The sequence below is a fragment of the Eucyclogobius newberryi genome, unplaced genomic scaffold, assembly GCF_026437365.1.
Source record: "Eucyclogobius newberryi isolate DKJ021-1_F unplaced genomic scaffold, fEucNew1.0.hap1 SCAF_8, whole genome shotgun sequence".
Taxonomy (NCBI): Eukaryota; Metazoa; Chordata; class Actinopteri; order Gobiiformes; family Gobiidae; genus Eucyclogobius; species Eucyclogobius newberryi.
The window spans coordinates 7068906-7213084 of record NW_027316500.1 but is presented as its reverse complement, the minus strand read 5'-3'; the positions used below and the strand labels follow the sequence as shown (position 1 = coordinate 7213084).

The 144179-nt window shown below is 40.6% G+C and overlaps 1 protein-coding gene across 1 annotated transcript; it reads right to left on the bottom strand.

Moving 5' to 3' along the window:
- Window positions 1-42894: 42894 nt before the first annotated feature.
- On the bottom strand, window positions 42895-139307 carry plpp4 (phospholipid phosphatase 4). Its single transcript, XM_072436837.1, has 7 exons — window positions 138849-139307; window positions 92355-92463; window positions 78066-78156; window positions 68209-68272; window positions 67420-67544; window positions 48182-48352; window positions 42895-43262 (listed from the first exon to the last, which is right to left on the bottom strand). The coding sequence occupies exons 1-7, from the start codon at window positions 138932-138934 to the stop codon at window positions 43036-43038; spliced, it is 873 nt and encodes a 290-aa protein (XP_072292938.1). The 5' UTR covers window positions 138935-139307; the 3' UTR covers window positions 42895-43035.
- Between the last annotated feature and the right edge of the window lie 4872 nt (window positions 139308-144179).

Sequence of the window (144179 nt, the reverse complement as noted above, 5' to 3'; positions counted from 1 at the left end):
CAGATGTTTGCCTCAGGGCAGTTGTCTACAGCAGAGATCTCCAACCTTTTGAATTTAATGATGATGGCAAGTCTTAGACTGACAGTTGTTTGCTTGTAAAACATAAACCTTTAAGCACAAATTTAGGCATCTAAAGTAGGGTTGTGCAATTAATCAAGATTTAGTTGCAATCATGATTATTGCTCCAATCAATTAAAAAAAGGTGTAATTGTTTAATCGAGGCTGTTTCTCCAGTGTAATATGCACTTAAGTGTTTCTTTGAGTGGAAAAATTGCCATTCTTTTTTAAATAATTTGAATTAGTTAGTGCTTTCACTTTGACGAACGCCTTAACTTTCCAGTTGCCAGAAATATCCCACTTCACCTCCACATGAGCTGTTGCCTATTTCAGAACCGCACTTCAAAGCATCATTTGGAAGATTATGTCACCTTGGCTAAATACGTGGCATCAATTTCATTTTCATTTCCAGTAGGAGGATGGAGTGCATGACGTTTAGATGGGAGCGAAGCATGTCTAAAAAACTACACAGATAATATTCATGGCCTGGGTACCGTGCGACGAAACCAAATGATTATGGGCTGCATCTTGTGCCTGGACACACTCAGGAGATGAGAGACCTGGAGTAAAGTCAAGTAGGGCTTATTCTGCGTATCTTCAGTCAAGTAATCCGACCTACGCTGGAATAAGAAGGTTACTACGTTACGGGAACGGAGGGCAAAGAGCGTATAGACTTTTAAATATGTGGCATCGAGATCAGGGTTCAGAGCAGTGCATGATAAGATGAGACAGATATATTTAACTTTACAAATCGGGGTATATCATTGCAGAGGTCCAGAGATATGTATTATGTATGATAGTATAACAGTATTATTGTGGTAATTTAGTCCATGCCTCTTAACTGTTTGCATACAGTTATTGTGAGGGTCAGATCATGAATCAAAGGACATTGTCTGACTATAAAGACTACAAAGAACGCACAAAGAGGATAATCACCAGAGGGACACGTAGCTGCAGTACATGTTAGTTAGCAATGAACATAAAAATTGCAGTGGATGACATGTTAAAGAACTTAGTTAGTTATTGGCTCGAGCCTTCCATGGAATGGAATGCGACGAGACATTGTTCTTGCCATGGTTTATTATTATTATAGTTTTACATGGTAAAATTTTGCCACAACTCGGGCATTTTTGACCCCCTGAACATTGATGAATGTCACACATGGGGTCATAGGTCACACATGGGGTCATAGGTCACACATGGGGACATAGACGCGATCGGCTCGGCCCAAACTCCAATAAAATGGAGGTTCCGAGAACGCCCGTCACAACAGTGCCGATTAGTTCAAAAAAGAAAAAAACTGAAACGCTTAATCTTTGGCCTAGGTACATGAGACTTGGGACAGTGATAGAGCTACCTTTGACCTCTGACCTTTGACGAGTAAAACACACCTGGCAGCATCGCTCTATGATAAACAGGAAGTCAGCCATGTCGAAACAAAGTGGTGCCACCACGCTTGACTTTTTTTTTTCAAAATCGTACGTCCTCTTCCGCTTTTATTTTGATGGGACGTTTCCTCTCGTGCCGCATTAGAATTATTATTCTTTGGACTTAATTCTTTTGACTTTATTCTGCCACAACTCGAGAGGTAGAGAGAGAGAGGGAGGGAGATTGTAGAATTTTTGACGCGTTTCCCCTCTGTAGCCCGGGTCATTTTTGTAGTTCCTCCTCTTTATTTTCCTGCCTCTGGACAGGCGGGAAGGCGGTCGCGTGGGAAGGCGGTCGCGTGGGAAGGCGGTCGCGTGGGAAGGCGGTCACGCGGGAAGGCGGTCGCGCGGGAAGGCGGTCGCGCGGGAAGGCGGTCGCGCGGGAAGGCGGTCGCGCGGGAAGGCGGTCGCGCGGGAGGCGAGAGCCATCATCGCCGCTGCTGCGGCTTTAATTTAGTTTATTGTCCCCGCAGGGAAATGATCTTCACAAGAGAATGCCATTTCACAGAAAAGACATCCACACACATCGAACATCGCTTACATTTACGTGACGTACCAACATACTGATGACATCATTCAAGTGCACAAGCAAACACAGAGCAGGGAGGTTTACAGTTTGTTCAGAGCGTTCTGGCCGGTTTTTACATCTTGCTCTGTAGCGTCAGAGATAACGGTGTAGTGGATGCCCGTGGTCCCTGTGTGATGCCTTTTATGGCTTTGTAATTTAGCTGTGAGAGATCGGGAGTGGGTAGGCCAGTGATTATTATTGCTATAAATGTTATTTTTGTGAAAATGTTCCAGTGTTTGAGTGTGATGAAACATGAAGTCCTTTTGACTTGCGGAAAACAGTCTTATATTGCATATTATGTAATCTTAAATGCAAAATGGCCGAGCTTTATACCATTTTTCAAAATGGAGCAATCTTGTGTAAATTGTGCCTGGAATCACAACATCAAGGCAGACCTCGTCTGACCCATTGGCCACCAAACAGCAGTAGTTTGTCATTGATATTTGTTAGAGATAGAGGAGCAAAAAAAAACTTTACTTAAAGGCGGTATGGACGATTTTTCGGCGATTTGAGAACGCAGGCGGAAGTGCACATGCGCACTCCCCCGTGCGGAGTGATACAACACACACGTGCGTTTGTTTATTAGCGCAACGGAGCGCATCGCATCGCTCGTCTCCCGTAGATTTCTGTCCACTTCTGCGTCAGCTCGAACTGTCTTTCTCCGTCTTCATTTTGCCCCGTACACTGAGGGAACTATATTATGATAGATCCATGCGCTTAGGCACGCGGAAACGTGAGAAGGAACCGCACGCGGCTGCAGGTGAGCGATAGGTGCGTTTTATGATTGACACGTGGCAGGACAAATGATTTATCCACGCCACGAGGAAATATGATACAAAATTGCTGAAAAAAATTGTCCACACCACCTTTAAGTAGAAAAGTGCATTTTTTTTTTTTTTTTTCTGGTCCGAAGTCTTTATATCACAGGACAGTAGTGAACTGTAGCGTCAAATGTGGAGAGAGAGGGGAAAGACATTTGGCAAATGGTTGAGGGCTGGAATCAAACCCACAAGGCTGTGATGGTAGAAGCCACACATATGCAACGCTCTTACTTAATGCACTTCATTCAAGGTTGAAGCACAAAAAAGTTATTGTATTTCAAGACTAATTTTGAAAACGGTTTAATTGTTTTTTCTAGTTATTTTTTGTATAATACATTTGGTTACTCAAAGACTTGAACTCAAAACCCATTAACGTACTCAAGAAAGTACCACTCAGCCCTTAATGCTGGTGTCAAAGAAAAGTACTTTATCCTCTCTGGTTTAGTTAAAAAATGTAAAAGTGTAGTAGAGAGAACAGATACAAACGTAGTGAAGTAGTAAAAGTATCCACTGTAAATCAGAGTCTGAATTACTTTATTAGTAAAGAATAAAGTCTTTTTTAATACAGTCATTTATAATTAATAAATACATTATTTTCAGAGACAGACACCTAAAACATTTACTACTATTTGTTACTTTCCACCACTGTTAATAATCTACGACTGCATTACACCTAAAATGTACAATACAGTATAGCTGTAATTGTCCCTGATAGAATGTATAATCACCATCTACTCACAAAGCAGGAAGTAGTAAATATTCATGCAGTCGTGATAATGAGAGGCAGGTTAATCCGGCTGAATCTGGCGGTGAAGTTTCTTGTGGGCAGATGCCAAAGTACGAGACTCATTAAAGATTCATCGATAGGAAATTATCTGTAAATCACTGTTATGATTCATGCATATTTAATCCGGCCTCATAAACCCGGGCTGTAAGTCTAGCATCACCAACATGTCCGCTCCTCCCTGTGATAATGAATGTGAATGCTGCGAGGCACTATCCCTCACTCCTCTGTCAAACGGCCCTCGCACTAACCTAATAGAAACATGACAAATATTCTTTTGCTCGGCAGTCGGGCTTATCTCTGCATAGTCTTTGTCAGCTAAAGCTCTATTAGCAAAATGACACGACCCAAACAAATTAGCAGACTTTCCTGTGGGGCAGGTTTGATGTCTATTAAGCCTCAGAGACCTCTATAAAAGGTCAAGTATGAGGCATGAACATGTTTGAGAGAGTTGCATTATTAGTGCTATAACAGAGGAGACTTTGATAGTGGAACAGTGAAGCTAATACAGAGGTAACCAAGGCAACAAGTACAGAAACATTAACTGGAGATAAACTCTGCAAAATCTACCTTTGTTGTAAGCAGGCAGTACTTCATAGAGTCGAGGAGGTCTTTTAATTGTTTTATTCATTCTGTTTAGAAAGCAGTTTTTGTCCCACTCAGATTTATTTTCTCCAGATTTAGCCATGATATAAAATTGTTTTCTGTTGGAAAATGCTCACGACCCAGGAGTATCATGTGTTCGTTCTTCGAGGCAATTTCTGCTGTTGAAAACTGAATGGACTTGAAATTCTGGGACTGTCCAGTTGCTCAAAAACATTGGAGTGAAGTTAACGAGGCATTGCAGACTGTTTTTGACACCACCATCCCACTCATCTTCAGAACTATGTATTTTGGCCTCGAAATCCTGCCATGGACACAATCAATTGAAGTCTTTGGACTATACTTCTGGGAAAAAAATAATGTCACAAACTGTGCTGACGATCAAGGACTGGACCGCCATTATCATTGAGATGCGGGAATTGGAAAACGTTGGACAGGATTAGAAAACGACTTTGGATTTTATGCACCTTCATGTTCTCTCTGGTCTTGTTTTATTTCTTGTTTTTTTTGGTTTGATGTTTTAAATGTTGTAAAATTGAAAATTGGGGGAAAAAAACAAAACAAAAACTGAACAATCCTGATCTTTCACCTTTTTTTTTACCCAAACACCGAAACAAAGTTTGTCTTTGCACTTTTTCACATGTGCTTATGTGAAAAAAAAGCTTCTACACAGGAGACACTTCAAATATTCAGTATATTTCTCTCGACCAGGTCTTTCTGTGCGGAGTTTGCATCTTTCTCCCTGTGTCTGCAAACACAATGAGTAAAATCCTCCAGTGAAGGTCGTCCTCCATAGCTCCTCGTGCCTCCATAGGCTCCATAGGCTCCATAGGCTCCATAGGCTCCATAGGCTCCATAGGCTCCGTGGTGAATTCAAATCCTGGTACCGACAATTTGCTGCATGTCCTCCCTTCTCTCTCATCCCCATTTCACGCTCAACTCTTCTGTCTAATAAAGCCTATGGACCTAAGAATCCTATAAAAAATGAAGAATGGTCAGTTCAGCACAATCACTAGTAATACCTATTTTAAGCTATATCTAAAATTTTACTGCAATATTTGCTATTGACGTTTTGCTTTTTCTCAACGATAGTCCTTGAGGGTAGACTTGTTTTTCCTTTAGCACAAATCCTTCTAAATCAATGGCAAAGTGATTCAGGGCTCAGGACAAGAGGGTCAAGTCTGTGCGTGTGGTGGAAAGTATTTATTTCTCACTTGGTAACCTTCAGTGTCAGAAGTACTTAAAATATGCCTCGACTGCTCTCAATATGCTCTCAATAACCTTCTGTACAAGAAAGTTTGAGAGCTGTTCCATATGGACAATGTTAGAGGCAAAATGCAAAGTTATAGCTGCAATCCAGATGGCTCCATCATTATTAACTACACACTCCACCGCTTTTGTTGTAACATCAGGCCTTCTATTCAGCTTTGAAAACCTCAAATCATGTTCTTTTTATCAGGCATACAATTACAACTCTCTACCTCTGCCTTTGTGCACAAAAAATGTACATTATCTGTCAATCTACTGTTGTTGAATCAGAAAATGTTTACGGTCCCGGATGTTCAAACCGTAAAAGGACAAACCCTTTGGCAACTAGTATTTCCATGTATGGATTTATTGGCAAGTGCACCAGCTTTAGAACAGCTTTTTCAGGGAACGCGAAGCACTCAGTCAGTCAGCTCTCATACCAAAGCATCTTATTGACATTTGAATATGCTCCGTCATCAGAATGTTCGCTTCTGAAAGGAAGACAGGTGGCAACTGATCTAAATACCAATGCTCTTAACAAAAATGTATCAACAAAAATACATTTTTCTAGTAATCCTACCCCAAGAACTTTTCCCCATTTTGTCACGTCATGACCACAAACGCAACTAAACTGTATTGCCATTTTTTGTGTGAAAGGGCAACACACAGCGGCACACAATTATGAAGTAGAAGGAACATCATACATGATTTCCAGAATAAAAAAAACAAAACCAAAACATAAAAAACACTGAAAAGTGCAGCGTGCATAAGCCTCCCTGAGTCAGATTTGATGGTGAGTGTTTGTGAACAGATTCTCAAGTGGCCTTTCCAACATATCAATATGATTTATTTATTTATTTTTTAAACCATTCCATTGCAGCTCAGGCTGTATGTTTAGGGCCGTTGTCCTGCTGGAAGGTGAACGCAAACAGTTTTTTCCCCCCAAGATTGTCATGGAGTTGGCTCCATTCATCTTAGCATCAACTCTGAGCAGCTTCCCTGTCCCTTCCAGAGAAAAGCAGCCCACTTGATGATGCATCACCATGATTGACAGTGGGGAGGTGTGTTCAGAGTCATGTGCTCCATTTGCTTTAAACACACATAGCATTTTGCTTTTATACAAAAAACAGGATAGCAAACAGGACTTCTTATGGCTGTTTTCAACAATGGCTTCTTGTTGCCGCTCTTCCATAAAGGCCAGTGTACTGCACAACTAAGAGTGTTTCCTGTGTTTCCTGAGTCCACCTGAGTAGTGGATCTCTGCAACTCCTCCAGAGTTCCCATGGGCCTCTTGGCTGCAGCTCTGATCAGAGCTCTCCTCCAAGACGACCATGTCTTGGTAGGTTTGTAGTTGTGCCATACTCTTTACATTTGATGGATAGAACAGTGCTCCATGACAGGTTCAAAGCTGGGGAACCGTCCATGCACCTAACCCTGTTTTAAACTTCTCCACTTTATACCTGGTTTGCTCCCAACATTCCCTTAATATATATATATATATACAATTGCACATTCTATATTTGTTTTTAAAATCTGGGAATCATGTATACTTTTCCTTCTACTTCACCATTGTGTGCCCCTTTGTCTTTCTCCTCTTCCAAAAAATGCCAGTACAACTTCAGTTAGGGGTTGTGAGGGGAAAAGTTTCAGGGGGTATGAATATTTTTGCAAACCACTAAATCTGCTGTTTCTGTCTGCATTTGTCCAGTTAACCTAAAAATATACATTTTGTCTTAATCAAAAATGCTTAGTGTATCTGGTAAGTTGTGTCCAATTAAATAAACAAATCATGTTAAATACAATTGTAAATGTCTTTAAACCAGGCTCTGGTACCACTCACTAATATCTGAGTGGGTTTTTTCAGCATGAGGATTTTGTCACTAAGTGCTGCTTTTACAATACATGCTGTGGGGGAAAAAACATCATTAATTCATTTCAAGTGAAAAGTGGGATAATGCAGCTTTACTGTATATATAGTTGTTTGCTATTTCCGTCCCTTTATTGAACTACTTTTGAAACTGACCACTACAGATCTGAAATCTTCTACAAGAGCTAGAGTTTTGAAGATGCTCTGAGCCTTGAAAACAAAATGTCTTACATTTTATCTCTGTAGCTGTCATTCACAACCATTGCCAGTAGTTATAATACCTGCTTGTAGACAACCTCTTTTAAATTACCTGCCCGCCATTGTGGTATTGTATCTTTATGTTGATTTATCATTAATCAAGTAAGAATTGAAACGTACAATAGCTCTACAGCAATAATCAGCCCTGGAGAGCGCAATAAAAAGAAAAGGGAATGTTAAAACAATTGCACATGCTGGTCGAGCAATGCTAAATTAGAACATTTACCACGGACTTTTTTCTTTTTTTTACTAAATTGAAATAAGGGATGAACACATAAAAGTACACGGCATTGGATAAAGATACTAACGAGCAGCACTAATCTTTTTTGAACATGTTCCAAAATCAAACAAGACGCAAGGCAAAGGTAAAGGAAACAGCAAGAGACTGAAACTTGAATTGTTTTAAAACCATATGAGCACGCTGCTGTACAGATATTTGAGCTCCCCCTGTTCCTCGCATTGGCCTGAATCCATTCTTTGCTTTAGTGTTCCCAAACAACACAGAGCTCATTAGGAGAAAGTATGTGGTGTGTTCTGTGTCTCTGTGAATCATTCTTGTATTTGCTGACAAGAGATTAATCATTACTCGACATCTGGGTATCTGGACATCAAATTCAGAATGTGGTTTATGCTCCCACTTTTTGAATTTGTTTCACAGAAAATAAAAACGGGCCATTGTGAGACATGCCCATTAATTCATTTGACTTATAAAGCTAAATAAAAGGATTTCCTGGCCAGTCAAAATGACATACTTTTCCTTTATTTACAAAGATGCTCACGGTTCGTCTGTATCAAAGCAAACATGATAGTTGTACGTGCAAAAAAAAAAAACAGAAGGAAGAAATAAGATGGCTAATGAACATTGTAGACTTGTGCAAAGAATCCATGAACAAAGCACTAAACACTGTTAGTATGAGGTTAGAGTAGTTTATTTACTTATTTTCAAATGATAAATGACTAATTATCTTCTTAATTCCCCACGCAATACTGAAATAAACTAAAGGGATCGTTCAACTTTGTCTGAGTTTAGCCGAATGGATAGCGAGCAGTTTGTTTGTTTGGTTCATTCAGGATTTACCTTGGAACATTTCCCAAGTTTTTAAATTCTCCATCTCAAGAAAATGCCACTCTCAACCTACACTGAACAAAATTATAAACGCTTTGGTTTTGCTTGAATTCTTAATGACTTTTTTTATATTCACAAGAGACCCACATGTCCATTGTGGTGCCATTCATCCACAACCATCAGCTCATGTCGCTGCATGATAGTGCCCGGCTCCAGGCCGCGTTGGCAGGACACTCCGGAGAAGTGCAACAAAGTGGTCTTTGAAGGAAAGATCTTGGGAATTGTGAAATATCCAATCTTTGACACAGTCTTCCTTCTGGGAGAGGAGAACGATGGCAGCGCCCTCTTCAGTCCGACTTCTTTAGTATCCCAAGCATGCAAGAACACCCTCTTGCCTCTGTTTAGTGTGCAACGGGCACAGCAGTGTAGTAATGTAATGAGCGTACATGGTTTGGACAGTATGAAGGTTATTTTGTGTTTTTATTACCAAAGCTTTTATTTTAACCTGAATTTATGTAATTGAATTCTCGGCATCTGAATTAAGTGAACTGATTTTTTTAAACACCCAATCAAGTGAAAAAAAAAGTTTAAATATGAAAATTAAGAAAAATCAGCGTTCAAAAACACAATGATTTTAAAATCTTGGGAAAATAATACAATGCTTTCATTTTGTACTGTGTTTTAAAATTTCAGTGTGTAAAAATATAGATGCTGTTTTTTTAATTCGGTGCTAAAAAAATCTGCGTAAAACTTTTCGGTTTAACTTCCGGTTAAATCCAGACTGAAGCAATGAGTAGAGTCCTTCTGCTTCATAACTCAATTAATTCAAATGAAAACAAATCCAATTTCATAAATTCAGCGTAAAATAAAAGCCTTGGTAATAAAAACACATAAAATAGTTTTGATATTTGACGTACATAGACACAACACAAACACTTTTGTTGTGGACATTCACAAGGATTTGTTTAGCTATGGGTCGTCGCTGCAGGTTGGTTAAAACAAATAACTTGTTTATTAACTGGAGGCTGCGCCCTTGTACTTTGTTTGCTTGCCCTAGAAAATCCACCGAGAACAAACCGTCAAAGTTACTCTCAATGTTTTCTCCCCAGATTTCTACCCCTCACACCTCAAGTTCTTGTTGTTTACTGATTGCAGAGATTTCAAAGGCACCTCCAGTATCGACGTCCTCAGCCCGTGCTAGTAAACTGCCCCTGGGTGGTTTGTGTGGTTTTGTTGGCGTCTTATCGGCAGCTGTTGCCCCATGCGCTGCTGGAAGGCTGGCAGGGGGGGAGCTGCCAGTGGCACTAAGCGCAGCACATCAGTCACCGCATGGCCCACTTTCACTCTTCATCTGCACTTCAGACGACTGCCTCGTTCCTCAAGACATGTGGTCCAGTCCCAGGAAAAAACAACACCAATTACAAAACCCTTGAAAATCATTTTAATAAAAAAAGAGCCCACCAAACACGTGGTGTAAGTGGTTTAGTTAAAACAGGGACCAAACACATTAAGACATACTATGTATTTTTTGGGGGGTAGTTAGTTATAAATTGGTGATTCCTCATTCGTCCCGGAGTGTTCCATTGTAGAAACAGATTCAGTTGGACACTGACGTTGAACAAGACGTTCAATTCTCATCCAAGAGTCAGATCTAGTCTGAGAACTCGGATATTTATCCTACTCTGAGCTGCGTAAGCCCTGTCCACCGGCAGTGTTGGGAAAGTTCACTTTCTACATGAACTAGTTCAGTTCATAGTTCATACATTTTAAAATGAACTAGTTCAGTTCATAGTTCATAATTCAAAATTTTGAACTAAGTTCACAGGTCCAAAAATGAACTAGTTCAGTTATTTTTTTCAATATTATGCATTAGTTTCCACAGCCCAAATACAACCACAGGCAGCAATTATTTTATTAGTTTATTGCTGAAAATATGTGTCAGATTTCATCTTCATATCCAATTTTGAATCCTTACCCAGGATTTACATTCACATTGAAGGGACAGACTTCCATGTGTTGCTGTCCATTCAGTCCACACATATTCAGCCCCACTGTATATTCTCAAAAACATGAGGGAAAACTTGCTGGGCAAAGTTTGCACATAAATGTTAGATTGTTCCCATCCTCACCGACCTTATCAGAAAACTCACGTAACTGGTCGTAGCAGGTCGATTGTTGCGGTTCTGTTGACTTCACGTTGCGGTCGCGTCAATGCTGCTTTTTGTTTTGTTGCGCATGCGCAGTGCGGTGCGGTCTCCGCGATCTATCGCCTCTACAACTCTGGAGCTCTCACACTTGCCAGACATAGGCTCTTTTTGGGCAACATAACAGTGTGTTTTTCGCCTGTAAGTCTCTAGAAATCTGACACTTTATTGAACGAAAATAAAAAGAACGATTTATGCCGTTCACAGACACCAGAATGAACGCGTTCACATTATCGTTCTTCAGCAGTAATACCGTTAGTTCAGTTCATGTTCACGAAAATTATGAACGCGTTCAGGTACAACACTGTCCACCGGGTGGAACCTGCTGAAATGAATCTTCTTTATTAGTGTGGCAGTATGGCCGGCAGTATGGCCGGCAGTATGGCCGGCAGTATGGCCGGCAGTATGGCCGGCAGTATGGCCGGCAGTATGGCCGGCAGTATGGCCTGCGGGCAGACCATGCCACTTCCTATTGGCTAATCATTAGGGCCGTTGGCCAATAAAACGTTGATCAGTTTTGTCATTTATCCTCTGACCAAAGCACTTCCTGGGTCTGGGTGTTGCTCCACGTACCTCCGCTCTCCAGGTAGTAGTTGTCCTTTTTGCTAATGCGATTTGATGATGTAGTTTTACTCATAATGTAGTTTCTATGGTTTAGTGCCGTGACCTGTCGCCTGGCGCCGCTTTGGTTAACGCTCCGATGTGATCTCTGCTGACTCGGGATTGTTGTGGTCTCGCTGTCATAGCCCCACAGCGCGTGGTCCCGGGCAGCTAACGTGGTACGTCCTGAGCGTGATGCCGGTAGCCTAGTGTTCAGGTCAGCGTTAACCAGATCTCTTTTCAGATGTAACGTTATGTAACGTGATGTAACCTAAACTCTCTGGCGCGGTGGTGTGTGCTGGAGCCGTTGCCCTGCCCTCTGTTCATATGGATGTCTGTGCCCTGTGTTGTCCAGGTCCACTGGACTCTTAAAAGACTATACATCCACGCATAAAGAACTGTGATTACCTCTACTTGAGTTGTTACCTAAGCCTGTGTCAAAGTATTTATTAAATTAATAGCCTGTTAAATAAATTACATGTCATGAACCTGGAATCTGCCTCTGTTTGATCAAGAACGAATCTGTGTCCGTTTAGTTAGTTTTCCGGGTGTAAGCCCGGTGGTGTTTTCTTTATTTTAAATTTAATGTAAATTAGTTTTAAACATTTGTAGTACCACGTGAATGCCACATTAGCCTAACAGCCCTGTAATAAAGAGCGGTACATAAGTGAGACTAAAAGCCACTGCATAAACCAACACAGAGCACGGTGCATCTGCATCTCAAATCCACAAACCACTCTTTTGAAAACAGTGAGGAGAAGATTCTAAGCAGGAGAAGAGATGGTTTGAAAACGGAGTTAAGGTTTCTAGTATGGTATTAAACTTATTTATCTCCATAGAGTCCAGTAACAACACTAGGTCAGATCTGTGGAGACCCTGCACATAAGCAATAAATACACCTGTAATTTAAGTCTTGCAAAATCGATAAGTTTGTTTCCACACAGTGAAATATTTTAGGTAGAGCAGTTACATCTCCATTGAGACAAGAATATATTGGACCCTCCACCATAAAAGTTACATGTGCACTTTTAAATCAAGGGTTGTTATTGCAATTATAATGTGGCAAAAATACATTGCTTGGTTATTTTTTAACACAATATTTCCATCAAAGGACCAGGAGAGATACTCAGTTAAATTGGACATGGAAAGTCCCATCCGGGACCTTCTTGCTGTGAGGATAGTGCTGGGTGACCATGCTTCCAAGAGAATACACTTTCAACACATAATTACAGCGTCCCGCTGGCAGAATGTTAGATTTGCCCCTTATTTATTATATTTTGCCCATCTGATAAAATATTAAAATAAAGCTACAACCTACTTATTTTAAGCAAAGTCAAACATTCTGAATGAATCAGACTCAGTTTGTACTTCCATCAGTGTGATGGGACTGGACTTTTGTATTTTATTTACAAGCCCCTGAAACATTTTTGTCTGTGAAATTAGCTTCAGCTTTGAGAAAGGAATTGTCAATGATCTGTCAGTCAGTCCATACCGCCCAACAGCAGCTTTAACGTCTAACTCGTTCATATACAGTATATACCATAGAACATCTAGGCAGGATTTGAAATCAGATTTTCCTCTGGGCAGAGCTTGTTTCCACATATAAATCAGACATCAGAGGCAAAAACCAGACCCTTTATACTCATGAATGTTTAGAATGCTGGCCCACTATAAAGGGGAATACATTTCCTATAGGTGGCTCATTTAGTACAAACAAAACAAATATATGAATATAAAACAAATTAAAAAAATTAAATAAATAAAAAGGGGGAACCTTTGAGGAAGTTAAAGGTGTAGATTATGAGTTTAGGGGTCGCCATATATATATATATATATATATATATATATATATATATATTTTTTTTTTTTCTCATAAAACATGTATTTTTCCAACCAAGTAGTGCCCCTGTTTACTTTTGAACATATTTTATTTAAATCCAAACATTCTGAGAATGCTAAAGAGAGAGACCTATAGAATGGACAAAATGTATGTTATAAATTTATATTCAATTTAAAATATACATATTAAAATTGAATGAATACTTCAATTGAATACTGTAGAAATACTGTACAGAATTTCTTGCACACAATGCATTCTCAACCCACTCACCCTTTCAGTTTGTTTTTGTTGCAACCTCTCTCTGAGATAACTGCAAGCACACAGAGCTCCACAGCTTACCTACCGTACACGAGAGTCACTATATCTCCAGCTCTGTGGACCAGCCTCACCAACACACCCCGGACTCACACTCTTCCTGCTGCCAGCCGCTGGTCTGATGTGCACTGCTGCAAGACGCCATAAGCAGGGCACAAATAATACTGACTTTCATCATTCTCGCAGTGGTAGGTTACGAGTTGATCAGGTCGTTAAAGGCTGACAATGAAGGTGACACTGGTGGATGAATGTCACCTCAAAGGAGAATTCCCGCAAGGACATAAAAAGATATTGCTACTGCAAAAACAATATGAAGAAGCTGCTGGAAAAAAACACAGGTCTGAAAGACCCAAAGAAAATTGGCAAAAGAGAATCACTCAAAACGAACCACGAGGCCACTATTATTCGAAACAATGGAATTTGGATCTATAAATCAGGAACATTTTGACAACATGGCTCTAACCGCAGAGGTGCTGAGGTGTGATTAGACAACGGTCCTCTTTTATCTTGGACACGTTTTAGCTGTGACAAGAACATTAACCATTCTGGTTTGGAAACCTATAATGACATGACATTTTTCCAGAACAGCTCTTTGTCATTTTGCAGGTCCTTAAGGATATTAAGGATTCATCAGCAGCTGCTCCACCACCACCAGCAAAAGATTCAGCTCCAGCTGCTCCGCATTCACCTCCACCGCCTCCAGCAAAGGAACAATCTTCAAAGGCCTTGGACCCATCTGTGACAAGCCCAACAACATCCCTGTCATCGCCCCTGCCTTCACACCAGCCCTGGGTTCCCCCTGCAACATCTACTCCCACTAAAGATTCATCATTCTCCTTCTCATCTCCACTCTCACCCATGGGCCTTCCCAGCCATTTTGAAAGTCTGATCAAATCAGGCATTAAGATGGCTCCACTCACGCCCAATATAGCAAGGGCTATGTCTTCCCTGCACAAGCTGACTACACCAACAAAAGCCCCACCACCCATCCCCCCTCGCCTCTCACCTGGTCCCAAACTCTCCTTGGCTACAAAAGCCCCACCACCCATCCAACCTCGCCTTCCGGCCCATCTCTAATCTACCATTTTGGGGCAAAGTCCTTGAAAAGGTTGTTTACCAACAGCTCACAGATTTCCTCTTAATAAACAACTCATTTGATGTTTTTCAGTCAGGTTTTAGACCTCATCACAGCACTGAGACTGCTCTTGTCAAGGTGACAAATGACATCCGCCTGAACACTGACACGGGCAAAGCCTCAGTCTTAATTCTGTTAGATCTGAGTTCTGCTTTTGACACTGTCGATCATGGGATCCTCTTACAGAGACTAGAGGACTGGGTGGGCATCACTGGCACTGCCCTAAACTGGTTAAGGTCCTATCTGGAAGACAGGAAGTACTTTGTTGAAATTGGTAGCTGTGTCTCAGACCACATGACCCTGACCTGTGGAGTGCCACAAGGGTCAGTCCTGGGTCCCCTTCTGTTCAACCTCTACATGCTGCCGTTGGGTCAGTTGATACGCAGTGAAAATGTGTCCTATCACAATTATGCAGACGACACTCAGATCTATGTTTCACTATCGGCAGGTGACTATGGACCAGTGGATTCTCTCTGTCACTGCATCCAACAGATCAGTGTGTGGATGCAAAACAACTTTCTCCAGCTGAACTCAGACAAGACTGAAATAATCGTTTTTGACCCACAGAAACAAAGAGAAAGTGTTAGCGGTCACCTCCAGAGTCTCGCTCTAAAACCTACAAACCAAGTTAGAAATCTGGGGGTAATAATGGACTCAGACTTGAACTTTAATAGCCACGTCAAATCAATAACATCAGCAGCTTTTTACCATCTAAAAAACATTGCCAAAATCAAAAATATAGTGTCAAAACCAGATTTAGAGAGACTTATCCACGCGTTTGTCTCCAGTAGATTAGACTACTGTAATGGCCTGCTCACTGGTCTCTCCAAACGAGCTGTAAAACAGCTGCAGTACATCCAGAACGCTGCTGCTCGGGTCCTGACTAGAACCAGGAAGTACCATCACATTAGTCCTGTTCTCAGGTCTCTGCACTGGCTCCTGCGGCTCAGAGAATAGACTTTAAAGCAGCTCTGCTTGTGTACAAGTCTCTCCATGGCCTAGCACCAAAGTACATCTTGGATATGTTAGTGCCATATGAACCATCTCGAACTCTGAGGACCTCAGGGACCGGCCTCCTGCTGGTGCCCAGAGTCAGGACAAAACATGGACCGGCCTCCTGCTGGTGCCAGAGTCAGGACTAAACATGGACCGGCCTCCTGCTGGTGCCAGAGTCTGGACTAAACATGGACCGGCCTCCTGCTGGTGCCCAGAGTCAGGACTAAACATGGACCGGCCTCCTGCTGGTGCCAGAGTCAGGACAAAACATGGGGAATCTGCGTTTCAGTTTCATGCAGCTAAAATCTGGAACAGTCTTCCTGAAGATGTGAGACAGGTTCTACTCTGACAATGTTCAAATCAAAGCTAAAAACAGTTTTGTTTAGCTGCGCATATGACTGAAAGGATTTTTTCTTTGCACTCTTCTCTTTTGTTTGTGATTTTATTAGTTTAGAAAATCAGTTGGATTGATAATTTTTAATTTAGTTAATTTTATTGTATTTCTGTAATTTCTTTGTGATTTGAATGCATTTTTCCTGCTGTGTGAAGCACTTTGAATTGCCTTGTGTATGAAATGTGCTCTACAAATAAACTTGCCTTGCCTTGCCTTGCCTTGCCTTAAAAGCTAACCTGAGTATTATTACTAGCTGGGACAGCACTTATGTGACTAGTGAGAGCGCTGCGTGGTTCTTAGGGCCTCCGATGCTGGATGTGCCTGATCCTAACAGCATATAGTGAGAAAACAAGTGCTTCAGGAAAAGTTCAGAGTTCAGAGTACAAGTTAAAACAACATAACGTGTGAGAAGATGCGTGCTGACTAAAGTTTGAGGCTTTAGTGTTGTGTGGATTCTGCAGGCTCTGTCCACAGTCCACAGTGTAAGGCTGCCTGCAGGCTCAGTTTGTGTGTATTCAAATTCAAGATCTTCAATAGTATACTAAATCAGCAGGAGGCTACACTCTTATGAATTGCACTGAGATGCCCCACGCTCACATTTCCCTCTTTGATGGAGCAAAGGTAGGCAGAAAAAACATGGGGCTCCACTGCGAACTACTGACACCAGCAATGGACACCAGTGATCAGCTGCATGTGTAAAATACTAGATTTGGACAGTTGGGACAATAAAGGAATATCTTATCTTATCTTATCTTATCTTATTTAATAAGAGTGTTCTGTTTTTGTTTTGTTTCAGTACACTAGAGGGTGCTGTTGTTGTGTAAGTTAATGTCTTGGGCGCTTACTGTGTTCTGTCCCTTTAAGAAAGCGAGCGGTAGTTAGGTCATGTGACACTATCAGGAAGTTTTGTCAGGAAGTGAGGCAATGAAGCACATTGTTGTTCATCTAAGTTATCCACCAACATCTGCATGCATCTTATGCCTTTGTTAGCATCGTGGGTACGTATGGATGTGTTAGTTAAAGATCTTTATGTGTATATGATTATTTTATTTCATGTGTTTGAAATGAATGTGTCTGATTGATATTTGTATATGTTCCAGTTTCACCATCTTGCACCATTAAACCTGTGGACAAAGAGCTACTGTCTTCAGAGTCTTGATGTCAAGAAGGAGTTTAGCTGGCTGTCTAGTTATTTATCGCACGTATGGCGAGGGCAGTACAGTGAAACCACGGCTCTCAAGCGGGCAGGATAACGCAGTCCAGACTGGAAAACGAAGACAACACTGTCCCACGCAGTAAGTGGAACATCATCAGAGTAAAGAGGAACATTATCATCACACAATGGATGAGAAATCAGCCTCATACAAAACACGATCATGTGCTTCAATAAGATCAAGTGTGTCAAATGGATCGGCTGCGGCAAAGGCCAGAGCAAAGGCAGAAGCAGCAAAAGCACGCTTTGCATATGCTGAAAAAGAAATGAAACTGAAGTTAGAAAAGGCTAAAGTGGAAGCATCCATGGAAATGCTCAACTGTGAAAAAGAGACTGCTGCAGCTATAGCAGAAGCTGAAGTGCTTGAAGCTGCATGTGATTTGGAAAGTGAAAAGCACAGTCTTGAGCTAAAGTTGGACTCAATGCCTTCTCTTGAAGCGGCAGAACGCACCGAAAAATATGTTGTTGAGCAAGCCAAAGCTGTGGAGGCAAGGACACAAATGTGGGATGATGAAACACCTGTAAAAGTGGAACAAGACCCCACTCACAGCAAATTGGATGTAACTTTAAAACCTGAGGCCAAACCTTTTATTCCACTACAAGCAATCTTGTGCAACCTCAAGTTTGATTTGGATAGAGTGCCTTGCGTCCTTTTTAGGAGGTCAACTGCAGCCTCAACTGTCGGCATGGACTTCAGTCCGTCATCGACATAGAAATCATGCATCACAAAGTCTTTGACATCGGGGTCGGCCTGGATCTCAATGCTCAGAACAGACTGGTGTAAGCCATAAATACAGCAGTGAATGCAACAGTGAAAGACACACTACTGCAATGCATCCTGGACCTGCACCTAGCATTGGAAAGACTGAGCCCCCTCCTGAGCATGGCGGGGAGGAGAAGGAAACCGAAGCTCATCTGCAAGACACAACTGAATCTCAGCCACATGTCACCAACAACTGCACAGATGTGTGTGGTAGAGGCCAATCAGACCGCTCTTGCTCCAAAATATGTCTTGTTAAAGTGAATCCAACTGGCCAAAAGCACAAAGCGGTAAAAATGTATGTCATCCTAGATGAACAGAGCAAACTAAAAGGTCTGAGTAGGACATGCCGTGTTTAACAATCTATCAAGGTAGCAAACTGAGCTCCCCCCAAAATAAGGAGGATCCCACAAAGACATGGCCCTACATTCTAAAACCAAAGAACACCATTCATATATTTTCAATATAAAGTGTGTGAATTACCACAACGCTTTAAAGACACATTTCACAGTCACTTTTGCTGGTTGAGTTAAAGGCATATTTTCACGTATGTCCTTCTATTGAGAAAACCTTTTATGCAAATGGGTTCAATTTACTGAAGATGAGTTTTGCATCCATGTAGAGGAAAGCGGGGCTGATTCAGAAGGAAGATGGCTAAAGTGTACGGGTCCAGGTAAACTTTACATCTTGGGGTTTTGTGGTTCTTTTTAAGATAAAATGGTCTCAGAGTAACAACTGTGGCATATCCAGGACTGTGGAGGATTAGAGCTTTTATAGAGAAAATTCAGAGAACGTGTCATCACTTTGAGGAAGGATCTTTGAAAACCCTTATCCCTGTCTTTTTAATAGAAAATACTCTATACATTAAGTATGTACGCTGTACACTCTACAGAAAGAGGATATGTACATGCCCACAGTAGGTTGGGTTCACATCAACATCACATTATTCCCAAATGTATAGTTTAAAAATGAGCTGGAGGCAAGTAAGAATTCTGTGTTAATTTTGATAATCAGATTACAGATTTTTTGACATGGTTTATGGTCCATATTGCCATAATTCTAACAATAGCTTCAGAAAGCAAAGCCATTAGAACTGATTTATTTTGTATTTATTTTTTTGCCATTCTCAGCTAAAGCAATGAAATACTGTTAGGAACTCTCTTGTCAAGCAGCAATAGATGACAACAGATTTTAAAGGGGTGAATTTACATGACAGGAGTGATTGATTTGACAGCTTGTAGATAAAAGCTGTTTCTCAGTGATCTATAAAGGAGGACAGGAAGCAGCAGAGCCATGGGAGTGGATGCTGCCACAGAGCACACTCCCAGACTGCTGCAATGACCCAAATTAGTCCCGGTCCCAGGCCTCCTTGCCCTCGGTGATGGTTGTCACCCAGTGTGGGGAGGTTACAGGCAGACATGTGTGCGCAGACTTCTTGTGTGTAACTGTGTGGCACTTGCCCCCCCGTGAGCAAAGTCCCGGTGATTCTATGTACGTAGGGCCTCGCGATGGGCTTGTCACATTCTAATTGGACTAAACCAAAGGCAGGTCCAGGACAACAAGGACTGCATGAGATGTGTGCAGCACAGCACTGTTACACTCAGCTGGACACCTGAATCCTCAGTGGGACGCTGCATGGTTCGGAGGACGCGAGGGCAGTGTACTCAGTGCACTACTGAAGTTTATCAGTTATGATTCTGGCCATTCACAGAATACACCACGTCCTCAGTTCACTCCACCTGATATTTTGGCATTATCAGCAATAGCGCCAATGCAAGATGCCAGGAAATGAGCTCCACAACACCCAAGTTACTGCTAATATCAGGGGCAAAATATGGCCCTTGGAGTGTGTGTCTGACCTTTTCTTCCAGTCCCCTGAGGTCCGCTCTGCTGCCTTCACCACCCACTGCAGGTCTGTTTGTGGAGCCAATCCCTAACAAATAATGATACGGTTCAACATTTGTGGATTGTTTGAATATTTCTTGAGAAAAAAGTGAATTTCTTATTTCTCTGTATCAGCGGAACCCAAAGTGGGGCCTGCACGCCATACTTAGCCCTACAGGAGAATAGACCCTCAAAAACTTGCTAATAAAAGACCATCAATCACAAATATACTTTTTAGATTCAACACAAAATTTGGTTTGGCCTTTGGAACACCAAGGAAAAAAGTTTAGGCACCCCTGCTCTAAATATTGGCTATATACCAGGGACATCAGAAAGATCCTGCAGCGTCTTCATCTCTTGTAGAAAGTGAAGAGGGCACATCATCATGTACTGTATCACATCCTGGTTCGACAACAGCAGGGCAGAGGAGAGAAAAAATCTAAGAAAAGCTTTGGCAGATTCTCTTTTTGTACAAAAACTCCACAATACTATTTTCAAAGCAGGAAGTTATTGTCTGTTTTTCTGTGCACAAAGCTTCATGTGCTGTGCCATACTTCAAATTGTGCTCATTGTTTTGCTGTCAAGGACATTGCTCTATTCTTCCTCGGATCAAAACCATTAGGAGCATCGAATCAAGCTGGAACTAATGCATCAACACTCACTGGCATCTAATATCACTTAACATTGAGGTGCCCTCTGAGACACGAGCTTATATCTGCACTTACACTGCAGATATGAGGAGGCTTTTCATACGCTCTTCACTGAGATGACAATCCCATGCACAAAACATGAGTCAAAAAACATGAGTTCAACCACAGTGACATTGTTGCTTTCATTGTGTGAAGAGAGAGAGAGGGGGAATATAAAACTTGAGTTTTGAATGCATATTTCAAACATATTTACCACTGTAATTCCCAGTCTAATAAAGTGTCACATTTTGGTTGCAGACTCATTAGAAGTTCAGGGGAGTAAAACTTTTTTCATAAAATATTGAAATCATTGTTCAGTTCTATTCCCCGTATGCTTTGATGAATTGTGATAATAGTAAATAATAAATGTCCCAGGATTTGACACCCCAAGCCAAATATGAACACCAGATTTGTTCATAATAAAGGAATCTATCCATAAATGCACTGCTTATTAAAAGGTGTCAAAAGAGCAGCAAAGAACTAGTTTTCTAATGTATAAAATTCACAAGCAAGATCACAAGCAAATTCACAAGCAAGTTCAGGCCGAATGGAACATTCGGCCTGAACAACAGTGTACAAAACACTGCTGCAAGGTTATTAACAGGAGAGAACAAACAAACATGCACAACTGCAATTTTATCTTCATTGCATTGGCTTCCTATTCAATTTTGTTTTGATTTCAAAGACATGGTTTTAACGTACAGAGCTCTAAACAAACAGGCTCCTCAGTACATAGTGAACTTGTAGCACCCGTAGACTTCTAGCCGGGCCCTCCGGTCTCAAGGTCAGGGCCTTTTGATGGCCCCAAAGACCTGCTTTAAAACCCGGGAGGACCTGTTCTTTCAGGCTGCCGCTCCCAAATGATGGAATGCCCTGCCCATGGCCCTCCGTATGGCAGACTCTGTGGATTCTTTTTAAAAAGCAGCTAAACACACTTCTACACAAGCTTTTGTTTGACCGTTGGCTTTATGTCTTAATTCTTTACTTTGCTTGTTTCAGAAATGTTTGGGCCTAGAATGTACAAAATGATTTGTTCTGATACTAAAAACCAAGCTTTATCTTTGATTTAGAAACCAAAGTTTGCCTTACGAGAGCGCTGTGTTGCGTACGCCACTGAGGTACTTAAATATTGAGACAAAGTCAATAGGTCTATCCTGTTGAAGCCTTGATCAGAGCGATAGCCTCTGGCGTGCTAAAAGATGATGACGTCAGTTTTTAAGAATTTAGCGCTAACTTCAGGGATTGAAGTTGAGACTGCACTAAGACGAAAGCAGATTATAGTGACTCAATGGCCCAATCCAGTGAGGTTAGAGTTCGTAAAGTACTGTATCATTGGCATAAAAGGGATAAATGACATTGGAAAGATCAACACAAAGATTATTAATATAAATGGAAAATAAATTGTGCCTAAAATGGAGCCTTTAGGTATATTCCAGAGGACACATCCAGACAATAGGAAGAGGCTCCAGCCAATTGAATACTTTTGTGGAATTGTGTGGACTGGTTCCTGATTAAATAAAGGGTGCACGCTGAAGTCAAATATAGAATAATTAAGAAACTTGAGTAACAACATTAACACTGAGCTGGTCTTTGTTTTTCACTTTTAGATTGCAGATATGTTGACCTGGTTTATGGTTAATATCTCTGTAAATTCTGGGCCTTTCCACACAAAACAAAACATTCAGCACAATACGCCAGCATTATTTGCTTGAAAAGTTTTGCTATTATTCAACCAAAAAGAGTTGTACAATTAACGGGGCAATTTTGTGGAGTAAATCCCAGACAAATAGGGTTTGTGGAGCAAAACTTTGGATATTTCTTTCAAAAATAGTAAATCTCTCATAGTTATGTATTTTTTCACAGACATAAAACATATTGAAGTACCGGTTTAAAAATTTGCTTTTAGAGTAAAAAAAAAAAAGGATTTCACAAAGATTTTGGAACTATTAAAGAGTCAAATATGGTAATCTTAATAACGAAGCAATAATTCTCAATTGTCAATTGTGTATATATTCAGTCAACAAAAGCAAAAGTTCATAATATTTTAAATGTATTTTTTATATATTTTTGTTTGCTCAAAACTGGGATTCCATAAACATGCAAAAAATAACTCCTCTGCCCCAAATCAAACTCTCTCAAACCCAGTAGTAGAGAAGCAAGAGAATATTGTAAATTAAGTAAAGTAAGTGAATGATCACTCAAAAGGAGGCAAAGACATACAATACTGCATAATAGATGAGAGCAGGTGCACGCTGAGGTTCTCTGGGGCACAGCAGGAGGTTCAGCGTGTCACATTAAAGTCAAAGTCTCACTACAAACCACAGAGGACAGATCTGGGGGAGCGACGAGCTGGTTTTAAAGTCTTTAAAGAGTTCACGGTTTGAGGTTTATTCAGCATCATCAGGAGGAATGTGGCTCGGGTCAAATTCTGCGGTCACACAATATATGTTTGAAATATATGAGTGCGCGGTTTTCATTTTGGGAATATAATATAGTATGTATTTATGCCTTTATCATTATTCAAAATAATAGGTGTTATTTGATCAGATTTATAAATACACTTTTAAAAAAAAATAAAATAAAATTCTTAAACATGAATTAGCTTGAAAGCATCTTTACATCTTATTGTGGACTTGGGTTGGTCCTGTTCTAGTCCTTATCTAGTCCAGCTTTAGTTTTAGTTTTAGACCCGTTTAGTTTCAATTTTGATGTGGTAAACGCACCCTTTTATATAAAATTGCACATGTTCGTTCTTTGTATTCATACACTGTACATAAAATCACCTAGCTTCAAAAGTGTGTCTTAGAATATGTGTAAAATGTTATTACTCTTATTGTTGTCATTGGCTGTTTGCACACTCATTAAGCCTACAATAAAACTCCAAAAAGTACAATTATATCAAAAACTATCCTCTTTAGCACCCTCCTGTTTCTCCCGTTACTTAATTTAATCGTCAAAACCTATTAATCTACTGTAGTATTGCGCTTAGTAATTGAGTTTGTGTTTTAATTTACCTCCCACACCCTCCGCTGACGTGATCTTGCACTGCAAAATCTCTCACCTCATCAGTGCATGGTGTTACAGTAATTCTGATATTTGAATTCAAACTGAACAGACATTATCTTTATCTTGAAACATGAAACTTCCTTCCCGTTGGCGCTTGCAGAGAACACAATTAACACCTTGATGTCACCTCGTTATCTTCCACAGTTTAGTGTCATTTTTGATGGGTTTGCGAGGAACGTTACAGTATGTAGACAATAGGCCCCGATCAGAAGAGCACAGCACTTTTTACAGCTCGGATCCAGAGAGCAATGCGATGCAGCCCTCAACATCTAAATAAAGAGAGCATTAAGAACTAATGAGGTGTAATGTAAGGCAGATGTTGCTATGGAAACACACTAATGGCACATGTTGGTGTTTGCAAGTTGCGAATGTTGTTATGATCCAGCTCTAGTAGGGAAACGTATTAATTTAATGTGATGTAAAAGTAAATTAACTGGATTAAATTGCAAAATCTGAAAGGTTTACACAAAAGGATAAAAAATTAATGGAAATACAAATGGAAATTAGTTGTAAAAATTGCAGTCTGGTACAAGCATTCATGTGTTTATGGTGTTAATATGTAATTGCAAATGTATACGATTTTCACATTGTCCAATTGACTGTTCCACCCATCTACATCAAGGCCACCTGCTCCCCAGCTCAACCAACGCACCCAATCCAGCCTGTCCGTCTGTGAGAGTTCAGATCCCTTCTTCACCACGGAACTCCTCCAGGTTTCTATTTTTTCCCATGGAGGTTTTTGTAGTTTTTCCTGGCCAAGAAGGAGGGTCTAAGGACAGAAGGAGGGTCTAAGGACAGAAGGAGGGTCTAAGGACAGAAGGAGGGTCTAAGAACAGAAGGAGGGTCTAAGGACAGAAGGAGGGTCTAAGGACAGAAGGAGGGTCTAAGGACAGAAGGAGGCTCTAAGGAGGGTCTAAGGACAGAAGGAGGGTCTAAGGACAGAAGGAGGGTCTAAGGAGGGTCTAAAGACAGAAGGAGGGTCTAAGGACAGAAGGAGGGTCTAAGGACAGAAGGAGGGTCTAAGGACAGAAGGAGGGTCTAAGGAGGGTCTAAAGACAGAAGGAGGGTCTAAGGACAGAAGGGGGTCTAAGGAGGGTCTAAGGAGGGTCTAAGGAGGGTCTAAGGACAGAAGGAGGGTCTAAGGACAGAAGGAGGGTCTAAGGAGGGTCTAAAGACAGAAGGAGGGTCTAAGGACAGAAGGAGGGTCTAAGGAGGGTCTAAGGACAGAAGGAGGGTCTAAGGAGGGTCTAAAGACAGAAGGAGGGTCTAAGGACAGAAGGAGGGTCTAAGGACAGAAGGAGGGTCTAAGGAGGGTCTAAGGACAGAAGGAGGGTCTAAGGACAGAAGGAGGGTCTAAGGAGGGTCTAAGGACAGAAGGAGGGTCTAAGGACAGAAGGGGGTCTAAGGAGGGTCTAAGGAGGGTCTAAAGACAGAAGGAGGGTCTAAGGACAGAAGGAGGGTCTAAGGACAGAAGGAGGGTCTAAGGAGGGTCTAAAGACAGAAGGAGGGTCTAAGGACAGAAGGAGGGTCTAAGGACAGAAGGAGGGTCTAAGGAGGGTCTAAGGACAGAAGGAGGGTCTAAGGACAGAAGGAGGGTCTAAGGACAGGGGATTCCCATGACATCGCCCCTCGCACCTGCTCCCCATCTTCAATCAACGCACTCCTAAGTCCTCTTCTAAGTCACTCCTCCCCGCGGCATGTCGCACCTCTGCTCCCGATTAGCGCACAGCCGGTCCCATATGAACCCTCACTCAGTTGGCTCGGCCTCTTCAGACCGTACTGCGACCCACCACCTCCCCTCCTCCACCTCTGCATCCCTCTCATCCTAATCATCTACCCTCTCACCATATCTACCACTACCAGGCTCCGGGGGGAGACATCTAATACAAATAGATCATGGAATGCCCATGATCGCAATGTCTTCCGCTGGGGTCTGAGCGCCAAATAACCCATGAATGTAATAAATCTTGCTAAACAGTCCTTTCTTTGTCTTCTGAGTCTCTCCAGGGTGAAATAGTGTGTTGATAAAAAAAGTTATTAAGTAATAAAATAAAAGAATATATATTACATTTGTGTGATATCCCATATATCAAGTGTATTGCATTAGTTTAATTGACACATTTGTCCGTTTGTCATAGAAAGTGAGGTGTGAGCATTAGTCTTCCTCCTTTTATTGAAGCTGCACAGACAGCTCTGTTTCTGAGCTGAACACTTCTCAATGTGCTCATGCACATTTCCTTCAAAGAAAGTGTACTTTTCTGAGTAGTTTTCTTACACAATACTGAGCAATAATCTTTTTTTATTATGTTTTTTGTTACTCTTCCACATGTGAGGAAATAAGTGAGATTTTCAATTCAAATAATTGATTACTATTACACAGTACTCCTTTATTGAGGAATTACTGCTTTTTACTTCTACTTGACCAAGGGTTAGGATCATAATATTTTCTTGTTTATTTTCTTTGAAATAAATAATATTCACAGTTGACAAAAGCAGTTGAATCAGTCAATTCAAATTGTTTAGTTTATTTGTAGATTACTATGGACTCTTCATTGTTCAAGATGGACCGGTGAGAACCCCGAGGTAAATCATTCATTAAAGAAGGAACATTGTCTGAGGTCCTGAGTCACCTTCTCACACAACACTGAGGCATGATGGGTAAAAAATGTGTCCGAAGTGGAGCCAATGGCTTCTCCCTTTATCAGCCCGGCACCAGGTACAGCGGCTGACCTACATGCCAGGACTTGTACAAAGAGAGAGAGAGTAGCAAAGCATGCTGGGCCCTGACAGCTCATGAGAGGTTGTTTGCACCCCTGTGGCAGGAAATACATAGACTTTCTGCAAATAAATGTATTCAAACTTAACTGCAAAATGACTGCAGTATGTTTTTCTTGGTCATACAAGATAGATCGGACTAAATAATTTAAACAAATCTAATATTGTAATCATAGGTTTTTATTATTTGTTTCTATTTGTCTCTATTATGATATTATCTCTTGTGTCGTTTTTCTTTGCCCTTATCAACACGAACATATCTACAATAGTTGCACTGCAAATGCTGCACTGTTGTTCTGTCCATACTGTATACATGTTATATTTAAGTCAATTTGTATAACATTTCATTTTATGCCTGCTGTGTTGTATATATTTCAACATTATTATTCATTATTTTGTATTGCACCTGTCATGAAGTAAGTTCCTAGTTTGTGAATTTTGTTCACGGACAATGGCAATAAAACTTCTATGATTCTGATATTTTGTTTTCTTACATCGCAGAGTCTTCTCCGATCTGGTCTGATCTGGTCTGATCTCGAAAGTCGCTGTACCAGGGCAGCCGTGGATCTAGAGCAGGGATTCTTTACCCTTTTTTCAGAACAAAGTAATCTGGAGCTCATTTACATATCAAATGTATTGTATTTCATTCATTTTCATGTTAAAGACTCACTGCTCTACTTTCGGTGTGTCCTTACACTTCCCCCACCAAATCTCATTGCAAAGACTTAATAAATAATTGCTTTCATTCAAAATCTTGACTTTCAACTAAAAATACTGTAAAGGGCAAACCCAATTATATTCACTATTCTTATGATGTGTTTCGGAAGCAATTACAGATTTGAAATATGCCATGAGAAGCAAAGCCAGAATATCCATGCATATAAGGCGAACAGAAAATTCCAACCAATTACGTTTTTTTTCTCCCAATGAGAATAAGTTGACAGTGAAAGATGTTGAATATGCTGAACAATGTATTATTGCATATGAACAAAGACAACATTACAAACAGGAAATTGACCTTATTGAACGGCAAAAATACAGCCCTAAGAACAGTTCAATCTACAAAATGGACCCCAGGCTGGACCATGAGGGACTGTTGAGAGTTGGTGGCAGGATCAACAAACTGTCTATGCCCATAGAAATAAAAAATCCTATCATTTTGCCTAAAAGGTCCCACATCTCTAAACTGATCCTCAAAGCCATCCATGAGCAAATTGGTCATACCGGTCGAAACCATATGTTGTCAAAATTACATCAAAAATACTGGATGTCCTCTGCTAATGCTGCCGCACGCAACATCATCAGAACCTGTGTTTATTGCCGGCGAATGCAGTCTGCGGCTGGAGAGCAGAAGATGGCAGATTTTCCAGAAGATCGAGTATTGCCTAACATGCCACCATTCAGCACAGTTGGTGTGGACTATTTTGGACCATTTGAAACAAAACGGGGTCGAGCTACTGTGAAAAGATGGGGTGTAATCTTCACTTGTTTAAACACTCGAGCAGTGCATTTGGAAGTAGCCAGCAGTCTGGACACGAGCTCATGTATAAATGCAGTCCGAAGATTCATATGTCGCAGAGGAACTGTATCAAGTATCAGATCAGACCAAGGCACAAACCTCGTTGGTGCAGATAAAGAACTTAAAAGATCACTGGAAGAGTTAAATCACAACAAGATTAGTGAAACACTCCTAAACAAAGGCATAAACTGGATATTCAACCCTGCAGGAGGAGCCCACCATGGAGGTGTATGGGAGAGACTTATCCGAACCCTGAAAAGGATATTGTGCTCTATAATGAAGGAACAAGTCATGGATGATGAGGCCCTACAAACAATGCTCTGCGAAGTGGAAGCAATAATGAATGACAGGCCCATCACAACAGTAACAGATGACAAAAATGGTGTGGAACCATTAACACCAAACCATCTCCTGCGGCTTAAAACAAAGCCTGTTCTGCCTCCAGGATTATTTGACAAAGATGACATATACTCTAGGAAAAGATGGAGACAAGTGCAGTACCTCGCTGACCTTTTTTGGAGAAGATGGGTCAGAGAATATCTCCCAATAATGCAGCAAAGAAACAAATGGAACAAAGTCAAAAGAAATCTACAACCAGGTGATGTTGTTGTTATCGTGGATCACACGGCTCCAGGAATTCATGGATCCTGGGACGGGTCCTGCAAACGACGCCTGGAAGTAAAGGATTAGTGCGAAGTGCTCTTATTAAAACTAAGACTGGTATTCTGCAACGTCCTGTGACCAAACTATGCTTGGTATTGGAGAATGAAGATTAATGAACATTGAACCTGCCTCAGAACTAACTGACTGGACCCAAACTTTCTTATTTAAAACAAAGGAAACCCTAAGTCTTAATTGAGTATTAGACTTAAATATTAGTATAAAATTATGCATTGTTGTGTTATATTTGTAATTGCTAGGCCAGCAATTAGGGGCTGGAGATGTTAGAGCAATAATGGAATTAATTAAGAAAAGTATTTTTGTTTAAGTATAAATAAGTATTAAATTAATGTAATTGCTAATTCCTAAATTCCTAATTTTCTAATTATTAACAAAGCCTAATTCTTAAGTTAAATGTATAATTTATGTCATGCTTCAGTATGGAGCGGGAGAGGGCGGGGCCAGAGAAGTAGGCCAAACTTAATTGGTAAAAGGGGAACAGGTGAGACGGGTCGAGATGGAAGTCAGAGGGTGACCGACACGGTCTTTGACCGCGCATATCCGCGCATATCCGCACATCGCAGAACATCGCAGCATCTTTTTGATTGTGCAAAATAAAAGAATTAAACGCACCGCGGACTACGTGAGTTTTTGTTCGTGAGGATTTTTGTGTGAGTCAAGAAACGGACACCCAAAGGATGGCTACTGAGCAGTTTTTAGCGAAGATTGACTAGAAGCCAATACACAAATGCATGAATTAGAATTTCCAGGTCATTTTGAGACACCATTTTCCTGAGCTTAGAGATTTTCCTCAACTGAAAAAACAGTTCCTCGTCAACAGCTTGGAGTGGTGCTCTAAAGACATGTCTTTGTCAAAGACAACACCCAAATTATTAAGACTTGGTTTTACAGTCTGGCCTAAATCACCCATGTACTGGTTTATCCCTGGAATGGCATCATCAGGGGCAATAATCAGAGTTTCTGTTTTGTCAGCATTTAGCTGCAAGGAGTTTTGACTCAGCCATTGTTTTATTAGCACTAAACAACTGACCAAGGAGTTCAGCTTCTGGATCTCAGAAGGTTAAAAAGAGCAATAGAGCTGAATATCGTCAGCGAACAGGTGATAGGACACATCACTAAACTCTTTAATGATCATTCCCAGGGGAATTATATAAAGCAAAAATTGGACGGGACCCAAGATGGAGCCCTGAGGAACTCCACACAACAGATCAGCTGAATCAGACATTATTTGGTTGTACACAGATAAGGAATATTTGTGACTTCTGACATTGGCTTTTAAAACATCTTGACAGCATGTTTTTTTATGCCCCACGTGGATTGGACGAAAAATAAAAAGCTGAAGAGAGCATGAGAATATTGTTGAGGTGTTGAATATTTCATGACCAGGTGCACACCGACCTGGGAAAGCTCCATGAAGTTTAGTGGGGCCAAGTGCCACCGCTCCCATTACGCACATAACCAGTGCGCAGGGCATCAAGTGCTCTGAGGGGCCCCACCATCTTGACCAGGCTGCTTGGATTGGATGTCATAATGGGCTTTTTTGTGCGGCAGCTGCTCAGGGAATAAACCTACTTTGTCTTTAGTTCTTTATCGTTTCTATCTCCGGGACTGGCACAGGCTGCTCCACTGAACAAGCCACAGCACAAACAGATGCAGGCAGATCAGGGGCGCAGATGTGAGTTGTTTGACTTTGCATATGTATTCTACAATCCACAAGAGCAAACCAGTCTTTATATGATGAAAATCGGCCTCATATTGAATTATAAACAGTGAGAAAGAGCAGATGAAACAAGACAGGCATCGCAAAGCACACGCAAAGCACACGCAAAGTGGTTCAACTTCTTTTTTGTAATAATTGAACAGTGTAGTGAGGGGGGGTGAAACAAATGATTCATTGTTTTAAGAAATAACTAATATTTAACGTATGGCACCGTGGTGAGGTGTGGTTGTGTTCAGTGTTCAGCACTGTACACGTGTTCGGCTGGCCGCTTTCTCCTCTCGATAGTTCACAAGCGCAGATTCACAGTCCTGTTGTGAAAGGAACCAATGTTAAATTAATACGGCCAAGAGAAATGCAAACAAAACTCAAATCCCACTGCAAACAAAGTTGTGTCCGATACTGTTTTTGGTCAGCCAGAAACAAAGAAATTAAGGGTTCCGCCTTGACACAGTGCATGGATTATGGATCTATTATATTGCATGGATGTACAATATTAACTGGATAAGGCACGCCCCCCGGGGGGCCGACTCTGTAGCTTTTATATAGTGCCCATGCTCGTGCGCAGGTTTGAAAAAACACCCCTAATCACTGACCTCCTCACCCCTGAAAAAGTACCCCTTTTCACTGACCATGCCAAAGAAAAGTACCCCTTTTCATTGACAAAGCCTGACAATATACCCTTTTTCACTTTAAAAGTTAGAAAAGTGCACTGAAACATATTACCATAGTATTGTTATACAAATTTACAATTCAATGACATGAAAATTCTCAGAAATAACTTTATTTCAAACATATATACAAGTACACAATGATATTTATAGCAATGAGTTGTCAAAAAAAACAGGTTCAGATCAAGATAGCTCACTGTATGTTCAAGCACATGAACATACCTCACATATGCAAGGCAGACATTTTATGTACAGATAGTTATTAAGCAAAATGTATTTACATGATCAGCCTCGGCCCAGAGCAGCAGCGGCGGCGGCGGCGGCAGCAGCAATAGGTGAGTGTGGTGCGTAGGGGCCGAGTGTGTGAACGCTTTACAGCGGGGAAAAGTGTCCGGGCAGTGGGGAAACAGTTCAGGGAAGTGAAGGTTCGTGATTCAACTAACTGGGCGCTCTGCAAATACGAAGAGCGCACTGCGCGCGCCGCGTGCGCGCTCCGCTCGGCCGCTCTGTGCGCGCAGAGTGCGCGCTCTGTGCGCGCTCCTCCGCTCCGCTCTCAGGCAGTGAGAGGGCCGGGCACGCACGCCGGGGAGAAGAGATGACGGGGCGGTTAGGGCGCACCGTCACAGTCAACAAACAAAAAAATCACCAAGATTGCTTGAAAAAGTACCCCTATTTGCAGAAAAAGGTAAAAAAAAGGACCCCTAATCACGGATCCGCGGAAACGGCCGGAAAACCCCCCTTTTCCGCGATTTTTTGTACGAGCATGGACACACCTTTCCACAGAGTCGGCCCCCCGGGGCACGCCCCCTCTGCCCACGACCCAAATTGAGAAGTGGCCACTCGGCTGTAAAGCAGCCTCAGGGCCCAGACCATTCAAAGATTTTGGCTTGTAAAATTGACGACAGTAGAAATTCCATTCTTTAACCATTTCCAAAATCCTCAAAATTACATGTTTGATGTCACGGTGAACAGTGTACGGTAAGCTGCTGTTGGCGTGCTATCTCCCGTCGCGCAAAGAATCATGGGGAAAGGCCAGTATAATAGAACCATGGGAAAGGCTCAGTGCTAGCTCCGCAACCAGGAAGTAAAGCAGAAGAAAGATATTTTTTTGACAACATGCGCCAACGAGCACAAGCCATTGACTTGAATGGACCGCCATCTTGTCCCCCCGGGGCTTGAATACGCGTCATTGAACACGGACAATAATACCCTCTTTATTGTTTGTTTGGGTATTTATAGCTTGTTCAACTTCACTCATACCGCTGCAGCATCCGTCAGAAATAGGGCCGGACCAGACACGTGACGCAGCCATGTAAATAGGCTCAACAGACAGAGTTGGTATACAGTAAATGAGGTGTAATCCCTCATTGCCTGATTCTTAAACTGTAGATACTCATCCAAGTGTCTCTTCTTCTCAGTTTAAGGACAGGACCTTGTTCATGTTCAGCGCAGAATTCCAGGCTGAGCTGCAGAGGCTGCACTAGCTCTGATTCATGATTGGTGCTGGTGCTGGACCAATCACACCAGAGAGCGGATGCATATACCGTAGTAACCACTGAACAGAGAAGAAGACTAGAGGCTGTAACATTCAAACACAATTATTATAATATCATGCTTTTGTTTAATAGTTCACAAAGGTTTTCTTGCTTCTAACAAGACCCCAATTTAACCCTGAAATCAAATTACGGCCCGTTGTGCTCCTTATAACATTTGTTTATTCACGAAACAGAACAGCCTTTTTGTCATTTCAAATTCACTTAACCTGTATCTAAGAGGGCTGAATGGTTTTGGCCAGCACAATTTAAAAGTCAATGAATAATAATATGTTCTTACAAAAATAGCAGAACTCTCTGAAAAAGGCGCCTATTAATTATTCATCAGGTGGAATGGGTTTTATTAGTCTCTTTCATGCATGTGCTTTATACAGTGGATGTGTAGTGCTGTTGCTGTACAAAGCAGGATTTAGCCTATAGCCGCACAGAGCTAGCACAGGTTGATATAATGAACAATGTCAGGGTCTTTGTTCAGCTCCAACTCACTGTAACTGCAGCTTTCATTACAGGCCATAAAAGCGCAATCCGGTAGAGACAGAGAGAGATGAAGACAGACGAAAAGAGAGAGACACTTTCTTTCAACACTTCCATTTCCATTTATTCCAGTCAAGAAATTCACATGGATAGATAGAGATTTTCCACCTCGCATTAATTTGCCCTTAGCTATTTCTTGCCTGAAGGCAAAGGCCATTGTTTTTTTTATTTTTCCAAATGGAGTGAATGTGAAGCCCAAATCCTACACATTATTAAGTAGCAGTAAAGATGTCAATTATTGCAATTGCGATTCCATCGGAAATTGATATCAGGATTCAGTGAAGAAATGTACTTGTTGCTCGTGTATTTTCAGAATATTGAACATTTTAAAATTGTTTACTGGGATTATTATTATGCTTTAGGGTTACTGTTTATAGTGGCATTAAAAAGTTTCAACATTATTATTATTGCATTATTTTCTCTTGTGCAAAACAGCTAAAAGAGGAGGAAAAGCATCTCACACAGATGCTAAAAAGAACCCAGCTGAGATTTTCTGCTTTCGAGTGAATCATTATGCAAAACTAGGCATTTTCACTAAGCGCAATATTTGAGGTGGAGGAAATGCAAATGAAGATGTTTACCATGTGCGGTCTCATTTATCACAACTATGAGAGCTAAAACTCTGTGATACTATAGTACGCCAGAGAAACTGGTGCAAACTTTTTGCACAGGAAAGCTGCTGCAATTTGTGCACCGTGACGACATTGCATCGGCGTGATCCGTCATCTTGTATCAAGTCCAAAGCAAAACTGATTTCTCCCGGTTCACCAGCGATTTTAAAGGTTTTCACCAGTTCATCAGGCCGCGTTGTGTCATTCTGTATTCTCATTTACATCACATTTGCAGAAGAAATTATACATTCGTTTTCAGTAGCAAATAAGTCCACAAATAGCTCATTTACTGTTTATACTCACAGTTTGGGTTGATAAATGAGACCCATAGCCTATATCTCCATGGAGACAAGCATGTTTCCACAAAGTCCCTGGTCAGATCTGGGGAGAGGCACGCCCGCTCACTGTAAGAATACATGTTTTTCAAGGTATTTCAAGGTATGTCTTGGCGTGCAAGGCAATTATAAATGTGCAATGCCAAACTTTGAACAAGTAAATACAAAAGCAATAACATCTCCATGGAAACCAGCAGAAAGTTACAGTCTACTACATTTAACGACAGCGTTGCCGATAATATTAACACACTTAAACAGGTTATTGAATTGTCTGCATAGGACATTATATCACCTGAATAACTGCCACTTTTCAATTTTCTCATTCGTCTTTATTACATTTAATCTTTCAGCCTTAGTTAATCGTTGATTGGCTTTTATTCTATTGTAGCACGATAACACAATAAACATTAGGACTGAAATTAAACCCTAAAGATTAATTTCCATATGCGATTTCTCCCTCTTTATTTCTCATGCGGCTGGAGAGTGTAATACGAGTGTAATGGGGAGAGGAGAGATAACCCGGGTGCCAGTCTTTATCACAGAGTTTATGATGCGTTTGACATGACCGACCATTCACTCTTGCACTGTTAATGTGTGCGGACTGAGCGGTATTTCTGGTCGCTTATTGTGACTGAGTCGTTTATCCTTGACCGTTCTCCTCGCGAGTAAAATTTATTAATCTGTCTTGTCTTCCTTTCCTTGTTTACAGTGTTTTAATTACTGTTGGGTCACCAGCCCCAACAATTTCCCACAGAGTGTAATAGGTTGTGAAAGGGTTCATATAATACTGATTTGGACATATTGTCAGAAGTGCTGGGTTGTGTTCTCAAGCCATTATTACTTGGGGCGTGTGTGCAAATAAGAGGATGAAAGGCATTGCATATCATTCCATTAATTACTTTTTTCTTTGTATCTTGTATCTTTTGTTTAATATGGTTAATTTTCTAGTGGTGGCAGACCGGCAAGTATAGTAGTACTTTCAGCAGTAGCATGAAGTGGTAAGGTTAATTGGTTTGGCTTTCATGTACCACATCTAGGATTTGCCTTCAGACCACTGTGCCATAACGAATATCTAGGGGCGGAAACATAGATTTTGTTACTGCTATAGAACGTGATTCTTTTGAAAACAAGACTTCAGGGCAATCAAGTAAAGGTGATCCTTTCAAGGCCGGTTTTCTACTAAGAGGGGATTATTTGCAACTGACTTTTAAAATAATAATTGTCAGAATAATTTGAAAAATAGCTAGATAAATGTATTTCTGTCAACTGGACAAAAGTTTACTCATTCAAAGAGCTTCTTCAGTTCATCTGACAGAGATCTGGTGGGTGGAAGCATGTTGTTAGCTAATAAAGTAGTTAGAGAATAGAAATGAATGCTATCGGGTCAAACTACATCACAAATTGTACGGTCAAGATAGGATGTTTTACCAATTATGGCGCCTGGATGTCTCAAGGATGGTCTGGATGTCTCAAGGATGGTCTGGATGTCTCAAGGATGGTCTGGAATGTCTCAAGGATGGTCTGGATGTCTCAAGGATGGTCTGGATGTCTCAAGGATGGTCTTGATGTCTCAAGGATGGTCTGGATGTCTCAAGGGTGGTCTGGATGTCTCAAGGATGGTCTGGATGTCTCAAGGATGGTCTTGATGTCTCAAGGATGGTCTGGATGTCTCAAGGATGGTCTGGGTGTCTCAAGGATGGTCTGGATGTCTCAAGGATGGTCTGGGTGTCTCAAGGATGGTCTGGATGTCTCAAGGATGGTTTTGATGTCTCAAGGATGGTCTGGATGTCTCAAGGATGGTTTGGGTGTCTCAAGGATGGTCTGGATGTCTCAAGGATGGTCTGGGTGTCTCAAGGATGGTCTGGATGTCTCAAGGATGGTCTGGATGTCTCAAGGATGGTCTGGATGTCTCAAGGATGGTCTGGATGTCTCAAGGATGGTCTGGATGTCTCAAGGATGGTTTGGGTGTCTCAAGGATGGTCTGGGTGTCTCAAGGATGGTCTGGGTGTCTCAAGGATGGTCTGGGTGTCTCAAGGATGGTCTGGATGTCTCAAGGATGGTCTGGGTGTCTCAAGGATGGTCTGGATGTCTCAAGGATGGTCTGGATGTCTCAAGGATGGTCTGGATGTCTCAAGGATGGTCTGGATGTCTCAAGGATGGTCTGGATGTCTCAAGGATAGCATTGTGACTTACGCACTAGCATTGAGCACTTCCCACACATGTCTTACGATACAACGCACACGGAGCTTACTTTTATCCCTTAATGTGGGAGCATCCCCTGGGGCTTGGATAGACAACGTGTGACCATGCAACAGTCCTCCTGGCCTGTTGGATTTATAATAAACTTCTTCTACATAAGACATCCAGACTGTCCTCTGCCTTTTCCTCAATATTCTTTGGACTACTTGTAAAACAGTTTGCTCCTCCCTTCAGAGAGATATAATGCAGCGACTTACCTGTTCTCTGTCAGATGGCGAAACTCCTTCACTTTTAAAATGTGTGTCTAGTTTATAGAATACAATTTTCTTTTGCTTACGAATGACTGGGGGTCAACACAGACATACAACCATTTTTTTGTTTTTTTTGTTAAGGATTTGTTGGCCCGTGGGCTTTATTAGACAGGATAGTATAGCGTGAAATACGTTCGAGACAGGGAAGGACCGGGGTCGAGAGCCGGTGTCGCAGCGGATGCTGTGGGTAACGCACATGGAGCGCACATGTGCTATCCACTCGACCACCAATCGACACAACATACAGCTATTTTACTTAAAGGTGCCATAACATGCTTTTTTTCACGTTTCGTGGTCTATCCTAAGTGTATAATTGATAATAATTAGGGTTGTGCAACACCCTTAACATAATAGTTAAGAAATATCACCCAGACCTTGGACCCCCTCACCAACCCGGAAATGCAAACGGCTTGGTTTGATATTCGCCCCCACCCTTGCGAAGAGCGATCTGGCTCCCCCGCCCAACCCGTGACGTAGTCTCAGAGCGCATGTGTGCCCCGCCCACCCGTGACATAGCCCCACAGCTGTGTGCTCCGCGCTGCGCCGCTCCTGCCGCGCGAGTGAGAAACGATAGAACTTCAGATCAACATTACTTTGAGCCTAAATAAATCTGGTGTTTATTCGTCAGTTTGGAGATTCGAGGGAAGGAGATAGTGTGTAATATAACTAAACACTGCGAGAATCAATCAAAAAAACACTCTGGGTACATATATGAAGCACAAATAGCAATGTAAGAAGGTTAAAAGCTCTGAAAAGTCGATTTTGCATGTTATGGGACCTTTAAATCCTATGGAGTGAGAAACACAAATGTAAGTCGTCATTAAATACTGTCAACTGTATGCAATAGGCAGGTACTGTAGTGCAATCTGTCGTGTTCTTGTGTTGAAGTACAATAGTGTGTGAATGAGGGTGTTTGTGAAAGCGAACGCGGGACAATGAAGGGAAAGTAGCTGGCGTGTTTACAGCAGATATATCGTGTATGTTCATTAACAACTACTGTCTCCACTAAATAAAGCAATACCAATACCGTTTGGACTTTAAAATAGTCCCCAAGTTCAATTCATTAGTGGAAAATTATTACAAAACGCCACAAGAAGTACTATCTTCAAAAAGTTATCACATTTCAAAGACAATATAACACATTACTAACGACATAATAAAGCATGTAAAGAAGACTGGCATTTTGTTTGGCATACAGACATTTATTGAAAACGCTCTAAACAACAGCAGCACGACTGGTACAGAAAAACACAACACATGTCCACCGACTCACTCTGTTGGAGCCAAAATGCACTGAACATCTACAGTGGTTCAATCAAGTCCGTGCTGCTTACGGCAACATTGCTCATTCACATATAATAAGACTCTGTGTAAAAATACTTACAATATACAGGGCTTTTTCTTTTCATAATTTCATATATTTTGGACATTTTCACACATTTGCAGTCGTTTAAGGTACACAAACTCTTATAAACAGCAAAAAACACAGCTGAGGGTTTCTCAAGGCCAAACATGCGTATCGGTAGAAAAGTCACAAATGGGACCAGCATGCCATGAAAATAGTTCGTCACACTCTTTATTCTTCAAACATCTATTCAGTGTAATTCATTTAATTATCAGAGAGAAGTTTGAGTTCAGTTTTGAGTCCTTGGGAGAGCGAACAATGGTGGCCGTCCGTGAAAGTTGTTACATGAATACATTATTGTTATTAGGGTGCTCCACTGCTGCAGGATTCTTCATTAAAAACAAGAATGGTTGCGAATGATTCAGTTTAAAAGAAAAGAATGGTCAAAATGTAATTGAATGTCGCCTTTTGCAGAGGTGCAAGAGGTTCCAGAGTGAAAGTCAGACCGCTGAGGGCAACTGAAACGCAAGATACAAAGGAGCGCAGTTGCCATAGCAATTAGCTATCTATTCAAAACAAATTATTGTATTTTTTGAATGTTGAAAAGGGCTCAAAATGGTACGTAAAAGAATTTGAAAGCCCAGAATGCAGGCAGGCATGGAAACAAAAACAGAAAAAGTCAAAAGCTATGATTGAAGAAGGCGAAATAAACCTTTTAAATACAAAATTTCCTAGATTGAAGGTAAAATCTGCACAAACTTAAAAAAAAATGCTCATTTCAACTTAAAATGAATGCTGCTGTACCTGCTGCATTTTTCTGTCAGCTTCAATTCACCTTCAGTTGAATGGCGTGTCACGATGGTTGAAAACACATTTTAGTTCCATTTTGTATCTCTCTTTACAATGACAAGAGCTAAAAATGAAACTGCCTACACAGACGTACAAGCGTTTGATCCGCATTGACACCAGCGGTATATTCCAGCAGTCAACGTGTCGCCTGCATGTACACAGTGTGAATTCATCCTGGATTCACCTGTCACTATCTCTCACACACAGAGGAAAACACGTGGGCCAGGTACGTTTATACATGACAAGAATCACCTCACGGAGTCTGCTGTCACTCACACCCCTGCATGGGTCAAAAAATAATGTTGAGCAATAATTTAAAGAGATCCAATCGTTTCAGATTGTTAATTGAGAGGTCAACACACAGCAAATCCTTTGTCAGTAAAGTGGTTTGGCGCCAAGGAGAATTACCGGTAATTTGACTATTTTTTGTGTGTGAAATTACATACATTAAAAGTATGTCCTGTTTATGTTGGTTTCTCATGAGAAAAGGGAACGTTTAAAAGAAAATTATGATCAAAAAAGGGAGGAAAATGATTTATTAAGAGCTATAAAGATATAAATCTGCTGTCTTTCCACTGTGATGTGTTTTGATGTGCTTCTGACCTGACGATGAATGCGTTGTTACGGTGACAAAGAAGGATTTCAGTCACCTGCTGGGACAGACAGTAAAGTTTAAAGCGAATCTATTTAAAAGCAATCAAACTAATGTTCAGTCCATTCTCACTTGGCCTGAGCAGACGTAACAATCCGTAATTACATCAGAAGCAAGCCACAAAAGGGAAAGAAAGAAAACGATTAAAGTTGCCTTATGTAACGTTTCTGGAGGAGGGTTCACCACCTGCTTGTCTCCATCCGTCTCCATGGAACAAAAACGAGTTCAAGATACTGTGGAAAATTGCAGGTAACCGCCAACAGAGAAGCGCCAAACACTCCATAGCTACAACAATAAATCTCGGTAAATGTCTTGACGTGAAGCGTGTCTATAGTTTTTGTAGTTTTTTGCGCGCGGCAGCTGACAGCCTGTCTTTTTCATCTGAGGTTTTGTGCAACACTTGTCAGGCGTTGTAGACAAGAGGCATAAACACGCACTGAAAGACGACATGATAGAAGGAGCACCACACGTCACCACGAGCATCCGTTTTACCACACTTTACATTGTTCTGATGACGAAAATCATCAGCATCTTATAGACTGGAGGCAGATTTCCCATTAATGTCACAACAAAAGAGAAAAAAAGACACCGTATCCAAGGCGATGGCATTTTTCATCATGTTTAACCGCACAGTAAGTGGCTGAAAATTGCTTTGTTGATGATTGGGCAACGTGGCAGCTCTGCTATAACCGGCAGAACAGAGAAAGGTAAAATGGCCGCAAACATAAGAAAAAAGTACAAAAAGCTATGTTTTTTCCTCATACTTTGTTCACAATGGTAAAAATAGCATGTCAATTGCAAGAAGTGAACAAAATGAGAGCAACAGTGGCGTCAAAAAAGCTCTAAAACTTTGATCGTGGAAAGGAAGTAACACAAAACTAGGACTAGAGACAGTTCTTTTGAAGTTTTCAGCATGATTTCAGCTGATCAGTTCTACACTTCCAAACGATTGACTTTGAAAACAGACAAAAGAATAATGAAACGTTTCTCAGTGTGGAAAAGGCTCTAATCTACAACGTATTAAAACAATGATAACGGATAACATCACGCATACACCAGCAAGATTATTCAAATGTGTCCAAGGAGCCCAAGCTGAATTTCTACAACCTGTAATATCTCCCATTTCACATTGGCTAAAACCCGTAATCCTCTCACTTTATTTTCAACAGCTCTGTATTTAGCACATGCTCTAGAGGTTGTGCCGGGACACAGACTAATTGCAGCCTAGTGGAGGCGATCAATATCCGACAGGTGGTCCCGGTCTGCCGCGGGAAGTGTTTCTGGATAACTGCAAACTGCAATCTGATCCCGCATTCATATCAGCCAGTGTCCTTGATGAGCACATTACAAGAAAATGAGGTGCTTTGGACTTTGCAAACGGGATTCAATGCAAAGTGCAATACAGTCCAACTTTATGAGCCAATCTGCACCCAATAATGGTCTTTTGGATTGTGAGTTATTTTATCGTCTTTTGTGTGTTAAAGGTGCACTGGGTAACGTTTCTGGTGAATGGTACAGGGCCTTTTCCCCATGATGTTATTGCTTTGCCTTGAATGTTCCACAGTATGACATTAAACGCATCTATAATCTCCAGCGTCCACGCTAGCAGTAAGCAATAAAAACACCTGTACGGAGAGAATGTTGGATAGATAAGACAATTTATGCAATAAAGGCAGTGGTGAAGGTCTGACACTCACTTATCTCCACTGAGACGTAATTGCTTTGCCAGGAATGTTCCATTGTATGGCATTAATCTCCACTCACAGTAAGTACTTTTCCAATAAAACAAGGAAAGTTACTTAGAGCACCTCACATCAAAATGGGATTTTACAACTAGCATATATACTGTGGACCGTCAGGCTTTTGAGGAAAATCTCACTATACGAAGGTTCAAACACTTCAGTAAAGGAACATAAACCATTCATTTCAATGTCGAAGAGCTGCTCTATCACCCACTGGTCAACAACTACGGAAGCAAACACAGATTTTAGGAGTTATATTGTTCCAAATACAATCATGAACATATGGAAAAGAGTAAAGTGGTTCAACAACCCAAATTATGTATAATATTCAAGAATGCTAACGTAATTGCACGCTACATGCTACTAGCGCTGCTGACTGTATTTTAACATGAACGACAATCTTACTTTTCTGAGGTAATGTAATTTCTATCAAGGCTCATTATGAGTAGACTTGAATTACTTGTGCTTGAAATTCACATCATAAACATTTTAAGAGGGGGAAAACCTGTGAATTGAATTGAATTAACAGTGTGTTCACCCGCGCCAGACCACGACCCCCACTGTCACATTGCAGATTGGTATACTATAGGTATACATCTATTTAAAGTATATATTTCATTATTTATTTTCATTATGCAGAAGTAGTCAAATGAAAGTCTCGAGTTTACTCCTTTGTGTTGCTGTGAATCTGTCCTGTTATTTTGACTCGTGTGAGATGGAGAAGCAAGTAGCCCGTTTGTTGGAACTGTGGAACTGAGAAGGTTATAGAACCACATGTATTTTTGTTGCTTCATCAATCTTTCTCAAGTGGCCTGGCCATAACTGGACAAGCAGATATAAATATAAGTGTGAGAGCAGAGGCACTCCCCAAATTTGTCTTGCTGTGACATTTAATAAGGTGTCCTGGGACCTTGCTTTTGTTTTTAAAAATGTAATTCTTGCTGTACAGTAGCACCTAATGTCAGAATGTCCAGCACAGAACATAATGAAGTATCTGTAAGTCGGAAAACAATCAATCACTGAAACCTTTTTCTATTTACTGTGCAAGAGCCTGTCGAGGTTTTGTCATGAGACCAACCAAAACACCGAGCACAGTGACGCTGCAATGTTTTCAATTAGGTAAAGGAGAAAACTTTATACATTTTGTAATGAATTATTCATTAATTCAATCAAGGACGCAGTGCATGTTTTGTTGCACCAAGACATTAACGGTGAACTGAACATGAATTTCAAATTCACTCTTCACTGTTTTAATGGGTTTTATGACATAAATGAGCATATATTAAAGTTTTAATTAATATCTTCCACTGCGAGACCAGCGCTTTTATAGAGGTCTATAGTTTCCAAGTGCTGTCTTTTCTTTTATAGTTATTTTATAAATTGGAAACACTTATTTTTTTTTAGTCTTTCTTAAAAACAAATACTTTTGCACAGAACTGTATCTTTTTGTACAATAGCACAAAACAAACTTTTATCTCAAACAAAACTTTTTTTTTTTGCTTTCCACTCTTCCTTCTGTAGTCTCATATTTGTACAGCTCTCATACATACAAATCGAAAGAGCCACATATCAAAAACAAAACAAACAACAGCAGAATGTAGCTCCCACCGAGACTGAGCGGCTGTCAAACAGAGATGGTTCGATTGTTCATGGGAGTTGTACAAAAATCCCCAGTCACTCGTCTGGGACCGGCGGGCTCGGGGGCTGCGTGATGGTGTTGAGCTGCGTCTCGGTGGGGGCCACTAGTCATAAGGCCCCCTCGGTGAGCCCCTCCATGGGCAGAGTGGTGGCGTTGTCGGTGGGTTGGGGGTCGTCCCGTGGATGCGAGTGCAGCGCGTGGGCAGAGGCAGCTGTGGCGGCAGAGGCCAGGCTGGCATAAGGCAGGTGGCAGTCCATGTGCAGGAAAGGTGGGTAGTGCTGGCGGTAGCAGATGTAGGCGAAAAGCAGTCCGATCACTCCCCCGACAACAGCATCTGAGAAAAAAACAGAGGTATGAGGTTAATTTTAGTTCGTGAAGAGGAGGTGGAAATGTGTCTGCTGTAATTTTCATAAATAAGAATAAGTTAAGCAAATAAAGAGAACTATCACTTCGAGGATGACATTATGACCACTGACAGTAGGAGGATCTATAAAAGCACTAAGGCTGCGTCCAAAAGTCCACATTATTCCCTGCACTCTATTAAGGGGTCACTCAAAGTCCAACAGTACATCTTGAAAAGCAGTAACTACATCCTTTAGTACATAAAAATTTAAGAAAAATAATATTGAAAAATGTAATGTGGTCACAGTCTAGGTCACAATGGATTGAGAAAGTCAAACAAACGTTATTGGACAGCGACAGATTTTCAACTGGACACAGCACAACTGAATAAAAGCAGATAGAAAAGCTGTTTTAACACAGATCTGCTGACCCGTGATTAGAAATAAATCACTAAATCACCCCCTACCCTGTGAAGTCTTTTGTATCTCAGCTGGAACTGCAAGAAGGTCGATAAACTCCATCTCAAGGAAAAAGCGAATAACTTTTTTCACGTGATCCGCAACAAGGGAAAAGTAGTGAGGCTGCGCCAAATGTCCACCCCAGTCCTTCACCCCACATTCACTATATAGCCCTGCAGACTCTTTTGTGGGGAGTGATTTGGACACTTCTCCTCGTCGCTGGTCACGTGACTCTAGAAACATTTCATTCTGTAATAAATATTGATCAAATCCGACAGCAAGTATTTATTTATTTATCATGGACATAGCAGATGCAATGTTTTAAGTGTTACAGCGGAATATGCTAATTTTCAACACCTGTCCATAGGGCCAATTTAGAGTTGCCAATTTTACACATGCATGTCTTTGGACGGTGGGAGGAAGCCGGAGAGAACCTACGGTAACACGGGGAGAACATGCAGACTCCACCCAGAGAGATCATGTGATGTTAGTCCGGTCCGGAAATCGAACCCATGATCTCCTTTTTGGAAGGCAAGAGCGCCAACTGCCTTTGCCACCGTGACTTTTATGGACTACTATTGATCGTACAAGTTTCAGTCAAGTTTGATCTCACGTTAACAAACTGAATTATTCATCTTTTTGCCCGAGATGGGAAACTATCAATATTTTACAAGCAAACTGTGCGGTTTATTTGCGAGTGGTTTATTTATAATCCCAGGTCAACAGTTTTAACGTTGCTCTTCTATCTGTTGATTTAGTTGTGTCCAGTTAAAGACCTGTCCACTGTCCGCCGTCCACTGTCCGCTGTCCACTGTCCGCTGTCCTTTCACAGATTCTTGTGATGCATTGTGGTCGTTGTGGTATCAACCAGCAATGAGGGAAAACGTTCTTCTCAAAGCTGACATGTTTGAAGCAGACTACATGGGTAAAAGTAGGTTTTGAGGAGGAGAATAATAATGTGTAGCAGGACGTTCTTGCTGTGTGTGCTAACTATTATGTCATCATATCACCCAAAGGTCTAAAAGGAACAAAAGTGTAAAGGGCAAATTGAGATGGCTCGACGACTATCTTCAAAATTGCTGATCTTCCAGGGTGTATTATGTTGTCAGTCAGCAGTGATCAGTATCTCTCCAAAAAGTACTCCAAGGATGGAACAATGATGGAATGATGACAAGTGATTTATGAAAATATGGACCAGAAATTGTGTGATGAAAGCTGACACAATAAAGGGTGCAGTGCAGACTGGGCTGCAGACTATAGGTTTCTTTTACAGACTGAATCTAATTGTCCAAAATGAAGAGTGAATCCAGTTTGTCGAGGCATTGCATAAATTCTCCATGCATCGCTGGTTGAGCAGGTGATAAAAGACAATACAAAGTGTAGAAATGGCTCTTTTGGCCTTTGGTTGCACTGTCTTTGTCGCTTTGTCATCCTCGCTGAGCAGTTTCCTATGCACCACCACCGCTCGCAATGAAACTACAATCTATCACGTACCATCAGGCTGCCATAGTGAATATTATGTCTTATGGCTCAGTATAGATCAATATGACAGAGCCTGATGGCAGCATTCACACAGAAAGCAGAGACATTATCAGAAATATAGCTTCCTCAATATATTCTCCTTCTGGACAAAGAGATGTAAAATGTCCAACGCTGTAAATATTTCACTGACTCCCAGTAATAATAAAATAATGCTAGAGCTGACACTTGTTTGAAGAGAACTGGTTTAGTTCTGGTCTTGTCCTAGTTTTGTTTTTGTATAATGGCATTTAATAATGAATTTTACTCATTTTTTATTCTGTTTTTCTCTTTTATTCTACGTTATGGTTTAATTACTGTATTAACTACTAACTTATTTCACTATTTGAAACACTTTGGAAACATTTTACAAACAAAATATTATTTTGTTTGTAAAATGTGCCATAGAAACGAAGGGGGTTTGACTGCAGAAGGAGTGGACTAACTGAGGCCTAATGTTGAAATTAAGCCAATCGCAGCTTCTTTTTTCTTCAAATCCTAGTGCGAGGTTCATAGCATCCACAGAGCCAATCAGTAGTGAGGTTATAGAAAGCACCGCCCATTCTGAGCGGAAACAACAGGCAGTACCTAATTGGTCAGCTATTATTGATCATACCTTGATTTACAAAGACGATAGATGAATTAAAACACCAGGATCATGTAAAACAAACAGAACAAATATATGTGTATACTATTATTGTGTTATTGGGCAAAACACTTCTACTGCATTTTCCACTCTGGTCATAATATAAGTGTTTATAACAGGTAGGCCATATGGTGTAAAAACAACATGGAACATAAACATGTGACTGGTTTACTGTGGAATGAAAAGGTTCAACCAATAAAGCAAGATAAAAAGTAAAATAAAGACATTTTATCCTTGCAGAGTTTTATGACAGCATTATGTACCCTCTCCGCTTCTCTGTTTTTAATAGACTGTGACTTGATGCGATGGATGACTGTGGGGGCCTCAAACAGACGTTAATCCTCCTCGGGATATAAAAGTCCTTTTTGCAGGACCAGAGCTGCAGGGTTATCTGTATCCATCAAATGTGGCTGAGCGCACGAGCTAATGTTGACGCGCAGCTTGTGTTGATACAGGCGCAGATTGAGCCCTTCACGTTTAATAGGCTGCATCAACTTATACTTACAGCCTGCTCAGAGAGGGATGAGACTAGAGCCGTGCGAGTCAGGCTGTGGCAGACTTTAGAAAAACAATAATAGTACTATGCATAAAAATGGCATGGTAATGTTGTATTTATTTATTTATTTTCTTAAGTTTTAGCAAGTCTCTGATTCTAACATTTGATGGGATTTTTTTAATTTACAAAAAAATATTTATATTTTAACACATAATGAAGAAACACTTAATCGCTCACTCAGAACTCACAGAATTTCCAGATTTGTTCAGTATCAAACATGAAAGATTTGAAACCAACGTTGTGTATGAACGATGAGTTATTTTATAAACAAAAAGATTGCAGCCGTTTGCACAGTATTATTTAAGAGTGTGAAAAATCAAGGATTGTGAGCAAAGCCAGGAAAATCCTAGCAGATCCTGCTCATCCACTGCTCATCCACTGCACTTGCAGTTCAAGGCTCTGACATCTGGTAAACGTTCGCTGTGCCCAGATGTAGGATCAACAGCTAAGGCCTTCTTAACGACTCTGGAGGACTTGTCACTTGCACTTCATCTGCACTTTACCTGAAACTGCTGAAATGGTAGTTATCTACATGCAACACCTGTTTTTATACTTTCTTATTTATCTGATGTTTTTAAGCTGCAGGATGCACCAAAAGGGCCCCTTGGGGATAAAATAAAGACATGTATCAGTAACTAACAGAAAACTCTTGGCATTTTATAACTTCAGATTGTTTCTGATGTAAATAAATCTTGGTCGGGATCCATTTCACAGGAACATATGGCTCAGTAAAACTAATTAACACCATATGACAGAGCTGTCATCAACTGCCACATTATCTCACGGCTCTCCCACACACAAGGCTCCGCTCTCAGACCTTCACTTGCTGCTGCTGCTGCTGCTGCATGAGTGTCTACCCGGTGCTGCTTAATTAAGCCCAAAACTATAGCAAAACCTGATCATTTCATGTCTATTTAGTAGTGACATAACCAGTTGTTAAATATTTCTAATGTGTATTTGTATCAATTAAATAAAATCAGGTTGTGGAGGCTGGTTTGCCACATTAACAGGATTAAAAAAAATGTAATCACTTTTAGAGCAGAACCAAAGCAACAGGGCTGCAACAGTTATTTTAGAAGTCAAATGATTATTTCTATTGTACATTGAGACTTTTCAAAAACGTTATCCATAAAAAAGGTGTGTTTCTAACTGGTTTAGTTCTGGTCTTGTCCAGGTTTAGTCCTAGTTTTGTTTTTGTATAATGCCATTTAATAATGAATTTGACAATTTTTTTTATTCTATTTTCTCTTTTATTCTACATTATGGTTTAATTACTGTGTTAACTATTAACTTATTTCACTATTTGCAGCACTTTTGAAACAGATTTTGTTTGTAAAATGTGCCACTAACTGAGGCCTAATGTTGAAATTAGGCCTCAGTTATAATGACCAAAATCATCAAAATACAGGACATAATTAGTTGAATCATTTTGGTGGTCCAGTGTTAAGATGTTAGATTTTAAATGAAAGCCATGCATGCAATTTGTCTTTTTAATACAAATGTGGTATTTTGTGTTTGCGTGACAGATGCCTTGAGTCTATCCAGCAGAAATAAACCAGAACAAATATTAGAATACTGTGACGGACAACACAATTCAATTCACACATTCATTCACATGCTGTCAATATTGTATTTAGCGGTGTATTGTGTGTGTCCAGTGTGGAATAACTCAAAATGGTAAGGACCTGCAGGAGAAATGTATGCTGTCAGTTTGTCCAAATGCGTCTCCTCACCTTGCCAGTGGTGCTTGTAGTCGCAGGTGCGGGACAGAGCGATCATCATGGCGCTGTAGAGGGGCAGAACCATGGCGCAGAGTCTCCAACTGCGCCCCCTGCCCTGCTCCCTGAAGCACTGCAGTTTCCCAGCCAGGTAGAAAGAGGTGAAGCCCAAGCCGGAGAAGGCGACTGAAAGAGAGCGGAAAATTACTTGATTTATGTCTTCTTTAAATTTAAGAATATGACATTTTTTTACACCTTGTCCTAATCTTAGACCTATGTTGTATTTCATCTATGAGCATGTATCAATATTAATTTCTTTGTCAATTCACCTTGAACCACACATCGCCTGTAGGTTTTACAGGTTTTACATTTCACTTAATTTATATTTTTAGGGAGATTATAAAGATAGATGAGAACGTCAAACCTAGTGATGTGGTTTGAGTGACGTTCCCATGGGGTGGTGTGTGACAAGAAGAAGTCGCGGACACTGTTCTGTACTTTTCGAAGATGTTTAATACAGATAACAGCATCAGATAACAGGACAGCAGAAAACAGCGCCCTGGGTCCGCTGGTGATCAGGAAAGACGAACCCCGTCTCTGGGCGTACCTCGCCTTTATATACTGAAACTGCACAAAGACCGATAAATAATAACTGACAGGTATGATATCACACATGTAAAGGCCGGTTAGCCAATAAGAGATCAGATGTAAAGAATATCCATATTTGGGTAGGATGAGGACCGAAAAGCCCTCCTCTGTAAAACTGGAGAACTTACAGAAATGAGATCATGAGAAAACACAGATGTATACGAGGCATCTCAAGGCCTCGCAGCCAATGGAGACATCTCCCATTCGGTAGTTAATCAGATGTGGGCCCCTTACATTCCGTGGAATAGACATTTTGGTAGAAACACACATATTCCTAAAAGCCAGTCTCAGAATGAGGCCTAACTTTGCCTGGACCTAGTTTTAATACACTTCACTAGCATTATTCACAATGTTGATCTCTATCTCTTTATATAGCTTCACTTTTTTGCCACATGCAATATTTGGAGGTGTGCAGTTTTCTGTTTGTATAGACACAGATGTGTGCAGATGCAGATAGCGCGCTGATGTCTAGGGACGGTCAAACATGGGAAAGAATCAATCTAAAAGCGATGTGCCCATCCCGGAGACGCTTGACATGCTGGCAATGTCACATAAATATGAGAAAGAGTGTCTGGAGAGTCTGCACAGTGTGGTCCAATAGATTTGGTTTTCCATCTGGCGGCTCACTAAGCACAGACAAAATGTATGATTCATGTCAAGCAAAACTGTTAAATTGTATGAATAGAAATGAAGGTTTTGTGATTTCTGTCATGTCTTTGTGATTTTAATGCATTTTTTCCCCTGTTGTGTGAAGCACTTTGAATTGCCTTGTGTATGAAATGTGCTCTACAAATAAACTTGTCTATATTTTCTATATTGTCAAAAGCCAAATGTATTTTAGCGCAATCAAAATATGAGTCCATCCCGCCTTGAGACAGACATTTTCATTGATAATATCTGTGGACAATGGTAACAAAAATAGAACAGTACTTCTTGACAATTCTTCAAACAATATCAGTTTTTGCAATTGAACTCTTCATACACAATCATGTATGATGCTGTATATGTAGTTTTAAACCTAAAAATAGAATAGTGTACATATATACAGTATATTCTCAAGAGTGTTGCTCACTGCGCTAAAAACAGTAAACCAACTGAATTTTCATGGGTGAAGCCACACAACATTAGATGAGCAGCTGGAAGTGTGGCAGGCGTTCAGAGCCTTCCTCTCGATGAGCGATGGAGATTCAGTCTGTTAGTCATAAAGCTGGGCACTAAATCATCCGGAGCGACAGGTGCCTCGGAGCAGAGCTAAAACAAACAACAAGCAGCTATTGCCTGAACCACTGTAAATATGTTTTGACAAGCAAATCATGAGAACATTTGTTTATGTCAGACTTTGTGGGCACTTTCAAAGAGTAACACGGCAAAATTAATACAAATCTAATCAAAATCAGATTAATTAGCCAACGAATCTTAAAGGCTTCAGTATATGTAACATTCCCAGAAGTTACCGTATGTGTTTTTTGTTTTGCCTGTAATCTTGCACAGCATGGTATTAAATCAATCTATCTCCTTCCAGACAAGCAGATGATGGTACCAGGTCATGTTACAGGTCTGATCTGCGAAGAGGCGAGCTGCTCACAGTAAGAATGCAGTCCATTGATTTCCTCTTCATAGTGACATTTCACCGTAACAAACAGTGGATTGTCCTGTTTTCATTGATGATTCAAAGCCCATATGTTGTATCACTTGGAGTCTGACTTTTTCAAATAATCACAACTAAGTACAGGGATGTGGGTGGGGATAGGGGATAGGTGAAAACAGGAATTTTGAAGGACAACACAAGATTCATTCAAGCATGCATGAATCAATCAAAACACAACTTTGAGTAAACTAATGATGAGGAAACATTGTTGTAATAATGTTAAAAGCTCGCCAAAGTTGAGTAAAATGTTTCTAAGTTACCGTATTTTCCGGACTATACGTTTTTTCATAGTTTTGGCCGGGGTGCGACTTATACTCCTGAGAGAATTATTTCTGTTATTTTTCGTCATTTTCACACTGACCACCGCATTTCACATGACAACCACAAGAGGGCTCTAAAGCAACGCAATGGCGCAGCTACTCTGTAGGTGACTCAGAAGAAGAATCAGCACTTCCTCTACCTCCAGAGTTTGGGGAGTTGTTTAGAAGTGACACCATGGATGTATTATATTATCTGGATAGGGTATGGCTCGCCGCAGCATGTCGCAAACTCCCCCAGTGGCCAATCCAACCAACCAAAGAAATCGTGCGTCCAGAAAGCTTTTTTTTCCGTAGAGCGCAATGTAACGAAAAACTGCTTGTGTTCGGCTGACACGGCACCTAGAGCTTTCAGAAAAGTCGGATATGGCGGCAATTCTTACTTATTTATGGGTCATTGACTTTTTTCCAATTTTAAGATTCTTCAGGTGTCTTTAAAACGCATTTTAGGCTGTTAGCTTCGGCTACGCTCTAGCGCGCCGCTCTAGCCCAGCTCGTGACCGTCTAGACCAATCAGAGCGCGTGTAGGTGAAGTGAACGGGCCGAGATGCCGTGGGTCATCATCAAACTAATGACCACCACGGACCTGAGGGCCGCGGATCTATTACTCAGAAGCGATGTCTTGAAATGTTTCTGCCTGAAAAACTAAATAACGTAATGGTATGTTTTGCCAGGTATAAACTAATCGATGTTACGTTTCGTGTCCATCAGTGTTGTTATCTGTATTACACAGACAAGAAACCTAAATACAGACTTAATCATGACTTTAGCATGTTTTGTATGTCGATAAACATGTCATCTGAATACATTTGACATGTTGTAGAATGATATGATTAAAAATCCATAATTTACTAAATCAATTTTAGATCATACATTCCATGTACTTAATAAGGACCAGAATTATTTCCATTGACAGTGAAAATGTTTACTAACTAGAATTTTTTTATGGTTTTATATTTTATTTGCGATAAACCACAAAACACTGAATAATACTATTGAGCCATGGCAATAAATAGATTTAATTTTTCCGGTTCAAAATCCTTCAGTTTACTTAAAACCAGTTGTTTAATATTTGGCTTTATCTCACACTGTGCTCTGCACTGCTCTAGTAACTCTCTGATTGGTCAGTACGATCACATGGTACGCTAACCGGACGCAGACCTACGTCACTTCTGGGCTGCAGTGTCGAACGAGCTAAAGGCTAACTGGCGACATGCGCCACTCAGCAGCTCCCATTGATTTGAATGGGCGGCCATCTTGGCTGCTGGGGGCTTGAGTGACACCAAGGTTGTGATTAATTGTGCAGAGTAACACGCGCAGTAATGTATGTACAAGGAACTAATCAAAACTACTCAAACAACGTTGAGGCTGCCTTCACACTTTCGCAAATACTGCATCAAAATTAGGACTAAACCGAGACTAATCCTGGAACTAAACCTGGACTCGAACAGGACCAAACCAAAGTCCTCAACAAGGACTATGTATGAGGTATGAACGCAGCTTTCTCTTCAGCGCACAACTAATCTTAGCTAGGTGACGACGCATGTGCTTTTGCTGTACGATGCCTAATGTCTTGTGTTGAAGAACAGACCTGGCACTGAGGAAGAATAATTCAATGGATTTAATGATTTGGGGTAATACTGATGCTTTGGTAAACTTGTTAAAATGGCCGCTGTGTTATAGCTATCTGAAAAGTTATCTGAATAACTGTTTTGTATAAAACTTGCCAACTTTAAGTATGTCTTCAGGCACAAACTAGCTACTTGACCCTGTAGATTATTTGCGGACATTTTGCATCTAGACATTCACATTCTTTTGGCTTGTAGAAGTGGGTAATACAAATATTTATTCAAGCCACAATACAACGAAGACTCAAGGCTGTATGTATTATTTTGAGGTCATGAGGTCACTTCATGGACCAAGATCGACTGTGTATTGTGTATACAAAGTCAAAAGCTGAGTCTGATTCAGATGTATAGATGATGTATATATATATACAGAAGAAAGTTTCTACAGTAGACATGTCTATGAGCCTTGAAGTGACGGGAGGCTCATTAAAAAAAAGATTCCCGCTCTCGCCCAACAACCTTGGCTCCGCATCAAAAGCATCAATGAGACTTATTTTGTTTAAAAGGAGTGGAACAAGATTGTAGCTGTATAAAAGTGCATTCAAATAGATAGAAAGTGAAGTGAAGCAAACCAATAATGGAAATAAAGTAGCCAAATGGGAGCTAAGGACAGTTTGATTGTTATTCAAGGTCTAAATATGCAAATATATAGTACATTTGAACGCATTGCAAAATAGACTAGACAAGGTTGTTGAGAGATGTGTTTAAAGTAGGTTACAGTGAAACAAGAATGGATCAAATGTGGTTCAATAATTACATAGACATGTTGTAGAAATTATCATAGATTTAGCAAGTTTTAATAATCAACATATTTGGTCAACAAATTAGTTTCTTAATATTTTCAAAGCTAGAAATATGGTTGTTTTTCATGCAATAACCCAAATTGGAATCTAGGGCAGAAGTCGACAGACTAAAATCAATGCCCTGTTGATCGAGCTGCACTCGCATAACTACCACAACTGCAGTTCATGCAAAACAACTAATTATACAGAGAAATGATCAAAAAGGCAGTTTATACTCTTGATTCACTCCCACATCTTAAAATAGCTCGCTCCATGCCTTTCCTGTCTGCATTTTCCCCATTGAAATCATTCTAATCCAAGTAAAATAATGTGTTTTTCGGATTAAACTAAAACGCCATTGATCGATCATCAATCAACTAAACTAAAAGACTTAAGGCTGACAGCTCAATCACAGTCATTTCTTCTTGAGGAATGTGTTTTTAGTGTGTGAACCAGCCTCTGTGTTTGAAATAAAGCTTTTGTGATGGAGTTTTATTCTGTGGTTTGGGACAGGCACATTAATTTGGGTCTGCACTGGGCCAAGCAGCACCTATCAGCACCCACAGGCGTCCTATTTGTCACCCGGATCCTAAAACAGGACAGGAATAGTAAAACTGAAGCCATATCATCGGTTCAGAGGCAGGAGTCCAGCAGATGTCTCGTTGCCGGGGCCAAACGCTGGCTCCATTTAAACCGCACTGCTCCTTTATGCAAATGAGACCGGACAGCAGCTGGAGAAAGCTAATGCGGTATATGATTTTATTAAGATAGCACAGCACAGTGACACACCTTTTGAAATGAAATGAAATCCACCAACCAGCAATCTATTTTTCAGATGGATTGGTGATAAAATGTAATGCTGTTGTGACTGACAAAACTGATGAAAAGTAGTTTCTTAAATTGTGTGGAAAGGATAAAAATAGCTTTAGCCTTAAATGGTTTTCTGCATTCAAACATAAGCCATGTCATTTAGTACAGGGGTGCCCACAGTTTATCCACTGGGACACCAAAATACCCATGCAACCAACTTGGGACCCCCATTACTAAATTCAATTGAAAATAGTAATAATTTTAAGTGTCAAACTATGTTAAATCAGGGTGTTTAATCAGATTGTTTAATTGAATAGTGTTTTTACCTCATTTCACTAAAATATAAAATGTTCAATTGAACAATAAATTAAATACAGTGACAGTTTTTTTTATTATATATTTAAAATGCAATCCCCAGTTTAGCATCCCGTGACCCCCACTTTGGGAACCAGTGATTTATGTTGTAAGTTCAGTTGTCTTAACATTATGACCAGTAACAACCACATTATAGATATCCATGGCTTTTAGAATGATGAGAAATTAGGACCATTACCAAAGCCATTAGCAATTTATAAGAAAATCTTTTAAATGGGAAAAAGTCCTCAAAATGTTGCATATAACAGGAAGCAGAAACCCTTGAATATATATGCACTATTGATCTTTTGTGTTACTATTTAGGAACTTCTGCTTATATTGTTTATATAGCTATAATACAAATAGCCTCGTCTTCCACATCCCGTAGTCGATGTCTATGAATTGTCTTCCTGAAGAACACAACAAAAATATTGATATTACTGTATTTCCATATGCTGGTTCAAACTCATAAACACAAAATGATCAAAGTAACAAACTGCTTCACTGATTAGCACTTGAAAAGGTAGATGACAAAAGGATAACTAATGACGCGTATGAAGTGCGTCTTCATCTTTGATATCTCCAACAATAACCAATCACCCACGCAGACTTTTATACATCATGAAGGAGATGAGAGACGCAGGAAGGACACAGTTACGTATATGCAGCTGAGATTGAAACTCCAGCCTGTGTGTCATTGGGCAAAACGTCACTGTTGTCCATATACTAGAGCTTAACAGAATGAATAACAGAGGAAAAAGTCTAATATGAAAACTGGCCACATGTAGTAAACAACACTTGATACATTTATTTCATGTTGTGCACGTCCTGGGGTTCTCATTTATAGCTCATGTGTCCCTCTGATTACACGCCCCCTGCCCCTCCCTGGCATTATTCCTATAAAGCTGTCCTACTGAGGCCACACACGGGATTTTCCGCCTATAACCGGCCTCCATCCATCTCCCTGCTGTCTGAGGCCTGTACTTTTCCAATCACGAATACTTCACACCATTCTTTTTAATAGCTCTCCCACCGCTAAGACGATTACATTTCTCATTTGCAAAGGACAGGGCAAAATTAACCATGAACCACTGCCTCGCTCTGCTGACTGGACATTTACACCGGGGAAACCCTTTCTATAGTGAGAGAAAGACTGATTACTTTGTTTGGTGGGATGAAAACTGTGGTGGCTATACATCACCAGTAAAGTGTCAGTTTGGGAAGTTGGGGGGGAAGTAAAAAATTGCAGGAATTTCTACAATTTAGCTCGGTTCTAAAAAGAAATCCCTCTATTTATCAAAAATACTGGCACATTTTATGGGCAAGCAACACATTTTTCTCACAAAATAAAGCTGTCGTATATTTTTACATATCAAACCATAACTAAATTAGATGTTGGCCCTTCTTTACAGTATGGTCGTAGGTAACAGTTATGAGTTACCTGCGACTAGGGTAAACTAGTTTGATTATTATTTAAATGGTATTCTACTGTATCACTTTATGTATGTTAACCTCTCCAAAAGGTTCACAGAAGAGGACGCAAAGAATACAGAATCAGGCTCAAAACAATACCTGCGAATCATTAGAAGGAAATGCAATCAACAAATGGACGACGGTGAAAATATAAGAACTTTAAAAACATGGAGAAACACTTTCTGGACCACTTTTTAATCTCAGCTGAGGAAACAGAAGGTTTTGAGCTCTTGAGAAGGTGAATTCATTTTTTAAAATCTAATCTTAGACCATAAAATACACCGCCTGTCCGGAAAAAAGTCACATTTGCGTAGTTGAATCCAAGTGGTGACTTTTTTTTGGACAGGCAGTATACATCATAGTCCACATCTGTGCAGAATTCCCATGAACACTGTGTCTTGGTGCCTGTGGTTGTAAGTAGAGCAGTACTCAGCTGGGACCTGAGTTACTCGAGTTACCTGTGGTCATTAGTCACACTGACTTATGTTGGCATGAGGCTGTTCAGGCACAGCTAATGTGAATCTGAGACTTCCCCCAGGGACATGTCAGCCCTGCACCTCTGAGAACAGCAGCTCTTGTGTTCATTACAAAAGCCGTCAAGAGCAGAGTGCGCCGTAATTTTCTTCTTTTACCCTTTTTCATTCAAAATCAAGGAAAAACAACTCAAGAAATGCAAGAGGAGAAAACTAAATTGAACTTTTCAACAAAGTTAAACGTGCACTTTATGTATTGTCTTCATGAGATGTTATTGCTTTGCCTGGAATGTCCCACAGTATGGCATTAAAACTATCTCCATAAAGTAGGTGCCCCCACCAGGCCAAGTTAGAGGTCAGGTCTGTGGAGAGGCGATACCACCCACAGTAAGAAAGCATGTTTTTCAAAGTAAAGTTTCGTAGCAATAAATGCATCTATAATTGATCAAATAGATTAATAAAGATTTTGGTGGATCCAGAAATGATCTTATTAAGAAGTACTCAATGTTGGTACTTGAGTAAAACTACACATATATATGAGCAAAAAAGGTACTCAAGTAAAAGTACATGTTTAAAACTGTACATAACTATTAAAGAGTAAAATGTGGTGTTCTAGATAAAGAATTGTCTTGATTTTTACTCAATTTCTCAATATTTCTAGAATTTTTAAATGTATAGTTTTGTATAGTATATTTAGTATTTTGTATAGTTTTCAAAAATAAAAAATATCCCTCAAACTAAACTGATTTTTTTTATTTTTTACTTTTCAGTCCAGTATGAAAACCGACCTCAATTGTAGTGAAGTAAAAGTAAAAAGTCTCCACTGTAAAATGTGCTTAAATAAAGTATATATACCTATTTTTAATGTTTGTAGTGCCTTTTTCTCCAACTCATGACAGTCCAAAAACCTGCCTGTACAAATTAGGCCTGATTTTATGCAAAGCAATAACTTCTCAATGGATCAGGTTGAATGCCAGACAGCAGAAAAATAGAATAGCTTTTCTTGGAAATGCCGCATCACCTCAACAAATGATCTGCACTTGAAAGCAGATTGTTGTTGTTGCTTCTATTGTAACTTGCTAATGCACATTTAGCTACGCCCTGCAATAGAAAAAAAAACAAAACAAAGCCCAAAACTGATATATGACTTCACATTTCTGCTCTAACAAACAACATCAAATGTGACAGACAATGAGAATAAGAAATATAGCCGCAAGCGGCAATGATCGGCCCTCGCCAGACCGCCGCCACACCGCCGCCACGCCGCAAGAGGCTAACGCGCCCCAATTGTCCTTTTATTACGCCTACTGCTGAATCTGTGACGCTGTCACATCTTCTCCCCTTTGTTTTACCATCAAAAAGCTATTTTATTTTGAATTCTTGGCAAAATGTGCGGCTTTGCCGCACAGACACTGTGACTCTTTGAATAAAAATGTGAATAACTTTTGATGGTCCACCCCTGAAGATGAGTCACCAAATTTTAGGTTAATAGGGCTAACGCCCTGGGAGGAGTTTGTGAAAGTTTAAAGTGTAAACATGTTCTGGCGATTTCCCCATTGGAATAACATGGGAGGTTTTGGTCATCGCTACGGCAAAACCATAACAATTATGACATGGGTCTCATTGACTTTTTTGATGGGGATGCTAAAATTGAGTTGTGTGTCAAATTTCATAAAATTTCGCAAAACTAAACATTTAACCTCCATATAAAATCTGTAGGGGGCGCTGTGGTGCCAAATTAATTTATTTCACTTCAAGTAGGTTTAGCGCAAAGAGTTTAACAACTGATTCTAATTTGACGCAATTCTTTATCTGCGCAAACGGCAGAAATGTTAAATTTGGGAGATTTCTGAAATTCTAGCTAAAGTTTGTGGCTTCGCCGCACAGAGACCATGACAGGGTCAATGTAATTTGAATAACTTTTGATGTCCCACTCCTCAGTAGCATTTTCACCAAATTTCAGCTTTTTAGAGCCAACGCCCTGGGAGGAGTTCGTAAAAGTACGACGTTTGGAAAAACTCCAGAGTCCTGCTTAGCCATTTTTGAACCAATATGGCCGACATTTGGTTGGGTGGACGGCGTTGCCGTAATAATATTTTTTACTTCTCTTGTCACCATCTACCTCTGCGCCAAATTTCATGATTCTACGATCAGATTTTTTTGGGGTCATTTCCTATCTCTCAATGCATTTTTGGTACATTTGGGGGCGCTGACGCCCCAATTTTTTTTATTTTACAAAAGGGAAATAGCCAGAATGTAGAGAGGCATGATTTTTAGAGGTGTGCAAATTTTTGTGACTTTTCGTCAATGTTCACTGGGTGAAAAATAAGGGGGTTGGTCCCGAGAAGAAAGAAAGAAAGAAAGAAAGAATAATATTCCGATGCGAAAACAATGTTTCCCATTTTTCAAATATCATAAACTATACATTTTCGGAAAGCGCTCGCGCTTTCCTACCTCATGGTGTGGGTCCCTGGTCACTGACGAGTACTTTCGTTAATTTTGAGTGGGCTCCGCCCACTTTGTGTTTTTGGCCCTCTATACAGTAATAATGTTCAATTTTTGCATGACATGCTTATATGCACGGAACATGCAAGAGATGGGGAACGTATTCGTGAGCTACTTAGGGCAAATGAGTGCTTTATATGTAAAGCGCTCGTTTAGTGCGCACTTTTGCACGGGCTTCGCCCGTTTACAGCGGTAATGTTCCATTTTCCTACTACTAATTAGTATGCACGGGGCGTGCGTGAGTGAAGGAGTGCGTTAGTGAGTGTTTGGAAGTGGGCGAGCACTTCGCGCTCGATTTCGTGCGCACTATGTTCGCACTTTCGCAGCCGTGCTTCGCACGGCCTTACGAGATTAATAGGCCTCTCGCCAGCTTGTGGCGCTCAGGCCTAATAACAAATGTCGCTGCGCCGTGGTTAATGGTGGATGCAAGCCAGATCTTAATCTTTGTTCAATTAGCCATAAACTCTGGAGAGCTATAGTTTTCTACAAAATGAGGACAAACTGGAACAATTCTTTGTACTTTATGTGCCTCTGCGCTGCATACCCCAGTGCACCCAAAAGTCCTCATTCATTACAACAAGGGCGGAGATCTGCACTCTTCGGAGCAATGGAGCCGTTTTATGGGGAAAACATTAAAGGACTTTTCGAACCAAAGTCGATCTGAGCAGGACTTGGGAGGGTGTCATGCAGTTGAGAAATGTGTTCCATTGCAAATGCGACAACACACTTTGATAATCATTTATTTACAGCCCACATATTTGCACGAGGCACTGATTCAACAACTTCAAGGCGGCGCTGATAGAAATGGTTTCATTCCCATCCATAATGCATGAGGCGGGAAAAGGGAGATTACGTCGCCCACCAACTGCAAGACAACCCACCCGCAATTGTACATGTAGAAGAGTTTGAATTAAAATAAGACAATAACTGGATTATATTAGGCAGATGAAGTCTAAGTAAGTTTGATTCCCCCGGCGGTCCACACCTGAAGAAGTAACAAGAGGAAACTAATAATGTGTATATGAAATGATTTGAAAAGTAATTCCCTTATGATTAAATTAATAAGAGAGAGAGATGAGTGTGTGCAAAGTACTCAGTAATATTAGCTAAAGGTAATGTCCTGGTCGTCTTTGTTACTGGGAAATTAATACTGCTGTTGTGTCCTTGGGCAAGACACTTACACCGTCTTGACTCTATAAATGAGACTTTAAGATGATTGTTACTGAGTGTGATGTTGAAGTGAAGAAATAACGTGGTAAGCGAGCTACCAAAGTGTTATAATAATAATAAGAAACATTGTTATGGGGTTGTTAAGTGTGACATTGCGGGCAGAACAGTTTTGAGTGCCAGAACTGTAATAATTAATGTCTCTTCTATGTCATATTGATTCTGTTCAACCCATTTCAAAACATCATTGTAATAAACCTCAGAGCAAGTTATAATCTGCCGAAATGCCATTCTTGTGAAAGAGGCTGAATAGATTGTTCATTTTGTAGAATTTGACAACGTCATAATTTCAGATGTCGAGCAGGGGCCGATGTACAGAGAGTCACTGTTTTTGGAAGAAATATCCAAACTATGATCCACAAGCTGTTATTATGTTATTGGTTGCTACAAATCTCATCTTTTTTGTTACAAGTGCCACAAACGATCTAATAATTCAAAAGCTTAAAGTAATTTCAATCGACCACAATCACATATTTAGGTTTGAACCGCAGCACCATTTTCTGAAACCAATGTGGAATCATGCGTAAATTCACTTGTGTCAATTTATTCTGACAGGATACGTTCAACTTTGTGTTAGTGAATGTTTGATGTGGAAAGACCCAGTGATTACAGAAATATCAACCATGACCCATATCAACTAATCTGAAACTATAGTTTTATTGTTATTTTTACACTGATTTTGCTGTTGTTAGTGTTGGTGTGGTATTTCTGCAAACAGGGACAGAGTCCAATACATATTGACCAAAAGGAAAGCTGCATTGCACCAGATTGTAGCAAGGGATGCTCATTTCCACTTGTAGTCCGTGGGCATTTGATCATTTATTAAAGGAGCATTTACTTTGGCAGTGGTTATGCCTAAAGTGTGAGGTCATCCAGATTCCAGAGAGAGGAGGAATTTGTTTTTGTATACAGAAAATATGTCTCTTGGAATATTTATTAAATTTGGACCTCAATAAAGTATAAACAATAGTATGGGCCACGTAGACCGTCTTGTGGGACGGACTGGCATTGTACGTCCAATAATAAAAACTGCATTTGACGATACAGCTACAGGAATACCAGTTGTTTTTGTTAGATTTAATGCTTCACATGAATGGGGGGAAAGAAAGAAAAGTCCTGAAAATACTTTCTTTCAGCTGAGAATCATCAGCTCCTTCTGCCTCAGTAGGTTGTCAAAAATACAGAGTGCAATGTGATTATGCTCTCACAAAACAGTCATGCACAGACCAGTCACACCCACCCTGGTTTGGTCCTGATGAAGACTCTGTTCTGTCTTTTTTCTACTCCTGGTTTAGTCCTAATCTAGTCCAGCTTTACTTCTGTGGGTTTAGTCTCAGTTTAGTCCCAACCTGCTGCACTTAAGTACACAAAAATCTGGTCCCCATAACTTCAATCCTTTATTTATTAACAACAAAGTTAAGATATGAGTTGGAATAGATTATGTTTACAGTTCAGGTGACTTGGCCAGTGCATGGTTAAAGTGCATATCACATGTTAGACATTTCACTAAAACATATTGAATGATTACATTTATCTCCGTATTACCGTGTGAAAGTCGACCATGTGCACCAAAAGGTTTGAAGCAACACTAAAACACTCTGCAACATTTAATTTAAAACATGAAATGAATGACAAGCAAAGCCTTAAAATACTACTATCATCCAAAAGGTGTTCAAGGTGTCAGCCCCACACTGTGTGACAGAGCAAGGCTTCTGCAGGACTAATGTTTTGAAGTTGGAGCCAGCAACGACCGCTCACCAGCCAGCAGCCTGTAATGAGGGCCCCTGCGGACTACAGTCACTCAAAGCCATGTCTTCCAGCTAACTTTAAACGCAGCACTGCCGAAATGATGTTAGCTTTATGCCCCTCTAGTTCCTCTCCGTTTAATTCACTCTGTTGTATTGTGACCTTTGACCTCCACTGGGAGTAGCTTCAGCCTCCAGCCAAACCCCATGGATGATATCACACTTAGCACACGACTAGCACCACATTAGCCGCGGATCGTGTGCTCTGTCACGTGCTGCCTCTTAACCCCAGAAGAGGGAGTGGAAGTTTGAATAAGTCCTGCTCCTCTAAATTATGAAAACTAATACGTGGACGCCTGGAGCAATTGTTTGTTTATGTAAGAGTTTATTAAGTGTGTAAAAATTGAATAATTAGAGAACAAAAAATCCAAATTACAAGAAAAGACTTGACCTTTTTTGTAACCTTTATTTACCAGGTAAAAATTCTTATTTACAATGTTTTCCAGGGAGTTTGAGCAGCTTTTCTACTCATGTTGGTGAACATTGAACGCACTCACGAGTTGATGTTGATTAACATGATTATTCTATTACACATTTTTGCAATCAGACCTGTTTTGTTGTGCTTCACCTTCATCAATTGAGTGTTTTGTGGAACATCATGAAAGGTTAAAGTAGCATCTAGGCAACAGGCCTTGTTTTTGTGCTTGTATTTTTTGTTTTTAGAGTAGATGGATATTGGACATTGTGATTTGGTTAATCTCCCATGATTTATTTCCGATCAAAGTGGGGATGTCAAGATTATTCGGTTAATAGATACTTGAGAACAAAAAAAAAAGAAAGAAAAATAATTGTGACTATTATAGAAATAATTTCAATTCAATCTGTGCTCCCCAAAACTACAATTAAATGTATAGTGCTTTTTGTTTGGCTGTTCATTACAATACCTTTTACTTTTGCATTCAGAACGTTTGATTTCCTAAAGCTGGTCACATACTATCAAAACAGTAATGTGTTTGAACGAAAGAAAATTATGGATTTAACGTTTCGTTTTATGTCTAAATAACATTAACTCACAGAGGGAAATGTGAGCTGAATTGTAGAAAAGAAAAGTCACGGCTAAAGGCGTCAACACTGAGACATGTAAATGTATGTTTGGTTTGTGCTTTACTCTTGGCTCCTGCCTTATTCAGTAGTGATTACTGTGACTGTAGCAACTATTTTGACTTAGTTTTATTAGCATTCTATTCAATGTTTGTTATTGAGAACTATTCTTATATCGTCTGCCATTAGTGAGCGGCTGATAAAGTTTAAAGTCAAAGTTTGAGATTTTCAAAGTAATCATTATTTGAATCGATTGCTGTGTCTTTTAAAGCTGGCATAGACTTTAGAAGCTAAAAGGCGACGGACTTCAATCTAATCTGAGTAGCTACTGTGTAGTCTCTCTGCTGCTCTGACCTTTGATTAAAAAGAGAGTGATCCACAGGCTTCTTTACTCTAACATCAATCTTCCGTCCCTCTGTCAAGCGTCCAAACCTTCTTCCTCTTTTTGGACTTGTACATCTTATAAAAGCTCTTTTACTTACAAATCCACCAACTATTGTCTTGCTGAAAAGGGACACAAAAATTGGATTTCTACTCAAAAAGGTTAGCTCGATACTCACTCTTCTACTACAAATTTCACCGCGATATTTGCCTCAGGACCTGACTCTGAAGCTGTGATGTACAGTGTGCAAACGACACCACCATGTCTGCTTGCAGCTGATGTACTGTCACGTACTTGAATGCTGAGCTCACGCAAAAAAAGCTGGTTTTAAATATATCCAAAATGATGCAAAAAGTCAAAAGTATTATAATTGGGTTAAAGGCCACAATTACATTTGTTAGTCAAAGGCACAACTGTCAAACAAGTAGAGCAAACAAATACGTCTTGGTGTCATTACAGATTCAAGTATTGAGTGCACTGCAGTTCTGGGAAGATAAATAAGAAGTCATCAGAATAATGTGCAAATAGTTTCTGCCAAAATCATACGCCTCTGGTCCTCAAAACTGCTGTTCACCTTCATTTGTATTACTGCGCATGCTGTGGTCCAGTGCCTCTGTTTTGTCCTCATTTTCTCTTTCAGAAACATTGTTGTCTCAATGATACAGAAGGTTTTGTCTCATTTGTACCTCGCAGGGTTTAAAGCACAACTCTTCCAGCCTGTAGCACCACAACTGAAAAAAACCCTGTTATGTTCTGAGGTTATATCACATATCATATTTAAATACATGTGGATTCATTTTAAGCTTTTATGTATTCTATGTTATTATTGTTTTTATATTATATCATGCTATGAACTGTATATACCGTGTTTTAAGGTGGTCCCCAGGAAGAATAGCCAACTACAACTCAAGGCTATTAAACCAGTGTAAGCTTTACAGGTGCCGCGGATAACACTTTAATATCTTCAGCTCCTCAGAGGCTTAACACAGATAAGCAGCGAGTGTGAATGTTGTTATTATACCAGAGAATCAGCGAAGCTCTAGAAGTAGACTGTGAAATTACTGCATAAGCCATATACTATAATGCGACTGAACCACACAAGCCTTCAGCCGGTAAATTACTTTGGATGCTAGACACAAAAACAACAAGTTTAAGGCAACGCATTTCAAGTTGGTGCTTTTTTTCTGTCCGTTTTTGACGGTTTTGTCCTGTTTTGCCCCTTAAATGAAATGTGAACTATCTATATTTTTTGGCGAATGGTATGCCACTTGATTGTTTCCATGCAATGTTCTTACTACTGGCAATAATTGTATCTGACGCCACAAAAATAATCAGGGGATGTTACCAGGTCAAGTTACAAGTTACAGGTCAGATGCGTGGCTCACTCTCACAGTAAGAATATATGTCTTGTATTTTAAAGCAATAAAAGCACCGGCAATTGAACGAAGGCAAAATTGATCATGTGAAACATCAAGGCAATAGCATCTTCGTGGAAACAAGCAGATAAGCAGAACCACACCTCTACAAGTTTAGTTCTCCTCAATCACAGTTTAATTCAAGTTTTATTTGTAGTCCATGTACAAGTAGGTTTTGTGGAGAAACACGCAACAGAACAAGAGCTATTTATAGACACACCGAGTCCATTGGGCAGGCGTTCTTGGTCATCATGTGGGGAAGTGTGGTAGACTGCAAAAAATCCTTTTTCCTCCAAATTTTCTTTGTACAAAATTGTGCGTCAACAGTGAAGATATTGAATTGGTTTTCATGGCATCTTAAATCAGGCCAAATTGCCCGACTTTGGGGAAATCAGTGCAGCTGCTCTGAAGTTACATCCAACCGCACCAAACAGTGGGAGTTGGTTTAATCGGTACTTGTGATCATGAAAGTAACAGTAACATCGTAAGGACTCACACACTACTGCACAAAAAGGTCTGTCCTCAATGCTAATTTCCTTTTCCAACATTTGAGCGCTTCGGTTGAGCACTATCATTGACTTTTCATTAGGTGTCTGTGAGCACCATTTACAAACGCTCTGGCAAATGCTGGAGCACTACTTATGGAACACATTATCTGGCCACATCCTTTGATTTATACTTCTGTTAAAAAAACTGCTAAAATGCTAAGTGCTCGATGCCAGTTCGCCCCTAATATTTCTTTCCACAAACTCAAAGCAACTTCTACAACTTGTGTTTAGTAGACCATGTTGATCTGCATTTGTCTTCACCACATTGAACACATTGCACAATATTCATACATATCTTATTTCGCTTTTTGGTGCGCAAGTGGTCGTTGCCAGTGCTGAAATGACCAAACTCTCTGTGCCAATAGCAACAGCCAATAAAGAGCCAATGCAAGCTTACAATTAACCTTTTTATCCTGGAACCGAAACGCAATCGAGCACAGTTTCAGAGATTGGCGCAGATGTTACCAGAATTGTATGCATCCCAAAAATAAGAACGGCATTGTTGAGTCCATGAGACAAGACAAGATTTTTGATATAATTCATACAATACATTACCGGTAACACAGTCAGAAATTTGGCATCACATCACAATGTTTTTTGGTATTTAATTCTATATTGTCGGTGTCAATGAAACACTATTTTTGGAACGATGGTTTTACTCACCAACACTTTCCCTTCTTTTTTTGTCCAAGCCAAATGTAAACAGGGAAAATATTGTATGAGATTGTTTTCCGCACGCAATCACATTTCCATATTACCACAACACTGTCTACTCTGTAATTCAAACAATTGAGGAGTGTGTTACTCAAACATCACATCAAAATTGGGACAAAACTGGGACAAAACTGGGTCTATCTGCAATTACATTTGGACTATACCAGGACAATACCGGGACAAGAACAGGGCCAAATCAAGTCTATATCAGGACTAACTAGGCTCAAACCAGGACCGGATCAGGACCTGGAGCCTTGATGTTTTTATATGATTCCTATCACAGAAAGGCAACGATTCATTATCTCTGGTACAATTCACTGAAGTCACATTACCTGTCTTTTTATTCATGTCCATAAGCTGCACTGTACACAATTGCAGTCAGAGCAATACTGTACTAATTATAATACACTTCATCACTTTAGCTGCTATTCATTATGTTAATTTGCTGCACTGTACACAATTACAGTTATATAGCTACTCATTATACGTAAGTGCTGTAGGTTTATAGTTTTACTCCGATTTTACAGTGTTTTTTAATACTTATTTGTCTTGATTTTTGATGTTTCTATTCCCCTCATCACAGGATTTTTCCCATTGGGATAAACATTTGATTAAAAAAAAGGTTATTTTGTCTTATCTTACGTAACAAATACACTTTAATGTAATTACTTTGCTCTGAGCATGCCTCCCTGTGTGGCTCATTCGTATTTCCAGCAGGCTCAGTCCATTTACTAACAACATTTAAGATTCATGCTCCGGACAACACAAAAACATGTGAATTATTTAACAGAGCGTCGAGGAGGAAACAGCTTGAAAACCCAACGCGCTCCACAGTCTATGGTTGGGTAAATAACATGGTTTGCTTGATTTCAACACCTGTACGCTCCAAAACTAACGTATATATTCTCCAACTTAATCAACCAAAGCTAAACCTAATTGACAACCTGCCATGGGAGGGTAAATGAACAGGCTGTAATTACTTTTGAGAAATGCAAATAATGTGACAGGGATTGTGTTATTTTGTTAGATGGTGATCAAGACTGCAGTCGAGCCGTCACATAAGCATTTCAGCTTGATTGTAATTGCGGTGTAGTGGTAATTTGATTTTTTAATTGAATCTAATAAAGAGATTACCAAGTACTGTGCAAAAAAGAGGGTCTCTACAAGTTGAGATAAACTAACTCATAAATGAGTCCTAGTTTGGAGTCTTTTAGAGCCTTTTGGAGCAACAGCACAAGTTTTGTATGTTGCTAAAAATTTACATGTTGAAAATGGACTTTCCTTCACATCTTGTTTGTTTTGTCATTTTATATTTTTCTCATGGACAAATTGTATATGTTCTGTCAGTCAATATAGAATTGTGGACACGTTAGTTTACAGCACATTAACAAGAAGCAATAACTGTTATGCCATTTCCAGCCTGCTGTTAAGTAGACGCGACCTGATCTTGTTGTGTGGATTAGCATTGTGTGTGTAGACTTACAGGAGGAGTGGCTGCTGGGAAAGCTCTTTCGTCCCTCTGACACGACCTCTGATTCTCCGGTGCAAAGCATTTTCACATTCACTTGTCCATCGGGGAAACAGCGCTGGAAATAATCTGGCCTGGGTCTGAGAAAACACGAGCGAAACAAACTTTCATTTCAATGCCTCATGTTGCTTATAGCTGCGATGAAGCTCTCCATAGGGCTGAAACTAGCCCATTATTTATTATTATTAATTTAGGGCTTTTTTTCTTCAATTAATTGAGTAATCGGTTACTTTTGTCCAAACAGATGAAGACGTCAGACACGAGAGGAAAAGAGGAGGAGGGCTGATTAACAGTGCCATCGTTCATATTTGATGAGCTCCAGCTTAGGTTGTGAGTGTAAAAGTAGTTTGTGTCTATATTTATCTTCATTATACATTTGGTGTTTGGGCAGAAATATCCCAAAATGCCTGTTGACATTGTTTGTGCATCTCTCTGTTCTGAAAGGACAAAAATAGAACGTTTTAGCCCAAACGCTGTTTCCAGTGTACTTTTTATTGGCCGCTGGACTCAGTACTCAGTGTCAGTAAACGGTCTTCTGTACTGGAGCACGGCCAAAATTGGTTTTATAATTCAAACACGTTTGAATGACTGCAGCTTCCAGCTGGCTTTTTTCCACCTAGTCAGCGCACACAAAGAATGGTCAATAATTTGATTGACAATAGACAATTTAAAATGGCTTCCTATTTGCCAGACGTTTCTTGCCATAAGCATGAGATATTGCAAAGAATACAAAATAAATCTTACCTCCCAACAATCAGTTTGATTGTGTTTGTGAAGACTCCATTGAGGGCAAGGGCCAAGGACACCGCTGTGAGGAAAAAAACATCAATTTATTACGCTTATTTTACTTGTATAAGCAGAACAATGTGGAAACAATTTTGTCATTAACTTTGGTTTAGATAAATTGAAGGAATTTTATTATCAAACTAAGGTTGTGTGGAGTGTGTGCAAACAAGTATTTTGCTGTTTAGGAAATAGTTTAATGTGTGAACTCTATGTGGAAAGCTATTGCAAATATTTGTCTGTTTCCAAATTCTGAAATTAATATAGTTGAAAAGTTCAGTCCTTGTGCAAAAACTCCACAGAAAGGCTATAAAGAAATAAACGTTTGAGGCAATGGACAAAGTGCTGCTAACTGACTAATAACTAGACTATAACCAAAAGGCATTATTAATCTTAATTTGAATAATATAGTCTAGATTCTAGTTTATACACAGTAAATTCATCATTGCTCCTGAAATTACATATTGAGCTAGCTCTATGATAATGTCTGATATACAAAAACTAACACTATGTATTTGGTATTCATTTCAGTAAAAACATTGTCCAGAGGACGACCTTTGAAACTTTTTCTTTGATGAATCACTCCTGGAAGAATGATTACACCGACCTCCAGTAATATGGTAGAAAAAGTTTCAAAGGTCGTCTGAACAGTGTTTTTGAAATCGAGACGTTTTGACATCTAGAAGTCCCGAAGATTGAAAATGACTTCCGTTGAAATGTCTCAATTTCAATTTTGACACTTGAAACTTCTTCTTCCATTGGCAACTCCTGGACAAATGAGGGATTAACCATCTTGCTCTATTAACGTAAATACAATATGCTATAATGCTCATATTACTTGTTGTACTTCTTTGCACCGGTACTTACCCATTTGACTTAAAGCATCTAAACTACAAGAACCATACTGGCGTGTTTACAGCATGTATATCATGTATGTTCATTAACATGCACAGTCCTGACCAAAAAACATTTATGGAGAAGCTGTTAAATCAATTGTGAATACACAAACAATAGCGCTACTCATACGCTCTCCTACTCGGTAACAGGAAGCTCTCCCGTGATGAGAGCTCTGTGCTGCTCTTCAAACTATAATTTAATCAACTTTGTCTTGAAGAAAGCACTTGGGATTATTGTTAGAGACACAGCCTTCTCAGGTTAATCCTATCCATCCGCAATGAACCCGCTGTCATTTTGAACTACACTGATCCATCTATTGTTAATTTAATTGCTCTTTTGGTCAACATGTGACTAAAATGGCACGTTGCATTTTAACCAATGATTTTACAGATATACAATAAATAGGATTCTTGTGTAAAGCAATATTGACAGTTTTTGAACCAGGTCAAACTGCAAGCATATCCACAAGTAACATGGACAAGTACCAATTCAACCAATTCAACATTTTAACTGTCAAGATCATTAAATGTGCATCAAAACTAAAAGTTGATCAGATTTAATCACATATTGTTTAAAGAATGAGGACATCACTTGAGATAGTGCTGGCGTTAGTGTCAGATCTTGTGAGCGACTGTATTTTTGTGAAAGCTAAAACTCAAGATTATCAATTTAATTTAATTACATTGTGCCTAATAGGAGGGTAAATAAGAGAAGTACTTAAAGGTATGACTGCCAAGTGTCTCCACATTTGATTGGCTGATCCGGTGTGCCTTTGTGACCAGACTGGAGGTGTTGGTGATCACGGACAAGTCATTCGAGATCCACTGAAGACTTTTTAGTTGTGTGCTCCTCCTCTTCCCCTCATGAGGTCCAGCATGAGTTCTCTTGCCTTAGATTGGCCCTTTCCCAATCCGTGTGTCCTCCCTCGCCCTATCCCCTTCCCCTTCCACTCCATCATATTAAGTCAGCCCTGAAGCCAATCTCCCATGAGTGTGCAAGGGGCTTACTAAAATGGATAGTGCACGGGTCGAGGGAGCAGACACGGATTGGGAAAGGGTCGTGGACATGGATGTATTCAATTATTCATGGACTCTTCTTAGCCCTAGTTCTAATTTGCTTCTGGCTCCTGTTGGCTCCTCTGCCTATGAATGTTGGGGTATCTCTACGCCTGGCCAATCCCAATCCACCACCTGCAGCTACCTCCCCCTATGACCCTCAGAAAAAGTGTATCGCCATTGTCAATGAACAGATTTCTCAAAGATAGGAACTTGCTTTGGTGAAAAATAAAAAAAAAGGCTTACTATGTACACACATTTACAGTTGAGTTGAGTTGAATTCTGTGCTTGGTTTATATGTTTCTCCTTGTGTCTGTGTGGGTTTCCTTTATGTTTTCCCCAATCAATCTGAAACATGCACCATAGATGAAATAAATCCTGCCTCTAAGGTCTTATCGAAGTCTAACTCCAGTTCTGGAGATGGGTCCCTGAGCTCTCTGAGACAGGTCTCCCCAGTGGCACTAGTTGAAGGATGATCAAACACAGATAATGAATTCCCCCCACGTGGGATTAATAAAATATGCTCTATGATATGGGTTGAAGAGGAGCACTCAGATTCTTAGCTTCTTGACCATTATTTCTGAGCTTTTTCCTTCTTGGTCCACTTAAATAGCACTATATATTCTTATTAGGCAGTCCTGCGTCCAGCCTGGCATTACAACTGCTGTTACGATGACAAGTATCTTACATTACTGCCAATTACTGGGACCAACAGTGGTGCACCTGCTCAAAAATCTAACCTGGTTCTTTTTCCAAATGTGCTCCGGTGCTGAGCCTCATCACCAAAATGTCCCACCCACCCACTCTCTCTCCCATTCCCTCTCTCTCTCTTGCCCGGAGCCTGATTAGTAATTGCTTTGAAGCACAATGTCACAGTTAGAGGCCTAATGACTAATCAGAGCTTTCACAGCCACGGCCCTGCACACGCGTTCTCCAAGTGCAGGGAGGCTCTTGATTGGTTGTTTCAGATGGACTCCTCTGTCTAAATATTTGCATCGTTGATGAAAAGACCCTTCCACAATGGGCTTTGTGCACTGCCCCGCGCCGCTACTTCCAGTTGACTTGAATGTCCATCGAACCCATTCCATTTTGATTCTACCCTTAGGCAATTATAATCACAGACTGCGTTACTTACACTGTAACCACTTCACCAGAGAATATGTCTGTGTTTTCTGTGTTTGTGTCTCAATGCTAATGCTAACTTAATGTAATGTAATTACTACTTTAAAATATTTCAAGTTTGGTGTATGAAAAGACCAACCTTAATTGTATTTTTGTATTTCCTGTATACATTTTGGTCAGTTGTCCACTGCGAGTCCTTTAAATATTGATTATTTTAGCGCAGCTCCGGAGAAAACTATAATGGTGGAATTAAGGCAGTCATTTGAGTAAACTGACAGTCGAGATGCGGGGACGTGCACAGAACCAATTCAACACGTTCAACACGACATATTCACAAACAACGGCGGTTAAAATACACATTCAACAGGTCTGCCTCTGTTTACCAAGGTATTTTATAGCAATAAAAACAGCTCTAAATGAATAACTGTGATAAAATGGAAATATATGATTATATTTCTGTGATGTATTTATCTGCATAATAGTGATATGACGATATTTGTATATTATCTGCATCATTAGTCTAAGAGGAAAACGGCATGTGTGACAAACTGCATTTGTGAAGGTATCGTAAAGATGGTGCAAAGGAATGTTTACTCCAGGGAGGGGTGTAGCACCCCAGGGGAGTTTAGGTAAACATTACCCATGCTTTATCTCTACGGAAAATACCAACTGTTGTAAAATACAAGTGCCTTGATGTGAAGTCAACCAATGAGAATGTGGCCCGCCTATTCCATAATTTGTAATAAAACCAACCTGCAAGAGAAAAAAACGTCGTGAGACCAAGGAGGGTCGCCAGGCTGCTTACAACAGCCTTGGCGACCCGGCCCGGCGGTTTCTCCCATGTATGCTACACAAAAGTCTGATGTTTCTGTATCGTTTCATATTCTAAGTTGAATTGTATTCTCTGTGTATTAAGAAATAGCATTGGTTTATGTAGAAAAAACTTCAGTTGTAGTCATCTGGACTCAGTTTGAAAAAATAGACGTTTCGACTCTCATCCAAGAGTCATTGTCAATAACAGAATTTAGGTCGAGAACTCCGATATTAATACTGTTCTGTGGTAAGACCCGCCCATTGGGAGGAGCCTTCCTGAAGTAGAAAGAGTTGTTTGTTTCAACAGAAACTCCCCCTTGTATCTACCGAGCTAGACTATTCAGAATCTTAATGGGCTATTAGAAACCTCTTTGTCTTTGTGAGACCCTGGCTCAACCACCCTGAGTACTTGATTAGCATCTGAATGTCCTCTACCTTTCCAGGGGTTCAGTAACCCATTATAAATAACAGGAAGATTAAACCTTAGCCCTCCATTTCTGTTTAAAGAAGGTCTTTCTTTTTTAACAAAAATAGCTTCCTTGACTCCTCTTTCAAACCATCTTTTCTCCCTGCTTAAAACCTTCACCTCACCGTCTTCAAACGAGTGATTAGAGGCTTCAAGATGGAGATGCACGGCACTCTGAGGTCCTGAACTTGTATTTCTTCTGTGCTGATAAAGCCTCTTGTGTAGAGGCTGTTTAGTCTCACCTATGTAACGTTCTTTACAACTTTCTTCACTGCATTGGATCGAATAAACTACATTGCTCTGTTTTTGAGTCGGCAACTTGTCCTTTGGGTGAACCAGTTTTTGTCTTAAAGTGTTTCCTGGTTTAAAATAAACAGGGACTTCGTGTTGTCTAAAAATTCTCTGCAGTTTTTCCGAGAGGCCAGACACATAAGGGATAGAAACACCCTTCCTTCTCTGTTCAGTTTCCCTTTTGTCCTGCTTCTTGGTTCTCTTCACTCTGTTGAGAGCCCAAGCGGGGTAACCACAGGCTGAGAGGGCATTACGGACATGTTTTTCCTCTTTCTTCTTGCCCTCTGAGCTAGTGGGCACACCTTGAGCTCTGTGTTGTAACGTTCTGATCACCCCCAGCTTGTGCTGTAGTGGGTGGTTGGAACCAAAGAGCAGATACTGGTCCGTGTGTGTAGGTTTCCTATATACTTCTATTTGGAGTTTCCCGTCCTCTCCTCTGATCGTGGAACAATCAAGAAAGGCCAAGCGATTCTCCTTAGCGTCTTCTCTTGTAAACCTGATATGTGGGTCCACGGCATTGAAGTGATCAGAGAAGGTTTCCAGCTCTTGTTTCTTGATTGTTACAAAAGTATCATTGACATAGCGGAGCCACAGTTTTGGGGCTATGCCTGAGAATGAGGACAGTGCCTTCTTCTCAAAGTGCTCCATGTACAGGTTGGCCACTATGGGAGAGACGGGCGAGCCCATGGCACAGCCATGAATCTGTCTGTAAAATTGTCCCCGGAATTGAAAGTAAGTGGTGTTCAGACAGATGTCCAACAGTTTACATATGTGTTCAGGTGTCAGTTTGGTCCTTTCCTGTAGGGTGGTGTCTTCCTGCAGTCTGATCCTCACTGCTGCTACTGCATCAGAGGTCGGTATGCAGGTGAACAGGGACACCAAATCATATGAAACCATGAGGTCATCTGGGTCCAGTTGGAGATGTTTCACTTCATCCACAAAGTTGTGCGTGTTTTCCACATGATGTTTCGAATTCCCCACAAGCGGAGCCAATATAGTTGTTAAATGCTTGGTCACATTGTAAGTGATGGAATCTGTGCTGCACACTATGGGTCTGAGTGGAACCTCCTTTTTGTGTATTTTTGGAAGGCCATAAATGCAAGGCATGGCTTCCCCAGGATACAGTCTGTAATGGTTTATTGGTTTATGTCTAATTTCTTGACAATAACATACGTTTAATGCCAAGCTATTTTCAGATTCAAAGCAGCGCGACAACATCGCCATACCAACAAGGACCTGCGCATTTACAGGCCAGTTCTATCAACAACAAATTGAATCTTTTAAATTCAGCTTTTTAGTAAAATTTCTGGTCATTAGTCTATTATTGGTTAGGGTTAAAGACAAAATATGCTTTTTTTTTCATACTTTCTGGGCAATACACAAAATGGCAGGAGTGGCACTCGGATGTGTAGAGATTGTGTAAATTTGTCAAAACGCTTTTTTGTTTTATTGTATCGTAAAAACATGTGGTAACAAAGGCTTTTTACATTATTTTGAATGCCTCTGTCTGGTTTTCCTTTTTTTAATTTTAATTCATTCCTTGCAATCACTTTAGTGACTTTGTGATGTGGAAGAGGAGTGTCTGTTAAACAACTTAAAGACATTTGACATTGGCAGCCGTTAACAGTGAATATGTCTGCTACCTTTACGAATCCACAAACACAGAAAAGCTGCCGCAATCTCCGGTTTTGACTGACAGTTTTCATGCTTTGTAAACAAAATCGAACAACACAGCTCACAGTAAAGTTTGTGGGAAAATCTTATCTAAAGTTCAAAATACTTGAGAGAATATTGGACGCGAAAGTTTGGGCAAATACAGGATGTAAGATGGAGGATTACGAAACAGCCCCTATTTTAATTCATTACAGATTATAACAATGGACCGTTCATTTTCAACTTGAGTCTTTTTAATCCCAATATGTCAGAAGAAGACAGTACTTCATTTGAATCAGTAATAGATTACGTGTTACACAGAACATTGTGTTGTATCTTCATTAAGGCAATCATTGAAAAACTGAATGTGAGTCAACATGATCGTGTCATTTATATAAGAAAATCATTATTGGATACCTTGGCAGGAAATGCACAGAAAAGGTAGCAATATTTTTACTCCAATACATCAGATACTCATCAGATAAGAATAGGTCTACCACTTTTTCAGACAAAAACATTAATTAATCTATTTCTTTCATCACTTTGACACACTAATCTATTGAAAATTAACATTTCACACAAAAGGTTTTGCATAAAATGTTTGCAGTTCATTAAAAACTCAAATTGTGAATCGTTACCCTTAAAAGCAATTTGCCATCAAAACTCTCATATTTGGTGTGTGAACAAGTAATAAGAAAAATACTATAATATTATAATCTATAATCTCTGCTAGTTCTGCTACTTTAAACAAGCTCATTTTCACAGGCTCCAGGGACAACTTTGAACTTTGAACTTTACTGTGGTTTGACTCAACATTTGATTATAGCAGTAACATGAGGTAGTTAATTCATAGTGCAACACATCTGCGAATAACAATAACCAAACACATCTGTATATTTGCTCCTTTCATACAAAACCTAATAGAAAATGTGTTGGAGTAATGGTGGTCTTTTCCACTCTGCTCCTCTGTTGTTGTTTTGCCGCACACTTATAAAGCCCCAAAGTGCTCAGTGCAGGATAATGGCCCCTCCACTCCTGTAATCTCGATGGGCCCGGCTTCATCTCTCCATGTGTCTCTTTAATTGGGTTTGTGCTCAACTTCCCTAATGTTTTGTGAAGCTGCAGTGGCCGCGCAGGACTTTTAACCATGCATGCACTACTAAACTAACGGCTGTGTACTTAAATCAGGATTCAAGCAAGAGGCATCATCGTTAGATCTGCACTTTTAGCTACAAAGCCGACCGTGTGTTATCATCAACAAGGTGCTAACTGCAGCGTGTAGGTAACAGGCCATATGTTTGTATGCTGAGGCTCACAATAAAGGTAGACATTATTTAGGCTACACTAAAGGTAGATTTGACTGTACTTATGTGTTCTGTCCAAACTCTTATATTTATAGGTCAAAATCTAGACTAAAGTTAAAATGAACTTGTAAAATGGACTTGATTTCAGAATATTAATCATTATTTGATTTGATTTTATTTTTTTTAGTTCCTTATGATATTTTTCTCAATGTCCTGAAATACGTTAAAGGTTATGGAACTTTATTGGTGGAGGATGTGTCACATGCTTGTCTCCATGGAGATTGTCATAGTTTATGTTATTATTATTATTTGTAGTTGCATCATATCACGAAACTAAATACAAGGTTGTAAGTTTTGTTCACTTCCAATGATAAAATATTTTTCTGACTCAGATATATTTACCTGGCATGTTCCACAGTATGACATTCAACTTAATTTACTTTATATTTATTAATCTGCGGCTGTTTATACCTTGAGGAACATGCATTTTTACTGTGAGCCGGGTCTCCCCGCCGCAGATCTGACCTGCAACTTGGCCTGTTGGCAGTGAATATGTCCATAAGTCCAAACTAATTAAACTCAGAACCTCAATGAGACAAAAGTTTGCATACATCACACATACATAATGAGCTACAGATTGTATGTGATTCAGGTATCCAATTAACCACATTTAAATTAAATTGAAATACAATAATTAAAATGTTTCAATGACCACTGGGTCTTTTAAATTGAGAGGCGTACAGCCAATCTGTGAGTAAAAGCATGTTGTTTGGACCAGAGTTCAGACTTTGGAGGAGGAATGTTGATTGATTTATTTTTTGTTAAATGGCCCTGATTAAACACTTGTCGTTAATGTTCACGAGCTGAATGTTGAAATCCATTTGAATTAGAAACAAAAATTTACCATTATGAGGACGGGAAAAAAAATCATTTGCCATATCGTCCAGCCCTAGTTCAATATGAGGGCGTAAACCAGTGAACAAAACATGTATCTCATATCAGCAGTGAACAGACATACTCATAAAAGGCCTTGCAGAGGATAATTAAACCTTGGGAAGAAGGAGGGTGCTAACCACTTGACATCGCCCATTGACAGGGCATATCGATTTGACAGAGACCTCAAAGACCTGCAGTGTGGAGGGACTATCTGATTCAGACCCTTTCATTTCAAGCATTTTCTCTCTGAAAAAGGCAGGTGCGGATGGGGAAAACTGGACTTCAGAGCTGCAGCCAAATGCAATTACTGGGGGATGGTCGGAGTTGATCCTTAGAGGTTATGCCAACATAATGCACTTTTTCAGTATTATTAAATTACATTAAGGTAAACTTCATTGTTTAAAATACTTCAATAAAAAGCATTTGTGGCTTTGTTTCATATTATACATACAAATTCCGATTTATACATACAACTAAACACTAAACACGCATTCAATTTCATGGAATGTCTCAATATTGTTCCCTGTTGTTCACTCGAGAGGAATTAACCATATTTATTTTTTGTTTAGAAGTTTATACTGTGCCAATCAGACATTTTAGAGCTTTTAACCATGTTATTACGTTGTATCCTGACCAACGGGAACCTTAAAGCTGCACAATGTAACTGTTACGGCATTACATTTATCTATCACCAAGTAGATCCCGCCACCAGGCAAAGTTACAGGTCCGATCTGTGGAGAGGCTCACACACAGTAGGAATGCATGTATTTCCAGACATTTTTGAGCACTCAGAACACCTGTAATTGAATAAAGATAACTACATCTACAGCCATACAAGCTCTTAGCAGACTGTGCACAAGAAAAGTGACATAGAGCAACTTTAAACCTTAGTAACCTTCAAATGTGTAATCCCTCATTCGTCCAGGAGTGTTCCGGTAGTAGCAGTAGCAGCAAAGGTAGTCATCTGGACACTGTCTTTGAAATCGAGAAATTCAAAATGTTAAGGTACTGGCCCGGGAAGCCATCATCCGTACACTGTAACAGATCACTACCTTTGTAAAGATAGTGTCCAGATTACTACCTTTGAAGCCTCAGAGCAATATAAATGCTAGCGTCTCCCTGATGACTACCTTTGAAACATTTCTACCCGTTAAAAAAGCTTCCAAAAAATTCATCGTTGGTGCCCTTTACTGTAGAACGTGGACATTTAAAACAGAATCACACATATGTCATAAGCTGAACTAAGCAGTCAGACATTAATTGAATTGAGTGGGTCTGTACCTAAACATGCCTCTTTGATCTCCGTCCTGTCTGTCCTCTGAATTATCTTCACCACGAAAATCACGGCCAGCGGAGTGAGGAAAGAAATGGCCTGGAACAGAACCAAGAAAAAATGAGACATCGTTACAGCCACATTAGACAAACAGCATTTTTAAATTAGTACGAAATGACTTGTGCCTCTGGGAAAAACACGGACCCATCTATTATTCAAAGTCGAATTTAACAAGACAAACTGTGAGGCTAAAGAGGCTTCTCATTGAAGAGATCTGAAGATAATTTGACCTTTTTCAATCACAGTTTCAGCTTTCTCTTCTCAAATGATTAAACCTTATGATTGGGTTAATTATCAGATTCAACCCGTCTTCAGCTCAGACATTAAAACAAGAGGAGGAATTCCCCCGGAGACTCCTTTGTCATTGTGGTTTTGTACCAATTATAGTCTTGATTTGCATCTCAGTATGATCATTGAAGCAGTCACCCTCGAATTATTAATTGTGGATATAATATTGCGGTAAGAATTTGATAACACACAACTTTTTCATGTGTTGAGAGATTGTTGACGATCAAATTGTGAGGAACCCTGTGATTCCCAGTTCTAATGCTGACAGGGCATACTGACATTGTGTCCTGGCACAAAGAACGTTCAATGACCTAAACTGAATGAGTGTAATTGTGTGTCTGTGGTTGCAGTCAGAGGAGAATGACACAAAATCTATTGATCCACAAAGGAAATTAGTTTGACGCAGTAGCTCACGAACAACATTGAAAATTCAAACAACTGCGGTAATTGAAAAAAAAAAGCAACATTCGTGTCAAATAAATGTAGAATTATACATTAGGTCATTGTTAATTACAATCTCTGATCTTAAATAAATGTGTGGTTGGTATATCAAAACCTTAAACGTGGTTCTCTTGTAGCAAAGTGAGATTTACTCTCACATGGAGAGAGCTTTACTGGAGGGATTTTTTAATATCTTGTCTCATCAACTTGTTCATTGCAATATTGTAGCTCAGAAACAGTATCAACTACCGTATTTTCAGCACTATAAGGCGCACTGTTGATTTTTGTGAAAATAAGAGGCTTTTAAGTGTGCCTTATAGTCTGGAAAACTCGGTCAATAACTGAAAGCCATTTTAAACGATTGTCAAAGCTGCATTACCCAATTTCCAAACTGAAGGAACCAAAGGAAGGAACTATTTAAATCTACGATAATACTTTAAAATAAGAGATCTTAGGTCATTATTAATAAGGCGTTAATAAGCATTTAAAGGTTTACAAGCATTTATCACTTGGTTATTGAAAATGGTTTTATAAACAACTCAATAATTCATGTGTGTGTGATTAATAAAGGAGTGATTAATAAAGGATTAATCACACACACATGTTTTTGTTAATGGTTTATTCATATTTATATGGTATTATAAGCAATCTACCAATTCTAGTAAATGCCTTATTAGTGCACAAACAAAGACTAGTGCTTATTGAAGCCTTATAAATAGTTACATAACTTGAATTTCCAACTCAATCTCATTCCACAAACTCTTTTGCACATCACTGGTCTTCACATGAAACATAGAACATAGACAAAGGTGAAGTGAAGCATGTGTGGACCATCGAGGAGCGATCAATCCTAGTGATCCTCTTTCTTCGGGTTTGTGATCACTAAAATCTTTATTTTTAGATGCAGACTGTCTGCAACAGTCTGATTTTATTGTTGCCAATAAAATACTGCTTTTACAACATTCTATTGGGGGAAATACATTTACTCATTCACATGATTAAAGTGGTGGCATTATGTAATCAGACAGGCACCGTCTCTGTCATTTAAGAGCTAAGGAGAACCATAATATATTTTCAAGGAACTTTTTAAGCGCCACCTTGCACCGCTGATTGTAAATACCTTTGTCAATAACCTTTACAGTTTTTCATTTGACTCCCTCTGTGCTGCTGGTGCTGAACTCAGAGCCGTCTAAAGGCCATTTGACAAGTCGATAGCCTCTTCTTTCTATCGGAAACTCATCTTCGTCTGAATAACAGATCGATCTGTGTTTGAAACAGAAGACTGCCGCTGTCTGTCTATAATGGAATGAAGAAAACATCTGGGTATAGTTTTTCAGTAGCATTTCAAATATGAAATAGATCTTAAACCTCAATATCTCACTATTCCAGATGGAAATGAGGATCTATACTTTTACTTATGCAATTTCACACTCGCACACACTCAAAATTGGGACTTAAAGGTGGTATGGACAATTTTTTTTAGCAAATTTTTGTATCATATTTCCTCGTGGCGTGGATAAATCATTTGTCCTGCCACGTATCAATCATAAAACGCACCTACCGCTCACCTGCAGCCGCGTCAGGCTCGTCCCCACGTTTCCGCGTGCCTAAGCGCATGGATCTATCATAATATAGTTCCCTCAGTGTACGGGGCAAAATGAAGACGGAGAAAGACAGTTCGAGCTGACGCAGAAGTGGACAGAAATCTACGGGAGACGAGCGATGCGATGCGCTCCGTTGCGCTAATAAACAAACGCACGTGTGTGTTGTATCACTCCGCACGGGGGAGTGCGCATGTGCACTTCCGCCTGCGTTCTCAAATCGCCGAAAAATCGTCCATACCGCCTTTAAATTGAGAACTAACTCTGGACTAAACCAGCACCAAAACACTTAACACGTATACAGTCTGATTAAAAAAGGGCTGAAATCAGGACCAGACAGTTGTAATGTACCCTTAATTACATTTTATCACACCACAAACAAAAGAATACATATAAAAGTATGCTAGATGAACAATGAACAATGATGAAAACAACCTATATAAAGTAAAAATAGGCTTACTATGTACACTAAATTTATAGTTTGAAGGTGCATTTTAGAAGGGCTGGGAAATTACTCTTTAAATGGGGAGAAATTCTGTAGTACTGGTAAAACAGGTAGGTAGAGTTTTGTCAAAAATTGTGACTTATTACTTTCTCTTCATTGGGTTTTATAGCTAACCTTTTTGCCCCTATGATGTGATTAGGGTAATGTAACATGACATTTACATATGAGAGCTTTAAACAAACAAAGGCTTCTATATTATTTCCATAAGTATTTGTAGCCATGCACCTCAAGGCTCTGTATATAGGCACAAACAGGGCTTTACAAAGGTCAGCTTGAGTCATATGTTATCTCTATATATAGGTCTAATTATAATGTTATGTTGAGTATTTTCGATGGCTGGGTAATCCCATAGGTCTTAAAGGAACCAACGTCCAAATGAGTTATACCCCGAGGGAGGTGCGTTCTCTCCGGCTCATTTATTAGCTCCTCTAAAAAGAGATACAAGATACAAGGATTCTTGAGTTAATGGTTTTAAAGGGATTCAAGAACCATGGAAAGACACTTAAAACAATTGCACGTGCTAAGACGGCTGATAAGTAAAGTAATACCATTGGAGAATCTCTTCATTCATCATGGCACGGGTTTGTAGAGTCTGTTGATCAAGTACTTGCAGATTCAGATTTGATTTTGGTCATACATCTGAAAACTTGCAACTTACAAAGAAATGTATGAAAACCAGGTTTATTCATACCATTGATCTAAATTCAGGTATAGTTATATATATATATAGTTTGTCCAAAACCTTTGAAGTTCCATCTAAAAAAAACTGCAGCATTTGTTAAGTGACCTAAGAACTGTGAAATGTATGCAAAAAATACACTTTTTTTTGTCAAAACATGAAAGCCAGTCCAAAGAACATTCAGTTTGTGACCTGGATCTTGTTTTAAGCTACACTACACTGTTAACTACACTATTCACTACACCGTTTATACTACACCGTTCACTACACTGTTTACACAACACTGTTCACTACACTTTTCACTATACCGTTTATACTACACCGTTCACTACACTGTTTACACAACACTGTTCACTACACTAATCACTACACCGTTTATACTACACTGTTCACTACACTGTTTACACTACACTGTTCACTACACTGTTTACACTACACTGTTCACTACGCTATTCACTACACCGTTTATACTACACCGTTCACTACACTGTTTACACTACACTGTTTACACTACACTATTCACTACACCGTTTATACTACACCGTTCACTACACTGTTTACACTACACTGTTCAATACACCGTTTATAATACACTGTTCACTACACTGTTTACACAACACTGTTAACTACACTATTCACTACACCGTTTACACTACACCGTTCACTACACTGTTTACACTACACTGTTCACTATACTATTCACTACACCGTTTATAATACACCGTTCACTACACTGTTTACACTACACTGTTCACTACACTGTTTACACTACACTGTTCACTACACTATTCACTACACCGTTTATACTACACCGTTCACTACACTGTTTACACTACACTGTTCACTACACTGTTTACACTACACTGTTCACTACACTATTCACTACACCGTTTATACTACACCGTTCACTACACTGTTTACACTACACTGTTTACACTACACTATTCACTACACCGTTTATACTACACCGTTCACTACACTCTTTACACTACACTGTTCACTACACTATTCACTACACCGTTTATACTACACCGTTCACTACACTGTTTACACTACACTGTTCACTACACTGTTTACACTACACTGTTCACTACACTATTCACTACACCGTTTATACTACACCGTTCACTACACTGTTTACACTACACTATTCACTACACTGTTTATACTACATCGTTCACTACACTGTTTGCACTACACTGTTTACACTACACTATTCACTACACCGTTTATACTACACCGTTCACTACACTGTTTACACTACACTGTTCACTACACTGTTTACACTACACTGTTCACTACACTATTCACTACACCGTTTATACTACACTGTTCACTACACTGTTTACACTACACTGTTCACTACACTGTTTACACTACACTGTTCACTACACTATTCACTACACCGTTTATACTACACCGTTCACTACACTGTTTACACTACACTGTTCACTACACTATTCACTACACCGGTTATACTACACCGTTCACTACACTGTTTACACTACACTGTTCACTACACTATTCACTACACCGTTTATACTACACAGTTCACTACACTGTTTACACTACACTGTTCACTACACTGTTCACTACACTATTCACTACACCGTTTATACTACAACGTTCACTACACTGTTTACACTACACTGTTTACACTACACTATTCACTACACTGTTTATACTGCACCGTTCACTACACTGTTTGCACTACACTGTTCACTACACTATTCACTACACCGTTTATACTACACCGTTCACTACACTGTTTACACTACACTGTTCACTATACTGTTTACACTACACTGTTCACTACACTATTCACTACACCGTTTATACTACACCGTTCACTACACTGTTTACACTACACTGTTTACACTACACTATTCACTACACTGTTTACACTACACCGTTCACTACACTGTTTACACTACACTGTTCACTACACTATTCACTACGCCGTTTATACTACACCGTTCACTACACTGTTTACACTACACTGTTCACTACACTATTCACTACACTGTTTATACTACACCATTCACTACACTGTTTACACTACACTGTTTACACTACACTGCTCACTACACTATTCACTACACCGTTTATACTACACCGTTCACTACACTGTTTACACTACACTGTTCACTACACTATCCACTACACCGTTTATACTACACCGTTCACTACACTGTTTACACTACACTGTTTACACTACACTGTTCACTACACTATTCACTACACCGTTTATACTACACCGTTCACTACACTGTTTACACTACACTGTTTACACTACACTGTTCACTACACTATTCACTACACCGTTTACACTACACTGTTCACTACACTGTTTACACTACACTGTTCACTACACTATTCACTACGCCGTTTATACTACACCGTTCACTACACTGTTTACACTACACTGTTTACACTACACTATTCACTACACCGTTTACACTACACTGTTCACTACACTGTTTACACTACACTGTTCACTACACTATTCACTACGCCGTTTATACTACACCGTTCGCTACACTGTTTACACTACACTATTCACTACACCGTTTATACTACACCGTTCACTACACTGTTTACACTACACTGTTCACTACACTGTTTACACTACACTGTTCACTACACTATTCACTACACCGTTTATACTACACCGTTCACTACACTGTTTAAACTACACTGTTCACTACACTATTCACTACACTGTTTATACTACATCGTTCACTACACTGTTTGCACTACACTGTTTACACTACACTATTCACTACACCGTTTATACTACACCGTTCACTACACTGTTTAAACTACACTGTTCACTACACTATTCACTACACTGTTTATACTACACCGTTCACTACACTGTTTACACTACACTGTTCACTACACTGTTTACACTACACTGTTCACTACACTATCCACTACACCGTTTATACTACACCGTTCACTACACTGTTTACACTACACTGTTCACTACACTATTCACTACACCGTTTATACTACACCGTTCACTACACTGTTTACACTACACTGTTCACTACACTGTTTACACTACACTGTTCACTACACTATTCACTACACCGTTTATACTACAACGTTCACTACACTGTTTACACTACACTGTTTACACTACACTATTCACTACACTGTTTATACTGCACCGTTCACTACACTGTTTACACTACACTGTTCACTACACTATTCACTACACCGTTTATACTACACCGTTCACTACACTGTTTACACTACACTGTTCACTATACTGTTTACACTACACTGTTCACTACACTATTCACTACACCGTTTATACTACACCGTTCACTACACTGTTTACACTACACTGTTTACACTACACTATTCACTAGACTGTTTACACTACACCGTTCACTACACTGTTTACACTACACTGTTCACTACACTATTCACTACGCCGTTTATACTACACCGTTCACTACACTGTTTACACTACACTGTTCACTACACTATTCACTACACCGTTTATACTACACCATTCACTACACTGTTTACACTACACTGTTTACACTACACTGCTCACTACACTATTCACTACACCGTTTATACTACACCGTTCACTACACTGTTTCCACTACACTGTTCACTACACTATCCACTACACCGTTTATACTACACCGTTCACTACACTGTTTACACTACACTGTTTACACTACACTGTTCACTACACTATTCACTACACCGTTTATACTACACCGTTCACTACACTGTTTACACTACACTGTTCACTACACTATCCACTACACCGTTTATACTACACCGTTCACTACACTGTTTACACTACACTGTTCACTACACTATTCACTACACCGTTTATACTTCACCGTTCACTACACTGTTTACACTACACTGTTTACACTACACTATTCACTACACCGTTTACACTACACTGTTCACTACACTGTTTACACTACACTGTTCACTACACTATTCACTACGCCGTTTATACTACACCGTTCACTACACTGTTTACACTACACTGTTTACACTACACTATTCACTACACCGTTTACACTACACTGTTTACACTACACTGTTCACTACACTATTCACTACGCCGTTTATACTACACCGTTCACTACACTGTTTACACTACACTGTTTACACTACACTATTCACTACACCGTTTACACTACACTGTTCACTACACTGTTTACACTACACTGTTCACTACACTATACACTACACCGTTTACACTACACCGTTCACTACACCGTTCACACATTTTTGCAGTATGGGTTCAGGTTCACTCAGTTCCCTATATGTATAAAAAACATTTACTATTTACTTTTACCAAAAAACTAATTGTTTATGATTTGGGTCAGAAAACTGCAACATTTTAGTGTTACCATTTTTAAGAAGAAAATGTCCAAGGAAGGAACAATGGAGAACAATGAACAACAAGATATTACAATTCTGAAATACATGTTTAGGAAAAGGCTTAATTTATTTAAATGGTAGAGTGTAATTTTTAGACAAAATAGTTGTGGTTTCTCTAATATTTCTGTGGTCTTATACTTGTTCTGATACGGATCAAGACTATATGAATAAAAAAAAAAAATCTATTCAGGAAACATGATCTGTGATATTTTTTCACTATCGATACTTGTTCAAATATTTAGTTTTGAAACAAGTTTTAGTAACAATTGATTAACAATATTTGTTTATGTTTCCTACCTAGGGACAGCAGTAAACAGCATCTCTGCTATAATCTGGCATATTTACACTGTAATTGTAACAGATGTTCATGAATATGCACTCCCCCTATCAAATAAAATAAATACAACAATTGGTTTCTTCTCCTTTGCCAACGATGTACATGTTTATGATTATTGCATTCCTCAAGCCAATCCATTGCCACACTCCTACTACTGACAAATTAACTATGTGTTCAGGCCCATGTGGGAAAAATAATGCTTTCTTGTTGATTGGCAGCAAGACCACCTACTTTGCTGCTGTTTGGACACATATTGCCTTGATTGATGTGTGAGGAGGAGCAGGGATGGACAGGCCTGAACCAACACTCACTCACCACTCACTCACAATATGCCAATCTCCACAGAACTCAGATTTACACCCAAAGACGAGAAAATGTGTTACATTCAACCGATAAACTGATTAAAGGTGTTACAGGTGCCCAAGATATGTATTATGTCCAAACTATATCACTTCATTTTTTGAACACTTGGCCAATTTGTGTACACTTATGAGTTATATGTTGGACGAACATCCAGAGCATGTCACTTACAGGCAGTAAGTATGAGACAAGGGGAGGTGCGCTCAAACTGACTTTCAGAAATGAACCCATCCATCCTCGAGTGCCTAAGGACATCCATTTTGGAGCAGGAGGTTGGTTACTGCACCAAACTCAATCTAGGTCAAGACACTGGTAAGAGATAATAGTAAAGAGATATGTGTGTATGCGGTCCAAACGTACAACCTGCAGGAAAGGTCAGTAAATCAAGAAGTTGTTTGGTCTTGATTTATAGTATTACAATGGTGGTAGTGAGAGTGTTCGACCTGAAGGTCAGTGGTTCAATCCAAACTCTGTCCAGTGTAATTCACTCGCCTTGCCAATGTGCGGAGTGAATGTGGTGGTCCAAAAACAAATTCAGGTATGCTCAACGTTCAAGACACATTCTAATACTCAGAGGCTTTTGTCTGTCCTCTGTGTTGTATTGTCCATCGTGTGGTCCATATGCGGTTTGTCCGCACACGGCTCATGGATACGTGACAGAAGTGAAAACTGAAAACAAGCAGCAAAACAAACTCTTCTTTCCCCTCGTTTTCTTGGCTCTTTTCCAACAAATGCGATTTTTATCTGTGGTGGGCGGCTGGTCCATTAAGGGCGAAGGGGCGATGCCCCTTCTGTCAATCGGCCAATTATGTCAAACGGTTCAAAAATAGTTTTGTCTTCTTGTATTCTTATTAGTTTACATATGTAAATGAATTTAAAAAGCGGTCTGCTGCGTAGCGCAGCCTGCGTCTCTTTTCACTGTACATCGCGGGGCTGTTTGAAAATGGCCCATGAGCCTGGTAGAAAAGCAATGGGAATTCCTTGACTGTTTGCTGGCTGTGAATAAAAACTATGTTCGTGATGAAGTGAAAGCGGCTGATTTCTTATCAGTCCAAGCCGATCAGACATCTGATGTGTCGAACCAGTGTAGCACTTGAGCCGTGACAGAGTGTTTATTATGGTGAATAATTCCAACTCTGAAAGCATTGCTGAACTATTCATAAATAGATGATTTGTGTATTAGAAAACCCATGAATGCTATAAATTACATGAATTTAACAACAACTTTCCATGAAGCAACATTGTCTGTGATGATTAAATATCATAATTTAAAATTATATACACATGTAGTTTAGGGTAACTAATGCCACTTAGATTGTTTTGTTTTGTTTTCTGTACTGTTTTATGAAAGAGGCACCAACAATTGTTTGCGTTTTTTATTTTCTCTTAATTCAGTAATTACTGCTATGCACTATAAGGGATCATCTCAAAATGGGTTGAAGCTGAAAAGACTTAATATTTTTCATCTGGGGGGGAGGGGGGGGGGGGGGGGGGGGGGGTTTGAACCTACATTTGCTTTGAAGCCCTCTCCTTGAACCGACACCTTAACGTGGAGGGGTTTGAGTGCCCGAATGATCCCGGGAGCTATGTTGTCGGGGGCTTCATGCTCCTGGTAGGGTCTCCCAAGGCAAACAGGTCCTAGGTGACGGGTCAGACAAAGATCGGTTCAGAAGCCCCCTATGATGACAACACGAACAAGGCAGTTTATGTCGCCCGGATCGGCGTCACCGGGGCCCCATCCTGGAGCCAGGCCTGGGATGGGTGCTCCATGGCGAGCACCTGGTGGCCGGGTCTTACCCCACGGGGCCCGGCCGGGCACAGCCCGAAAGAGCGACGTGGGGCCCGCAGGAGGATCCATAGGGGGCCGGTGCAGAGAGATCTGGGCGGCAGTCGACGGCAGGGGCCTCGGCGACCAGATCTCCAGACGCAGAGACTAACTCTGGGGACATGGAATGTCACCTCGCTGGGGGGGAAAGAGCCTGAGCTTGTGCGGGAGGTTGAGCGATACCGACTAGATATAGTCGGCCTCACCTCCACGCACAGTTTTGGCTCTGGAACCCATCTCCTCGAGAGGGGCTGGACGCTCCACTTCTCTGGTGTTGCCCGCGGGGAGAGGCGGCGGGCTGGTGTGGGCTTACTGATAGCCCCTCAGCTCAGCCGCCACGTGTTGGAGTTTACCCCGGTGAACGAGAGGGTCGCGTCCCTCCGCCTTCGGGTGGGGGACAGGTCTCTATCTTGGTTGACACGTCTCTGCAACATCGCGTGGCGTTCGGGGACCGTGCCTCTGGACTGGCAGACCGGGGTGGTGGTCCCTCTGTTCAAGAAGGGGGACCGGAGGGTGTGTTCCAACTACAGAGGGATCACACTCCTCAGCCTCCCAGGTAAGGTCTATTCCAAGGTACTGGAGAGGAGAATCCGACCTATAGTCGAACCTCGGATTCAGGAGGAGCAGAGTGGTTTTCGTCCCGGTCGTGGAACACTGGACCAGCTCTATACCCTCCATCGGGTGCTCGAGGGTTCATGGGAGTTTGCCCAACCACTCCACATGTGCTTTGTGGATCTGGAGAAGGCTTTCGACCGTATCCCTCGGGGTGTCCTTTGGGGGGTGCTCCGGGAGTACGGGGTCCGGGGCCCTTTGCTCAGGGCTGTCCGGTCCCTGTATGACCAGAGCAGGAGCTGTGTTCGCATTGCCGGCAGTAAGTCAGACCTGTTCCCAGTGCATGTTGGACTCCGCCAGGGCTGCCCTTTGTCACCGGTTCTGTTCATAATTTTTATGGACAGAATTTCTAGGCGCAGTCAGGGGTCGGAGGGTGTCCGGTTTGGGGACCACAGGATTCCATCTCTGCTGTTTGCAGACGATGTTGTCCTGATGGCTCCATCAAACCCGGACCTGCAAAATGCACTGGGACGGTTTGCAGCCGAGTGTGAAGCGGCTGGGATGAGAATCAGCACCTCCAAATCCGAGGCCATGGTTCTCGACCGGAAAAAGGTGGCTTGCCCTCTCCAGGCGGGTGGGGTGTCTTTGCCCCAAGTGGAGGAGTTCAAGTATCTCGGGGTCTTGTTCACGAGTGAGGGAAGGATGGAGCGTGAGATCGACAGGCGGATCGGTGCAGCGGCTGCAGTGATGCAGTCGCTGCATCGGACCGTTGTGGTAAAGAGGGAGCTGAGCCGAAAGGCAAAGCTCTCTATTTACCGGTCGGTCTACGTTCCTACCCTCACCTATGGTCATGAGCTTTGGGTAGTGACCGAAAGAACAAGATCACGGATACAAGCGGTCGAAATGAGTTTCCTCCGCCGTGTGGCTGGGCGCTCCCTTAGAGATAAGGTGAGGAGCTCGGCCACACGGGGGGAGCTCGGAGTAGAGCCGCTGCTCCTCCACGTCGAGAGGAGCCAGCTGAGGTGGCTCGGGCATCTGTTCCGGATGCCTCCTGGGCGCCTCCCTCGGGAGGTGTTTAAGGCATGTCCCACCGGGAAGAGGCCCCGGGGAAGACCCAGGACACGCTGGAGAGACTATGTCTCTCGGCTGGCCTGGGAACGCCTCGGGATCCCCCCGGAGGAGTTAGAGGAAGTGTCTGGGGAGAAGGAAGTCTGGGAGTCCCTGCTCAGACTGCTGCCCCCGCGACCCGGCCCCGGATAAAGCGGCAGAAGATGGATGGATGGATGTTGCTTTGAAGCTTCAATACATCGTTGTGGCAGTAATTGTTTTGAAATGGTAAAAAACTGCAACGAGCATTAGACCAACATTAGGCGGCGAGTGCGTGCGCGGGTGCTACGGGGAGCGCACGGGGGAGCACGGCTCACGGTGGCCCGCGCAAGGGGCGGGGCGTCGCCGTCGACAACGTGGCTGGTGCAGAAAAGTTGGAAAAGCTTTTTTGCTGCAAGACGCGGCGCAGAAAATTATCTAGAGATTATGCTCTAGTAACGTGCTACGCACTGACCGGAAGAAGGAAACAAAACAAACCCGCATTAGGTTTCGGCCAATCACAGAAGACGTGAGATTCTCACTGAGACAAAAGCATGTGTTCTGCTTCTGTCATTCTGACATGTCTAAGGTCTAAACTCAGGCAATTGACAATTACAGGTTTTGACAAGAAACATTAGTTTCTCACTCTCTCATCCTCTTGAGACGATCTCAATGTGGTCATCTCACAGTGTGGGTTGAATGGGATGTGCCGTAGGGCCCCTAGGGCCCTTGGACCATGTGGATTAAGTAAACAAACATGCTCGACAGGTGACATTATTTGGAGAGTTAATAACTTCTAAATATAAACTTACCAAAGGATGTTCAGGGATGTTCACTAGAGGTGAGCAGGGTCTATCAAGCTACTATCGTTTTATCAACGCGTACAATTTGATGTGAAGCCAGACAAAGTCTTTTGGGGGGGGAGGGGCTCTAGAGAGAGCTTCAACCCATTTTGAGATGATCCCTAAGGTACAGCAGTATCATTGACATATTTTCTATTTTCAATCTGATATTTTCTAAAGTTTAAAATATAATTTTATGTCAAATGTATTTTCTCACAAATGGTATCTGCCTCTATGTCATAGAATTACCATTAGCAAAAAAAAACACGTTTGTTTGCGAGCAACTGGTTTGTGATTGTTTGTGTGAATGGGTGACTGGTTCCTTGACGTAAAGTACTGTGAGGGCCTTCACGGTAGAAAAGCGCTATATAAATGTGACCTTTTATCATTTTATATTTTGTATTACATGCTGCCATTGGTGCCTCCATGTTTATTTTGAATTCAAATTGTTCTCCTGATTTGTCTTAGGTTCATTTTTTTATATATTTCCCTTAGCGTACATTTTTCCTGTTTAATGACTTTTATTGTATTTTTGCAGATTTTTCCAGTTTGTTTAAACTCCTCGTCATCCCAGCTCGTCTCTTTGTGCGTCAGAGCGCCCACGTAGTTCCTTTTTGTATTTTTAGTTGGAGGTGTCAGGAATGGCCCGCTGTCGCACCTTATTGTTCCGTTCCAGTTTCAGTTGCTACTTTATTTTTTGGGCATAAGGTTTTGTAAAAGGATGAAGAAAGTAAATAGAAGAAGTTAAATAAAAACGTTGTACTTCCCGTGAAGGTAAAGTGCATATGACAGGTAGGGAACATGATTTTTTACAAAACAATTTGCCTAATTGTCTCCAGTTTGAATTTTTTTGTAAAGTTTATAATTGTACTTCCTGATAGGACATGGACAGCAAATACGACATAGGTAGATGTAATTCTGGAATTGTAACCTAGCAACCATACTGAAAACAAGAGTTAAAATCTATAAACATTCCACAACACTTTCACTATTTCGCACAACTATTACTATTTCCTGACCACTTTGTTTTGTTGAATGACCATTTAAACTGTCAGAAAATGGTGCCAGTCGTGTGTAAATTCAATTCCAGAGGGATTCAATTTAAGAGCACTACTTCCTGCAATTTTTAAGTCTTATTTTTCCAAATTTCTTCTCAAACTACCACTTTATGGATGTAAAACTCTGATAAATATTATCACAGGTTATATACCACCAAACTAAGTTATCATTAGAAAAAAAGGATAACCTGTCATATAGACTTTAAATACGGTGTGTATTTGGGAGTTTACTCACAAACATGACTCTTTTGGGGATGTGGTCCGACTCCACCAGAGGGTTCCTGTACAGCCACAGTTCCTCAGGCTGGATCACTCTCTCAAACGGTTCCAGGAACTCAGTGAACCTGCAAACACACAAATAAAGGTAGAATTAGAAATATATTCGCTAAAACTAACAATGCCTTAAATCCTAGTGCATCCAAATGTAATTTCAAGGGACTAAATTAGTGAAAGGTCATATTCCTAAAGTACCTTTACCAGGGGATTCGGTCTCTGATACTGTCAGATTCAACACTTATTAGCAACAATTTATTGTTCTGTTTAAGGTCATCATAGTTAGTGATTGATAATGACATTTCTCCTTCAAAGGGTTCCAGAGTGATGGAAATGTGGCTCAGTTAAACCCTAACACTTAATAATTCCAAACAAACTTTTATATATTTTGAATAGTAAGTGAAAGGGTGTCAATAGCATAAAATTCTTATCTGACCGAAATGTTAGTCATGATCTCTTCCACTTTGGAAGAACTTTTGAGGAATTTTATCCTTTAAAAATATCATATTTTGATTGTAAATCATTTTGGCAATGGTCCCATTTTCTTATCATTTAAGTGGGGTACGATCTTGGCCGTCTCTGATGAAAGATATCTGATCTTGGGGACAACTTGGCTCAAAAACGTGGGTCATTATGAGACAGGGACAAACGTCGTACGACCAAAGACAAGCTGTGATTTATATCAAGTGTGTCTGATATTTTTTAAATCTTGGTCACAGAATGAGCCCTCCTCTTTTTTCCGTTTACGATCCATCTCTGTCAAATATGTGACCAACAATAAACTGCCTGTGTTCAGTCTTACGATTTATGATTGTTGATCTTACGACTTGTAATGTGGCATCATGGATCAATTAAAATATCTGGATAGTGCTTAAACCTGTTGAGAGTTATCCACAGTGGCCAGTCCATTGGTACTGCAGCCAAAAAATCCTCCACGGCCCAGAAAGCATTTTTCCCACAGAGCGCAAAGTAAACAGCTCATGTTCGGCTAACAGGCCAGCTACAGCTACAGCTTTCACAAAGGTCGGATTTGTGGAAATGTTTGCCTTTTTCAGGCAATTAGAAAGAAAAAAAATCAGGTTAAAAACCCTTAATTTTTCTTTAAAAACATGTTTTGTCCCGGCTCGCTCTGTTTTGCTTTGCTCTAACAACTCTCGCTCTGCACTTCCTATGTAGCTAGCCGCTAAAGGCTTGACTGGCAACATGCGCTAAATGAAGCCACTATTGACTTCAATGGACGGCCATCTTGCTCCTTGCGGGCTTGTGTAACTTCCATAAATCTGCAGTGGACATTAGGGTTAAAACCTATTTCCATGATTTAGATTAGGTCTATTTAAAACAATGTTATACCACTAAATTACGGCCCCTTTGTCTCAGCAAAAAATTTGTGCATTCAGTCCCTAAAACGACCAACTGTGTTTCCTGTATACTACTGTACTACTAGATTATGAATAAATGAAACCCTGCAAATAACTGACCAATACTAATTTGTATGCTACTCCTGCTGCTACAATGTGTATTTTCAATCTATAGTTTACGATGCAATCACATAATATAAACACGTACATGTATGTTCAGGACTAATGAGATCACTTTACAAATAATTAAGAAAAGGTCTTTACCTAAAAGCACTTTCACTAAATCCCGTAGTTCCTCTCATGGGTGCAGTAGGAATAAATTAGCATGCACTCGCTTCCTGTGTTTCTCCCTGGCCACCAGTAATCTGTCAGGCACGACCTTGTTCACTGTCCTATGAAAGAAGTGTCTTTTTCTTGATCATCGAATCAATTCAAAATCCAGCTGTGTTTAATATGTTAGCAGACCTCTTGGGGGGAAATTTTGACATTGAACCGCAGCGACATTTTCACATGGAATTTGATTGGTACCACAGACATATTTAAGCCATACATGCAACCGGTGATATAAAGTCCTATTTAAGCTTCTCAGACTGCTGCAGCTTTGGGTCGTTTGTGCTTCCACCGATGACACAGGTGATGACACAGGATGCACAGGGCGGAGTTGATGATGTCCTGTAAGAGGGCACCTGGGTGTGGCCCATAGAAGACGAGGCAGTCAAATAAAAAGTAAGAAACTGTTGCATTTCGGAATAAACATAGAAAATACAAAGATAATTTGTTTAATCCCTTAGTAAAAGTACCGGTAGTATTAGTACCAGTATCAATCAATCAGGATTTATTTGTGTGGCACCATTCATACACAATGTAACTCAGTGCTTTACAAATATAAAAAACAGATAAGCAACAGTGAAGAAATAAATAGTCAGAACAATGAACCTCAAAAAATGTATAGAGTACTATTGAAATTGGAATTAGATCAAAATGATTCAAAAGGTACAATGAGGTGCAATTAGTCAAATCACTCTCTGAAGTGAGTTCAAAATGAAATTGTGCTCACAGAGGGGCTAATAAAACATAATACTCGAGTTCTCGTAAGGTGAATTAGACTCAATCTCCAATGCCAGTGGGAAGCTTGATTTAGCCCCGGGATTTTGTCCACATTGCAGTGACTATTACATTCATAAATGTTCCCTGAAAAGCCATACCGCATATTAAAACGCACATATTAGTGCTGTCCTTTTCTGACACTCAGTCGTAGCTGATAGTCATTGATGTGTTTAATGCAGATCTGGGCATTTGTGGCTTTAGTTTCTTGTTTGTGGTTTTAGTTTCTATATTTAACAGTTTTAGCTATGTAACATGTGTCTGCACTTGTGTCCTTAATAAAGGTTACATAAAATGAATACAATAATAGATCCAACAGCCTTTATTTTACAGAAAAATGCTTGTAATTATAAGAATTTGTTACACTAATGATCGCAATCCACTTGCCTGGATTCGAAAATAGACAATAGACAAATAAACAATTGCCCACCCCTGGTTTAATGAAAGGAAGTGTGTGTGTGTGTGTGTGTGTGTGTGAGAGTACAATACATTGCTTTGTTAAGCTTTTCCAGATAATCACTCAAATTCACTTTACACTTTTGCCTCATTCATTATCCAAACTTGAGCCCCATTCACACATAGTTATCGTGAAATGAACGGGTACAGAATGTTGTTACACTCTCCAATTACACATGCAAATTATTCCTAGGGCATTGCTTTGTTTGCACTATACCCGACATTCCTGGAATACGTCAAATGTCCTACAGGTGGCAGTAATGCAGCTAAAGTAGTTAAAACATGCATTGAAAAAGAAGGTTTTTGAACCTCGCAAAAAATAAACTGCGTCAGCATGTTCGTGGGTCAGAGGAGCGTGTGCAACTAAATGAAGACTCCAGACAGCACAGGCTGATATCAAGAAAGTAGAAAGAAGGGCAGGTGAGACGTTTTCATACACAATGGTCACGTTATCGCTTACCTTTGGGATAATTCACAATTGCACAATTTCATTTTCGGCCCTGATTGAAAGCAGTTCTTCGGTTTCTGTGTCAGACCAATTCCAATCCAAGCTGCGTTCAATAAAAGAAAACCAAAGTTAAGTTAAATGGCTCCACAGTAGCCAAGACAAACCCGTTTAGTTTAACATATAGGCTGACACTAATCCCAGGTATTACTAGGTCTTGACGCCGGGATACTGCCAGATAAAAAATGCAGGGAAATCAGTTACGGCTTTATTCGCACATGTCCCTGCTCTGGCCAACACCATAATTATCCATGTCAGATGAAGTGTCTTGCCCAAGGACGCAGCTACAGTATGCACCAGAGCCACTGCTACCCGACTAGCCCCAGATAAGTCTTAAGAAATGCCCCTAATTCATAACAGATAAACTCAAACGTATAGTATTAAAGTTTATCTGAGCTAATTTCAAGTTGTGTTCTTTAGTTAAGTGGTCTCTGAGTGAAGCTCCAGTCCTAAACGATTCCATTTTGAGTGACGATCATTCAGTCGGTCGGTCCTGGCACAGACATGCACGGTATTGATCACTTAATGGAAGATGTCAAGGTGAATGAATGTGGAGAGTTGTGGGAAAATGAAGCGTAAAAGTCCCTGAGAACATTCAGCAGTTTATTTTGCTGTGGCTTTAAGTGGAAGAACATCCGGCTTTGAAATGAATGTGCATAATTAGCTTTAGCCGGTGGTTCATCTGAGGCTGCATTCCTAATGGTGCTATAGATATCTAAATGAATATGCAAAATGTATTGTTAAAAACGACTATTATTAGAGTGGGGGAATTTCTCTGTTTTGAGGTCATTAAATGTAATATGAAACAATACTTTATGCCAGACCCTGAAGCTGGAATTGTTTTTTCTCCAAATAACAAGAAGATCCATTTATTACCAGAACTAATACATGCAAAGTAGAAGCAAGAAGAGAAGGGAAAGACGGTTTTCAGATGATGCTGAGTCACCGTAGAACAGTATCAGTGAGAATAGTATTTACAGTGTCTTCAAAAATAAAAAGTGGTGTTTGACAGTTGTATTTTTGCTGTAGTTTTCTGTCTTATTTTCAAGAGGTTGTTAAGTTTATTCAGTTGATTGAAAATAGTGATATAATCTTAAGAACTAGAAATAATAATCATGAAAATTGTAGGTGGAGACTTCATGTCGATCTATCCTTAAAAAAAAGTCACCCTTCTTGTGACATACATTTTTAGTTCCTGTTTATTCGACTATATCACTGAAGTTTGATTTGAAAAAGCTAGACTGGTGAAAGAAAGCAATTTATGGATTTCACAATTGTTTGGGCAATACTCACGATTCATCGTAAAACTGCGTTGTTTCTTGTCACAATAATTGAAACAGTAAAATCTGATATTGTAACATCCTTAGGTGTAACTCAGCAAAGTTAACCCTTTTTTGTCCAAGGTAAAATGTGAACAAGATCATTTACCACACGTGTGCACAATCCCATCCCAATGTAATTAGCACTGCACCGGCTAATTTACTTTTTACGAATCCTGAAGGAACCATCCAAAAGAAAGTATTAAAACATTGTATTCAAAATTGTGACTAAACTAGAATTAAACCCAAAACTAAACCTGGACTAGATCAGGACTAAACAAGGTCTCAGAGGAAGACTGTGAATTGAACAGGTCGTATAGATGTTAAACAATATGATATAAAGGTGTCACATGGGAAGTTTACTGGAGAACAGCAGATCAAGCCTGTCCAGTAGAAGTGTATCAGGGGTTGAAAAATGCGCTCTCAAACAGCTGGTGCCTGGGGGCCCTCATCTCCCCTCTTCCCCTCGCTCCCCTCTTCCCCTCGCTCCCCTCTGCCACTCGCCCCCCTCTTCCCCTCGCTCCCCTCTGCCACTCGCTCCCCTCTGCCACTCGCCCCCCTCTTCCCCTCATCTCCCCTCTTCCCCTCATCTCCCCTCTTCCCCTCATCTCCCCTCTGCCACTCGCCCCCCTCTTCCCCTCGCTCCCCTCTGCCACTCGCCCCCCTCTTCCCCTCGCTCCCCTCTGCCACTCGCCCCCCTCTTCCCCTCATCTCCCCTCTTCCCCTCGCTCCCCTCTGCCCCTCGCTCCCCTCTGCCACTTGCCCCCCTCTTCCCCTCGCTCCCCTCTTCCCCTCGCTCCCCTCTGCCACTCACTCCCCTCTTCCCCTCGCTCCCCTCTTCCCCTCACTCCCCTCTGCCACTCGCCCCCCTCTGCCACTCGCCCCCCTCTTCCCCTCGCTCCCCTCTGCCACTCGCCCCCCTCTGCCACTCGCCCCCCTCTTCCCCTCGCTCCCCTCTGCCACTCGCCCCCCTCTTCCCCTCACTCTCCTCTTCCCCTCGCTCCCCTCTGCCACTCGGTCCCCTCTTCCCCTCACTCCCCCCTTCCCCTCGCTCCCCTCGCTCCCCTCTGCCATTCGCTCCCCTCTTCCCCTCACTCCCCTCTTTCCCTCGCTCCCCTCTTCCCCTCGCTCCCCTCTGTCCCTCGCTCCCCTCTGCCACTCGCTCCACTCTTCCTCTTATCTCCCCTCTTCCCCTCGCTCCCCTCTGCCACTCGCTCCCCTCTGCCCCTCGCTCCCCTCTTCCCCTCGCTCCCCTCTTCCCCTCGCTCCCCTCTGCCCCTCGCTCCCCTCTGCCCCTCGCGCCCCTCGCTCCCCTCTGCCCCTCGCTCCCCCCTCGCTCCCCTCTGCCCCTCGCTCCCCTCTGCCCCTCGCTCCCCCCTCGCTCCCCTCTGCCCCTCGCTCCCCCCTCGCTCCCCTCTGCCCCTCGCTCCCCTCTGCCCCTCGCTCCCCTCGCTCCCCTCGCTCCCCTCTGCCACTCGCTCCCCTCTTCCCCTCGCTCCCCTCTTCCCCTCGCTCCCCTCTGCCCCTCGCTCCCCCCTCGCTCCCCTCTGCCCCTCGCTCCCCCCTCGCTCCCCTCTGCCCCTCGCTCCCCTCTGCCCCTCGCTCCCCTCGCTCCCCTCTGCCCCTCGCTCCCCCCTCGCTCCCCTCTGCCCCTCGCTCCCCTCTGCCCCTCGCTCCCCTCTGCCACTCGCTCCCCTCTTCCCCTCGCTCCCCTCTGCCACTCGCTCCCCTCTTCCCCTCGCTCCCCTCGCTCCCCCCTCGCTCCCCTCTGCCCCTCGCTCCCCTCTGCCCCTCGCCCCCCCCTCGCTCCCCTCTGCCCCTCGCTCCCCTCTGCCCCTCGCTCCCCCCTCGCTCCCCTCTGCCCCTCGCTCCCCTCTGCCCCTCGCTCCCCTCTGCCCCTCGCTCCCCTCGCTCCCCTCTGCCCCTCGCTCCCCTCGCTCCCCTCTGCCCCTCGCTCCCCCCTCGCTCCCCTCTGCCCCTCGCTCCCCTCTGCCCCTCGCTCCCCCCTCGCTCCCCTCTGCCCCTCGCTCCCCCCTCGCTCCCCTCTGCCCCTCACTCCCCTCTGCCCCTCGCTCCCCCCTCGCTCCCCTCTGCCCCTCGCTCCCCTCGCTCCCCCCTCGCTCCCCTCTGCCCCTCGCTCCCCCCTCGCTCCCCTCTGCCCCTCGCTCCCCTCGCTCCCCTCGCTCCCCTCTGCCTCTCGCTCTCAACGACACATTTGAATCCAAACGCTTCACAATCATCCAGTCTTCTTCATCTTCTCTGCTGTTTTTCCATAACTGTGACCTTGCAAAGCTCTCTACAACATCAAGGAGCAGCTGCATCTCACAAAATGCATCCAGTGTAACTAAAGCTGTTTAAATGTTTATTTATGTATGTTTATTTCGTCCATCTGTGACTAAATAAACCAACAGTCGTCATTCAAAGTTGGAATGTCAAGAAGATTAGGTTTTTTTGTTACTATAGCTCAAAGAGTTTAACTAAATGATAGCAACTTTATTTTATCATTCAGAAAGTTCAATTTCGTAGCGTAGTCACTACATTTAAAAAAAATAGCATTAGAATTATATTATTAATATTAAAACGTATTAGGCAATGGAAATGAATGAAAGATAAAGATTTCAGTAATCTTTGATAATTGTTCAATTGCGATGTTTTTCTCACAATCATCACAATCGACACAAACATTTGATATTGTGACGTCCCTAACTCAAATTATGAATGCTGTAAAAAAAAATAAAGTTTGGACTTGATTTGATTGAAAAAACTGTAATATCGCCACATTTTGAGAAGCCCTACTTGATATTATTCACAGATTATCTTATTTGTCTCTCCACGGCTGTAGGCACAATCAATTATTTCTGTATGAGGCCATAAAACAGCAACATATTAGCTACAGTGGCAGACTATTTGTTTAGTCCAGCGATAACTAGACTCCGGGTTCATTTTACACCTCGCTGAGTGTGCTCGTGTGCCACGTTCAGTTAGAGCTAATGATGTACAATATGCTATTTGAATGACTCCAGATGTAGTCCAGCTGTAGTTATATGGGGCACGAAAAATGCGTTATCAGACCCACAGCAAAATGGTAAAGAATTGCTGAGCCATGTGACAATTATATAATTTTATTCTCATTATCCTTAGGTCAGGGGATTTCTGCAATCCGTTTCTGCAGAACGAGGCAATGCAATTTCAATATTTAGCCGTTATTGATACTGTCGCTAAACTAATATTATTTCACCTTTGGAATCACCATTATTTTGACACTGAAAAACGGAACAAGATATGCAAATAATCTGAAGTAATCCTGTAAGTGAAAATGATATCATAAGACAATTATATTTGTAAGGATGGGACAAGATCAAAAGATTGGGCACATATGGAAAATGATCTTGTTCCATGTGATTACAATTGGCTTGACTAAAAAAGGGTTAACTCAACTGAGCATAATGTATTCATTACAAATTATGACTCTTGTGTCTCGTCTCATGGGAATTGTGTCTCATCTCATCAAAGTATATTAGCACCTGACTATGCTTATAGTAGCCCTGAATCCAGAATTATTACCAATTTGCCAAAAGGAACAATTCAACAATTCTGATAAAATAAATAGTCTGATGTGTTGTATTATTAAAGTTATATCTCAATGCACTTGGACCACCTTCAGCTTTGATTCCCGCTCACAGTCATTGTGACATTGTTTCAATAAGCTTCTGCAATATTAAACGATTTATTTAATTTCAGTGTTGCATTATTTTATCATCAAGATCTTGTATTGCTGGTGAAAGAGAGTGAGCACTTCTCCAGCTCGTCCCAAACACTCTCACTGAGGTTCAATTCTGTAGTAGATTAGTCTCTGCTTCTCCTTAGATGTTTTCTCTGCTTGATGCTAATGATTTGACCCTTCTCAAACACACTATACATTTTCCATGATCACGAGATTTGTCTTTTCAAAAAAATGAGAAGCCACGTCCTTCATCAGTTGGGTTAAATACTGTGTCAATCACCCGATTCCCCCGTGCAACAATAATCCAATAGGAAGCATGAACTGTTTGTTTAGTTGGATCCATGTGATGACCTCCATTCACTCATAATGATACACTTCAATAAAAACTGACCTCAGGACTCTTTCTCTGTATTTTCTGTAGAACCACGTAGTTCACTTTGTCTAGACTCAATAAACCCTCCTGACTTTACATTTTAGTCTCGTCTTTAATGTTTTTTACTCCAGAAAGGAAAATACTTCTAGCTTCAATCATAGCAAATCATAGCATTTACAATATTCTGGTATTGCTTATTCCGTTCATTTAAATACTGGTCATATAAAAAGGATAGCGGGATGGTTAACTGTGAATATTAACCAAAGTCATTCAGAGAGGAAGAAGTTAGCCAGTAGAGCTCAATTTCACACTCCTCTTACTCTTATTATTAGAGTGTATTTACAGTATGTAGCGCACTAGAAAGGGCATCTGACCTAAAACTCAGTCAAAAGTCAAGACACTCATTTAAGATTTCGATTTCCCATTAGAAGCCTTTCTGCTCCATCACACCTTTGAGAAGTCTTCCCGTTACAATCCCCTGTATCTTTTGTACTACACTCCAAGGTCAGTACACAGAGCACCATTCACCTGTCTCCCGCCGCTCGATTATCTCAGCCGCCGCCGCTAACATCTTAATGTGTTTGAGACGTATTTCCCCTCCGAGCTAAGCTGTCCGATAAGAAATAATCCACGACACATTTCATTTTCTGAGCATGCCCGCCGTCACGGAACAGTTCTGTCAGTGTCCAATCGAGAGACCAGTTTGTGGTCGCGTGGTACAAATGACAAACCAACGTGTTGCTAATTTGTAAATCAGTTTTGTGGAAGTGTTTTGACCTCATAATAAATCCATTAATGAAACAAGCTCAGGGTGATAATAATAATAATCATTCATAAACGTGAAATTAAAAACCTATTTATACAAGGTTTTTGGAGTATTTTTTATCAAGCCCTTTCGAACAAATCAATATTGTCTACAGAGGTTTCCCCTCACAGCTGCAATTCACCGTTTTCACCTCATCTCCTTGTTTCCAATTATAAACTTTATTAAAAAGAGAGTCTCCGATATGACTGCCAGGTATAGTGGCAGGTTTCAGGGCTCCCCAAACACTGAAGGATTTCATCAAAAGCTAAATTTGTGATTTGGGCATCAAGGACAGACAGGGAGGAAATAAGAAAAGGAAATACATCTACAACTGCTCCTCATATTCTCTGTGGTTTTAGCCACGTTCCTGAATTTAATCAGACTTTCAATGGTACGAATGCCTTTCACAAATCCATCATTACCCGTGCCATCTTGGGACCCCATTTTTTTCCGCATCATTTATTGGGACTCATACTTTCGACAACTTTATTTCATTGTTCTGGCGGTTGCTCCCTATGCAAGTCGGCTGCCTCTTTTAGTTTGCTACTACCATGACGACCAAAAGTGGTATAAAGTAGAAATATGCAAGATGCCCTTCACAACTTATCTTACCTCACTGCCTTCTGCATTTACATGTATCTGGACTAACACTGTGTATGCAAATTTACTGTGATTAAAGGTTTAGGTTGTATCTACATAATTAAAATGACCACTTAAGACTTACTTGTAGGAAATGTTCTAGTTTTATTCAATGGAAAACATTCTTCTGAAAGAACACGAGCCACAAACATAAAAGAGCGTACAGTATAACAAAATTAGTCTTACACACAAGGACAAGCAAACAAAAGCACAAAAACTATTTGAAGGCAAATCAACAAGGTCTAAGCTGATTACTGGAACTATAGCACAACTGATCTCGGCAAATATTAGGGATGTTATGATATCCTATTAAAGTTTATGATTATAGTGAGAAGAAACTTTAGAATGGTTCGATTATTCACAATTACTGATTCTGTGAGCAAACCATTCACTTACTTTCACATATTTGAATAGACTCTTCTTCTGAACAGCTAAGTAAAGATAGTGTGAGCTACATTGTGCTGTTTTCAAGGGCGCACCATTAGAGACCAAATCACTAGCATTTTCTCTATTGATTTGAATTTTACAAGTGACTGCGGCACATTTTTTCCTCTGCTGTTTTCATTTCATCTGATCAAAGCTGATTTAGGCTTCAAAATAAGCAAAACAACGGTACTGTACTTAAACTCTCCCTCAAAACACCCTCAAAAATTATGATTATCTCGTAATCTTGACATCCCTTATGAATATTGATTAAACAAAAGCTTTCATCTTTTGTCCTGAATGTTTTCTAAAGAACCATTTGTAAAACAGCGTACTTCATGAACTAAAAGTGACATTGAATCGACCGTTAGAAAGCAGAAATAGACGTTTTGGCAGGAGGAGAGCCACAGTGGATTACAGTCACATTAGTGCAGTCAATGTCACAGTTTTTGGAGGTAATAATATACACAGCGTGAGCAGTTGTTTACCCTGCAGCCAAACCATTGTATCCACAAAAAGAAAGGAGGAAATCACTTGAAACACGTGACTCGCATGAAGAGCAACATGAAACAACAAACCTGTTTTCCATGTTGTTTCCCAATAAATATGCACAGAATGACTAAAATCACTCAAATACAAAGCACAATTTCACAATGTCACTATCATTGTGTCAAAAAGTATAAAATCTTTGAGCTGATAAATGAAACGTGCACTGTGTACATTTTCTGCTGGGGGGTGTCATCACCAGTTGTCGCCATAGAGATGTAAAAGCTTTGCCTGCCATGTTCCAGTCTGGCATTATATAATATTATAACAGCTGCAGAGTTACATCGCCCAACACACAACACGAGGTAAACCAACACGTGACATAAACATTTACAAGCACATTTCTTATTTTAAGTGAACCTAAATGAATGTATAGCTACAGTTACTGTTGCTCAGCTTGAATCTGGCCTGTTCACAACACAGTTAATTAGTCCTTTACATATATTCTAACAGAACAATTTAATCGATGCTGTATGTTTGCTTCTTTTCTGGCGGTGAAGTTTCTGTGGAAGTTAGACACAATCCTTTTCCAACACTCGATATCAAAGAGACTGAAATGTGGCGGATGCACTCATCATGGACATTTGGACTGGTCAAGTGAAATGTTGGAGACAAACTTTTTATTATTTATTATTTCATTATTGTAAGCAGAAATTCCTTATTTGTTACTTTTTATTACTATGAAGTATAAAGTCTATTAAAAAAATATGTAATATGCTTTTCAAAATGGTTTACAGAATGTAAAAACATGAAAGGATTTACTCAAAGAAAATAGATTATTTGATAAATATAAATTATAATAAATAATAAATAATTGATAGCTACAGCTCTAGTTTATATTGCTGAAAAATAAATAACACCTTGAAAAATATGAATTCTTGCCATGAGCGTGGTCAACGATTCTTTTAGTAGTTGTCTAGTCAAATTTTATCCATATCACAAACTGAGGTTTTAAAAATGCATTGCCTCACTAGTTTTTTTATTTAATCTAAAAGTGAACCTATTGATCTTTCCTTGCAATTTCCCTTAAACTGTATAATTCAGCTTCATCTTGACACTTAAAATGCGGATTAGATTCCCAAAATGCACTTGAGGGGCAAAAAAAACAAACTGTTGACGAAAGCAGAAACTCATCAGCGCAACAATGAGATACTGAAGCCTTCGGACACAAATAGATGAAATTAAATCGTGACCTGCAAGACACTACTGATCAACTACATAACGACATGCAATAGAAACTGACAAGCAGAGTCCTTGGGGAAAGCCTGGAAGCCTTATATTCACACAAACCTGGGATATTTCGAGTACAGATGAGTTTTGCAGCCAAGTACAAATGAATAAATCTACATTCATCTGCAGTTCCACAGAGAGTGGAAGCCACCCTTTAGACTTGGCTCGGAGCTTCCCCACGCGACCTTTTCTAACTGAGAACGTTTTTCAACACCATGCATCCTTTTATTTATTAGAGAGCCACAATTGGGGCATTTCATCACAACCAATTCTTATCCATCTACATGCATATTTAAAAGAAACACTCCATTCAAAGGCCCCAAAGACGGGGGAAAAAAGTGTTTCTCAAGAGATTCCCTTCGGCTTGCGACGGAGAGTATGGAGATTTAGCACACAACAGAATCAAGAAAGTATAGCCAAGCACTTGATTTGTGATGCACAGAAAGGCAAATCTGGGCCAGCGAATCTCAAGAATATATTGAGCAACTTCTGTACTGTAAAGCCATGAAAAGTAGTTGGAAAATATATGTTTCATTATTCCAAACATTGGAAAGTCCTTTCCTTTTTGACACAATTGTAAAAGCAAAAATTTGTGGGGGAAAAAAAACATGGGTGTTGGAAAAAAAAAAAAACATACATAACTATTTTTGTAGGGGTTTTAAAGATGCTAAATTTGGTTTGCTGTCTAAAAGTATTGTGCATTTACATTTTTGTAGGTAAAATTATGCAGAATCCCATCAAATCCACTTTATTTTCACAGGACATTTTATACACTGAACATCTCCTGAACATCTGGTTTGTAAGGGCTGGAAACAACTTAGGGTTGCAACAGCTAAAAGTTTAAATCAATTCGGTGTAAGCCCTTTAAATGGTGCAAGGAAATTAGAAACACAGCAGAGTGAAATGTAGCTGGATTAGCTTGAGGCCAAATTGGGTCTCCAGACAGTAATGTTTTTTGCTGCTAGTTTGTGGAATAAACAAAGGAAGATTGCTTTTAACAATGCTGCTCCTGTAAAGCCCAGAGGATGTGTCCAAGGTGCAGACAAAACGCCCAACAGCAATGTTTAAACTTAGATCTCACTAATAAAGCTTGTCAGATGGTGCCAAGTTGTAAACTCTGTGATAGAACAGAGAGCAGCCATGGGGTATGATTCCTCCGGCAGTTTTGACACGGATTAAAGCTCCAGTGATCAGGAAGGGATCAAATGAATTCTTTTATTTTTGAAACTAATACAATAAAGCTTTCAATTTGTAAAAGAAAATCTAATCAATGCACCATCGCATTCAAGCATAACCGTCCCCAAAAACGTGCAAGAAAAAAAAGGCAGAATGTGCAATGCAAGATATACTGTAGGTTTGATTAGATAAATGAACACATTAGGTCAAAAACATGTTTGTTGGGGATTTACTGGTCATAGGCGCCAGGTTGAGGACCTGTGGGCGTCTCCATGCTAAGGACAGCTTGCAGTTAGAGATGTTGAATCTTGACAAGAACTAAACAATATAAAGAGATGCATAAAATGATCTGAAATCTCTTTAAACAATGAAGGGTTTTGGTTTCAGATCCAAGCAAACAAACACCTCTCTTTGATATTATAATGGCATGGAACCCGAACACAATCATGGCTGAGGTTGAAAGAAATATGATCAACCTTTTTACGTGTTTATTCACAATAGTTAGACATAGAAGCGGCTCTGTGTATAAATAGCTAAGCATTTGACAAATATTCATGCTTGTCCCGTCACTAACTATTCCTGTTATCAATGCCATATGGGGGACTTTATGCCATTGAAAATATTTTTGAATATTTTAACATTTTAATTGCTGTATACATATCCTTTTTTCATACTTTGAACCCTATGCGCATTTTTTTAACTTTCGTTCCAACTTAGTCTGAGTACATTAACAATAAAGGGATGTCTTTATTTCCCAAGTGTTCCATTTGTGGCAAGAGTGTAGCCCTTCATTTGATAGTCCACACTTTTTCACCTCTGGCCCTTTTAAGATCTTTCAAACTTCAAATAAACTCAATTTAAAATCGCAGACTTTCTCCGGGTTCTCCGGCTTCCTCCCACCGTCCAAAGACATGCATGTGTTAGGCAAAATTGGTGACTCTAAAATTGGCCCTAGTGAATGAATGTGAGCGTGAACTGTCTGTAATGTCTATGTCTCTGTGTTGGCCCTGCGACAAGTTGGCCACTGTCCAGGGTGTACCCCGCCTAAGGCCCGAAGTCACTGGGATAGGCTCCAGTCACCCGCGACCCCGAAAGGGAACAAGCGGTAGAAAATGGATGGATGGATGGAGACTTTTCTCTCAGGGGAGAGGGAATATCCAGGGCTCAGTGCAATACGCGTCACCTTATAGTCATTTAAGTTATTACAGAAAGTAAGATAAGAAAAGAATAAGAAGAATCCTTGCCCTGGATATCAATATAATCTGTTAGTTTGTACTTAAGTATGTCATACTGTATCATAGTACATGTATTTATAACACAGTACATTTATTGATATACAGTATTATACATTTTAATCTAGTGCCTGCTTCATTGCACTTTGGTTAGATGCCAAACTGTATTTCGATGCGATTCATTTGTGTAATAACAATAAAGTTGAACCTAACCTAACCTTAAAGCTTCTCCAATATACCTGGTTTACTCTTATGCTGGTTTGACTCTTGCTCATTAGCATTTAGATACAAAAATCTAATTAAACGAAATTAACTGATATCATACAATCTTTGCAGCTTTGTCTTAACGTATTGTTTCTTGGTTCTGTACATTAATTATGTAAATCACAGAGAACATCAATAATTTGGATTCATTTCTGTCAGTCTGTCCAAGCTGAACCCCTCAAAAACCTGTTAAATACAGCACATTGGACTTTAAATGTGTTGAGATTATGTTTACAAGTTACCATGCGTTATGTCCTCTTTCTTTCAACATTCAAAAACATGCAAAAAGACAATCTGAAAAATTCTTCCCTCGACATTTCACGTCGTAAAAGCTGGGTACATGCCGAGCTTCAAACAAAGTTTCAAATCATTTCTCTCCAGCTCAAAGGTTGACTGGATTTCTCTCTGCCTGATTGCTCCCGTGCGGCTCCTCTGCCAAATTAATACCACTTTTAATCATATTACATACAGACAAAAATTGAAAAATGACCAGAGAGATTTAGGAGCTAATGCATTTGTACTATTACAGAGTCCATGTGGAAGCCCAGCCTCCTCTGCCGAGTGCATCTTCTGCATCATTTATTTTCCATTGGCACACACCATCAAATCAGTGCAGAGAATCTTGCGGTTCAGTCCAGCTCAGCGGTCAGCGATGGACCCATCAAAGTTTTATTGCTATTGCCACAAAAGATACTTAAAAATAAAGAGCTGGTCAATCAACATTAGCCCATAGCTACAAACCGGCGTGTTAACAGTCACATACATGTTTCAGAAGTATTGTTGAAGGGGTTTTAATTATGCAAGATGTTTCTCACGTATGTTCATTAAAATGCATTGTCTCGACATAATCAAATAGGCAAAAGTCTCGAGTTTTATGTATAAATAGACGCTGTTGATTCTTGGCTGTTAATATAATATGTGTTAAAGCCGAGTGGTTGTGTAGTGCGGGAAATGCTAAGTCTATTACAGCAGAGGGTAGACACTAAATGAATATTGATTCCGATTTAAAAGGATTTTTTAACATTGAATTAATTAAGGCTTCTTTAAACACGAGGAGGCACATTCCAGGCTTTTAAATGCAGAAACTTTAAACACCTACATCGAAAAATACAGAATGTTAACTAGTGGCTGCGTAGCTAAAGTGCAGCAAATTATTGATCCACTTAGTACTGGCACGTTGCAAACTACTGCAAAGTACCTTTCTTGTAAACGTATAATGTAAAGTTGAATGCATCTTGTTTGGTATATCAAAATGTACTTTATTAATACAGTAAAAAAAGTAGTTCAAGCATGACTGAGTCTTAAATTAGAACATTGAACGTGGAAATAAGCTTTTTCTTACAGCAATAAAAAACAGCCAGAAAGCAACGTTTATTATATCATTAATTGTAAAGCAGGAGAAAAATCCAAGAGCATCCTGTCATTGTTGGATAAATGAATGTTATGTTCAGCTTTAAGCTACTGTAATCAAACTGACCAATCATCAAATAATATGAAAATACAAAACTAATATTAGGGCAAACCTGCAATTCAGGGAGAAGGTTGCAAATATGGTAAACTGTTTTAACACAAACAATCACTTCTTGAAGACGAATAGGTCAAATACCTATCCTCATTCATAGTAGGTGTCCAGTGCTTTTGAAAGTCGATGTCCAGTGCTTTTGAAAAGAGCTTTTGAAGTTCTTGGCATCCACACGAACAACTGTCAAACGCAGCCCAAAATGTAATCCTTTAAGTTTGCCAGCCACATGTCATGCGCGAGACAGCTTTTGGCCCGGTGATTTCTGACCTGCTTTTTATCCCTCTGGTCTTGGCTCAAACACAGGAGGCTCTGAAGTGGCCAAATCAGCACCACATTGCTCTGGACAGCTCCTCAGGCCTTTACAACAGCAGCTTTAAAAAGTCCAGGAAAAAGATGTCTGATTCAAACAAGACTCAAGCTATTTTAGCACAAAGACATGTCCAAAAATACTCTTTCATACTGACATGAGCACCTGTCATCCTACAGCTAGTCTCCGTTTAGTCCTTAAACTCAAAAAGGACGCTGAACTATTTTGGAAAATGAAAGAGACATGATTACTTATAAATATCACACATGGCTTGCCACAGTCTCTGATAATACATTTAAATTAGTTTCCTTATCAAAGTTGGAATATTTAGAAGACTATGTATTGAATAAGGAGATTTTTTGTAGCTTGAAGTTTTTTTCTTTATGTTTATTTTTGCGGTTTATTTTTTTAAGGTTTGTGCTGGTATCTTTCTTGCATACTCATTTACGCTACACATTTAAATCCTACAGTTATGATGGTGATATTTCACGGGATAAAACCTGATATAAATATGAAGTAGTACACGTAAGTTGCTGACACTAAAGTGTATTTAATAACTCACTGAGCTTTCATTAAAACTTATACTTGTGGTAAATAACTCAACTTAATAAAATCTAGAGAGTACATTCACTTTTTGTTTCATTTAAAATACACTATATTATCACTAGTTCATCTCATGTCAGTATTGTATTTGAACCTCTATGATATCCATGCTAAAAACAGATCTCCATAAGATTAAGCCATAATTCCTTCATTCATCTAATTCATTTTCAGATCGTTGGTGTTGGGCTCCTGCAGTTGGTGGTGTGTGAAATGTGCTGTCACTATAGTTTAACCTACGACAGAACCGAGAGAGCGACTGATGGATGAGCACAGCAGGTGAGCGCCTCCTCCATACCTCTATCACAGACAGAGGTAGAAAATATACTTCAGTATGTGCAAAACAATGTTAATATATTGTGTGTCGCATTAAAAGTTAAAGCTTAAAACTGGCTTTTTTCCTGCTCATTTATTCAGCTCCATTCTTGAGTGTAGCAAAAAAAAGAGTAAATATGGTAAGCTACTTTTTGTAGAGGTGCAAAACGTAACCTTTCGGCTTGTCTCCATGGAGATGATTTAGCTTTTCCTGGGATGTTCCAACGTGTGACATTTAACTTATTCAAGGTGTTGTTATTGCCAAACAAAAGTAAGGAAAAGAACAGCCTTGCTTTCTGACCTCGAACTCAGCCTGATGGCGTCGTCCGTTTGTCTCCATGGCGATAGACAGGTTTAATACCATACTGTGCAACAGTCCAGGCAAAGCAATAATAGCTTCATGGAGACATTGGAGCTGTTGAGGGAGTTGGTGGTGGTGGTGGTGGTAGGTAGGTAGTAGTAGTAGTAGTAGTAGTAGTAGTAGTAGTAGTAGTAGTAGTAGTAGTAGTAGTAGTAGTAGTAGTAGTAGTAGTAGTATAATCTTTTAATTATACGTTTTGTTTTCATTGTGGTCCAGAACGAGCCTGACGGGTGAAATCACACATTAGCTGCTGACTGTGGTGGAGTCAGCAGCGTGTTTGTAACAGTTTGATTCAATTCAATGATTTGTTTTTTCATTTTTTTGTATTTTAAAGATTTTGTTGCTTGTAGGCTTTATTAGGCAGGGTAAAATGTGGAATGAACTTGAGGAACACTGCTGCACTTGGAGCACGGCATACGTGTGCTGTGACCTAACCACTGGGCAGCATCAGTGATTCTACTTACAATTAACCTTGTGCTGACTCCCTTAAGCGTTTTAATCTAAGCGCAAGCAAAATACATAAATACATAAGCCCGCAATGACAGGCATTAAAATAATTAAAAAGAAAGTAACTAAGAAACTAAAAGCCAAATCAATAAATGGGCAGTCTAATTTAAAATGTTAGTACAGTAGTAAACTAGGCAGAATAAATAAGATATATTACACTTTCTCTCGTATTAAATGAATAACTGTTTCATATTACACCATTTTATGTTATGTTCATTACAAATCAAAATATTGATAACAGAAATGGGTCCAGTTCTCTGCTGCCGGACCCGAATCCTGTTTCAAAAACTATTTATGTTATTACATATTTAGGGTCATTGTTGTAAAAGAAAAGAAGAAAAAAAACTATTCTGTCGTTCAAGGAGAATGATTTCCTTTGAGGGGAAATGAGACTGAGATTGCAGCACTTCCAGTTTTTTGCAACAAATTGTAGTCTTGAGGAAACAACATATGGATTCTCATTTTCTTTTCTATCACGTTGCATAAAGCAAAATGGTGCCTCTAAAATGGACAGACAACAGATGTGAAGCATTAAGGAAAAAAAGCTGAGATAGATTGAATCATAATGCAGCCTCGTTGTCTGAATGCACAGACAATAAAATCACTTTGAAACAAATTGCGGCTGTGATCAATCCAGACAGAGCTAAATTCCCTGTTGTTAATCCCAAAATGTATTGTAGAGCAATGTAAGTGCTGGTATGCAGTTTTTTATTTGTTTTGTTTTGTTCGAGGTTAAGGATGAGATGAGATGGGACACGGTTTCCTGATTTTGGTGACACTGAAGTTATTATTTGACTCACAGTTTGCATGTTTTCCTTGTGTCTCACTGTGTGTTCACTAGAAACAAGGGTAGAACAGACCATGAGAATCGATTGAACACTTATGCATGCTGTAATTTAAATGTTCAACTTTAAAGACTTGGGCCAGCACTGATGCCAAGCAAAGAAAAAAAAACCTTGGCCAAATGTTTGTTGTGAGTGAAAAAATATATAATTGAAGTCATAAATATCAGTTTGCTCTGTGCATTTGCAGAATTAAAAGTGTTTATATTGATATACTCGTATTAATGTGTTATGTCTTCCTCGTCTCCTCCATTGGGGTTGTTAAACTACAAGTGCTTTCTAATAAATCTTCAGTAAACATAAAGGCTGCTTGACACGATCAGCTCTGGCAATATTCTGTACAAGACCATATACAAGGAATGAGTCTCATATTCACCATTTGTTACAGAGGCAAGTTGCTATGTTTGTTATGACCTAGAACTTACTGTTCGATGTTAAAATGGTTTACAAGTTGCATAGGCTCTGTGCACATTGGCTAGCTCACGCTCATCATTACTACTTCTGCCCCGATGGGTAATTGCCAAGTCACAGTAAAAGTAATAATTAGTGACAGATCATGAAGTGGAGCGAGTTGCTAATGGCCGATAACTTTTAATAAAAGATAACATATAAAATAAACAACCAATTAAAATGTAAGAGCTCGACAATTTAATGTGCACTATGTAAACTTCTCCAGCTTGCATTTTATTCAATTATGCTTGTTAAAAATATCTTGAAAAATATGTGAACAGGCTTGCCTCCCTTGAGCCTGGTATACATAACAATTATAGAAATACTTCAAAACTACACTTAGACAGATAATATAATGGCGCTTTATTTACCAACCAGATGGATTCGCTTACATCTACAGTATGTGTCTAACGTTTACACACCAATCTTGTAATAAATATTGCCCCGGGGACTTTCTGAATATTTATGTTGTGTTCTGTGAGGGCTGTGGGGTTCTGGGAGAGCAGTAAATGTCACATCCCCTCACTGTCTCTCACTTTGCTTCAGCAGATACAGCAGACTCCCAAACATGTCGAGATCCACTGTGCCGTCTACAGAGGTGACCCACATGAGTGACAACCCGCTGCCCCCGACGCCCCAAAGAATCAGCTAACCCTCACAGACCAGCTAAAAATGGAAAGATACATTAAATAGGCCTGTTGTTTTGTGTGGATAAAACTCAGAAAAATAGTTTGGGAGTAAGTGGTTGGCTGGTTTTAGATATAAAGACTCATTGTAGCTCCATGTTTGCATGTTTACGGACACATATTATGCATTATGTCTATTTTAACAGGCTTTAAATATGCTTGAGTACCTTTATTTTGGCATCTCATGTGGCTTATACCATGCGAGGAATTGACATGAGTGCTCCATCTACTAGCACCAAAGGGAATTACATATTTGAGAGGGGGAAAATGCAAATTCAGCTCCAGCAGAAATGGTCAGAACGAGTCTGACGATGATTAATAGACTTAAAAATCAACACAGAAAATTCTCTGAGTCATCTAAATTGGGCATCTACAATCTATGATCAAATAAATATAGGAAGTAGAACAACAGAATACAAACTGAACTATTGATTTTATTACAGGGGTGGGGACTCGCCATATTTGAATTCAGCTTTTCTTTTTCTTGCATTTTTTCAGTTACATAGGTGCATTATACTGTGGGTGGGCTTTTAAGTGGGACAGCAGAGGCGCGAACACAAAAGTTGTCGGTTTGATTGTGTTTCAAGCTCAGACTAGTGCATGTTGGATTGTGTGCTTGAGCAAGACACTTCACTTCACCCATCCACCTTCAGATTGGTAGTGATTGGAGAGTCCGCTGTTGGCACTTATTGTCACAGTCACCACCAGAATGACTGAGTAGTGATGCATCATGCAATAAAAAGTCGTTTTAACTTTCTGAAATTATCATTGTTGGTTAAGAATGTTTACACACCCTGCATTTTTATTTTAATGGTAACATGGATTGTATCAGTCTGCAGTGCGCGGCACATAGGCTCCCAGAGCCTGACAGATCCGAGCCAGTCTCTCCACACATGGTTTACCACAGGAGCAGAGTGTGTAAATGCTGCCCCCCTCCACTGCCCGTGTTTGTTTGGAGCAGAGCTTCAGCCGCTGCAGACCATTGGAGTCGCAGCATCAGATATGTCTCTATTAGACCCTGTTCACTGTGGATTTGAACTGACTCTGGGACCATGACACCCCAGGACATACGGGACAGATTTATGGATGTTTGCTTATTTAAGGATTCACACTTCTCTACGAGGACAAATATTACTTTTTTAGGTCCAAGGGGGCACGGTGGTCGCTGGTTCAACTCCTGGGCCACCCGGGCCTTTCTGTGTGGAATTTGCATATTTCTCCCTGTGTCTGGATGAATTGCCTCTGGGCTCGTTTCCCAACATGCACCATAGGACATCTTCCAGCTACAGTAGTCCTGAGTAGGCCTGTCACAATAATTACCATATTGACCATCCTTCAATAAATGATCAATGGAACATTATATTTGGGGCTCAAATCGTGTGTATATTTTCTTTGCAAATGTGTTTCAATATAGTTTCAATATTATTGTTTATTGTGATATTTTTCTGTAGCAATATATCTTGCTCAGAACTTGCCATCGTGACAGGCCTAGACCTGACTGAGTCCAGCTCAAATACAGGGCAGCGCCCACTGCCCCTGACAGGGTGCCCCAACGGCACTGTGAAAGGATGGATCAAATGCAGAGGACAAATGTACCTAAAGGGACAATAAAGACTTACCTTAACCTTACTCTTGCATTATATAAAATCAACATCAATCAACATACAATGAATACACAACAGGGTCAAGTTCAATCATAATCAGTCACTAACATCAAACACATGCAAATGAACCACAGTTTGCAATTGCACAGCTTTGGCAGAAGGTTATACATTGTAGACAATTTAACCCGTCTTTCTTTCTTCTGGTGGAGGGTCCTCCACCTGCTTGTTCCCATGGAGATGTTATTGCTTTGTCTGAAATATTCCACAGTATGGTATTGTAATGAAGACAAGCAGGTGACACCACAAGGAAAATATACAGGTCAGATCTGTGTAGAGGTGAGCACCAGAACAGCTACATTGTTTACCTTTAACATGTTGCATTGATTACTCCTAACCACAAGAGAATGCATTGCAAAGCATACGAGTTTAAAAAGCCTTTATCCCTGAAATATACCCAAATCTAAGCATAGATTTTGACTACTGCAGGACAGGAGGAGCTCTCAACTTTTTGTGTAAAACGGTGCAGCGGAGAGGTACATAATACTGTAAGAATGTTTTTTTTTTTTTTATCCAAGCATTTTTTTTTTACTCCTGAAGTGACTTTGCATCAAATTGAGCCTAATCCAACAGATATTCATGAACTGTTGGAAAAGCTAATTCCATGTTTTGATTTGATCTGAGACACGTTCTCTACGGGTCACAGTGGAGTATTTAATTGGGTTATTTACAGCTAGAAAGTGTTCAAATCTGCCAAGACACAATTTAAGCCTTGGAAAACTAGTTACCGATGCCTTTGAACAACTCAACTTGGCTCAAATACAAAAAATGATTGTACTAAACATCTATACGCTGCTATCGAATGTTAACAAGTGAATCCATGTAACACATATTTTAAGACAACATGAGTTGAAACATTGTTTAATTTCTCCCTGTGGCCCTCAGAGGCAACTGTTGTTGTGATTTTGGGCCTTACAAAAATAAATTGATTTGATTTGATTTGATTTGATTTGAGGTTAACTGTGCTTAAAGTTTCATTTAAAAGAAGACAGCATTGTGTAATGATAAATGAATAAAGCTCAGAAGGGTGGTTGTTTATCTATAAATGTCAAAGAACAAGCGCTTGGGAAGAATTAAAGTGCAGCACAATGATTTTGTTTAGTCAAAGCAAATGCTGTATGTGATGACAAAAACACATCCATAACAAACCAGCGGGGCGTCAGACTCACTTTTGTCTCCCACACGCAACGGATCAAACTGAATAAAGATGAATATCCTGGTCTTTATTTATACAGTACAGCAGCGTCTAGTGAATTCTTGCTTTTCTTTGCCTAAGGATATTTGTGTATTTCATTGTTTGGTTGAGTGCCACTTTGTATTGTAATACAGATCATTTTCAAATCTGATATTAGCGAGGGAATTTAACGATTCCAATGTCTGGTATGCAGCAGTTATTCAATCAGTGCGTCTTAATAAAACAGTTTATTTTGAAGTGATCCATGTAACAACCTCAACTGTCTACAAACAAACCCTTAGGCTTACCACTGCAATACCATCACAGCAAAGAACTAAGCAAACTGTCTTAAACTGTTTTGTGATTTCTGTCATGTCATTAAAGTGTAATCTTTATTTTTTTTTCAATTAAAAGGTATTTATTTAGAGACATTCTTTATAATTCTAAAACTACTATTTAAACACAATTACAATTGAACATGTAAATAATCCCGCTCGACACAATAGCCCATTGTGCCTGCGTCCAAGCACAGCCACATAGCAGGCGCCTGGGGAGAGGGTCAGAACACACGCTGGTCAGATTGTCAATCGGCACTAAGGCCACTGCAAAGTCCAGGAAGAGCCTGCCGCACCTACCCACTGATCAAGAGCGTGGGAAAGAATCAATCTAAAAGAGATGTGCCCTTCCCGGAGACGCCTGTCGCGCTGCCAATGTCAAATAAATATGGGAAAGAGTGTCTGGAGTGTCTGCACAGTGTGGTCCAATCGACTTGGTTTTCCATCAGGCTAAACACGGACAAAATGTATGATTGATGACGTCATCACAATTATTAAATTGAATGAATAGAAATGAAGCCTGCGTAAGTTCACCTAGAAGACCTAACTTAAATCTGCATCGGCCAACATGGAAGGACCCCTCTCCCCAGCTCAATCATCACACTCAAGCGGCGTCCGCCTGTCCGTCTGTGAGAGTCAGATCCCTCCTTCACCATGGACTCTTCCAGGTTTCTTTTTTCCCAAGAGGTTTTGTAGTTTTTCCCGGCCAAGAAGGTGGGCGTAGGACAGGGGACGTCTGCGTCATCGCCCCGAACACCTGCTCCCCATCCTCAATCAACGCTCTCAAGGCGGTCGCATTTAAGCCCCCTGGCAGATGGCTCGGCCGCTTCGAACCGTCCTGCGACCCACCACCTCCCCTCCTCCTCCTCTCTACCTTCTCTCCATATCTACCACCACCAGTCTCCAGGCTCCTGGGGGAAGGCATCTAATGCAATCAGATTATGGAGTGCCCATGATCGCTACGCCTTCCACCGGGGTCTGAGCGCCAAATAAACTTTGCAATAAAGTTCGCTAAAACATATTTTATGCCTTTTGTGTCTGAGTCTCTCCAGGGTGAAATGACGGTTTTGTGGTTTCTGTCATGTCTTTGTGATTTTCATGCTTTTTTTTTTCCTGTTGTGTGAAGCAGTTTGAATTGCCTTGTGCTCGTATTGTGCTCTACAAATAAACTTGCCTTGTCTTGCAAACAGAAAATGTTGCATCTCTTTTTTAAAACTTTAAATAATGCAGTGAAAATTGTACAATACTTTATATCAGTCAGGCGTTTCCTCATCATTTGGTGTTAGCCCGCTATCTGCTGGCACCAGAGGGAATTACCATGGGGGTAAAAAGAAGGCGTACTAATATAAGCATACATAAATGCAATTTGATGGCAGAAATGCTCCGAGCGAGTCTGGCGATGATTCATGATGTTAAAAACAGCACAAGGACCTTCCAGTTCTATCTATGATGTCATAAATCCCTCCAAGTGTTTCCGTGATGCTCAGTGAAGGACCAGTGAAGACGACCGGAATATGAAAAAAGCATGAATGAAGCAAAAGAACAACTCTGGGGATGTTTTTGATGAGAGAACTAATACGGTACAACAATTGAGCAAAGCTGAGGGTGAGGTAATGTCTTATGGTTCAGCAAAGATATTCAAAGCTCCCAACATAACAGACACAAGACAATATTATTGTCTTGTGTCTCATCAGATATTCTATATAAACTAGAGTAGATCCAGGAAACTAAAAAAATAATTTATTCACAAGATGCAAAGATGTGACATTACGTCATAAGGCGCTGGTACAGCTGGCAGCCCGGTGTAAACGCTCTCTCTTCTTTCTCACACTTATTGTGCTTTATCTCCCATATTTTGTAAATATAGTTAGTATATTTGTTCTATTTTACTGTATAGGGACACGCGCTGGAATCGTTTTTTAATTCAACTGTTTTTGACTTTTTTCGGCTGGATTTGAGCGTTTTTCGTTGCGTTCGTTGTGTTGTTGTGACGTGAGCTAGCTGCTTCGCAGTCGCACCCAAAACTTAAAGATTAAAGAGCCCATTATATGTTTTTTCCAGTGATGGTTTGATTTTTTGAGCCGATACTTATGTCCGATATTTGGTTTGCTGTGATTTGCAGATTAATTTAAAGGTTTAAATCCAAAGCAAAGCCTATAAATGTATCTTAAGTTGAAGTAAAGATCCCAAAACATAGACATTTTAGAGGACAAACTGGGAATGACACATGGGCACACACAGACTGGGGCACAGGAGAAAAAACATCAGCAACAAATACAGAGTTTTCTATACTTGACAATACCGATATCAGCATTAATCAGTCAATAATAATTCATACCAATAGAACCGGATATAGTGATTTTACATTTTGTCCGTTATAAACTGCAATAAAGATCCTGCAGCCCTCTTTAGAGTGACATTTCACTGTAGCAGCAGATATTCCTTTGCATATTTTTTTATTGTTGAAAAGAATATCTGCTGTCTGACTTTTTTCAGCCCTACATGTATGACAGGGTTTGAATAATCCCTTTTAAATATTAGCTAACAATAATAATAGATATATGAGCGAGGATAGGCAGTAGGTGAAAACAGCACAAGCCGACAATACAAGATCACTCATACATGCATGAATCAATAAATCAATATGTAACTTTGAGTAGGTTTGTGGATGCAAAACAACTTTCTCCAGCTGAACTCAGACAAGACTGAAATCATCGTTTTTGACCCACAGAAACAAAGAGAAAGTGTTAGCGGTCACCTCCAGAGTCTCGCTCTAAAACCTACAAATCAAATTAGAAATCTGGGGGTAATAATGGACTCAGACTTGAACTTTAACCGCCACATCAAATCAATAACATCAGCAGCTTTTTACCATCTAAACAACATTACCAAAATCAAAAATATAGTGTCAAAACCAGATTTAGAGAGACTTATCCACGCGTTTGTCTCCAGTAGATTAGACTACTGTAACGGCCTGCTCACTGGCCTCTCCAAACGAGTTGTAAAACAGCTGCAGTTCATCCAGAACGCTGCTGCTCGGGTCCTGACTAGAACCAGGAAGTATGATCACATTAGTCCTGTTCTCAGGTCTCTGCACTGGCTCCTGTGGCTCAGAGAAGAGACTTTAAAGCGGCTCTGCTTGTGTACAAGTCTCTCCATGGCCTAGCACCAAAGTACATCTCAGACATGTTAGTGCCATATGAACCATCTCGGACTCTGAGGACCTCAGGGACCGGCCTCCTGCTGGTGCCCAGAGTCAGGACTAAACATGGACCGGCCTCCTGCTGGTGCCAGAGTCAGGACTAAACATGGACCGGCCTCCTGCTGGTTCCAGAGTCAGGACTAAACATGGACCGGCCTCCTGCTGGTGCCAGAGTCAGGACTAAACATGGACCGGCCTCCTGCTGGTTCCAGAGTCAGGACTAAACAGGGACCGGCCTCCTGCTGGTGCCAGAGTCAGGACTAAACATGGACCGGCCTCCTGCTGGTGCCAGAGTCAGGACTAAACAGGGACCGGCCTCCTGCTGGTGCCAGAGTCAGGACTAAACATGGACCGGCCTCCTGCTGGTGCCAGAGTCAGGACTAAACATGGACCGGCCTCCTGCTGGTGCCAGAGTCAGGACTAAACATGGACCGGCCTCCTGCTGGTGCCAGAGTCAGGACTAAACATGGACCGGCCTCCTGCTGGTTCCAGAGTCAGGACTAAACATGGACCGGCCTCCTGCTGGTGCCAGAGTCAAGACTAAACATGGACCGGCCTCCTGCTGGTGCCAGAGTCAGGACTAAACATGGACCGGCCTCCTGCTGGTGCCAGAGTCAGGACTAAACATGGACCGGCCTCCTGCTGGTTCCAGAGTCAGGACTAAACATGGACCGGCCTCCTGCTGGTGCCAGAGTCAGGACTAAACATGGACCGGCCTCCTGTTGGTGCCAGAGTCAGGACTAAACATGGACCGGCCTCCTGCTGGTGCCAGAGTCAGGACTAAACATGGACCGGCCTCCTGCTGGTTCCAGAGTCAGGACTAAACATGGACCGGCCTCCTGCTGGTGCCAGAGTCAGGACTAAACATGGACCGGCCTCCTGCTAGTGCCCAGAGTCAGGACAAAACATGGGGAATCTGCGTTTCAGTTTCATGCAGCTAAAATCTGGAACAGTCTTCCTGAAGATGTGAGACAGGTTCTACTCTGGCAATATTCAAATCTAAGCTAAAAACAGTTTTGTTTAGCTGCGCATATGACTGAAAGGATTTTTCTTTGCACTCTTCTCTTTTGTTTGTGATTTCATTAGTTTATACAATCAGTTTGACTGATTTAAAAGGGAGTTGGACTCCGAAAACACGTTATTTAATTTTTGATTTAGTTCATTTTATTGTATTTCTGTTTCTGTAATTTCTTTGTGATTTGAATGCATTTTTCCTGCTGTGTGAAGCACTTTGAATTGCCTTGTGTATGAAATGTGCTCTACAAATAAACTTGCCTTGCCTAGGCAAATAATGAAGGATCAGTGTTAAAATATGGTTCAAAGCCCATGAATGTGTCCCTGTGTCTTCTTCGTCACCACCATGGAACTATGTTGTGATTTGTTTTGGATCGGTTAAAAATACCACATTTCTTTCTGCACTACAATATCTTCCAGAAGCCTCTCTGGACTTTTATATAAAGTGTGGTTTGACAGCACAATACTGGGTCCTACGAGACACAGCCACACACAAACCCAGTGAAATGAATGAAGGCTCCTCCTTCAGGACCTCTTTTTACATTCAAACCGTGAAACTGCCACCAGCACGCTGCCTTTATCGCTCCTTCTTCACAGACATGTATGATGCTAATGGGGAATATCCGAGAAAGGGCTTTTTGGAGGAGGCTGGTTTAAGAATAGAAACAGAAAGTGTGAATGGTTGGAAGGATCAGGGTTTAAGAACTGTCACTTTTGCATAAGATAAAATATACTCCATGCACTAATTGGAAAAGCACAATTTTTAAAACAGTTTAGAGTAGACATTGTGTTGAAATATGATGCAAGAGTGGTAAAATTCCCACTTACTTGAGAGGTTTTAAAAGGTTAACTATGGCATATTGCTGACGTGAGAATAGATAGCAAATGTATTGCCAACATTTAAGAACAGAATGCCAGAAAGTGAGAAGAGCAGCATTTAAGTGAGGGTAAATTAGGGGCATAGACTCAGCAGATTTCATAATGTAGTGAACTTTAATGTGTATACTGTGAGGAGAGGAGAAAGAATAGTTGTACAAGAATTTTAGTCTTGCGGTTATTACCAAATGTTTTATTGGTTCGTTAAGACTAAGTTTACATGCAGTATATATTTATAATTACATAATAAATGTGTCTGGTCAAAACAATCTTTACCCTTTTTGTCATCCCGGGTCAATCAACGTTTACAAAAAATGCGACAAAAATATTTTAAGTGTTCTATTATGTACTGTTTTGATATATAAATAATGCATTTTATGTGTAAAAATGGCCAAAGCTTATGTTGAGAGTTTTGCCTGTAGTATCTTGCTTCAAACTATTGTATCTTTTGTCTTCAACAACTACCAGTATGTGGCAATCTGCCCAAGAAAACTTGCCTTTTAAGGACAATTATATTCTATTTGTCCTCTGCATTTGACCCATCTTTGCCTGGTGATTTTTGAGGGTAACCAGCGACTATCTGAGAAATCAAAATGGTGTGTAATTAATGAAGCATTTCCAAAAGCCTCACACATGTATAAAGTAATATAATAACATGATATAAGGATGTAATATCAAAGGTTATCAAAAATTCAATGCATAGAGAAGTATATATACTATACTATAAATGTATCATGCAGTTTTGCGGCCCAATTAGTCCTAGTCTGGGCCTGCCACAGAAGGATGAATTGTAGTGGTTTGTTGGTAGCCCTGGACTGCTGAGTCAGCCAGTTCGAACAGTAGTCGATGAGGGTAGAACGAGCAGTGAGCTCCTACATGGGTCATACGACACGGGTACAAGAGTAAGTACCAACCATGTCATTGAGATTATTTATTTAAGGGAGTACCGGTAGTTGGACTGAAAAAAGCATCATTGTTAATCTAAAATTTGGCTAGAATAATGGGAAGAAAATGCCAAAAGGGGATTATATAGGAGAGAGCTATAGGGTTTTTAGAGTTATTAATCTAGTTTACTGGGAAAAACCAAAATAACAATTACAGTAGCTACGTACAGGGGAGAGTGCAGCATGTGTCCGAAAAAACTATAGAAGAGCCAAGCTATGAGGGGCATCAGCCTTGAATATTCATACTTTGAGGTTTAAAAACGGACCAAGTTTAAATGTGGACAATAAAGACCCTAACCCTTTTGAGTTTCTTTGAGTTTCATCTTTTCATTATGTCAAAAATGCAAGCGTTATCCAGAAGACATTATTACACGTCATACTTGGCTTGTAACCCCCAATTTATGACACTAGTATAAAACTGTTCCGATACTACAATATACAAATCAAGCACATGTACAGATAAGGTAAGTAACTCAATACAAGCAATAATGTTAAGAATTAGGGCTGCAACACTCAATTGACTATTCGTAATTACAGACTTTAAAACAACCTTTTTTTAGAACTAAGACAGCTGCATTATCAATGTATTTATTTATGATTTTCATGAATACACTTTATTTTGAGTCTCTGTCTAGAAGAATTCAAATACCATATTTCAACCTTTTTTGGTTGCTCATGTATTTAAAAGCTCTCCATGTACAATAGAAACAACTGTTTGGCAAGTTGAATACTAAAAAAATCTTTAGTGACACCAGATGTGTTTAAGAGAATCCAAAATGTACTTAAATATCCAAGTAATATATTTCATTCGTGGCGAGAAATATATTGACATGAATATGACAACGGTACACTGTTGAACTTATACCAACACAGATTCATCTACATTTAGTAGCATCAATCGCCAAATGATTTAGTGGAGTGGACACGTCTAAATGGCAGCAGAGACATTGACATGTAATGAGACCATGCGCTGATTGAAAATAATGAAATGCCACACTGGCTTAGACTGAGGAACAGAGGATTTCCTCGTCTTCTCAGACGAGGAAATCTCTTTCTGTCTAAGACGTCTCCATGGCCCTGGCTCTGGCTCCTCCATTGTTTTCTCACACACATTTATTCAGCACAAACAGCTCCAGCCTGGCACCTCTCCTGTTTGTCAATCTATTTTCTATTCATAGACCTGTGATCCATGGGCTACACAGCATATGAAAAAAATCCAGTATTCTAGGTGTAAATATATAGAGTATATCAGCATTTCTCTTATATCTTCTCCTATATCAGATATTTACACTTTATGGTGCATCGACTATCAACTTTAACTCTCCAGCATAGGCCAATATGTTTGTGCCACTAACACCAACTGTTTAAAGGAAAGACACAGGCCTTATTTGAACACTTTAGTGTGAACACTTTAGTGTTCAAATAAGTTTGAGTGTTCGAATAAATTCCTTATTACGCTGTATTATTATGCCTAGCAGTGCACTTTAGCAGAGTTTGTAGTCATTTCAAACTATTTTGCAGAACATTTTTACCCAAAAATATCAACAGAGCTTCCTGTGGGCCATTCTGCAACAAATAAGAATCCACATTTCTCTATTTAGGCATTTGTCAAACTTAATTTCTACAAAGATAATACAGGTTACAGATTGCATGACTATGAATAACCAGCCCAGATGTACAATATTGAATGCAGGAGACATGGAATTATGTGTTGGGCTTTTCATTTTATATATAGAACTCTCAATGGACCGTATAGAAAGAGAAAAACAAACAGCACAGTTGGACTCAGAGTTCACATCATTCACCAGTTCTCTTCCACATTCATTTTGTGGGTATCCAATGCATTACTTGTGCATACTAGTTGTACTACATTGTTCATATTTTTGTACCGTATTTTCCGCACTATAAAGCGCACGTAAAAGTCTTTAACGTCCTCAAAAGCCGTCCGTGCGCTTAATAGTCCGGTGCACTTAATATATGGTTTATTTCTGGTTGTGCTTACTGACCGCGAAGATATTTTGTGTGGTACACGGTGTATAAAGAAGATTTGGGACACGCCGATGCGCGACTATATTTACAGTACTCCAGAACCGGAAGTCCCAACAACATGTGTGCAAAGCATTCTGGGAACAGTAGTCTACCTGCATGCGGCACACGCGACATTTTGTCAAAACGTAAACAACATTTTCAGTCAGGCACAACGCAGACACCTACCGGTAAATGAAGGACCTCAAGAAACTTGGCAGGAGCCATCTTGGGCCAAGAGACCATTGGAATTCTTATATTATTAGAAATGCGCTTACGGGCTAAATTATCAGTCGACTGTGGGAATCAAAAGGCCGGAATCATCACTGAACTGCCGCGTGGGTCCAAGATGCGGGATCACATGACCAAAGAGGTTTTAGCACGGAGCACTATCGGCGTTTTGGCTGCTTTTACCATTATGCGCCCCAGCAGACATTAAACCGGGACACACGGGACAAAGTCTGTGCGAAACCAGGACAAATGCACCGGAACACGGGACGTAAACAATCGGGGCTGTCCCAGGTAAATCGGGACGTCTGGTCATAGCTATGCAGGATGTACTTCGGCGCATTTGAAGGATTTGATGACGAGGAATGAACTGAAAAAGTGAGTGTATTGTGATGTATTTTACGTGTTGCAACTGAGCGAGGCTGGGAGATGTTGTGAATACGCTAACGTGTCTTTTAGTGGTAGCAGAGTGTGTTCTGTGTTTGTATTTTACGGGTTTACAAGTGATCTTGACTGAGAATTGATTTGGATATGCTAACATATCTGTTAGCGATAGCAGAGTGTGTTTTGATGTTGAACAATGTTGATCTGAATGAGTTGAACGTGTTTCATAAAGCTCAACTGACTGACTTATCGGTCTGTTTTGTTTATCTTATGCGCTTTATCATCCGGTGCGCTTTATGTATGGACCAGTACACATGGTACACAGATAGCTGATGGTGCGCTTAATAATCCGGTGCGCCTTTTCGTGCGCAAAATACGGTAACTTTAAAATAAAGTATTATAGTTATAATGCATTAATAAATACAAGCTTCTTGTTTATAATCATTGTATGGCATTTAGTATTTATCACTAGCTTATTGCCGCAGTGTTGTGAGTTTGAACACCTTCTCTCTCATTTCCTGTCTAATAAAGCCTACGGGCCCAAGATCTTCAGATCCTTTAATGTATGCATAAAGAAGAAGTCAAAGCTGCTGTGACGTCACTTCCAGGTGAGTGTATTCTGTTTTGAGAGTTGTTTGTTAGCTACTTTTTATCGTTAATCCACAAATTACACACACTATTGTAGCTTCCTATTCACCAGTGAAAGTTTGATCGCTCCATAAACATTCCGGAGCCTCATACAGCTTGCTTTGGTTCAGTATTTTGTGGATCAAAATCCCCTTGTTCTCTACCCTCAGCCTGAGCTAGCCTTGCTGCTAGCTTCATGGCTGAATCTTCCTCCACCTTTATCTGTTCAAGTTGTCATATGTCGAGTCAGAACCCTGGCTCTTTCTCTGACGACAGCTGCGTTAAGTGCAGTGTAGTGGTAGCTTCTGTCACAAATGAAGTGTTCAGATTCAAGGCAGATAGAGACTCCCTCGTGCAAATAATGCCAAAAAGTCAAATCTAAGAAAAACTATCTCAGGCGTCAGACCAAATGATACAAATAAAGAAACAAATAAGCACATAAAATGTGGACTGTTAGGTCAATTTCCTTCAAATTGCTTTTAATTAATGAATTAGTGATTATAAAATAGATCATCTAGCTCTGACTGAAACTTCAACAAGATTATGTAAGAATAAATGAGTCCACCCCAGCCTCGGATAAAGTAGTGATAGCTGAAGATTTTAATGTCCACGTGAACATGAGAGATGACTCTCTCAGTAATTCTGTTAGATAGCATTGGTTTTGCTCAAAATGTAAAAAAACTGACTGGCAAACACACTCTTGGATCTTGTCCTAACGTATGGAATAGAGATCAGTGACCTGATTGTCTTCCCTCAAAACCCAATATTGTCAGATCTTTTCCTAATTACCTTTCAGTTTATTCTTAAAGATCATCCAGCCCCACAGAATAAAGTTAAAATGAAAAGGAAAATATCAGAAAAATCTTTCTCAAAGTTCAAAGAAATATTGGAGCCAATATTCAGTCACATGTCATGTGATCCTACTGAGAATAACTTTAGTCCCAGTGATCAATTTGTCGACTTGACCATGAATTCTCTGAAGTCTGCACTTGATGTTGCAGTTCTGTTAAAACAGAAGGCCTTTAGGCCAAAACGCGCCTCCCCATGGTATAATGAAGAATTGTTGACATAGACAAAGAGTTAGGAAATAAGAAAGACCATTTTGTTGCTCCCACAGAGAAGAATCCCTAAAAGCATGAAAAACTGGCCTACTGTCTTATAAGCAGGCTCTGCGCAAGTCCCATCTTAGATACTATTCCAACTTAATAGAAGAAATAACACTACATTTCTTTTCAGCACTGTAGCCAGGCTAACAAACTGCACCATTCTTATTCAAGAAACCTAGTTTATTTTTCTCCTAGATTTGACAAGGGTGTTGCCGCAGGGATATGATATCCCCAAGTTTTAACAAAAATCCCCATAAGATCCATCAGGTGAAATTTAATATAGATGAGAGGAGCTGGGGTGAAGGAGGAGTCAGAGATTGGGACAGGAGCACAGGAAGTGCATGCTAAAGTGGTTTCAGCACAGTGGGACGTCCAACAAGAACTCATTCGTCTGCAAAAGCCTCCAGACACAGAGATGAGGAAAATCTTTCTTCAGAACAAGATTGATTCATTACATGTGATAGCTCAGCGTATAAAAATACACTTGAACACATCTATAAAGAGTTAGAGGCTTCTGTAATTTGGAGAGCTATTAAAAGAGATTTTAATGGTTTTAAGTAGCACCCACCTGTCACCGCTGACCCTGCAAGGAGCCGGTTTTTGTAGATGATCTTAGTTCATTATGAAGAATGTGTGGTATTGGTCCTTTGTAACAATAAAAGAAACATGAAAAGAGTAACATGCTCAATGACTAAAAAATGGTCCAAGGTAACATCATTAGATATTTAACAATAACAAAATTAACTCAAGAAACGTAAATACACAAGTAAAGACACTTTTTGCAATGCAATGTTTTTCTCCTTGAAGTAACTAATATATCAGAAACTAATATGACAGAAAGAGCTATCAATGTGAAAAATATGTTACACTACAATACTAGTTTAACATGCTCCCAAACAATATGGTCTGGCCCGTGGCCCAGATTACCATAATAATTTACTATTATATATACTATATTTATTTAATTTTTTCCCGCACAATTTTCTGCACTGCTTTCTGACACAAATGTGTCAAGCTGCAGACACTGTAAATAACAGCTTCATTGATGATTTGGTGTAAATGTAACATGCACCAGAACCATGTGCTTGCAAGTCTGCTCGTCAACGAGGAACATTACGTCCAGTGGCACCGGAGGACAATGTGTTTTCCAGGTTTCGTCCGTGGATTAAAAGTCCTGTGCGAGTGCACGAGTACAGCTGTACGTGAAGTGCGGATTGTCCCACGGGTCAGGTTATGACTTGGACCTCGGCCTCGTCCCAGGATGTGTGCACATTTGCTCTAAATTCACACCCTCATAAGCTAATTTTGCTGTGCATATGCATTGGATTGTAATAAAACACACATAAAAGAATGTGACTATGGAGGCAAAGGAAAGAGAAAAATACATAATTTCTCAAGTGAAGATCCGTTTTCACCATTTTAGTGCTTTCAGGAACTTTTTACCATTGTCCAAATGCTTTTTTTTTTAATAAGCATGAAGCGGGTTGAAAAATATGAAATCTGTTGACTGGGGCGACAGCTGCGGGTCGGAGAACGCCAAAAACATGCATGATACTATACATACTATACGTAGCCTAGTGACCAAGCTGTGTTTGTTCTTCTGCACTAAATAGCAAAGTGAGCTTTTTTGGCTTTGGTCCTGCTTTAGTCCTGCTTTAGTCCTGCTTTAGTCCTGCTTTAGTCCTGCTTTAGTCCTGCTTTAGTCCCGATTTAGTCCTGCTTTAGTCCCTTGAGTCCCGCTTTAGTTCCGCTTTAGTCCCGCTTCAGTCCCGATTTAGTCCCGCTTTAGTCCCTTTAGTCCCCCTTTAGTTCCGCTTTAGTCCCGCTTCAGTCCCGCTTTAGTCCCGCTTCAGCCCCGCTTAAGTCCTGTTTTAGTCATGCTTTAGTCTTTAGTCTTTAGGTTTCAATGCTTTTGTACAGTTTTTAGTAAAATTGTTATGATATTTTTACTCCTCTGAAAGTGAAGTAGATTTTTGCCACTGTGAGTTATTTTTGGATCTTAGGGAGATAAAACATAAAATTGAGGGGTGATTTTGTCATCCAGCCCCACAAAAAATCTGTCTCCGTGGAAAATATGATTGTTCACCCCTGTGTTAGTCCTTCTATTTCAATAAATAGTGCATGCTTCAGGGTTTGGTATCGATATCGATTGGGGTGACATAAAAGAGGATTAGTGTTTGGTCCCACTTCACAATGTCTAAAGTCATGCTCTGAAACACAAATGCTAAGATGATGAAGATGTTTTTCTGTCCACTAATGATTTTGAGATGGAGAGAAGAACATCTGTCAAACAGCAAGAGACAAACTACCTGTTCCACATAATGGCTGCTCAAATGGCACCGCATTCATTCTTCATTCACATGCAGCAGAGTCTAATCTTGTTAATCACTGAGTCAATAAAACAGCGGGCGTCAAAAGAGCAATGTGTCTGTGCCACCGCAGAGGAAGCCGAACTCTCTGTTCATAAGGATTTGAGGGGAAATTGATTTGAGGTGCACTATGTAACGTTTCTGGTGGAGGGTCCACCACCTGTGATTCTGTGCACCACTGATGGTATTAGGCTGCCTCTGGTGGTACACAGAGTTCACTGCAGTTTGAGTATATGTTTTATCTTGCAGCAAATCTATTCATGTTTTTAGAGTTAATTATTATTTAGAATGGTTTGGTCTCATTTTAGCTCTGGTTTCTCCCTACTCAAGACCTCATATAGTCCATGTTAGAACTAGTGGTATGCAGAAACCCTGTAGTATCTTGGTACTTTGTGTGAAAACATTGAGAACCACTGACCTAGAATGCTCCACACTGTGGCATTAAATATATCCATCTCATAATTCACAGGTCAAATATGTTGAGAAAAGAGCTGGTTCACAGTAAGAATGCATGTTTTCATTTATTTTTAAGTATTTTGAGACATACAAACACCTGTAAGGACATGAATACTAGATTGAAATCATCACTCTGACAAAGCAATACCATCTTCACAAAGACAAGCGGGTGGCGGACCTTCCACCAAAAATGTTGCACAGTTAAGCTACACAGTCTGAGAATTAAAGTATTTTGAAGTAAGCAAAATGTATTACTTATTTACTACAATATATTACCACTTTCCGAGCATGTTTTTGTCTACACTCTTCTAAAATGCCTGTATACACTCTGGTAACCTCTGAATCCTAATGTGATTAAGAGAAAAAAAAAAACATTATTATTATTATGAGCCTATATAACACAAACCCGTACAGTATCAGTCCCAAACATTCAAGTCGAAAATCCTCTTTCGCCACAATCATCCAGGGGCCTGACATTTCTGCTCTTCCCCAAAACGTCTCAAAAGTCTGGCTGTGACATGACTTTGCCCTTTGGTCTGTCTCCCAGAGCCGCTGCTACTGTCTTGTTTTAAAAAAAGTAAAAGTAAAATAAACCATGGCATTGTCTAAGGTTGTGTTCATTTTCAGAACAATACAAACACAAGATGCACCTTAAACATTGTACTCACAGTTACAAGCAACAACCACACTATTCTAACTGGTAGTAGCCTTATTTGGGCTCTTGTCTGAATGATGCTTAGATGTTGCTGATAGAGAGTTATCTGTGAGTGGCTTTTGTGTGAGCACTAGCGCCTGAGGTCACTATCTGTCAAATCTGAAGTGATCTTCCCAAAAATCTACTACTAACTGACATGACAGGCAATGAAAAAAATATGTGAATTGGCAGATTTTGTTTTCTTTTGTTTTCAGACTGTTTAATATCCCCAACTAACATATTATAAAAGGAGGTAAAAAATATATATATAATAATAATCACTATCCTTATTATTAAAAAATGTATATATTATTACTTTAAAGGTGATCTATGTAACTTTTTTTCATGGAGATGTTATTGTTATGCCTGGACTATTCCACAGTATGGCATTAAACTAATTTATCTCTATAGAGACAAGCAGGTGACGCCACCAGGTCAAGTTACAGGTAAGAACTACAGAGATGTAATACAGCTCAGTAAAAACGCATGTTTTAAAGATATTATTGAGCAATATTATCACTTGTAATTTAAAAAATGAAAATAGATACATTTATTACTTTACTTCATGGAGACAAGCAAATGTTTTCTTTTCAAATATTCTCACTTTTCTTTTTATAGACTTGAAAGGCTTTGACAAACTTTATGGATCCATCTGGGAAATGACTTGCATGCTGTAGCTCAAAATAAAAATATTAAACAATTCTCTTAGCAATAAAGAACAAGTGTAAATGTGTGTTCCATCAAATGGATTTTCATTTACGTTTTTCAATCAGAAAGTTGGGTTTACTGAGGACATAAGAAAAAACAGCCAAGAAGCGAGGCACTGCTTGCTCTGGATTACAAGGCAACAGCTATTATCCCCACAGAACACACAATATCATTCCTTCTTTCTGATTCCTCCTTTTCATGGTGTGAAATGTCAAAAATCCATTTCCATTTAGATTGAACTTTAGCTTTCCCTCCTGAGACAAAGGTGAGAGAAACTCATCAAGCTACAGCGCTGGAGTTCAATTAGCAGCTTTATAGTGAGGTTAACTTTGCATCATTCACTTTATCTGTCTCTATAAGGTGCATCTCCCGAGACGGACAGGGATGACACCACGCTACGCTAAACTGTACTGCACAGGGCAGAAGGGAGGCCTGCTTTTGTAGGAGGTCCACCGAGAGAAAACAAATGTGGTTTGTGTCTGAACTGGAGCAGGGCAGCTGAACAAGTACATGAGCGTGAATGTACTTGGTGCTGTTTTATTTCCCAGGGATACTGACAGATGTTTCTAATCACATACTGGGAAGAAAAGCACTGTTGTTTTTCTTTTCTATAAAACATATAGACATTCTCCACCTGAAGATAGTAACTAATTATTGTAGGTAATTCAATTAAATCTTTCTCTAAATCAGAACAAGATGGGGTTGGGAGGACTTTACGTTCTAACATTTAAAGCTTGATTTTGATATTAAGGAAAAGGATCGACAACCAATGTAGCGACTTTCAGTTGACCACTGAGCTTTGCCATGGTGACAGGAAATGCAGAGCCCAGTGTGTGATCATCTAAACATGTAAGGCGGAACAATATAGTAAGTTCATGAATTGTATAAGTGCTGTTGTGTTTATTCCCCAGCAGATCTTAAATGTAAATGACGAAATGTGTCCTTTTCTTAATAATTTCATATAGTCAGGGAGTTATGGAAAAACAATTACTCACCATTTAAAAATGAATTACCAAACAAAATTACTCATGAACAAAACATGGAACAGAATTATCCAAATATTTGAAAATGTCAGTGGTAATTAGACTGAAATTATTTATTTTCTGTTTAAACAAAAAAGTTAGTAGGTAAAAAACTAACACATCCTTTATTTTGCCCTTGTTGCTGGCATAAAGTTATCAGTGTTTTTTTTAACGAAAGGCTTGTTTAGTTCAAAAGAAAATCCAAGGAAGCTATTTATTCACCTGGCGTTGCCTTATTTCTCCTTGACACCTCGCCCCACACGCTGCCTCCCCTGAGCATCACTGCGAGGCTGAAAACACTGTTCTTTACACCTCAAGAGGAGAGCCCAAAATGTAATCGCTGTTGACCCCAATTATCTACGACTTCACCTGCAAAAAAAAAAAGGTGAAACTAAAACACAGAGCAATGCCCCAAGGAGTAAGGGCCAAAGCATTGAGCAGCAACTTCAATTCAACAATTACCTCTGCCTCCGCCCCTCCTCTATGTCATTGCATCACCTTACAAGACTGTGACTAAAAATCGCCCTGTCTGTTCTGCCATTAATTAACACTAAGTTTGATTTGTATCCACTTGAACATGAAAATAAGAGACTAATTAGGCTGCAGCTATTGTCAGTGTAATATTAAAAAACTGAGGCAAGCACACATTTTCTGACACTGCAAGACTGTAATGATGAGAAGAACAACACTTCTGACTCCTGTCGTTGATATTGCATTGCAAGACACCAAACGAATAACGAATCTGACAATCGTCTAATTTTGGGATGATCCAATCATAGCCGTTTATTTGTAGCGCACATCTCGAAGACTGGAGTCTGAAATGATTTTTGTTACGTTCAGAATGACAAATATAACTTCTTGACCCCAGATTTACAGAGTTAAGTGCTTTGCGACCCAGTTCAAGACTGTGGGGGGTATCACACTTCAGGCTATTATTGTTAATACATAACATAGATCACCATGTTATCTTCTGTTGGTTTGAAAATGCAATATTCACCAAAAACAGCATATTAAAAATGTTCTGTTCCGGTTTTGACGCTCGGATTCTCTTCTCCTCCTCCTGACACCTGCACAAAGTCCCTCCCATTCATGCTGTAGCTTGCCACTGGTGATATGACTCAAAGCCAAATCTGTCAGTCACACAGACTTCTCAATACTATTGGGAGGGAATCTTTCTTTAGAGACCGCGTTTTAGTAAAATAACGTAATAAGTAAAACAATAAAAAACGGTACGAAATAAATAGCTTTATATAGCCTAGTAATAGTTGGACACAAATGTGGACACTGTTGCACAAATCTTCAGCAGGTGAAAGACTCATATTCATGCATCAGCAGCAGGAACAGGAACATGGATTTGATGATTTCTGATATGAAATGTTCAATGCTCAAACGCAAAATGAGCTTACTATTTGTGTATTTTAAGCTTATCTTTGTGGCAAATTATAAATTAATTATTAATTGTATTGAATCAAATGAGTGCATTGTGTTTGTATTCACAGTCACGTTAGTGTGGACACAGTCAGAGCTCACAGCAGCTTTACTCTGTCATGTTCATACTTTATTACACTCTGACCTGTGTTTTACCTGTAGCTCCTGATCTGTCAGGTAGCTAGCATCACAGAAGTTTGTTTTCTTGTTTTTAGCTCCACATTAGCGTTGTTTTTAGCACAGCTCTAACGTCCACAAAACTTTCTTTCTTCCATGTGTTTCCCAAAACCACACAACCACATCTCTTTGCCTGCTCAGACCTCTGCTCAACTTAGTAAAAGTGTACGGAGTCATTTCTCAGCACACATGGCAGCATGAGCAGTGCAGGGGAGGGGCAGCAGCAGCAGCAGCAAAGGACTGCTATCGGAAATTGATAAATATAAATCTTTTTTTTTTTAAAGTTAAACGTCTGAGGCGCTGGATGCGGCCCGCGGGCTGCAAGATTGATACCCCAGGTGTAAACACACAGAGCACACTTTCTCCATTGGGAGCCTGTCACTGAAACAAACTCTAGCTATGTTCCCCCGAGTTGCCTCTCCCTGGGAAGAGTGAAAAAAGTATGTCTTCTGGTTGTCCAAATACACTTTCTGTCTGGGCGCATTTTCAATAAAAAGCCAAAAAGAAAAGTAGCAGAAATAAATAATTAATAATTATGCTGCACCACTGTTGCTATCTGCTGCTCTGTCCTGTGAGGGGAGGGGGAGCAGAATACCTGAAAGGAGGGGCCTAGTGAGAGCTGGACATGGATCAAGAACTTATTATAGTTCTATGGAACTGGAGCTTGAGCTTGTGGGGTGTGACCTGTACAAAAGCCAAACACGGTTCATAAAGAGGATTGGAATACCGGTAGTTTTTCAAATAGTGCCCAGGAGAGATCTAAGATTACTCAATTGTTTAAAAAACCCTTCAGACTTGTTTTTGATGAAAGGATAAAGTTGTAACATGGCAGAAAGCCACCATAAGTTTTGCATAATACCATCTCTTTAAGTAGAGGAAAAGTGTGCACGGTAGTTTGTTTGGCTGTCCAGACAAATTACCTTATAGCACAATATCATACTGTGTTCAGTTTTTGTTTGGATGTTATTAGCTAAACAATATAAGTAATATAGTGATTATTATTTATAAAAATCTCATGTTTGGAAGTAATTCTGTTGGAAAAGTGCACTACCGGCAGCAGCTGAAGAAACTGTGTCCAGGTGGCTCAATCAATCATGTGTTTTGGGACTGAACAGACATATTGAACTGAGATCAATAAAGCACTACAAATGATTTTCTGCAATAACATCTCACTGAACTTTAAAACTATGAATCTGGTACATTAAACTCTGTAGATGGATATGTTTGGTGTCTCCTATTGGCAGCAAAGAAAGCGATTGGATGAGGCTGAATGGACCAACTGTTCAGGAATGGGCTATAATAACGACAAAGAAGAAAATGAAGAAAGTTTTTTGAAGAAACACTTTTGCGGTGAACCAAAAGATGGATACGTTTTTCCAACATTGCTCCAAATGGGACCTTAGAACCTTAGAACATTTACTCATTTATTTTTATACTGTTTTGTTTCCATTTCTGTGTTTTGTTTTGAATACAATCATGGCATATTTGGTTTTGTTTTTATTCTTTTTTTGCAACAAAGACGCAGATATAAGCAGGGTGTTTTCATGTTCTGGGGTAAATACTCTCATCAGCACAAGCCTATGAGAGATGTTGAAGCTTAGGGGTGTTTTGGCTGGTCACCGCTGATGATGATGATGATGATGATGATGATGATGATGATGATGTGTGAAATGTTTGCCTCACGCCTTGGCTCAAAAGCAAAGGTTTCAGCCGTGTTCAGGCGGGCAGAGCATCAAACTGCGCACTGGCCATGACACCTGAGTCCGTGCCTGTTTGATATGTATTAATGATGATGTGAAGAGAAACCTTCTGAGAGAAAAGGACTGACAATTAACCTGCTCCCAACCATTGAAAGAAGGGAATGAGAGCTCTGGGAAAGCAACTTCTTTTGAGCATATCATATGAAAAATAAGCTTGCATGTTTATCGGGCAATAATTTATAAAAAGCCAGAGGTAAAACATCTTCAAAAGGCCAGTTGGCAAGATGTTAGCAACAAGTTAGCACATACAACTTTGGATGTAACACACACTATTAGGTTTTCTGAATAGAGAAATAAAAGCATGCTTTTTTGTTGTCGGATTGTGTGGGTTGTGTTAATACGTTGTTATGCTTTACCAAGTTAATCAAATTGATTAAAAGACTGAAATCTGAACTTCTAATGTGTGAAATGTCTGTGGAGGTTTAAAAGTAAAGTACGGGGTTAGAGTTGTTGAACCCTGAACTTAACCAAGACAAAAGTGGTACGGAACAAGAGCCAAGAGAACCAAACCAGGACTACATCAGAGTTCAGACAAGTGTGAATGCAGCCCTAGATTCTATTTTAATGAATCTTGCAGCCAAATATTTGCAGTACTTTTCTCTCAAACTCCATAATCTGCATCCTCTCCTCACACACCAACTTCATGTCCTCTGTTACAACATTAATACATTGCTTTTCTCCCCATAGGCCTTCTGCAACAGCTTCGGCACCCTTCTATTTTTGGCAACTTGTCCAAAACATCTCCTTCTGGCAACTTTATCTCTATAACCTTTAACAAGCTTCTGCTGACACTCATTCAAAGCTCTTACCATCCTCATAACAACCAAAGAGAACTGCTTTACACTTTCTGTCTGACGTGGCACTTTATTCATGTGTACCTTCTTAAATGAATCTAGGAGAGGCCAATTTCCTCTGCCTGATAAAATCTCAGGTTCGCTTTTCTGGGCTGGAAAGGTTCATTAACAATGTCTGACACGGAGGACAAAGGAGAAACAACTAACTACTGTATGGAACACAGAGCAGAGTATGCAGAAGAGCACTGGTAAAGATACAATGGTGAAGAGACAATCAAGCTCATTAAAAAGAATGCGACAGGATTTGACAAGCCTAAAAAGAGAACAAGCTTTGATGTATTTTTTTTTTTAATCAGTTTTGATTGTGAAGAGCAGCACTTGAAAGAAGCTACAGAAACACAAACTATGAAAAACTAGTGAGGAAGAGAAAATACAAGTCTAAATAAAGCTTGGTGTGGCGTATAATTAGAAGAAATAGTTTTTTTCTTCAAAACATCACTTGACTATAATTTGGGACTTTTTACTCTAATTATCCAACTGCTTGTGTTCTAACTTGAAATTAGACTTTGGTCACACACAATGTTATGCATTGTACTGCAAACATAAGTGAATACTGTGATATTAGTACTTTAAAGCTAACACTCCTTAGTATCAAAACTGTTATGTCTACATGTACAGTACAACTATTTCTAGTCTCTGTAAATAATGAATACGATGCCTCAGTGTACAAAATCACTCTGAAAGCCATGACATATTTCATACATGATTTATTATTTAACAAATATATATTTTTAAATCCTCTTAAGGTTGTTTGTAAAGTTCAGGTACCTGACCTTATTCTTGTGATTTTGTTTTATGTATACACCCTTTGAGTTTATATTGTAAACGCAGCACTTTGTATTTACCATGACAATTGACAGAGGCAGAAACACTCCAATAAAATCATCGAACCGGTCTTCACCATCTATAGTCCGAGCCCCTTCCAGGCAGGGAGCGATTTCAAGGGGGATGTTGCAAAGGTGAGTCATTTCACAAAAGCAAGACCTGGGGGCTCTTTTTCATATGGCACTGAACAGAAAATCAATACATGACACAATAGTGATGCAAACCAGACTTATCTTGTGCAGGACACACACACAATAAATAATTTGTTCGTTGTGTTGAGCTTAACCCGCTTACACTGTGTGAGCAGATTCCCTGAGCTACGTTTAATCACAATCACAATACATTTAAAAGAGGAATTCCCAGAGCAAACCAAGTACACAGAGCTGCAAGGTTAGGGGCTGTGAATGGAATCTGATCCAGGATGCTACTTCTTAACAAAGTGCTCTCTGTGGTCTGGCTAATTCTTGTGTAATTCAGTTTGAATGTTTTCTAATCTATTCCAGGAGTATATGTTTTACGATGGCTTTACAATGGTACATCAACTATTGGAATCAAATTATGGTTACAGTCGGAGCGCGAGAAAAGAATACTGAAATTGTCAATCCATCATATCCTTCTACTGATGAATCCTGAAGAGTGATACACGATTACAATACAATAACCTATACATTAAGTCCCATAGTGAGCCGAAATACAAGGAGCTATGGCGGATGTTCAAACTAAAAGCATGCTAATGTAACAATATCAGGTACTGAATAATAGCTAGTTGGTTGCATTCATGAAATTCTCACATATGATGTCATCATTTCAGATGGAGGGGGCAAATATAACCCATGGAACCCTCAATATTTTTCAGACATGATTCAAAAACTGCCATATTCATCTCAGGGCATAAAGTAATTTCAACTGACAACAATCGATGTATAGAATAACGTCTTCACTTTTTTAAGTTATTGAGAAGAAAATAAATTCACCTTAATACATATGCGCTGACACAGAAGGCACTTTGAACTATAGTTTTTGTTTAGTTTTGTATGGATAATGTATGTAGCGATGTTAACACTAAGGTACAAACATTAGCATTTTAGCAGCAAGTTCTACCATAAAATCCTGCCCGGCAATTTATTTTGAACTATATCACTTTCAAATGCTTTCTGTGTTGGTTTAACGTATTTGAGGAAGTGACCATTACTGAATCTGTTTCCCAAGAGCTTGCAGATCTTTGTATTCTGTCCATGCCGCACTGTAACCATAGTCATAGCCTGGTGTAGCCTTATATTTTTATCCAACTGCACAGTCTGTGTTAAATTTGAGTCAATTTTTACAATTACTTATCTTGATCTTTGAGTCCATGTCTCTATACCCCTTGCTGTTTTTGAACTGTGCATAGCAAAACTGAAATAAAGGTTTTATTATTTAATCTTATCTTTACATTTTATGACATCTTGCTATGTGTGCCTACAACCTGTTTACAAAGTGTGACTGGGCATTTACAGTAGATTACGTTGAGGGGTTTTCCCGTTGTGTGAGCCTAAGCCCTTTAGATCCGCCGCAGGGCTAAACGCTGTGAATTGTGTCTGATCCTGATGCAACCTGTTAGCGCTGTCCGTGGTGCTGAACCGTGCTCACTGAAGCGTATCCTGTTAACGCAGAGCTGTCCTTGGTGCTGAACTGAAGGCGCGTACTGCAACCTGCTCACCTAGCACCACTCCGCGGCAAAAGAGCAACGTGCAGTCACTATAAAACGCGCACATGGCTAAGTAAAGAAGCGAATACATTAAGGGCATTTATTCATGTGTTAAAATAGTCTGAGAAAATTAGGAAGTAAAGTATCTGGACTTACACAAAAACTCCAAACAGCAGAACTCGGATGCCAATCTCCAGAGCGAGTTGCCGCACATTTTTCCTACGATCCGGTGGCGCGTTCATGATTCCCAGATAATCCGTCACAGCAGCGTTTCGGTTGTAAATCACTTCAGACTGTTCACTTTATAATCCACTACAGCAGCGGCAGGAGGAGAGGCTCCTTCATTCACAAAAAGCCGTGCGCCTCCATCGCGTCTCTGTCACCTTAAGCGTCTTCTCGTCTCCGCGGTCAGCTCAACCTCTCCGTCTGATCCGATCCCCGCGGGTTCTTTGCTTTATATTGCAACTCTGTCAGCTGCGGTTCTGCCCCCTGAAAGTCTCCTTCATCCACTTGTCCGATGTCTTTCAGCAAAGTATGGCAAAGAAAGAGAGAGGAAAAGACACACATTCGAGGTCTGAGCAGCGGGAGAAAGTGTGATGCAAAAGAGCAAAGTAAAGGCAAAGACTTCGAGCTTCACCGCGCGCTTATGAAGCCCCCCCTCTCTCTCCCCGCCCCCTCCCTCTCTCTGAGGTTTCACTTTGCACAGTCACGTGACCAACGAGCGCAGGAAATACATTCTATAACGCTAATTGTATTGTTCCTCATTCTCCCGTTCCAAGACAAAAATAAGGATAACGTGTGTTTAAGACTTTGTGGTACAATGCTTGACTAATAAATGTAAAGAATTTGGTATGCACTTTATGATTGACAATCCATCGATTTTGGAAGAGTCATAACTTGTAAAAAAAATAAATCAGTCTTTATTTGATTCGCTCAATGCCATGATTGCCTCTTTAATAATGCCAAAACTAAATTAAAAGGGTGTGGCCCTGATGTGTCTGATGCTAGAACTGCTAATTGTGCAGATTATATGCCTCACCGAGACCGACATTACAACTTTTGTTTGTGACGTGTTTATCAAGTCAGCATCCGGTACGTTGTATGGCTTAATGTGGAATGATATTGTATGCCTTGTCAATGCTGTCAGAAGCAGAAATGGGTTTTAAAGACATTATATTTTTACTAAACAGCTATATTGATACCATAATCAAATAAAACTTGACAACTTTTGCATCAAAACAGAGGTTCTCATTTTTATTTATTTTTTACACCCTGTATCACTAAGACGTCTGAAACAGAACTAATCTAGGACTAAAATATGCTAAAAAAAGAAGAAGTCAAAAACAGTACTATACGCAATAAAAATATATATTGTGTTACTAATAAATTGATGCACGTTACACTCATCTCAATGTGTCTAGGGTGTCTCTGGGAGTTACAACATATTGCATTATTTCCACAGAACAGAGGCAGAGTCAACAGGGAGTGTGCTTGTCTTGTTAGAGTCTGACAGAACCATTGCTCTTGTCACTGCAGAGACTTGTGTCCTGTTTGAGTGCAGATATGTGTCTTCATCAGAGATACCTCGGGCTGCATACCTTCCCCAGTGTTGACAGGACGTCTCAGGGCCGATGTGGCTGTTTGGTGCGGGTTATTAAGCCCTCTGCTGTCAGCGGTGAGAGGCTGCCCCTTCAGCACTCAGGTCTATAGAGGAGGGTCCGAGGAGACATGTCTGACACTGGGTTTTCGTTGTGAAGTACATGACCTTGCTCTGTTTGTGCCGGTGTGAAAAGCCAAGTACCACAGGGAAGCCACTGGAAGCATACAGTATCTGATGAAGACGAGGCGCACACATCAAAACACACGGACACTGGACATTTGATGACCACATTTGTATTCATTTTTAAAATCTGGAAATTTAACCAGATTAAATAAAGCAAATCATTGGCTTATTTGCAAAGCTATCCTTGGATTTCAGTTTCGTGTTGTGTGTTACATTTTTAGGTCTTTATTCTTTTATAATATCTCGTTTTTAAATTGTAATCACTTTGGCACATGTCCTAGTTTATCATCACATTACAACTCATGGATAATATTCTGCTATAAACTTTTTGAAAAGTCTGCTTTCGTGTGGTTTTAGCCAATTACCTTGAAAATATTCCAAACTTAATGGGACTTTCCTGGTTAAATACAAGATAAAAAATCAATCAATCAAATGTACCAATTACCTGTAAATATAGGCAAAAGTAATAGTAAATGTAAATAGACCTGTAATATAGCTAGCAATGGTAGCAGGGTCAATGCTTTTTATGACGTCATTAGTTTGAGGCATTGGAGTATAGCTACAGAGAAACCAGTAACAATAGCAATATTGTAAGATAGTATAACAATATAAATCCATCCATCCATCCATCTTCTGCCGCTTTATCTGGGGCTGGGTCGCGGGGGCAGCAGTCTGAGCAGGGACTCCCAGACTTCCTTCTCCCCAGACACTTCCTCCAACTCCTCCGGGGGGATCCCGAGGCGTTCCCAGGCCAGCCGAGAGACATAGTCCGGAACAGATGCCCGAGCCACCTCAGCTGGCTCCTCTCAACGTGGAGGAGCAGCGGCTCTACTCCGAGCTCCCCCCGTGTGGCCGAGCTCCTCACCTTATCTCTAAGGGAGTGCCCAGCCACACGGCGGAGGAAACTCATTTCGACCGCTTGTATCCGCGATCTTGTTCTTTCGGTCACTACCCAAAGCTCATGACCATAGGTGAGGGTAGGAACGTAGACCGACCGGTAAATCGAGAGCTTTGCCTTTCGGCTCAGCTCCCTCTTTACCACAACGGTCCGATGCAGCGACTGCATCACTGCAGCCGCTGCACCGATCCGCCTGTCGATCTCACGCTCCATCCTTCCCTCACTCGTGAACAAGACCCCGAGATACTTGAACTCCTCCACTTGGGGCAGGACACCCCACCCACCTGGAGAGGGCAAGCCACCTTTTTCCGGTCGAGAACCATGGCCTCGTATTTGGAGGTGCTGATTCTCATCCCAGCTGCTTCACACTCGGCTGTAAACCGTCCCAGTGCATGTTGCAGGTCCGGGTTTGATGGAGCCATAAGGACAACATCGTCTGCAAACAGCAGAGATGAGATCCTGTGGTCCCCAAACCGGACACCCTCCGACCCCTGACTGCGCCTAGAAATTCTGTCCATAAAAATTATGAACAGAACCGGTGACACAGGGCAGCCCTGGCGGAGTCCAACATGCACTGGGAACAGGTCTGACTTACTGCCGGCAATGCGAACACAGCTCCTGCTCCGGTCATACAGGGACCGGACAGCCCTGAGCAAAGGGCCCCGGACCCCGTACTCCCGGAGCACCCCCCAAAGGACACCCCGAGGGATACGGTCGAAAGCCTTCTCCAGATCCACAAAGCACATGTGGAGTGGTTGGGCAAACTCCCATGAACCCTCGAGCACCCGATGGAGGGTATAGAGCTGGTCCAGTGTTCCACGACCGGGATGAAAACCACTCTGCTCCTCCTGAATCCCAGGTTCAACTATCGGTCGGATTCTCCTCTCCAGTACCTTGGAATAGACCTTACCCGGGAGGCTGAGGAGTGTGATCCCTCTGTAGTTGGAACACACCCTCCGGTCCCCCTTCTTGAACAGAGGGACCACCACCCCGGTCTGCCAGTCCAGAGGCACGGTCCCCGAACGCCACGCGATGTTGCAGAGACGTGTCAACCAAGACAGTCCTACAACATCCAGATACTTTAGGTACTCAGGGCGGATCTCATCCACCCCCGGAGCCCTGCCACCGAGGAGTTTGCGAACAACCTCAGTGACTTCAGCTTGGGTGATGGATGAGCCAGCCTCCGAGTCCCCGGTCTCTACTTCCTCTTCGGAAGACGTGACTGAGGGATTAAGGAGATCCTCAAAGTATTCCTTCCACCGTCCGACGACATCCCCAGTCGAGGTCAGCAGGCCTCCACCCGCACCGTAAACGGTGTTGGTGAGACACTGCTTCCCCCTCCTGAGGCGCCGGACGGTTTGCCAGAATTTCTTTGGTGCCGACCGATAGTCCTCCTCCATGGCCTCCCCGAACTCCTCCCAGGCCCGGGTTTTTGCCTCTGCGACAGCACGAGCCGCGGCTCGCTTGGCCTGCCGATACCCGTCGATGACCTCCGGAGACCTACAAGCCAGAGTGGCCTGATAGGCCTCCTTCTTCAGTCTGACGGCATCCCTTACTTTCGGTGTCCACCACCGGGTTCGGGGGTTGCCGCCATGACAGGCACCGGAGACCTTGCGACCACAGCTCCGAGCAGCCGCATCAACAATGGAGGCGGAGAACATGGTCCACTCGGACTCAATGTCCCCAGCCTCCCCCGGGACATGGGAGAAGCTCTCCCGGAGGTGCGAGTTGAATACCCTACTGACAGAGGGCTCCACTAGACGTTCCCAACAGACCCTCACAATGCGCTTGGGTCTGCCAAGTCTGTCCGGCTTCCTCCTCCGCCAGCGGATCCAACTCACCACCAGGTGGTGATCGGTTGACAACTCTGCCCCTCTCTTCACCCGAGTGTCCAAGACACGCGGCCGGAGGTCTGATGACACAACAACAAAGTCGATCATTGACTAGGGTGTCCTGGTGCCATGTGCACTGATGGACACCCTTGTGCTTGAACATGGTGTTCGTTATGGACAATCCGTGGCTAGCACAGAAGTCCAATAACTGAACACCGCTCGGGTTCAGATCGGGGAAGCCGTTCTTCCCGATCACCCCTCTCCAGGTGTCACTGTCATTGCCCACGTGGGCGTTGAAGTCCCCCAGTAGAACAACGGAGTCCCCGGTCGGTGCACTGTCCAGTACCCCTCCCAAGGACTCCAAGAAGGCCGGGTACTCTGCACTGCTGTTCGGGCCGTAGGCCGCCACAACAGTGAGAGACCTGTCCCCCACCCGAAGGCGGAGGGACGCGACCCTCTCGTTCACCGGGGTAAACTCCAACACGTGGCGGCTGAGCTGAGGGGCTATCAGCAAGCCCACACCAGCCCGCCGCCTCTCCCCGCGGGCAACACCAGAGAAGTGGAGCGTCCAGCCCCTCTCGAGGAGATGGGTTCCAGAGCCAAAACTGTGCGTGGAGGTGAGGCCGACTATATCTAGTCGGTATCGCTCAACCTCCCGCACAAGCTCAGGCTCTTTCCCCCCCAGCGAGGTGACATTCCATGTCCCCAGAGTTAGTCTCTGTGTCCGGAGATCTGGTCGCCGAGGCCCCTGCCGTCGACTGCCGCCCAGATCTCTCTGCACCGGCCCCTTATGGATCCTCCTGCGGGTGGTGGGCCCACGGGAGGGCGGCCCCACGTCGCTCTTTCGGGCTGTGCCCGGCCGGGCCCTGTGGGGTAAGACCCGGCCACCAGGCGCTCGCCATGGAGCACCCATCCCAGGCCTGGCTCCAGGATGGGGCCCCGGTGACGCCGATCCGGGCGACGTAAACGGCCTT

Coding starts and splice junctions, on each gene's coding strand:
- plpp4 (XM_072436837.1), bottom strand. CDS start 138,934: ATGAACGCGCCACCGGATCGTAGGAAAAATGTGCGGCAACTCGCTCTG. Junction 78,157..92,354: donor TCCCCAAAAGAGTCATGTTT/GTGAGTAAACTC, acceptor GTTCTGTTCCAG/GCCATTTCTTTCCTCACTCC. Junction 43,263..48,181: donor CTACAAGCACCACTGGCAAG/GTGAGGAGACGC, acceptor TTTTTTTCTCAG/ATGCTGTTGTCGGGGGAGTG.